At 46.3% G+C, this 112367-nt stretch overlaps 1 protein-coding gene across 1 annotated transcript; it reads right to left on the reverse strand.

Annotated features, from left to right (window-relative positions):
* Nucleotides 1–576: 576 nt before the first annotated feature.
* Cmtm8 (CKLF like MARVEL transmembrane domain containing 8) lies at nt 577–56810 on the reverse strand. Its single transcript, XM_036193393.1, has 4 exons — nt 56478–56810; nt 9951–10124; nt 1663–1779; nt 577–921 (listed from the first exon to the last, which is right to left on the reverse strand). Exons 1-4 carry the CDS (start codon nt 56622–56624, stop codon nt 838–840), a joined length of 522 nt encoding a protein of 173 aa, XP_036049286.1. The 5' UTR covers nt 56625–56810; the 3' UTR covers nt 577–837.
* Nucleotides 56811–112367: the final 55557 nt, after the last annotated feature.

The following is a 112367-nucleotide window of genomic DNA, read 5'->3' on the forward strand; positions in this document are numbered from 1 at the left end:
ATATGGGCCAGCATGTAAGAGTCATGGGCACTGTGGCTCCCAGATCTGAAGAGATGGGCTTTCTTGCCACCCTGTCCTGGTGACAAAGGACAAGTGTTTTCTGACAAATATGGCTGCCTTTCCCAGCTGCAAGGCTCTGGATGCGCCCCCTATCCGTCATATTAAACATTTGCTGGGGCGTTGTGCCATTTAATCTGGTATCTTCAACATTAGCTTTGGAGAGCTATCACAGCAGGTAAGAGCCGCACATTGCTCCTGCAGGGGACCCAGCTCCTAAGTGCCTATACACCAGCTATAGGGGATTTGATGTCCTCACCCTATACATACATACACACAATTAAAAATAAAAATAAGCTACATGGTAGTGGGGCATGCCTTTAATCCCTGGAAGGCAGAGGCAGGTGGATCTCCGAGTTCAAGGCCAGCCTGGTTTACAGAGTAAATTCCAGACCTCGACGTGCGCACTGTGGCAAACTTGTATACCCACACCCATACACAAACACATATACACAGGCACACATACCGAATAAGCAGAGACGTAATTTAAAAAGTTAGCTTTACAAATCTGACACGCTCTTAACATTCAACAATTTATTTATACATTATGTAAGAAAATAAAGCCTATGAGGAGGTCGAGAGACCTCGGGGTTCATTAGAAGTCACAGCACTTGCAAGTAAGTATCAGCTTAATTGTAACAAGCCATTAGGCGGTAATTTAACTAAGATATAAAAACATTAGTTAAATACAATTCTGGGGCAATGTACATTATAGCTACAACCATTTTTACAGAGGGATTCATCCTGGTGTGTTTTCTTCTCCATTATCCGAAGAGGAAGTCACTGTGTGGTCCTGGATCTCCAGGCTATGAAACTGAAGTATGTGTTTCCAGCGTAGCAGATGGTGACCAGGAAGGCAAAGAACTGTGGGGAGGGAAGCATGATAGAGATGGGGCTTAAGAACGTGTCCAGGTTAGAAAACTACTGTTTTCCCTCCACCACGTTGGGTGCTCAAACTGCTCTGGACCCTAGACTTCCTTTTCTACATTGCATCAGTAACTTTTCTTAGGGGTGATGATGGAGATGTGTACGTCTAATCTAGTGCAGGTAACCATAGACAGGGCCCAGCCTCCGGTGTCTGCCATCACCTCGAAGAAATGAGGTGAGGCAGCCGCCGCACAACATACCCCCAGGCAGTGTTTCTGAATCTCCAATCTCAATGTGCAAACCTCTGTTTAAAGTTAGGAGGGACCAAGGGGAGCCTGTGGCAGCTGCAGAGAAGGAGGCTGTCACTATTGCTTCAAGGTTCGCCGTGTCGTGCGAAGCTCCGAGTGCATGCTGTGTCTCCAGCCATCACCCTCCTGAGCTGGCCATTGCCTCCTGAGCTGCTCGTTGCTCCACATCTTCTTCAGGGGAAACTCAGATCCTTTCTAGAAGGGTAGTTACTGTCTCGTGCTCTGGCTCCTTCTTGCTGTGTGCTAACCCAAGCCTGGCCTGTAGGTTGTAATGCCTTGTTGGCCATCACCCAGTCAACTGCTCTATTTGTCACTTAATGCAAGTGGCCCTTTTTCTCTGCAGCTAACTTGGACCCCTCCCTCTTCCCCAACAGGCCTGGGGAGAAAGTTTCAGGAGGACTGTGGGTGGTGTTTGGGAGGACTGACTCACCGAGGAGGCCGCCCAGCTGTTGAAGTTGTGACTCTCCTTCTCTGGGGAGACAGAGGATGCATCCACTATGGCGGCTGAGAGGTAGGAGAGGAAGGCACTGCCATTAAAGTACAGGCCCTGTGAAGAGGGCAGAGTGTTGAGGGGGACCTCACAGGGCAGGGGCTGCACCCGAGGTGCGAAGGAACCAGTGGACAGCTGGGGAGGGCCAAAAGGAGGCAGTGAAGGAGGAAGGAGAGCGTGGCACTGGAGCTCCAGTCCAGGGCGCCACATGCCGGGGCCCCAGACTGCAGACTGTCCTTTAATCTCTTCCTCCACTGCTCCTGGTTCCCTGCTCCTGTGAACCTCAGCGTGGTGACCCTGGTGGAGGGAGGCAGGCAGCAGGGGGGGCCATGCAGCCTCACCCCAGCCCCACCTCAGCTGTGGTCATCTAGCACATGTCCTCTGGCAGAGACTTTCTCCTGGGTTCCTAGTCTCAGGGAGGGGCAATTAGCTAAAGCTACTTCTTAATTGTGTATGTGTAGGTATGTTTGTATGTATGTATGTATGTTTTTATTTGCATGTATGTTTTGGGGACAGGCATAGGTTGGCCTTGAACTTCTGACCCTCCTACCTTTACCTCCTGAGTACTCTGATGCCAGGTATGCACTACCACTACTAGCTTCACAGATACTTCTTAAAACAAGAGAGGGAGGGCGGGGAGAGAGGGAGCAGATAACATCAGAGCCTTTGGGAACTGTTGGAACTCTGGCTTCCCTATTTTTCTTTACTCTTTAATAATGGAGATTGAAAAGCCAATTGGGCAACACTGTACATGTAATTCTTACCTGATAATTGTTCTTACTCTATGTAGTTTTACTATGTTAGAGTTAAACCTTTTCCTTGTTATTTATCAAAAAAAAAAAGGGGGGGGGAAATGTTGCATGATATTTGTTTACATTGTGTGAAGATGTGTCCGAGTGATTGGTTTCATAAAGAGCTGAATGGCCAGTAGCTAGGTGGGAGAGAGTAAGTGGGACTTCTGGGGAAAGAGAGAAACTCGGGATGAAGCTAGGCATGGGGGAGACGCCAGCGAGACACTGAGGAAGCCATGTATATGGTACTAAGGAGAGGTAACGGAGCATGTGGCAGAATGTAGACTAATACAAACGGGTTAATTAAGTTATTAAGAGTTAGTTGGGAAAATGCCAAAGCTGAGGTTGAGCTTTCCTAATTAACAGTAAGTATTGGTGCCATTATTTGTGAGCTGGCAGTCCAAAGGAAAGTCCCACTACACAGCTGATTTCCAGTTGCATTTAAACTCTAGGACACTGTACTCTGCATATGTGTGGGAACGGGGGGTAGGCAGGGAGGCGCCAACAGCCACTCAGGGGAAAAGAGGGTACACCCCACAGACCGGGCTACCATGCCTGCCATCTTTCCCTTAGGAAGTCAGAGATGAAGGGATGGCGTCAGAAAAAGGGAGGAAGCAATCTTCTCCTTTGCTGGAAGAAAGGACACACAGACACAGATGTCAGCATCCCGAGGCGAGCTGCAGCCCGGTTTCGTCTCGGCCTTCTGTGCACAGCGGCGCTGGCCCAGGGTGATGCTCCCTTTTAGACTATAGCTTTGTTAGGGATTGAGCCAGGGTCCTGGCTACGTGACAGCCATCCACCATGAGATAATCTAAGTCACATCAGCTACAGGCAAGCGATCTTTGAATATGAAAGAGTTCAAAGAATTTAGAAAGAAAACCTGGAAAACACAATGGAGCTGTTCTTACGGTGATCAGGACAGAATACGGAGCACCAGAGAGACATTCTGCTCTCTGATTCAGTCTACACGACAGGGCATTCTGCCAGGCAGATTATGTACACAGCCAGGGTGTCTAACTTGGGGTTTCACCCGAGAACTGTCATCTGCGTTAATGCCACTGAGAAAGTCTTCCAGGTGTACAATGAAGCTGGTGTAAGCTCTATCTAAACAAGTCTCTACCGACTTCCTCCATACCTTCTTTACCTGTCATGTTTGCAGATCAATTTCAAGTTTATGAGTAACCACAGGAATCTTCCTTGTGATTTATTGGATAATGGGCAGTCTTTAACAAGTCAGTCTGAGTGAGTCAGCTCCTTAAGGAAACAGAGCTTAGAGCATCATGTCCAATGTTATGCTCACCCGAGAGCCAGGTAGACATTTCAACTGTGAGTAAAGTCTCTTCCTTTTGTGTTGTGTGGCCTCATTCTGGAGTTCTTTCCAACAAGGCCAGTGTTGTTAGGAGGTAACGAAGAGTATTCACTCACATTTTGCTCTGGGAACTTGAACACTTGGAAGAAGTAGGTATGAGGCATGTTGCAAGGTAGTATGGTCCTCAAGTGAGTCACTGTGAGTTTACATTGACAAAAATAACTCGATTTTAAAAGTCGCAAGCAAAAATGAACACTACCTTATGTATTTTATTCTTTTAGAAAAAAGTTAGTACATCTGCTTAACAAATGGTCTTAGCCATTTAAGCCTGGAAAAATGATTAGGGAGAAGAGTCCTCTTTCCCTGGTGGTTCCTTGTGACTATTGGTTGTATGTCTAGGGATTTAGAGAAGGTCGCACACACTCATCATTTGTCAAATGACAGACTTCCCACCTTTTAAAAAATGGTTTGAGGCCAGGTGTGGTGGTGCAAGCCTTTAATCCCAGTACCTGGAGGCAGAGGTGGGTAGATCTCTGTGAATTTGTGGCCAGGCTGGTCTACACAATGAATTCCAGGCCAGCCAAGGCTACATACTGAGACCCTGTCTCAAACAAAACAACAAGATAAAACTGTTTCATGGTGCCTAAGATAAAGCCAGGTATCCCTTTCTTATACAATGGCCATCAGAAACTCACTGAAATGGATACAAGCTTCAGACTTCGTATGAGAAGGACATGGACACAGAAGTGGAAGAATGGAGGGACTACGTGGTCCAAATCAGTGGTGGGAATGACAAGGTTTTGCTGTGAAGCAAGGCATCTTGACCCAGAGCAGAGTGTACCTGCTGTTGAGCTAGAGGCATTCTTGTTCTAGATCAAGGAGAACTGGAGAGAGGAAGTGCAGGTCTGTTCAGGATGCACTGCAGATGCCAGCCTGAGAGTTGTCAACTTGGTAATTATAGATGAAGGAGAGAAGGATATCCCGGACTGATGGACACTACTGTGTCTTGGTGGTTGGGAAAGCTTTCCAATATCTCTAAAGAAGATAATGTCCCAGTCTGTTGTCAGAGAGCCCTTACACAAAGAAGGTCAGAAGCCCAGGACCACAGTGCCCAAGAGTCCTGCAACACAAACACCAACATCCGGCCTGAAGGAACAAGCTGGGGAAGGAGGTTGCAGAAGATGCTAAACTTTTGACCAAAAGAAAGAACGGCAAAGAAAAACACCAGGAACAGAGTGCCAAGAGATGTCGGCTGTCCTCACTGAGACTTCTTCTCAGTCTGAGTCCAGTCAAAATAAGTCTTTATCAGTAACTAATAAATGATCAGATTTGAATCTTAAAAAAAAAAAAAAAAAAAAAAAAAAAAAAGCTGGGTGGTGGTGCCGCATGCCTTTAATCCCAGCACTTGGGAGGCAGAGCCAGGCGGATCTATGCGAGTTCGAGGCCAGCCTGGGCTACCAAGTGAGTTCCAGGAAAGGTGCAAAGCTACACGGAGAAACTGTCTTGAAAAAAAAAAAAAAGAATATTTTTTAAAAAATCGAACCTATGCAAATGTTAACTAAGCAGAATCCAGTTTGGATAGAGTAATGCTAAGTAAAGCGACGGTGTCTCACCAAGGATGTAGCTCAGTTGGGAGAGCGCATGCAGCCATGACGTCCATCTCTAGCCCAGATAACGTGGGTGTCATGGTGCACTAAGGTCATTCTCAGCCACACAGAGACCTGTCTGGGTCTCAAAACCAAAACCAAAGGACAACAAAACAAAGAAACCAGCTCCTCAGAAAGCTCCAGAGAACTGGGGGGCAGTGTGTGCTTGTGGGGAGGAATGGGCATCACAGCATCACACTGTCCTGCTATTGTGAAGGCCAGGTGCAGCTCAGGCATGCTAGACCCTCCCGTGTGTCTCAAAACATCCCTGTGCTACAGGAGCGAGCTGCAGAGAGCATGGAACTTTACAAAGGTGGCCAGCTGCTCTTTGTGGGCGGGAGAGGAGGAAGGCCACAGTTCCCTCCTGAAATTCCATCCCGCGTTGCTCTGAAAGCCTCTGTGTTCTCCGGGATACAGGAGCACGCAGATAAACGCTTGGCTGGTCTGCCACTCTTGGTTTATCCTCCGGACAGTGGACCTGGGACCCTCCGTGGCCCTCAGTTTAAAACGTTGACCTGCTAAGGACATCTATCCCTCCACAGGAGAGGGAAAGCATATTCAGTGTCCCGGCGGGTTCCTACAGGCCAGAACTAGATACCAGTTTCAGAGGAGAGTTGGTAAGAAGTGACTGAAACACCTTGCCATGCTGGGGGAGAATTTGAGCTCCAACCAGGCAGGTCACCACCCTCCGAAGGGGCCCACTCTACCAGATGGAGTGTTTTGGGAAGTTCCATGTCAGGGGGTAGAGAGATGGCTCAGTGGTTAAGAGCATTCACTGCTCTTCCAGAGAACAAGGGTTCGGTTCCCAGCACCCATCTGACAGCTCACAACCACCTGTAACTCCAGTTCCATAGGATTTGATGTCTTTTCTGACCTCCCTGGGCTCCTGCATGTACACATAGAAAATAAAATAAGTATATATTAAAAAAATGTTCCTTGTAGCCAAGGGTGCTAAATCAACAGGGAGCCACTAACCAAAGATAAGTGATAGAGTCATAGAGTCAGACTCTCTCTCTCTCTCTCTCTCTCTCTCTCTCTCTCTCTCTCTCTCTGCGTGTGCGTGTGTAGTTGTTCTCTTTTTTTTTTTTTTTTGAGCTGAGGATCGAACTCAGGGCCTTGCGGTTGCTAGGTAAGCGCTCTACCACTGAGCTAAATCCCCAGCCCATAGTTGTTTGTTTTCTTTATCCACCATGTGCAACCTAGGGATTAACTCAGGTTGGTGGGTGGGGTGGCAAATACCTTTACCTGCTGAGCCATCTTGCCGGTCACTGCAGCTTTTTACATGGGTCCAGGAGATCTGAACTCAGGTCCTCAGGCTTGTACGGCAAGCATGTTGTCAACTGAACCATCTTTGCCCACGACTTAAGCTTTTCTTTTCTTTTTTTGTTTTTTCAAGACAGGGTTTCAAATTAAAGGCATGCACCATCACTGCCCAGCTTGCTTTTCTTTCTTTCTTTCTTTCTTTCTTTCTTTCTTTCTTTCTTTCTTTCTTTCTTTCTTTCTTTTTTTTTTAGACTTTCAATTTTTTTTTTAAGATCTATTTATTCATTATATACACAGAAGAGGGCACCAGATCTCATTACAGATGGTTGTGAGCCACCATGTGGTTGCCGGGAATTGAACTCAGGACCTCTGGAAGAGCAGTTGGTGCTCTTAACCTCTGAGCCATCTCTCCAGCCCCTCTTTTTTTTTTTTTTAAAGTTCGATTTTTATTTAATGTGTCTGAGTGTTTGCTTGAATACACGTCTGTGCATTATGTACATGCAGTGTCTGTGGAGGCCAGAAGAGGACGTCAGATCCTCTGGACCTGGAGTTAGAGACCGTTCTGAGCTACAGTCACGTGGGCACTGGGAACTGAACCTTGGTCCTCTGCAAAGAGCAGCAAATGCTTCTAACCACTGAGCCATCTCTCAGGCCCCCAGACTGAAGCTTTAAACTGGCTTGATTCTACTCAGTTATGCACCGCACTTTCTAGGGTTACATTTTTTAAAATTACATTTCTTTATTTTGTGCGTGTGCATGCGCTTGTATCAGGCTATGTGTGTGAGTGAAGGACACAGCTTCTGGGAACCTGGTCACCCATTCCACCATGTGGGTCCCAGGGATCAAACTCAGGACATCAGTCTTGGGTTTTGGTATTGGAGTCTCCCTCTGTGGCCCAGGCAACCCTGGAACTGGAGGCCATCCTTCTGCCTCAGGCTCCTGGATGTGGGGCTCATATAGGTGAACTGACTCTCTACTTCCTTTCCAATTTTGAAGACAAAACGGCGCTTAGAGGCTGCCCAAGACAAGTCCTTCAGATATCAGTAGGAACACAGGGTCTGCAGACAGCTGGGGAAAGCCCTGAGATGACAGACGGACAGTTCTCTTTGGGACATGTGATCCAAAACGAGTAACGTCAGTTTGTTCTTTCCTGGAACAAGCTGAGCAGTCAGGAGTCTGGCTGCTTCCTTCTAGCCCAGGAACACAGGTCATCTCCAAGAACACACCCCATCTCAAAGGCACGACTCGTCCAGAGGCTTTGGTCCCAGTCACTACATTCAGGCTCACCTCGTGGCAGGTGGCTGGGAAATGTCTAGCTGGACAGAGAATTCTAGACTAGAGAAGAAAATGGTAGCGAGGGAGAAGGAGCAGCCCCAGCCCTGGTGCTGCTGAGCTGCCACTCTCCGGCCGCTGAGGACAGAGCTGGCTGACCCCCTCATCTGCAGGCGGTCCCCTGCACGAATTTAAGAAAGCAGTTGAGTCTTTCCTTTCCTACAGCGTCACCACCAGCTCTGGCCAGCAAGCACGAACATAGCCTCAGCTACCAGAAGAGACAACTTTTCCTTTCCTTTTTAATATATTAATTAATTTTTATTTTGAGATTAAGTTTCATGTAGTCCAGGCTGGCCTCCAACTCATTATTTATCTCAACTTATTATTTACCTGAGAGTCCTTCAGCCTCCACCTCCTGAGGGCTGGGATCACAGGTATGCACCACACTCAGTTTATGTGGTTTTGAGGACAGAACCCAGGGCTTCCCACACCCTAGGCAAATGCTCTACCCACTGAGCTACATGTCCAGCCCCACCTCATTCATGTTATTGTGCTCTACCAGCTATTTTTTAATCCAACATCCAAATGACTGCCCTTCCCAGTGTCCATGGGAAAAGAGAACACTGACTCCCAGGGCCACCTGTGTGGTCCTGGATGATCATAAACACCTTGCTTGGGATCACTTTCAGAATTAGACACAAAAGCTTTAAAATGCCAATAGAGATGTCATTGAGTCCGAAGTGGCTTTGTGTATGTGTGTGTGTGTGTGTGTGTGTGTGTGTGTGTGTGTGTGTTACTTTGAAACAAAGTAAACCAATATATCTTTAGAGTTCTATTTTATACATGTGATGCCACTTTAAAAGAAATATATTATTATTATTATTTTAAATGAAATAGGGTCTTTCTATACATAGATCAAGATAACTTTGAACTCACTATTTGGCCAGCTTGGATTCAAACTCAACATCTCTTTGCCTTGTTTTCCCAAGTGCTAGAATTATTTACACATGTCTCCCTCCCTCCCTCCCTCTCTCTCTCTCTCTCTCTCTCTCTCCCTCCCTCCCTCCCTCAGTTTCATGTAATACAGGCCTCAAACTCCATATGTAGCTGAAATGACCTTGAACTTCTTTCTGATCCTCCTGCCTCCACTTCCCAAATGCTGAGATTAGAGGTGTGCCTAGTTATGTGGTGCTGAGGTTTGAACTCAGGGATTTGCACGTGGAGGCAAGCACTCTTCCCACTGCTATGGCCATTCCCAATTCCCCATCAAGACTTCCCACACTCCAAGGCTTTTGCCTGAAGACTGTGTGGTCAACCATTGTTATCCTGTATATGGCACGCTGCCTGGAACCAGGACAAACACCCAAACCCCTTAACTGCTCTTGCTTCCAAATGGGAAGACACCAATTTAGTTTATTTGTGGTTCTCTGGTGCTGGGGTTTAAACAGGGGACCAGACATGCCTGGCACGTGCTGTACTCCATCTACCACACTATTACTTTTTTTGTGTGTGTTTGGTTTTTTCTTTGCTACTGGTCATGGAAACAAGGCTTCCCACCCTCCTGTTCCACCCAGACTCCACGTGTTTGTTTTAATAGCCCCTGTCATGCCCCTTTTCATTCATGCACACAGAGCTGTGATGCAGAGTTTGAAGGAAGACCTGGAGACTATGGTGTCCCGCACGCCTGTTTGCAGGTGACACTGTTCATGGTGACAGAACCCAGTTTTCTTCCACTCAGTTTATCTGAGAATGTCCTAGGCCATGAGCTGTTCTACTGTACCCGGTTTCATGCTCAGACCATCAGGTAATGAGGACTCATTCGCTGATGTTGGCCTCCCCAGCACTGTCCTGTCCCGTGTCAGCAGAGGTGACCCTGAATCCACAAGAGACCCTTGCTGTCCCGCCTCATAGCCCCCTGGACAGGTGTAGTCCCCGAGGTAGGCTTACCACTGTGGTCCAGGGCACCTGGGGAATCCTGGTGTAGGTCATGGTGATGTAGATGATGAGGAAGAAGACCGTGAGGACCCAGTAAAAGACAGCTACAAACATGACCCAGCCAAAAGCAGGGACTCGGAAATACTCAGTGCCAGCGATGAGCGTCCACACCAGCAGTCCAAAGACCTGCCAAGCAGCAGAGGGGATGCAGAGACAGGCGGGGAGAAAGAGTGGAATCGAAAGAACAGTCGTTAGTCGCAGTGCCCATCACAACCTGTACATGTGGAGCAAATGCCCACGTGAACACAACCCCACAAATGTACATTCATGTGCACATGTCCCCCATGTATACATAATTAAAAATAAACCCTTTAAAACAAATCCATCCCTTACACTATGTCTCAGATATTCTGGGACAGCAACAAGAAGTAACAAATACAATCCCCAAGCCATCCGGCAGTCAGCGCACACACCACATCCCAGGAGGCAGCCTCCGGGGTCCATGGGGCTTTGGCTGTAGCGCCGTGTCTCGCAGGCCAGCCTCCGCTTTCTTTGTGCTAAACAAAGCAGTTTGGCCTGCTGGCCTCTCACATCACACCCTGGTTCATTTTAGACAGAGACAAATTAGAAAAGAAAACACGGATGGCAGCTGGCCCCTATCTGCTCTGATGGTCTAAATGGCCAATTCGGAGAGCATGCTTCTTGTCACTCAGTGCATTCTGGGAAATTCTGGAATGAAATTGCTATGTTACAGAGGTCAGTCAGAGCCATTTTGGGTTAGCAGTGTGCTCCCTGAGCACTTGCTCTTACTATGCATGGTGCTGGGCACTGAGGTCACAGATGTGAGAGAGGCACAGTGTCACTGAACCTGAGGAATTTACCATGTCATGTGTTAGACACATTATTCGGGTCTGTTTCAATACAGTTGACAAACAGTGGTCATAACTACATGCAGCTCGTAGCCTGTATCAATGATGAGTGTGTGTGTGTGTGTGTGTGTGTGTGTGTGTGAGAGAGAGAGAGAGAGAGAGAGAGAGAGAGAGAGAGAAGGCCAGGTCAATCCCAGCTGTTGTTTCTCAGGAGCCATCCACCTATTTGTTGAGACAAGGTCTCTCACTGGGACCTGGGGTTGTCCTTTCTGCGGGGCTGTCCACCAGTGAGCCCCTGTCTGTCTGCCTCCCTAGCACTGGGATTATAAGGATGCACCACTATGCCTGGCTTTTTATGTGACTGTTGGGGATTGAGCTCAGGTCTTCATGCTTTCATGGCAAGTACTTAATTGAGCCACGGCCCCAGCTCACATGACCTGTTTTATGCAATCAACAAACAGCCATACTCTTTCCCTTACCTACTGCCTGTGATTTCATGCTTAAAAGGAGGAGGCTGTGGCTTTCTGCATGAAGCCTAAAATAGTCACCTTCACTGAAGTCTGCCAGCTCCTGTTCAACACCCCACGTGCTATTGATTAGGAAATATGTGAGCGAGTGCACACACTCGAACACACACACACACACAGAGGGTTTTGTTTCCTACATTTTTTTCATAAATCAGGTTATTAATACATAATGCTAGAGACCATAAGAGAAAAGGACATCTCCTTGGAACCACATCAACTCTAGCCTGTTGGCTTCCTACATGTGCTGAGGTTTCTCCTTCAGAACCAGGGACTGTTCTGTTCAGCAAGCATGGCGACCATCTCCATTTATCCACTAGGGGGCACCAACACACTGCAGATGAATGACAAGGCCAGCCTAGCACTGGCTGTCTGCAGGACTGCCTTGAGTATGGCGCAGAGGTGGGGAAGGCTCTTGACTCTCGGTGTTAGTACCAGACTTTGCCACATCCAACATGAGATAAGGATGGATTAATGCAAAGACCTGGAGGGTTGATTTAATCCCCGTGTCCTTGGCCTCTATGTGATGTTCTGGCAGAGACTTTGCTGAGGTATCTTCATGGGCTGTAGCAGAGCCTTGCACCAGAGAATGCACCCAGGGCTCTCAGGCCTTGGTACGATCTCTAACAGGGTCCCTGGCCTCTCTCTCCTTTCCCGATCTTGGAAACGAAGGGATAGAGGTACGGGACTTAGGGGTCTAGCGCCTAGGTGGAGAGTGTCCAAGTTGCCTGATGAGACAGATTTCAAACCTTAATGATATCCTGAGGGTGTGTCCCCCTCGTGCCCTCCAGCCCCCCCCTCCCAGCACCACTGAGGAGTCCCTGGGGCAATTCCGAGTAGAATGAAGCCCCCAGCCCAGGTGCTGTTAGGAACTTGGGACTCAGGTTACTCTGACATTTTAAGATTGACCAAAGACCTACACTGAGGCTGTCATAGGACCCAGTTATTCCCAGCAAGCAGTGTGGTGGGAATCTGCATACAGGGTGGGTGTTAAAATATATCTAAAGACTGAATTTAGGCAGCACCGGTGACCTGTCATGTATGGACACAGTTGCCCTTGAGTCCCCTGAACCCCTGAACTAAGTATCGCCAATGGAGTCAGTGGTCTCGACACAGCAGACTTGCAGGTTTGCTGTCTGTGTCCAGTCTTGGGTGAGTAGTGACGCGGCAGATAACAATGTTGCCAGTCCACCAAGTTCCCGCAACTCTGCAGAGATGAGTGGTCTCTAGTTAATCCCTCCGGCGAACGTGACTAAATGCTTTGCACACCTGCACCTTGGCAGAAAGGGCTCTCAGAGTCCTTACAGTGAAAGCGGAGGGCAAGGCCCGTGCCCGTCATTGGAGCCGTGATGCCCAGGAGGAGGAAGCACCACAGTCGAAGTTGGCACACTCTTTGTTGTTGTTGTTGTTGTTTGTTGATGGCAGCATGGTGACTGTCACAGGCTTTGAGCCTCATATAGTCTTTTCCAAGCTCTTCATTGTACCCCTGTGGTGGGGCCTTAGCCAGGCCAAGCAGTGTGTAGAATGCACTGGAGGAGGGGGAGTGGCCAGGTTTCAGGGGAACTTTATTTACAAACAAGGGCAGGCTGGATTTGGCTAGCAGGCTGCAATTAGCCAGGCTCTCCAAGTGTGTGGTCTGAGACGGGGGAGGTCCAGAGCCAGCTAAGAACAGACATGCAGGCTCCTATCTAGACCTGCCTGCAGTCAGCAGTTCTGGGAAGAGGCAGGGCAGGGGTCACAGTCCCCATCCTCAGGCAGCTCCAGGGGGAGTCCTGCATTCCCTCCCCACCTCCCTATTCCCCTCTTCCTCCTTGCCCATCCAGTGGTCCATGCACCAGGTGTGATCTTCAATGCTCCCTTAGGGTTACTACTGCTGCGGTGAAACACCATTGATCAAAAGCAACCTGGGGAGGAAAGGGTTTATTTTACACACACTTCCACATCACAGTTCATCAGCTAAGAAGTCAGGGCAGGTGCTCCAACAGGGCAGAAACCTGATGCAAAGGCTGTGGAGGGTGCTGCTTACTGGCTTGCTCCACAAGGCTTGCTCGCCTGCTTTCTTATAGAACCCAGGACCACCAGCCCAGGGGTAGCATCACCCACATGGGTGGGGCCCTCTCACATTAATCACTAATTAAGAAAATGCTTTACAGGTTTGCCTAAGCCTGATCTTAGGGAGGCGTTTCTCAATGGAGGTTTCCTCCTCTCAAACGTTAGCATGTGTCAGGCTGACATAAAACTCTGCAGCACAGATGTGAATGGGACAGCTCTAAGCTCTCAGACTTCCCAAAGGACACGGATCATCACAACAATCCTGTCAATCAGCCAAGAATGCTCTATCCACAGCCAGTCACCAAGGGCAAACATCAGGCAAAACAGAAAGCCAATTAGTCTGCAAGGACAGAGGACCCTGTGGCGACGGCTCTATCCTCCAGTGAAGGGTCTGGATTTCCTGATGCTCCAAGGCTGTCCCTGAATGCTAGACTTGGATAAAGTGTTTTGATGCCAACCTGACTCAGCTCTGATTGATTCAGGCCTTTTCTTCTGTTTTGGTGAAGCAGAGTATAAAGGAGAAGACAAGGAAAGGGTTAAAGAATAAGAGAGCTCCATGCTCATGCAAGGAGCAGGGAGGGCTGAGGACTTAGGTCAGCTGCCAGAGTGCATGCCCAGCCAATGGGTAAAGCCCTAGGCTAGCACATAGGAGGCGGAGGCAGGAGGATGAGAAGCCCTCAGCTTGGCTCAGTGGTTAAGAGCATGTATTCCTCTTGCAGAGGACTTGGGTTCAGTTCCCAGCACCCATGTTGAGTGGCTCACAACAGCCTGTAACACCAGGGGAATCTGGTACCTCTGGCCTCTAAAGGCACCTGCACTCCTCCTGTACATAGACACACGTATTCGTGTACATATATCCCCACACACAGACACAGACTCATATATATATATATATATATATATATATATATATATATATATATATATATATATATAAACATATACCCACATAGATACATACACATATACATACATACATACATACACACACACATACACACTCACCCATGTAGACACACATACTAATATACATATGCCCACATACATAGACACATACACATAATTTTAAGTGGGGAAAAAACTAAGTAAAACAATGCAAAGTAGCTTCTCCCTACTGCGAGGAGAGACACTGGCTCCCACAAGCTGTGCTCGGCCCTTGCTCCATGGCCCTGCACAAGGTGTTCCACTCACAATTATGTGGGCTCTTTGAGAGCAGGATGGAGGTCTGTTTCTGCAGTCTTTCTTGGCTCTTCAGAGCTTAACTGGGGAAGGGGCATTAAGAGTAGAGTGCTGGGGCTGGAGATGGCTCAGGGGTTGAGAGCACTGGCTGCTGAGTTCAATTCCCAGCCACCACATGGTGCTCACAGCCATCTGTAATGAGATCTGGTGCCCTCTTCTGTGTACACAATAAATAAATAAATCTTAAAAAAAAAAAAAAAAAAAGTAAAGTGCTCAACCACCAACGGTCTCCAAAGCCACCCAGAGCCAAAGGCTTCCAAGTTCACTGTCTCATGCCCAAGAAGAATAAGGAAAGCTGGGCAGGAAGTGAGCAGAATAAACCTAGATTCGGGCTGGAGAGATGGCTCAGTGGTTAAGAGCACTGGCTGTTCTCCCAGAGGTCCTGAGTTCAATTCCCAGCACCCACATGGTGGCTCACAACCATCTGTAATGAGATCTGGCGCCCTCTTCTGGCCTGCAGGCAGAACACTGTGTGCACAATAAATAAATCTTTAAAAAAAAATGTAGATTCATTAAGGAAAAGTAAGACAGAGGTAAGAAAGAACTCTTGAGAATGGGAGGAGCTCTAATGACAGGTCTGAGGGTTCTTTCTGTTCCAGAACCTTCTGGGAGGATCCACAGGTCCACATCTTTCTTGATTACATATGAATTTCAAGATTTTTTTTTTTCCCTATTCCTGCAAAATGTGCCATTGAGACTGTGCTAGGGACTGCACTGCACTGAATGTGTAGATATTGTCCTTCTAATATAATGTGTTTTAAAACATCAACAATGGGGCTTCTAAAGCCAGGTGAGCCTCACCCTCTGAAGAAAGCCCTCTCTCCCTCCCTAAGATGTTATCAATCACTGCTAATCAAAACTTACTTGCAAGACCACAGGGAAGGGAAGGATTCACAAGAGAACACACAGAATTCTGGCTGGGTGTTAATCACTTTGTGATCTCTCCATGCAAGCTTTAGTGTCCTTTCCTGGATTCCGGCTATACTCAGCACATCTGGGCAAAGTTGTGTTGATTTATTCTTCTAGCTGCCCAGTGAGGGTCAAGAAGGTTAGCAAACACCAAGACAACCAGTGGTCCCGCACCATGCATACATGGAAGACAATATAGTCTCCTTCTCTTGACAGTGTGCAGCGTCGCCCGGGAGATAAGGCAAACAGAATCTAATGCAGCCGTGCAGCCTTCGAGGGGTCAAGGAAGTGGACTCATGGCAAGACATGCTAATATTCCCAAGGGAGCCACGGATGATTCTGTGGAGAGTGTCTGCATTCCAGGTACCCACGTTGAGGATGCTGGCAACAGCTGGGCTGGCAGTGTGAGACAACCCAGAGGGCAGAGGTTGGGAGGGTTCTGGGGAGGATTCAGAGGTTATTCACTGAACAGGCAGAGATGGGCTAGAGCTATTTTTTGGAAATGTATCCTGGCTGCAGCATGTGACACCGGCACATCTTCAAAATCTCCTTGGCAAGTTGGGCAGAGTGGTGCACGCCTTTTTATCCCAGTTCTCAGGAGACAAAGGCAGACTGAACTCTGAGTTTGAGGCTAACCTGATCTATGCAGCCAGGGGTACATAGTCAGATCTTGCCTCAAAAACAAACAACCAAAACACCAACCAACCAAAAACAAAACAAACAAAAAATCCCCACCAAAAAAAGCAACCAAACAGAACAAAATAAAAGCAATAACAACAACCCCCCCCCCCAACCTTGGCATTGTCTATCTGGGGAGGAGCATTCACTCATGGAATCAAACAGAGGTGGCCCCTGGAAGGATGTGTTTCCATATGGCATGGTCTCAGAGGCCAGAGGACTGGCCCTGCCAGCCTGGCTTCCACACCATACCTGGCTGTGCTTGCCTGCGCTGCTGAGATGATTCCAAGCCAGTCAGTCACTCTGAGCTGGCCATGTCACAGTCTCACTGGGTAACCCATGCTGACTGAAATCACTGACTGCTTTGGCTACTAGGGGAGATCCACATCCCTTTGCTTGGTGGGTGTGCCGGTTTGTTTTATATCAACTTAAGTTGGAGGGAGCCTCAACTGAATAGAAATCAGGCTGAGCAAGCCATGAGGAGCAAACCAGTAAGCAGCACCCCTCCATGTCCTCGGCATTAGCTCCTGCCTCCAGGTTCCTGCCTGGTTTAGGTTCCTGACTTGACTTCCCTCAGTGGACTGTGATTCAGGATATGTAAGCCAAAACAAAACAAAACCAAACCATCCAAAAATCCCTTCCTCCCCAAGTTGCTTGGTTATGGTGTTTCATCATAGCAAGAGTAATTCTAGCTGGTTGTGGTGGCCCATGATGGTAGGATTTGCTGAAGGAAGCTGAGGCAGGAGGATCATGAGTTTGAGGCCAGCCTGGGCTACATACACATTTAAAAGGGGCTGGAGAGATGGCTTAGCCTGCTCTTCCAAAGTTTCTGAGTTCAATTCCCAGCAACCACAAGGTGGCTCACAACCATCTATAATGAGATCTGGTGCCCTCTTCTGGCCTGCTGTCATACATGCAGACAGAACACTGTATACATAATAAATAAACCTTAAAAAAAAAAAAAAAAAAAAGAGTAACTCTAACAAAGACAGTGGGCCTCAAAAGGTCAACCTGGCATTCCAGCCAGCCACGACTCCTCGGGACTCCCTCAGTGACAAGAAAGAATGCCTCTGGGGTGGCAGTGTGCTAGAAGATGGAAGTGCATCAGTTTGACTCAGAGATTCAGAGTTGAGCCAGGGAAGAAGTTAAGTACTAATGTGGAGAAATGATTAAGTACCTCTGCAGTGAAAATCAAACCCGTACATAGTGAGACCCTGCCCCCCTGAAAGGAAGGAAGGAAGGAAGGAAGGAAGGAAGGAAGGAAGGAAGGAAGGAAGGAGGAAGGAAGAAAGAAAGGAAGAAAGGAAGAAAGAAGGAAAGAAAGAAAGAAAGGAAGGAAGGAAGAAGGAGTCAAAGGAGAATTACTATAGGGAGATGATAGTTCATAGGGATATAAAAAATAAACTTCAAACAACTGTTTGAACCGGGCAGCTTCTGGCCTCTTCTCAGACTAGCGAGACAATGATCCCTAAGAGGTCTGTGATATTTCAGATGAAAAGCCCTCGAAACCCAGCGTGCAGAAACAGCCTTGTTAATTTAGATATCTACTGTGACATTTGCCTTCCATTAAGTGTTTAAAAAAAAAAAAAAAGAAGTCCCCTCTTCTAGTCTAGGAACAAGGGAGGTGGCTTTTGTCTGAAGAACAGAGGATTGTGGGGGATTTCAAAGCCAGCCAGTAACAATGCATCTACCATTTAGAATTTTTTATTTCTTTCCCGTGGCTCTGGAATTCCAAGGTGCTTTTTGGTCTGCTTCACAGTTTAGTCGGGCCTGTAATGACCCACCAGGATGCACAGATCAGCGTCCCCACAAAGGTGGGGAGAAGCCCCTGCTGCTAAATTAGCTAAATGTGTGGACAGTTCACAGCAGAGGCAGGATGCACAACCCCAACATGGCACTTGGGCATACAGATTATTCTGAGTTTAAAGCGACTCTTGAACAGTAGCTGATGCAAGAAAGGCCCCCCCAACTCTGCCTTTTCTTCCTGAAAATGGGGTGCGGAAGCCTTTTATGGAAGATACGCTCCCTGGGTCGCAAGGATAGTAACACTTTTATGGCCAGAGGAGGGCCTTGAGGCCTGGAGTCTCACAAGTGAAACTAGTTAAAATATTTCTTCCCTTGGTCTCCCTTGGTATTTCCATCCTTTCTTAACTTTTAAAAGACGCATGTGCGGGGTTGGGGATTTAGCTCAGTGGTAGAGCACTTGCCTAGCAAGCACAAGGCCCTGGGTTCGATCCTCAGCTCTGAAAAAAAAAAAAAAAGACACGTGATTATTTAGAGTGTGTGTGTGTGTGTGTGTGTGTGTGTGTAGTTCAGACTACAACTTATGGGAGTCAGTTCTCTCCCACCATGTAGTTCTGGGAATGGGATTCAGGTTCTCAGGATGGAAGGAGGAATCAGACTGTCCTCTGACCTCCACACGTGTGCCACACACATACACATGCAGACACATATACAATCAACAAACAAACAAAAAGTGTAATTAAAAAGAAAAGAGAAAAGCATGCTTGCAATGGCCTGAGGACCTCGCAGCAGGTCCCACCCACTTCCAAGCTTCCCCAGCTCCACCGTGGGCCTGGCCTTCACCACTCAGGCAGAGGGGCACAGCAGCCACCCCACAGCAGCACTGGTGTCAGTGCACCTTCCTCAGACAGGACCACAGTAAACTGCACACAGTGGTGTCAACTCTCTGCCACTAAGACTTGAAATTAGGCCACATGGGAAACAGTTGGAGTGGCTCTGTTTGATTTCCCCAAACAGGCAGCAGGCCATGGGCCAGGTTTCCCTTCATGTCAAATGGGACTTGGGTGATGTGATGGGGACTCTCACCACCAGGGAGGGAACAGTTGGGGGATGTTAGAGCACACCATGTAAAGACGTGTCTCTATTTTACCTCACCTGTCTGAGGCACCGTTTAATTGCTTTAATAAAGAGCTGAATGGCCAATAGCTAGGCAGGAGAGGATGGCGGGACTTCCGGGCAGAGATAAGAACTCTGGGGAAGAATCTGAGGTGGGAGATTCGCCGAGACTCAGAGAAGCTGGACGTTTGGTACTGAGGAGAGGCAACGAGCCTCGCAGAACATAGATTAATACAAATGTGTTATAAGAGCTAGTTGGGAGCGAACCTAAGCTAAGGTCAAGCTTTCACAGTTAATAAGACGCCTCTGTGTCATTATTCAGAAGCTGGCAGTCCCCAAAAAGACCTGCTACAGGGAACATTGCTTCTTAGCAGAACATGCCTCTGCGCTCCCCTCCTTCCTTTACACAAGGCTCTAAGGAGTTATTTCCAATGATGGTATCGACCCCAGACACATGTATACACCCCCCATCCACACACATTCACACACACTCACTCTCCCTGCAGTTGTGTATTCTTGCCTCTTTTCCCACATGGTCTTCTCTATTCAGCACAAGCCGGTCCTGAGGTTGTTTGAACAGTGAGTACCTCGGGTTTCCCTGGGAACCATACTGGTCTGTCTGTTTCCGCAGCATGAAATAACCTTGACTTGGGTGTTATTTTTAAACCCTGCTTTGTTGAGTCATGTCAATAAAAGGGCCTGTCATTAGCTGATACCAGCACCGTTTGTGAAGAACAAAGCAATCACCCATGTGGGAAAACGTCAGAAGAGGAGAGCCCTTGGCATCGGACCAAGAAGTACACAAATGCTTCACAGTACATGTCAAACAAGGGGTGGGTGGGGCAGCTATCATCCACCACAGGACGGCTGTCACCCCAGATGAGGGACTGGAAGCAGATCACAGGGTCAGAGATAGTCACTATCAGTCCATGGAGGGGATCAGAGAGACATTGTTCAGGTGAAGCCACCAGAAATAAAAATAAAGTACATGCCAATGAAGACATGGGTGTATTTTGAGGCATCACCTGTAACTCAAATCCTACCTAAAAGCTCTCCTTGGGGTTGGGGAAATGGCTCAGCTGTTAAGATTGCTTGCTGTTACAAGGACAGACATAGGCATGAGTCTCCTCGGCATCTATGTGGCTAACAACCCTCTCGGCATCTAGGTGGTGGCTAACAACCCTCTCGGCATCTATGTGGTGGCTAACAACCATCTCGGCATCTATGTGGCTAACAACCCTCTCGGCATCTATGTGGCTAACAACCCTCTCGGCATCTAGGTGGTGGCTAACAACCATCTCGGCATCTATGTGGCTAACAACCATCTCGGCATCTAGGTGGTGGCTAACAACCCTCTCGGCATCTATGTGGTGGCTAACAACCATCTCGGCATCTATGTGGCTAACAACCCTCTCGGCATCTATGTGGCTAACAACCCTCTCGGCATCTAGGTGGTGGCTAACAACCCTCTCGGCATCTAGGTGGTGGCTAACAACCCTCTCGGCATCTATGTGGTGGCTAACAACCCTCTCGGCATCTATGTGGTGGCTAACAACCATCTCGGCATCTATGTGGTGGCTAACAACCATCTCGGCATCTATGTGGCTAACAACCATCTCGGCATCTAGGTGGTGGCTAACAACCCTCTCGGCATCTATGTGGTGGCTAACAACCATCTCGGCATCTATGTGGTGGCTAACAACCATCTCGGCATCTATGTGGTGGCTAACAACCATCTCGGCATCTATGTGGCTAACAACCCTCTCGGCATCTATGTGGCTAACAACCCTCTCGGCATCTAGGTGGTGGCTAACAACCCTCTCGGCATCTATGTGGCTAACAACCCTCTCGGCATCTATGTGGCTAACAACCCTCTCGGCATCTATGTGGCTAACAACCCTCTCGGCATCTATGTGGCTAACAACCATCTCGGCATCTATGTGGTGGCTAACAACCATTTCAGCATCTATGTGGCTAACAACCCTCTCGGCATCTATGTGGTAGCTAAGAACCACCTGGAATTCTAATTTTGAGGGATCTGATGCCCTCTTCTGGCCTCCAGGGGCAACACACACACACACACACACACACACACACACACACACACATACACACACACACACACGGTGTACAGACATACCTTCAGGCAAAACACTCATATAGGTAAAGAAAAAGAAAATTAAATCTCTTTATAAAAGCTTTTCTGCCAGGTGTGATGGCACAAACCTTTAATCCTAGCACTCAGGAGGCAGAGCCAGGAGGATCTCAGAGTTTGAGGCAGCCTGCTCTACAGAGCGAGATTCAGGACAGGCACCAAAACTACACGGAGAAACCCTGTCTCGAACCCCTCCAAACAAACAAACAAATAAAAAACCCACAAAACCCCCAACCCCCCCAAAAAACCAAAAGTTTCTACCCACCCATTTCCTCCCTTTTCTTCCTCTCCCTTCCTCCCTGACTCCCTGTTTCTTTGGGATGAGATATTTTGTTACTTTGCTGAGGCTGGCTTTGAACTGCTAGGCTGAAGCAATCCTGTGTCAGTTTTCTGAATGATTAGGGCCATAGGTGTGCCCTATGTCTACCGTCCCTAGCTAAAATCTTTCAAATGACAGCTTGATGGAGATATAATCCCGTATCACAAATTCAGCCATGAAGGGCGTGGAATTAATGGGTTTTCGTGAACGTGTAACTGCTATGATAATCAGCTGTAGGGCAGTGTTGTTATTCTATAGACACCTGCCCCAGCTGGCTCAGTGACAACAAAGCGCTTGCTGTGTAAGCCTGACAACCCGAGTTCAATTCTTGGAACCCAAGAGAAGTCACAAAGCAGAAGACACCCCACAAAGTTGTCTTCTGACCTGCAGACTCCCACAGTGGTGCACCACAGCCCCCCACATCACATCAGACCCCCCACATCACACCACACCCCCACATCACACCACACCCCCACATCACACCACACCCCCACATCACACCACACCCCCACACATCACACCACACCCCTCCTCCACACACATAAGGAAATTAAAAGTGAAAACGAAACCCTTATCCACAAACAGCTGCTTCTAATAGTCTCCTACCTCAACTATCCTCAGCCCTGGGTCACCAATGACCTACTCTCTATATTAGCTTATTTGTGCCGTGCTATATCCAGAGAATGATCTTTGATAGACATATTTTGGGTTTTGAATGATTGAACTGATTCTGTATATAGCAATTTAAAATAAAAGAATAAATATTGATGATGGATGGATGGATGGACAGACTGACAGAAAGACAGACAGACAGACAGAAAGGTAACATTGTCAAATCAGGGGCTTATGAACATCCATCAGAAATGTACTAACAACAAAACACCTTTAAGAGAGGCAGCTGGGGGCTGGAGAGATGGCTCAGTGGTTAGGAGCATTTACTGATCTTGTAGAGGACCCAGGTTCAGTTCTCAGCACCCACACGGCAGCTCACAACTGTCTGTAACTCCAAGATCTGACACCCTCATACAGACATATATGCAGGCAAAACACCAATGCACATAAAATTAAAATAAATAAATTATTTTTAAAAGCAGAAGAAGAAGAAGAAGAAGAAGAAGAAGAAGAAGAAGAAGAAGAAGAAGAAGAAGAAGAAGAAGAAGAAGAAGCAGCAGCAGCAGCAGCAGCAGCAGCAGCAGCAGCCGCCGCCTGGGCATAGCAGTGTTCCTTTGTGCTAGCTTCAAGTAAAGGGGCAGATAAGAGCAGACCGCAGGGGAGAGCTGGTATCATTAAGTCAGGAGCTCACAGACCCAGAAGAGACCGACTGGGGTAGTTGAGGCATCAGCTGGAGTTCCCAGCTGAGCTTCCCATGGCTGAACTTCCGGCTTCTACTTTATATCATAGAACCGGGCATGTTTATATCATGGGATAGACAGTCTACTGGAAATGGCTTCCTTCCCACCTGTTCTCAAGGACATGATGTTTTTGACTCTCTGGCTGTTCTTCTCTCCCTGTTACAGAGCTGGGGAAGGTCATCTCCAGACCTCAGAGGAGACTTTAAGACAAACATGCTTGAATCTGACACAGGGCGGTGGAGCAACACCACTTCCTGGGCCAGCTTTTTAGTGATCTCAATCAACACCTGACTACTAACCAGTACAGTGTAATTACAGTATTTCATATAAAAGGAACCATGCAATGTGTGACCTTTTGTGTATGAATCTTTGTCACCAAGGTTTAGCCATGGTGTGGCATGCATTGATATTTGATTCATTGTGTGTACACCTATGTGCACACAGTATAGAGGCCAGGAGGACGCCAGGTATTTCCCTCTACCACTCTCCAACTTAATCCTTTCAGACAGGGCCTCTCACTGAATCTGAAGCCAACAAGCTTCCAGGCTCGTCCAGGCTCCACCCCAGTGCTGGTCTCCAGTCTCAGAGGTACAGGCACTTGTGGCTCGCTTCGCTACGAGCCCCCCAAGGACTTGGCTTTCAAGGTTAATTTTTACTGGTCATAACCCCTCAGTGCTCTGATGCTAAGTATCCCGGCGTTGGCTGGCAACAACCAAAAGAGCTGTTTTGACAGCTCCGGCAGGCCCCCTTGATGGCAGGCAGGCCCCCTTGCTCTAGTTGCAAAACGATCTATTTCACTGCTTTTTTTTAAACCTCATTAGCCTTTTAAATATAACATGGAACTGGGAAGCTAGAGATAAAATCGTTAGCTACAAATTCACAGGACAAGTCACTTGACTTTCAGTTAAGAACACTAGAGAGAGCCAGGAATGGAGGAAGTCGAGACACGTCAAGGTTCCAGTGGGAAGGCGTAGTGACTTCCTCTCAGGGCTTGAGGGGAAGGAGGAGAGGGGTTGAGGGGCAGGATGCTGTCAGCTTAGTAGCAAGGGCTTTCCCTGCTGAGCCATCTCACTAGTCCAAGGTCGGGACCTTTTCTAAGAAAACTCAGAAAGAACCCTTGCTTCCCTCTAACTGCGGCCTCTCCTGGTTTCCTGTTGGTGACAGGTTCCTGTCTCCAGCTACTGCAAAGTGCCACCCTGCATGGCTAAGCCCACTTGTCTGTATCCAGGGTCCCCTTGGGGTCATTTACACCGAAGTGACAAGCAGATCCTCATGACAGTGTTTTATGTTGCTGTGACCAATTAGCTGACAAGAAACAACTTAAGGTCTGAGGAGACAGCTCCTTTGGGAAAGTGCTCCCCGTGCAAGCCTGATGAACTGAGTTCAGATCCCGCAGAAGCCCGTGTAAAAGAAGAGGCCAAGACAGGAGTCTTCTGAAGTGCAGGCCTGGCACACGGAGTGTGAACAGGGAGACCCTGTCATGGGCAAGGGGCAAGCAAGGACTGATACCTGAAGTTGTCCTGATACCCACAGGTGTGTCATGGAGTGTGCACACATACACAATCTGAAAAAAAGGGAGGGAGGGAGGATTTATTTTGGATTATGTACCACCACATGTGACTGCTTTTATTGATTTATTTGGACAGTCTCACTATATTGCCTCAAACTCAGCGATCCCCTTGCTTCAGCCTGCCGAGGAAGCTTCCTATTGAGTTTCTCGGCTGCTAGTCCGGTAGTCCGGTGTTTGACAACAGAGTCAGTCAGTGGCTCTGAAGGTCTAACCCCTGCACCCTCTGACCACCTTCCAAGCTCTGAGAAAGCTGCCACCTGGCAAGGCTGGGGCCTCACACAGACACACAGGGCATTTGAAAAAGACCAAGGGAGTAAAATTTGCTGAGTCAGTGGATGGTCCAAGCAATGTGAACTCACAGAGAGACTGAGTTAAATTATGTTAGAGGCCAGGCATTTTTCTTTATTTCCCAGAGGCTATCAGGTTATATTGAAGAAAGTAGAGTTTCTTAAAATAGATCTCGTTCATTAAAAACAAACAAACAAACAAACAAAAAGTGAGAGATAATTGGTGTGTGTGTGTGTGTGTGTGTGTGTGTGTGTATGAGAGAGAGAGAGACAGACAGCCAGACACAGACGCACACACATTCCAGGCTGGCCTTCAGCTCACTATTTTGCTAAAGATGACTTTGAACTCTGATTCTCTCCCTTCCAGGTGCTCAGTGGGAGAGAATTACAGGTGTGCACCCCCACATCTGGTTTGTACAATGCTGGGTAATCGAGTCCAGGACTTCCTGAGTGCCGAGCCAGTAATCTACCATCTACCATCTGGGCTGCACCCCCAGCCCCATAAAAGCCATGGTTAACTTGCAGGCTGTAGATGGGGGGGGGGGGGCTTCTCAGCAGGCCTACGGTGGGTCTCGGCAGGGGTCCGGGCAGGGGTCCCAAGGAGCCCTGGAGCCAGTCTTGACATAGTACCTGTGCTCTGGGGGCTGGCTTTTCTGCTATCAGGCAGTATGGGTGGAGGCTCAGTCATGTACATTGCTCTGCAGCAGTCCATTAAATGGTTGAACCACCACTGTTTACTCATCAACTTATTCCTAGATAAGCCCCATTTACATTTCTTTATCTTAATCTTGATTGTTGAAAGAGTAAACAGGCCTAGCGGGGTCTGGTAGTGCTGGTGGGCAATCCTAGTTACTTACAAGTGAAAACAGATCAGGCCAGCTTGATTGAGTTAACAAGACTGCCTCAAATTAAAAAGTAAAATGAGAAGGGCTGGAGAGATGGCCCAGTCAGTGGTGAAGAGCACTGGCTGCTCTTTCAGAGAACTCGGGTTCAACTCCTAGCAGCTACATTGAGGTTCCCAACTATCTATAACTCCATTCCAGGGGCTCTGACATCCTCCTCTGACCTCTGAGGCATCGGACATGCATGGGGAGCGCAAACAGACATATATATAAAAGCAAAACATTTACACATGGAAAGTTAAATAAATTACAAAAAAAAAAAAACCCTAAAAAGCAAACAAACAACAACAAAAAACAAGGTCAGCAGGCCAGTTGGCAGAGTGCTTGCCTGGCACGCATGAAGCCCTGGGTTCAATTCCCCAGCACTAGGAGCAGTAGCCTGTAACTCCTGTACTCAGGAGGTGGAGGCAGGAAGACAGAAATCAGAGGTCATCTTCACCTCCTCAGTAGGCTTCAGGACAGTCTGGGCTACATGAGACCGTCTCTCAAATCAACAACAAACAACAAAAGAAAAGTAATTATAACTATGGGAACCTCCTCAATAACTTCCTCGTCATGGCCTTGAGCACTGATTCTCTCCCTCCACCTTCCAGGTGCTGGGATTACAGGTGTGCACCCCCACATCTGGTTTGTACAATGCTGGGTAATCGAGTCCAGGACTTTGTGCATGCTAAGGAAGCATTCTATCACCTAGACTACACCCCCAGTCCCATAAAGGCCATTGTTAACTTGCAGGCCGGGAGATACTGGCCAAAGAACTTTCTTTGCTGTTTGGCCTTTTTTTTTTCTAGACAGGGTTATGTAGCCCAGGCTGGTCTTGAAATCCTTTATCCTTTTGGCTCAATTTCCCAACTGCAGGTTGCAGGCATACATCGCTGCCTGCAATCCCTGCCCCACCTACAATTTTTTAAAGCCATGTTACCATAAAAACAGTGCAAGTGTGCCCCGGTTCAGAGACCGACCTGGCACCAGCCAGACAAGCTTGCCAACAGCTACCGTAAGGATGCTCCACAGTCAGGCTGGAGCTCCCAGGAGGAAGCAGTATCTGCAGCTGGGAGGCTGGGCAGCCATGTGGTTCCTTCCTAGAGTTGCAGGAAAATAACCTGTGAAGAAAGTGGCATCTGCCTGTTGGTTTAAAATATCAACTTGACACAAATCTACAATCACCTGGGAAGTCTTTTTTTTAAAAAAAAAAAAAGTATTTATTTATCATTTTTTAAAATTTTATGTGCATTGGTGCACTGCCTGCATGTATATCTATGTCAGCATGTCAGAACACCTGGAACTGGTGATACAGTTGTAAGCTGCCATGTGGGTGCTGGGAATTGAACCCGGGTCCTCAGAAAGAGCAGCCAGTGCTCTTAACCATTAAGACATCTCTCCAGCCCAGGAAAAGTCATTTTTATTTTTTTTCCTTTTTGAGACAGGGTTTCTCTTCCTGGCTGACCTGGACTCACTTTGTGTAGACCAGGCTGGCCATGAACTCACAGAGCTACACTTGCCTCTGCCTCCCAAGTGCTGGGATTAGTGTGTGTCACCACCGCCCAGCAGAAAAAAAAAAAAAAAAAAAAAAAAGAGTCTTAATGGGAAATTTCTAGATCAGGTTGGCCTGTGGGTATGTCTATGGGGGATTGTCTTGATTGTTGAGGTTCAGGAAGACCCACCCTGTAGTGAACGGTTATTCCATAGTTTGCACCCTGAACTGTACAGTGAAGAAAGCTGGCCGAGGAGACGCACCGCCACGCAAGCAAAAATGTTCTCCTTTATAAGAGTTGCTGTGGTCATGGTGTCTCTTCACAGCAATAGAAACCCTAATTAGACTGTTCACAACTGTCTCTAACTCCAGTTCCAGGGAATCCAACATCCTCTTCTAGCACACATGCCTGCACTCACACATATACATAAAATAAACAAAACGTGGTGGTGCATGCCTTTAATCCCAGCACTCGGGAGGTGGCATTTGTGTGAGTTCCAAGCCAGCCAAGGCTCCACAGAGAGACTGTCTCAGATAGACAGATAGATAGATGGAAGGACGGACGGACGGACGGACAGATAGATAGAAAGACAGACAGACAGACAGACAGATAGATAGATAGGAACAAAATAAAAAATCGTGCTACACAAGGCTTCCTTTCAAAGACAGCTTTGTGGAAACATTTAATATGTTATAAATAAGCCAGGCAGTGGTGGCGCACACCTTTAGTCCCAGCACTGGGGAGGCAGAGGCAGGTGGATCTCTGTGAGTTCAAGGCCAGCCTGGGCTACCAAGTGAGTTCCAGGAAAGGCCCAAAGCTACACAGAGAAACCCTGTCTCGAAAAACCAATAAACAAACAAACAAATACAAATAAATAAATAAATAACACCTGAGATTATAAAATATCACCTTCCTTACTTCCATCAGTCAGGGAGGTTTAGACTGTCAACATTTGTCCTCCTAGGGTGATGGTTCTTACCCACTAGTTCAAAACCAGTGCGTTGATTCTTTGCCTTGCAGGGAAAGATTAACATGATTCACTTCAGTTTTCATATGCAAGCAGAACGACTTTTCTCACAAGCTTCCTGGAAGCCCGTTATTTACCAAGTTTCAATCTGTCTTCTTGAGTCAATGGTGTGACTTTATCCAGTGAGCCGCTGAAGCCATTCCCGACCTGGCCTGTTAACTGCAGCATAAAGCCAGCCCGTAACCAAGCCGGAGGAATCCTTCCTCTTGAGCCATGTGTGCCACCGGGACAAACACCAGGCACTCTCATACCCCCACGCAGCCCTTCAGCAATTGTTTCGGGCTACTGACTCCAGACAAATATTTGCTTTGGAGGCTTTGGTGTGGACAGACAGAAGCAAACTGGCTTCCTTTGTTCGTATAGACAGGACAACCATCTAGAAAACACAGACCACTGCTGTCATTCATTTTGTGCAAATGTGTAAAGAAGAAACAGTGATGGGTCTACAGAGGTGTGACCCGACGCATTTCTTCATGCTTCCCTTCTCCCCAAGCCTTCCTCCACTGAGACAGCAACAGGAAGCCTAGAAGGCTGTCAGTGGATGCACAGTCCGTGGGGGAATTGTGAAGTAAAAGTCCCTCATGGGAACAGTGGAGAGAGCTCGGCAGGTAGAGTGCTCCCCTCAAAAGCCCGAGTTTGATCCACAGCACCCACATACGAATGTGAGGTGTGGTGGGGTTCTCTTGTAATCTCAGCACTGGGTGGTAGAGAGAGGTGGTGCTCCGTGGCTACCCAGCCTAGCCTACTTGACAAGTTTGAGCCACAAGAGACCCTGCTTTGAAAAATCGAGGTAATAGCTCCAGAGGCACAGCATGTGGCTGTCCTCTGGCTTCCGTACGCACTCACATACACGTGCATCTAAACACACACACACCATTCATATGATCTCATAGAACCCTATGGACTTTCACAAGTCCTTGTTGTAAGACCCGGCAGATACTCTAAGTGACAGAGTTTGCAATACCATTTTGGGACAATCACACGCCATATAATGTGACCCCACTTTATAATGTAGGACATATTATATTTTTGCTCAGATTAATAACATAAGCCTCACCACAGATAACCTGAGTTATGGGAAATTCTAGAAGACAAGTGACCCAGACTCTTAAAATACCTTGAATTATCTCTAGCTGGAGAAGTCCTTTGCCTATAAGTGATAGGGCTGATTCAGGCAATCCTTGACTGGATCCTCAGGAAAAAGGCTTTAAAAAAAGGTAAAGGGCAATCTGAGCTGCATTGTGGGTACCTGAATTGATGCTAATTCCTTCAGTGCCTTGAAGGCATTGCAATTGCTTATCAGAGCATCCTTGTTCTGAGGAGACCATCCTGATCTACTTAGGGAAGACATGTCACATGCCTGCAACTCTCAATGCTTGAGAAAAAACAACAACAACAACAACAAATGAAACAAGGGTTGGTAACATGAACACACACACACACACACACACACACACACACACACACACACACGGTAATAAAGATCTGTAAAATTTCAGGATAACCCATCATTCACCGAAAAGGATAAAGAGCACATTAGCTGGTAGTTTTAAAAGAAGGCCCTGCATGGTGGAGGATCCTAGTAATCCGGCGTCAAAGAAGGACCAGACCAGGCCTACCCCATCACAGCAAAGTCCAAGGCAGCCTGGGCCTCCCGGGGCTCCTCTGTCTCAAACAAAACAATTACACATAAAAGGGTTTGTATTGTAAGTCCCATTTTTTCAAAGGTTGATTAGATTTTCAAAGTTAAAATTGGCAATCTGGGGGCACAGCTCAGTGATAGAAAACCAATCTCACCGGTGCAAGACCGTGAGTTAGCACTAGCATTGCAGGCAAAACAAACAAACAAACAAACAAACAAAACAACAACAACAAGAAGCCCACCAAAACTGGGGCTGGGGGTGAGAAAACAGATAAATAAAGGTGTGTTGCTATGGAAATCTGCTGTGGGATGTTCTTTATGTCAAATGTGTTGCTCTGATTGGGTAAAATAAATAAAGTGCTGATTGGCCAGTAGCCAGGCAGGAAGGATGGGGTAGGAGGGACAAGGAGGAGGAGAATTCTGGGAAATAAAGGCTGGGGGAGAGACACTGCCAGCCACCGCCAAGACAAGAAAGATGTAAGGTACTGGTAAGCCACACGCCACGTGGCAAAGTATAGATTAATAGATATGGGCTAAATATAAGAGTAAGAGCTAGACAATGGTGGGCCTGAGCTAATGGCCAAGCAGTTTAAATAATATAAGTGTCTGTGTGTTTATTTTATAAGTGGGTTGTTGGACTAACAGGGCTTGGGGGGGGCTGGAGAGAAGGTCTCCAACTACAGAAATCTAATCAAACCAGGGAGTTTCAGAAATGTATCAGTTGGGGAAGAAAGAATAAGACCCAAACACCATTTCTCTCTCCACTCTGAAGCTAGGCCCTTTGCTATGCTGTGTTGAAGCCGGAGACAGGAACACAGCTGAACCCCGAGTCTGACCAGCCTGTGTTGATTCTGTTGCCACGCTATGCTGATATCAGAGTTTGAGCTGCATTGGGTATTTCAAACTTTCTAGAAAATTCTCACTGATGTAATGTGCTTGAAGATTTAGGCATACACAAATGAACTCTAAGAACACATTAAAGTTTGCAACTTGTTAGCATGAGGGCCCTCAAGAGAATACTGAAAAGTCTTGCCAGGAGAGGTCTCCACTCCCCAAGAAGCTGTTGACTACCGGCCATGTAGAACAAGGCAGGTGGGTCTGTGAGTTCAAGGCCAGCCTGGTCTACATAGTGTTAGGATTAAAAGGTGTGAGTCACTATGCTGATATGAGGCCCAGGTTGACCTCAACTCTGGCTTCCCAAGCGCCTGACCTTGGCTAGGACACCTTTAATTTAATTAGCAGACGCTGAGTGAAAGAGGATACTTAGGTAAGATCTCCCTCCAAAGGGACCCCGAGACTCAGGCAAGCAAGCAAACAGTTTGGCCTGACCTCTGCCTTCTGGGCGCTGGAGTTACAGGCACGCGCACCATCACACCTGGCTGATTATCATCTTTGACCGTTAAAATGACATTTGTATCCTAGGCTCCCCATGAACACTTAAGTGCTTACATTAATTCCCAAAGTATTTGCCAAGTCCTTTCCATGCACAGACCTTACCATTCCACACACAAGCTTTTATTTTAAACTACCAAGTGCCCCTGAGCTATGAGGACCTTCCCCCCTTAACTACTGCAAGCTAGTAATTAAGTCCTCCAGGAAGGTGAGGGAATAATACACAGAATGCAACTGTTCTGTTCTGTCTTCGAAGTTTGTGCCATGAGGTCACTGTTGTGATACCAATAGGCAAGACAGCCAGAATGCTCATAGCAGAGGTGAAGGGGACTGGTGCCCACCACACATTCTCAGTGGGAGGCTCCCACTGTATCTACAAGGTCACAAAAGCTGATTCAAAAGTGGGAATGATCTCATCAAAAGGGTAAGAATGGGGACTGGGGAGATGGCTCAGTGGGAAGAGTGTTTGCTGTTGTAAGCACAAAGATCTGAGTTCAAATCCAGAGCACCCACATAAGAAGCCAGCTGTGCCTGTGGCATGCCTGTAACTCCAACACTGAGGCTGGGGGAGAGGCACAGAGGCAGGAGGCTCACTGGGATGTGCTAGCTACCAGCTAGCTTTGGGTTCAGTGAGAGACCGAGACTTAAAGGCTCAAAGGAATAAAGGGGACAGTGGTAACCAGGACACTTTTTATCCTCTCTGGCCTCCATGGAGACAGACAGACAGACAGACAGACAGACACACACACACACACACACACACACACACACAAATACACACACGTCTGACTCCTTCAAATGGGGGTGGTTTTCCTACAATCATCTTTTTCTACTAGTACACCTTAGGGAGATTTGTCCCTCTCGTTCAGTTGTTTTGGTCACAAATCTCCCAGAAAAAACACAAACACACGAGGCAGAAGGTGTGAAGCAGAGGTGTGTTTAGAACCACTTATTAAAATAATTACAGTGTGGACATCGGGGAGGATGGCTCTGGTGCCCTCTGTTGGCCAGAACGAGCATTGTCACCCTCTGACACTCCTGACCTTGCTCCGTTTTCCTTTGTGGTCATACTAGGTCACAGTCCTTCCCAACAAATCTGAGTAACAAGGGCAGGAGGCCCCACTCCTGACCTTTGGCTCAGGTAGGAATGCCTATGTTAACACAGGCAAACCGCACAACCCTAAGGGACACCATTTCCACAGGCACTAGAGAATCCCAGAAGTCAGCAATCATACAGCCTTTGAGGGCCGGGAGGGTAGTCAATGGGCCAGAAGCAGAGGCTGTCTCAAGGGACCAGCAAAGAGAAGCCAGAGCCCGACACAGGGGAACAGGTCCCAGATGATTTGCCCTAACATAGCCTGATCAGATGTGTTGGTTAGCCAGCTTCTGTACTGTGACAGCATGCTGATGACACTGTGGGACTGGTGGGGCAGGCCATGAGTACAGATGTACACATGGGAGAAAACCATTCATCTGCCTTAGAGCTGGGAGTGAAAACTGAAAAGAGGGGTGTGTGGGCTTCCATAGTCCAGTGACTGAAAGACTTCCTCCCAAAGGCCTGACCACCCCCAGAGGAGCCAATCTGAGGACTATAGCTTTATCACAGGGACCTACAGGGGACACTTGAGATCAAAATGATAAGGGCTGGAGAGATGGTTTGGTGATTAAAAGCACTGGCTGATCTTCCAGATCAGCACCCACACGGCAGCTCAAAACTGCTTGTAACTCCACCTCCAGGGGATCAACACACACACACACACACACACACACACACACACACACACACACACACATATATATATACAGGCAAAACATCAATGCACATAAAATAAAAATAAATCATTTTAAAAAGTTAAAAAAATATACTTGTTGCTCTTGCAGAGGACCTGAGTTTGACTCCCAGCACCCACATGGCAACTCAAAACCATCAGTAACTCCAGGAGATCCAACGCTTTCTGGGGAACCAGACATATATACAGGCAAAACACCCATACATAGAAAATAATAAGATAAATAAAACATAAAAACAAAAAACACCCAGGCAGTGGTTGTTCACGTCCTTAATCCCAGCACTCGGAAGGCAGAGGCCAGCCTGGTCTACAGAGCGAGATCCAAGACAGGCTCCAAAACTACACAGAGAAACCCTGTCTTGGAAAAAACAAACAAAACAAAAAACCAAGCTCTAAATTACTGTGTCAAGTATCCATGGCTTGTTGTGTACATTGACTACCCGTCTGTAGTCCATCACTGGCTCCAGATGCACCACTGGGTCAGGGCATTACTACTCCTGAAGGGCTGAGCAGTCCTGACTCAAGGGAGTCAGTTGGCTAATGTAACACACTGTTGGAGAAGTCTGATGGGAAGGGAAGTCCTGCTGGTTCCTTGACGCACAAAGGAAGGGACACACGGTCCAAAGAGAACAGGATACCAACCCACAGAAAAGCAAAATATAAATCTTGACCTATTATTTTCATATATTAACATATTTTGTGAAAGGGGGTATGTATAGACTGCTGCCTTTCACATATAGAAAGGGGGTGTGTATAGACGGCTGCCTTTCACATATAGAAAGGGCTGAAAATGAAGCCAGGTTACATTTGCTTCTATTTGCATAAAGTAATTTCTCAACAGGAGGGGACTTTGCTCTCTTTGGGGCCTTGGGCAATGCCTGGACATACTTCTTATCGCGGTGACTCCAGCTGGGGGTGTGCTACTGACATCTTGGTGGGTAGAGTACAGGAAAACTGTTGAGTGCCCCACACTGTACATGAAGGCCCCCCCCTCCGGAGCTCACCCAGCCCAGCATGTAGAAGGATCAACATGCAGTCACACACATGTCATATGTACCATGCAGGGTCAATGGAAGCGGGGGGTCAGACATCAAGAGTTCTTGTCACACTTTGGTCATCTGAATCATGTGACACATCACCTAGTCAATACCTATTTGAAAACTGAGTTTAATTTGGAGACGGTAAACACACCGTGGTGATGTGGCAAACAGGAGGGGTCTCTGCTAGACAATTTATTTTTTATTTTTGTTTGTGAGGTAGGGTCTCTCTATGTAACCTGGACTGGCCCAGAACTCACTCTGCAGACCAGGCTGACCTCAAACTCACAGAGAGCCTCCTGCCTCTGCCTCTGCCTCTGGAGTACTGGGATTAAAGGCATGTGCCACCACACATGGCTCAAAACAATTCTTTTTTATTGTTTTGTTTTGTTTTTGTTTTTGTTTTTGTTTTCCGAGACATGGTTTCTCTGTGTAGCTTTTGGAGCCTGTCCTGGAACTCACTTTGTAGACCAGGCTGGCCTCGAACTCATAGAGATCCACCTGCCTCTGCCTCCCAAGTGCTGGGATTAAAGTCATGTGCCACCACTGCCGGCTCAAAACAATTCTTAAAGCAACACACATGGCTGAGTCTTGGAACACCAGGAAGAAAAAGTCTAAAAGTAGGGGACTGGGAGGTGACTCAGTGAGTCAAATACTTGTCGTGTAAGTGTGAGGGTCTGGGTTGGGTCCCTAGCATCTACATAAAAAAGCTGGGGACATCAGGTGTCTACAACCCCAGCATCAGGTGCAGAGACAGGTGGACCTGGGGCCGGAGCTCCCTGACCAGCCAGCTGAAACAAAATGGTGAGCCCCAGGTTCAGTGAAGAGACCTTGTCTCAAAAGCTAAGGGGGGAGTGGGGTCAGCAGGCCACACAAAAAGAAGGCATAAAAAAGATAGGAGGGCTGGGCGGTGGTGGCGCACGCCTGTAATCCCAGCACTTGGGAGGCAGAGGCAAGAGGGCCTCTGTGAGTTCGAGGCCAGCCTGGTCTACAGAGTGAGTTTCAGGACAGGCTCCAAAGCTACACAGAGAAACCCTGACTCTAAAACCAACCAACCAAACAAACAAACAAAAAACAAAACAAAACAAAAAAACCCCAACAGACTCCTTTGGGTTGGGGATTTAGCTCAGTGGTAGAGCACTTGCCTAGCAAGCGCAAGGCCCTGGGTTCGACCCTGAGCTAAAAAAAAAAAAAGTAGGAGGACTTGTTGAGAAGAGGGTCAGTGAGGGAAGGGAAGGGTGAGGGAAGGGATAAGGGTGAAAACGGTAAAAGTCTAACTAAATGTATGAAGCTGTCAGACAATCTTTTAAAACGAGGAAAAATACAAGCAGAAAAGCAGTTGAGGAAGACGTCCCAATGTCAATATCTGACTCCACAAATGCACCTACAGGTACACGGACACGCACACACACCTAAAAGTACACTGCTTGTGACAGAAAACTCTCGTTAAAATTTCAAATTAGCCATAAAACCGTAAGCCAATGAAATTCAAATCAACAACTACTTATTTTTATGAAGCTGAACCGTTATTTACAACAAAATATGGCACTGACAACAGCCAGGCAGATTCCTTTGGGTTTATCCAAATAATGCCCATGGCATCTAATATGTCCTCTGGAACAATGGCATGTCATTCTCCAAATGCGACCACAGTTGCTGCCAGCCCTTTCTGTGGCCTCGCTGACCTACCCTGCGCCTAGCTGGGTACTTACATAATTAGTCTGTGTTCCAATGTCATGAGCCCATGGCAAAGCACTACAGTTCACCACCAAGGTGACTATAAACATAAACACAGGTGTCTGTTCTGAAATAATGGCAGGCTTCAGGCAAACTCAGAATTCTAGAATTTGCTTCTAGCATTAAACTAATACAAGAATTCTGTTGTTAATAATCCCTGAAAATGCAGACCATAGAGTGGGAGACACCAGCAAGGTAGACTGGTTCTGAACCTCACCTTTCCAGCACTGGTCATCCACACCTGGCCTTAGACAGTCACATTGAATACTCAGAAGCCACCTGTCACCCCTCCTACCCCCACATCATGTGCCCCATACAAAACTGTTAGGAGTTGGGCTGTAATTACTTTAAAATGCGTTTGGCAGAGAGTTGGCATATGGCCTTACATTATTTAGTTAGTTAGCAGGGTGGGGTGGGGGGTGTGCATGTCACATCGCTCCGATGGAGTCCAGAGAGCAACTTGCTAGACTCTGGGCTCTCCTTCCACTGTGTCGTTTGGGGATGGCGCTCAGATCATCAGACTTGGCAGCAAGCGCCTAGCTGTCCTGAGCCCGCTCACAGGTCCAGAATGGACATGTTTACAATATCAGCATGCCCCATCTAGGCCCAGAGTCCAGCATTCTGCTCACTTAGATTGCTATATTTCAGTTAAGCTTTATAGTCTTGTTCCATAAAAGTCATAGGTATGGTTGATTTCTAAATTTGTATTTTGAAACTGTTTATTACTTATGTACAGAAATGGAATTGAAGGTGTGTGTGTGTGTGTGTGTGTGTGTGTGCGTGCGCGCACGCCAGTGTCCATGTGTGGTAGCTTGAATAAGAACGGCCCCCATAGGGTCATACATTTGAATGCTTTGGTCTGCAATGCTTTGGAGCCACTTGGGAAGGATTGGGAGGTGTGGCCTTGTTGGGGAAGGTGTATCACTGGGGATGGGCTTTGGGGGTTTCAAGAGCCAAAGCCATTCCCAGGGTCTCCTCTCTGCGTCCTGATTGTGGTCAGATGTTCAGCTCTCAGCTACTGCTCCAGTGCCATGCCTGCCTGCCTGGTGCCATGCTCCCCACCATAACGGTCATGGACTCTGTAACTGTGAGCCCAGTAAATGTTATCTTCTACACATTACCTATAAGTTAGTGTCTCTTTAGAGCAATAGAAAAGAAACCAAGACACTGTGGGAGCCAGGGGCACTGGATCCCCGGGAGCTGGAGGTCCCAGTGGTTGAGAACTGCCAGACAGCCACCTGACATGGTGCCTAGACTCTCTCTGGTCCCTCTACTGTCTATCTTAAATCTCTTCAGGAGGGTTTCAATCCTTGGCTTTCTAAAACCGCCCACTTGCTGCTCACCTGGGGAAAAGGCATCAGTTTTTCTTTGTGGCTCTCAAATACCAGAAAGAGCTAGGTCTCAAACTTGTGGTCCAGTGGCCAGGTCTGTTTAGCACACACAGCACCAAGCACATGTAGTCTTTAGACAAATTTTAAGAGGAGATTAGACATTTGATCACACTTGTGAATTCAGTTTTTTTCACAATCAAATTTAGATTTAGTGTTTCTCTGAAAAAAAATCAGGACTACTGCCCATGGTCCACGCTTTCTCCACTGTCACAGTCAGTGGCAGTGTCCTGTTTAGACCCGGGAGCTGCAACCTCTGGTTCCCTAAAGACTCGCCATTCACCGCCACCTCCACTCACTTATGCTACCTGGGTGATCTGGTGATTGTTCCTGTAAAAGAGACTTTAAGAGACACAAGTCGGGACTTTGGCCTTCCTCATCCCTGGCTTAACCCTGGGAGTGTCCTCCGGTCTGAGTCTTGCTTTTTACAGCATGAAAACGAGTGAATGGCATGCGTCTGGGCTAACTAGCAGTGTAGCAGATTCGAGTTCGATGAACCACTGGTAGCTAACGTGTCTTAAAAATGCTAGCTGCATTTGCATCTAGCTCCCATCATGTCATTCCTCCACTGCATTGTAAGCTCGGGGCAAGGACCTGTCATGTGTCATTCACAAAGTGACACTGTAATGAACATGGAATGTGGTCAGGTGACCTGGGGTTAGACGCCAGTATGTACCATCTGTCAAATGTTCGATCTTCTGGAACTTTTGTTTTTATGGTCCACAATATAATACGGCAAGTAAATAGTATCTATCACATGAATTGAGATTTTATTATTCCTTTTAAAGCCACAGATGAATCATTCATTCCATGTCAAAAGTTAAACACAAAATTCCATTTTGCACAGAGGTCAGCTGGTAAATGCATGTTTCTCAGGTTCTTGGTGGTCTCCTCTATAATCCTACCAACAGTCTCCAGATAATTTGTGTGTGTACATGTGTGCAAGTGCACCTGTGTGCAGGGGCGGGGGTCAATGTCAGGTGACATTCTCAGTCTCTTTCCATTCTCTCTCTCTCTCTCTCTCTCTCTCTCTCTCTCTCTCTCTCTCTCTCTGTTTTATTTTGTTTTTTTTGAGACAGGGTTTCTCTATACACAGAGCCCTGGCTATCCTGGAACTCACTTTGTAGACCAGGCTCAAACTCACAGAGATCCTCTGCCTCCCGAGTGCTGGGATTAAAGGCGTGTGCCACACTGCCCAGGCCATCTTCTGTTTTTGAGACAAGGTCTCTCACTGAATCTGAAGCTTCCCAGTGTAGTCAGACTGGCTGGCTAGGAAGCCCTGTGGACCGTCCGTCCTTCCTTCCTCTCACTGCTGTGATCACAGACTCGCGATGCTGCGTTGTGTTTGTTTAGGTAAATTCTGGGGGTTGAACCCAGGTCTTCATGCCAACTAAACCATTTCCCCAGCATTCCACACGATTTGCATACCTTTTTCACAACCGGAGCCAGAACGAACATCTCTCCTGCCATTGTTTAAAGATTATCTTTAATTATGTGTGTGTGTGTTCCTGTGGATGCCTGTGGAGACTAGCAGCCCTGGCTCCCTGGGGAACTGGAGTTGCCAGTGAGTGTGAGCTACCCTACCCACATGAGTGCTGGGAACCAAACCTGAATCTTCTGCGAGAACAGTCTATTTTTTTACCTTTCAAGTTATCTCTCTAGCTTCATCTTTACTGTGGTTTTGGTTGATCATGTCCATAAAGTTGGGGAATACATAAAGCAGTGTGCATTTTAATTTAAAGAACAGATTTTCAAATATGTATTTCAATTCTAGTCATGCGTTTTCATATTCACCAGATCGTTATTTCCAGGACCTTAATGTTTTAATTTAACCATATTCTGAATTAGTATCCATGTGTACACATGTGCATGCAGGCCTGCACACACATACAGATGTTAGCTAGTGTCACATACTTTTATATCTATTCATCGTGGTCCCGAAAGCACCCCCTAAGGTGTGGGGCTGGTACTAATGACTCAGAAAGAGAATGTAGCTGCTACCCCACAACAAAGCAGAAGCTTCATAACGTGACCCTACCACACTGCCCCACTCCTAGCTGGCAGGCAGGCGTTTCAGGGCCAAAAGTCCCGCCAGACCCTGAGCTTTCAAGCCTGGGTCTACCTGGCCTCTGCATTAGCAAGCACAGGCACTGGGTTCCATCCTCAGCTCCAAAAAGAAAAAGGAAAAAAGAAAAGGCCAGGCAAGGTTTACTTAGTCCTCAGGGGTGGCTACAGTGAGAAAGTCAGTGTGCAGATCCATGTGTGGCCCACTGGAGACACTCTTTATTCATGACATGCTCTAGAACCCCCACCCCCCCCCCCAGTGATCTACTGGAACCATGGATCAGTGAGCAACATAATATACGGACCAGGTCAGTTAGTCAGTTAGAGATTATCACTAACAATGTCAGCAACTTGTTCATCTCTGTGGCAAGACCAACTCCCGGGAAGAGGGAAGGCCTTAATGTAGCTCACAGTTTCATAATGGGGTGAGGCCTGTGGCTGGGTTCTGACCTGGGTATGGGAGAATGCAGCTTGGCACATCACTGAGATGGATGAGAAGCAGAAAGGAAAAAGGAATAGACCAGGCTATACCTCTCAAGCCCACCGCACACCAGTGGCCTACTTCAGCCAGCCGAGATTCACCTCTTCAAGGTCCACAGTCTTCCCAAACACTGCCCACCGCGTGCTTACATACTTGAGCCTACAGGGGAACATTTGAAATTCAAACCGCAACAATAATCCGTCATAGAACTGAACGCTCACAGTGGCAGACTCTAATAAAAGGTATTCAAGCCCTTCTCAAAATGTCCTGCATTGTGTTGACCATGGTTGACTTCAAGTAACAAAGTATACAAAGGGAAACTGAGGGCCAAGAGGGACCACCATGCCTGGCTTCCAAAGTGGTTGTGTGCACCTGTGGCCAGCAATGGAGAGAACAAGCTGGTCCCAAAGGGTACTACTGCCTATTGCAATGGACCACTGGTGACCCTTAAGGCCACATCTGGCCGCCATTTGTCCTTGTTGTTGTTGTTAAACGAAATTTTAGCAATTTGTTTTTGACACGGGGTCTCACTATGTAGCATCAGCTGGCTTCATATGCAACGTGTTGCTGACAATGACCTTGAATTCCAGATCCTCCTGCCTCCACCTCTCACATGTTGGGATTAAAGGCATTGTTTCACCATGGCTGACTCATTTTTTAATTTTTCAGATTTAAAATTTTTACAGATTAACTTTTTAAGAATCTCATAATTAAGTGACCCACATTGTGGTCGCTGTTTTCAAGCGGCAGAAGTGGGTTAGTCATTGGTAGAGAAGGAAGACCACATGGCTTGCAAAGCCAGAAATGGTATCACCTGGCCCTTGCTTGACAGGAAAGTTCTGTCAACTTCCAGGCTGGAGCCCTTGCTCTCCAGCAGGCTGAACATTACTGACTGAAATGAATATATTCATATGTCCCAAAGAGATGGTATTGTTCCCACTGCATCAATGACAGAGCAGCCTCAGAAGGGTCACATCACCTATGCCCCCAATTACTGCAGTGCTCAAACATGTGACTATATAACATGGGCATCAGACTCCATGCCAGCGGTGGGGAGTGGGCAAGGAATAAAAACAGACATGGGCTTCTGCTTTCAAGGAATCCACGTGCTCATGGGGGAAGAAGGTAAAGTGGAAATACAGTCACAAGTACAGCCAACAAAGGATGGCATGTGTGACCGGAGTCTGGGCCACACTGCAGCAGAGATTCTGCTTGCTTAGGGCATCATGGCTGATGTGATGTCTAAGTGCAATGCGAAATGCATGGTAATGCTTATGTACATCAACCTACCACCCTGCCAGTCACAAAAAGAGGTAACAGGACGATGCACAGCATGTACCTGATATGTAAACCAGGTGGCTTATGTATTCACTACACTATGTTTTTCATCAGTATCATAAACAACACACCTTCTACTTATAAAGCTTACTGTAAAACAGTATGTTGGGGCTAGAGGTATGGCTTATCAGTATTGCTGAGCAATAAGCCACTCAGGACTGGAGTTTGAATCACAGAAGCCATGTAAGAAGCTGGGTGTCTGGCCCATACCTGTTATCTTCTGGCCCCTGCATATGTGCACAGGAGCAACAGGAGCAGGAGGCCCCCCCCCCCCATGTTCACATGCTCAGATACACACACAAAGAAGTAAAACAGCATTCTGTGTTATGCTGGCTGTAGCTTCAATATCTTACATTTGTCACACGTCTTTGACTGGATCGGTTCCACTGGGCTTGACCATCTCATGATGCTTTCCTCACAGACCTGGGGCCTGGGCCATACCATATACACATACACTGGGTTTCTGTAGCATCATCTATGATGTTCTTGACATGACAAAACTGTGTAATGACACATTTCTCAAAGCACATCCCTGTCAGGCAGTGTATCGCACACAGCTGCAATCGTGAACCATGGTTAAGTGCTGAGGTTAAACAAGAAGTCATCACTCACAGGGATGACTGGGACTGACTCCAGCCCTGTAGGCCAGCCTTCGAGGTGTCAGATCCTCAGGAGTGACAGGCAGTTTTGAACCACCTTGAGAATGGGAGCTGAACTCAGTCAGGTCCTCTGCAAGAGTAGTACATGCTCTTAACCACTGAGCCATCTCTCCAGTTCCAAACATCCCCTTTTTGAATTAATTATAGTCATAAAAAGTTGCAGGCCGGGCGGTGGCGGCGCACGCCTGTAATCCTATCACTTGAGAGGCAGAGGCAGGTGGATCTCTGTGAGTTCGAGGTCAGCCTGGTCTACAGAGCTAGTCCAGGACAGGCTCCAAAGCTACAGAGAAACCCTGTCTTGAAAAACAAACAAACAAACAAACAAAAAGCAAAAAAAAAGTTGCAAAAAAAAAAAAAAAAGTATAGAGAGACCTTCTACACAATCACCTAGCTCCTCCTAACAGAAACATCTTATATAAATAACTATGGTATTTCAGATCCAAACCAGAGAACTGATATGGGCAGAGCATCCTTAAGCTTAAGTAAATCTCACCATTTTTGTATTATTATTATTTGTTGTTGTTTGAGACATGGTTTCACTGTGTATCGAAGGCTGCCTCAGTCTCTCAATCCTCCTGCCTCAGCCTACCTAGTGCTAAGAGTATGGCCTCATTGTATATTTCCTATTTCGGCGTGTGCCAGATCTTCATGGCATTTCACCTTTAGTGTACCACTTCAAACCAGGCCACCTCTGGCATATAACCAACGTTTCACTGGGCGCAAGATTCAAGGATTGTTCTTTTTCCTCCTCACTGGATCTGTGTTTGTTCTTCCGTTGGGTCAGAGGGCAAAGAGCCAATCCACATTAGCCAGGGACCCTGGGGGCATCAGAATGGCTTACAGGATCAGTTTCAACAGTTCTCACAAGAAAAAGCCACATTAAATCTGCATCTGGTTCAGGCATGGTGGCCTAGGCCTTTGATCGCAGCACTTCAGAGGCAGAGGCAGGCAGATCTCTGTGAGTTCGAGGCCAGCCTGGGCTACTTAGTGTGTTTCAGGACAGCCAGGACTATATAATATGACCATGTCTCAAGAAAAAAAGAGAAAAAAAAAGAAAAGAAAAGGTTAGCCTGCATCCACCCCCGCTGTCTTGAGAACAAGGCACTACTGAATCTCCCTGCTCCAACTGCCCAGACACTGGGGAGCTCCTAAAATAGTGACAGGAAGAAACAGAAACTTCCCCTCAAACAATGACAGGCCTTTCCCTTTTTGGCAAGGAGGATTCATTCAGCCAAATAAACACAAGTGGTTATGCCCTCTGGAGCCGCGTTCCTAGGCCGTACATGTTTACAAATGAAATTTCATAGAAAAGTCATGGAAGCCACCTCAAGGTGACTTCTACTTTCTGGCCCAGAAGAAACAGGAGAGCCATGTACAGTGTGTGTGCTGTGGTCCCAACTTCCTGATGAGGCAGGAAGTCTGCAAGATGGAGGGACAGCCTGGGCTACGCAGAAAGACCCTGCTTCAAACAAACCAATGAACAGAGATAGCCAAATGGAACAGTTAAAAATCCAGGAGAGGGACTGGAATGATGGCTCAGAGGTTAAGAGGACTGGCTGCTCTTCCAAAGGTCCTGAGTTCAATTCCCAGCACCCACATGGTGGCTCACAACCATCTGTAATAGGATCTGATGCCCTCTGCTGGCAAGCAAAGCACTCATATATAAACTATAAGTAAATAAAAATTTTTTAAAAAATCCAATAGAGTCCATGAGTCCCTACCTCTATTTCTTTGTTACCTAGTGCAGTCTCCCTGATACCTTGATTCTCAAACTGTGTGTGTTTGTGTGTGTGTGTGAGAGAGAGAGGGAGAGAGAGAGAGAGAGAGAGAGAGAGAGAGAGAGAGAGAGAGGAGGGGGAGAGAAACAGAGAGAGAGAGAGAGGGGAAGACAGAAAAACACTTTTGTCTTTTGATTTCTTGCCCATCCTAGGTTTCTATGTCAGCCTATCTGTCTGTCTCTCCCTTCTCCCCATCCATTATGACAACTCTATTCAATGCCCCTTTCTCTTTTTTTTTGGGCAGCGGGGGTGGGGGAGTGGGGGGGGGGGATGGGGTGGTGTGTGTGTGTGTGTGTGTGTGTGTGTGTGTGTGTGTGTGTGATCACACATGCCTTTAATCCCAGCATGAGGAGGCTCGGGCAGGTTCTAAGCAAGCCTGGTCTACACAACGAGTTCCAGGCTAGCCAGGGCTACACAGTAATATCCTGAATCAAAAAACAACATAAATCAAAACCAAAACAGCTGGTAACAGTGGTACATGCTTCAATGTTCTTTCTTACTCTCTCTTCTTTAAAACATAAAGCCAAAACAGGGTCTCATGTAGCCCAGGCTGGCCTTGAAACCTCTATGTACCCAAGGATGACATCAGTCTTGATGCTCCTTCCTCCACCCACCAAGTGTTGGGATTACAGGACTCTAATACCATACCCACCCACCTTAGAAGGAACACACGCACACACACATCTCTCTGAGATGGGACCAGGGTGTCTCTCCAACAGGGGTCCCACAGGCCTCCCTTCAGTAAAGGTGGGGAGAGTTTACCCATGTCCAATAACAAATGACGTAGGCATGGGGAGTCTTCTACTTCCAGCAGAGGAAACAGCCATGTGACCAAACCAGGCCAGTCAGGGATATACAATGAGATTCTGTCTCACAAACAAATAAACAACCCCTCCCTGCCAACTCAAGATGTAACTCTAGAGTTAACTGAGACAGTGTGCAGCATCTGGACCACAAAGAGAGAAATCCACAGGGAAGCAGGCCCTGCCATGATGAAGCCAGCCCCTTTTTTTGATCTCACTTAAGCCAATTTGGTCAAATTTGCATCCTCTCCAACTACCTCACTGTGGAGAATTATACAGGATGTTGGCAACAGCTTCAGGAAGTGTGTCGCCTCTGCGCAGATGCTCAGCAAATGCTCTAGTGCAGTAGGTACAAAGTGCTGTACCACACACAGTACCGACGAGGGCAGAAAGGAGGTATAACAAGCAGTTGCTGGCAGCATACACAGAAGCCCTGGGGTTGATCCCCAGCACCCCGGACGCAGTAAGTCATCCACCTGGGCACCAGGCCATGTGACTGTCAAAAGAGAAAGACAGGTTTCAACCTGGTCTAGGCTACTTCCCCAGCCTCTTCCAACACTCAGACATGATGCTTGCCTAACTCTGTTAAAGTACAGAGGGCAAGTCCTTCCTAGATCCTTAGTAATTACTACAGGTTCAGCATGGTACATTCGTTCAATTTTCCAAAGGGAAATCTAAATCTGACATCTGATTTCTCTATATTGGCAATGAATTCAATAGGATCAGAGTCATGTGTTTGGGGCAAAGGACACATTTCCGTCCACTCTAGTGGACAAAAGACAGCTTCTCCAGGCAGCCTCCAGAGCCGTCAGTCCATTTACCAGAGAACAGAATCAATAGGACAAATTCTGTCCTTTCTACACCCTTAGTTCTTTTAAAAAATTATTATTATTATGTTGAAGGAATCTTTATGTGACAAACGATGACAATGAACTTAGAGTCCTTCTGCCTCCGCCTCTGAAATGCTGGTGTGTACCACTTGCTAGGTTTATGCCAGGCTGAGGAACTCAGTGCTATGTGCATGCCAGGTAAGCACTCTGCCAACCAAGCTCTGTCTCCAGCTCACCCCTGCCTTCTTCTCAAGATTAAACAATTTTCTCTGACCACGGGACTGGAAAACAGCACCATGGGGATGCCAGCTGCTTATTCCGTGAGTAAATAAATAAATAAACAATGCCAGCAGGAAAAGTCGCCCTCCGTTCCCTAAGGAAGCTCTTCTGGGAGCCTCCCAATGAGTTCACCCACTCTGGAGGAGTGGGAGGGGCAAAGAGAAGACACAGGAGGCCTCATCCTCTAGTGCTCACCACGGGGGAATGGTGAGATGGGGTACCAGAAACCAAGGCGCAGGGGTGGAGCGGGGCTCAGCCCTTCAGAGTGATGCTCCTCTAGGGAAGGTTACCCACATCAGATGGCTCACAACTGCCTAACTTCAGCACCAAAGATCTGATGCTGTCTTCTGGCTTCCGTGGACACTCAAACACACATTGCACACACACATAAATAAAATGAAAACCATGAAATATGTTAGCTTCTCGTGAACATTAGGACCAGACCAGAGTCATGAGAGGGCAGGGGAAGAAGGCATGGGTCACTCGAATTCACAGAAGTATGCAGGTGGCTTGGGGGACACTGGGATTTTGAGCCACTGAGGGACAGCAAGACCCATAGCACCTAGGTAACATCACATGTCCAAACAAAAGGCTTTGAAATACCTTGAAGAAGGAAGCAGGAAGGAGAAATGAGGGAGGGAGGGAGGGAGGGAGGGAGGGAGGAGGGAGGGAGGAGGGAGGGAGGGGGGAGGAAGGCCCAATGGTGACATGGAAGACATAGCAGACACCGGGGTGCAGTTAGCTCCAGGAGGAGACGATGCCAACAGGAAAGGCAGCATGCCAACATGCCAAGAGAAGCCAGCTGAACTGGACGCCATAGCACACACCTGCAATCCCAGCACTTGGAGGCTGAGGCAGCAAAATCAAGAGTTCGAGGTCATCCTTGACTACACAGTTAGGTAGTCAAGGTCAGCTTGGGCAAGACCAGAATTAATGAAATAAAGAGACACTGGAGGAGTCTCTTCAATAGAAGGATCGACACTCCAGACACTCCAAATCCCACATCGAGGCTGGGTGGTGTTGTTGCACGCCTTTGATCCTAACACTCAGAAGGCAGAGGCAGGGGGAGGGGGGAATCTCTGAGTTCCAGTCCAGCCTGGACTACATAGTGACTGCCAGGACAGTCAGGGCCACACAGGGGAGAAAAATCCAAATCAAATCTAAGGCTAAATTAATAATCCCCCTGCTTGACATATTGTAATGAGGCTGCTGATTATAATAACAAAGGAAAAAATGAAAATTGAAGGCTTTAAACCAGAGAGAAATGCCAGTTTATAACCAACCGCCTGCCAACTTGGAAATCAGCCACAAAACCAGTAAAACAGAAGGAAGAAGACCCCTTGGATATCCTGACATGAAACACAGTAGCTGTCAGTTCAGGATTGTGTGACCTGAGTAGTTATCTCCCAAGGATGGGGAAGAGAGAGATTTTCAGAAAACTGAAGGAGGTCAGAGCACAGGGTAAAAAGCAGCCACATGGGCTGTGAACAAGGTTCAACCGCTACCGCACAAGGTGGTGATGACGCTTCCCCCAGAGGTGGACACGGATTAAATGGAAATGTGTTAGGCAATAAAAGTTCTTCCCAGGCTCAACAGAAATAAGATGAATTATTCACTCAGGTGAACTATTCTTTAGTAACAGGGCCATTCTGGGCAGGTAGGGTAAGAGGGGCTGTGGGGAAGGTGGGGGCTTCAATAACCAACAGAACAGGAAACACCACATTTACAAAATTTAGAGGGTAAGGGTCTCTGGTCTTCAGAGAGAAGGGGTCTCTGAGTTTAGCACATCCGTGAGGCTATCTTCTATAAAGCCATAGTGTTTTTTTTTTTTTTTTTAAGAGAGAAAGAGAAAAAAAGAAAGAAAGAAGAAACCGTAATTTAGAAAACTAATCCCAGTGCCCACCCTCCTACCTCAAAGCTGTTACATTCTAGGGTCTAGCACCTTGGCGAGGGTTACAGATGGACAGGATGTAAAATGTCTCTGGTCCACTCTACCTGGGCACGCCCCTGTGAGTTAACAGACTCCGGTGACTTGTGAAGGTGTTATCCCATTTGCAGTTGTGGGGAACGTTTTGTTTAGGACCTATGCACTAATTAGGCACCATAGCTAGGGAAGCCCCTGGGTACAAGGGTAACCAGCTGAAGAGAAAGAGGAGGAACAGAACAGGAAAACACCCGTCTGAAGAGTGGCTGCTCAGTCACCACAGAGAAGGTGGCAACCATAGAACAGTCATAAAATGGGTTATGACAGAGCTATAGGCACTGTCACTAATAAACAAATATGTGCCCCTGCCACTAAGCACAGTTCATATTAGGGATGCTGAGTCTATGCCTATGACAAGGTAGGCAGCTTGTCAACAAGTGCTGGGACAACTGGACAGCTAGCTGTCTGTAAAAGACTGAAGTGAAATCAACACCTTTCTGTTTATTAAAACACCTTTCTGTTTATTAAGTATATCTTTTAAAGTATGATTAGATCTTTCTTTCTTTCTCGGGTTTCTCTGTGTAGTTTTGGTGCCTGTCCTGGATCTTGTTCTGTAGATCAGGCTGGCCGCGAACTCATAGAGATCCACCTGGCTCTGCCTCCCAAGTGCTGGGATTAAAGGCGTGCACCACCACTGCCTGGCTCTGAAGTGACATCTTTACCATAAAAAAAAGCATAAAATGAATGGGGAATAAACACAGCAGTGAATGCCTATGACTTAATAAGGTAAAAATTTCCTGGAAATGACAAAATGCACATACAACAAAATGAAAAACTGGAGGCTAGAGATATAGCTCAGTAGTTATCAGCACTGGCTGCTCTTGCAGAGGACCCAGGTTCAGTTCCCAGCACCCACAGAGTGGCTCAAATCACCTGTAACTCCACTTCCAGGGGCTCTGGTACCTTCTCCTGACCTCTGCAGGCAGCATGCACAGACATGGTGCACATACATACACACACAAAACACTCATACACACAAAATAAAAAGAATAAACCTGAAAGCATAAAAGAAGGAAACTGGATTACATCACAATAAGCAGTGCATGTCAAAGAACACTATCAAGAAAAGTAGAAAAAAAAATCAACTCATAGCATGGGAGAAAAGTTTTCAAGGTGTGGAGCTGTTGAGGAATTTATAGCAGGTTACAGAGAGAACTCAGGATAAAAAAGATTAAAAAGCAAACCAGGTCTGGGGAAATAGATCAAGTCAGTAAAATGCTTGCTTTGTAAGCACTCAGACAGGGTTTCTCTGTGTAGCCCTGGCTATCCTAGAACTCGCTTGTAGACCAGGCTGGCCTCGAACTCACAGAGACCTGCCTGCCTCTGCTGGGATTGAAGGCATTTGCTACAGGGATTTATATTTAGGGGGGTGGGGGGAGGGAAGCCTACTGTAGTAATGCTTGTTTGTAATCCCAGGGCTGAGGAGGCAGAGATTGGAGGATTCCTGGGGATCAGTGGCCACCAGGCTAGCCTGTTGTGCAAGCTCCAGGCCGAAGAGGGACCCTGTTTCCAAACCAGGTGGACATTAGAAGTTGTATACACTCATAGCATGTTCACCCCCCACAACAACATGCATATCCACATATGTGCACACAAACACACACGAATTAATTTTTAAATTAGCAAAGGATTTAAATAGACATTTCTCAAAAAAAAAAAAAAAAAAAAAAACACAAACACACACACACACACACACACACACACACACACACACACACACACACCAAACCCACAATGGTGGATCGCTTCACACCCAGCAGGATGACTAGAATGAAAGAATGTCCTTGGTGAGAAACAAAAGCCTCATAGCCTTGATGGACAGCAAACAACCCAGCAGCTTTGGAAACAGTCTACTGAAGTCTCAAGATATTAATCTGAGTCGTCCCATGTGATTCCATTTCTTTAGCTAAATGCCCCAAAGAATAAGCAAAACAAACAACAAAACCATGTCTTTTAAAGAAGCTTTTCCATTAAGGTTCACTGTAATATTCATAATGGTTAAAATATGGGGGCAACTCAAATGTCTGCATAAACCAAATCATGTACACATCAATGGGATGGAGCAGCATTTGACTACAGAAATAATAAAATACTCAGACACTCTACAGAATGGTTGTATCTTGATATCTGTTGGTGTGTATATGTATATGTGTGTGTAGTATGTATGTATGTGCATGTACACATGCCCATGGGTACACATGCAGAAGCCAGAGGATGATTTCAGATGTCCTCCTCCATTGCTGTACACCTATTTTTCTTTTTCTTTTTTTTTTTTCTTTTTGAGACAGAGTCTCTCATTGGACCTGGAGCTCATCAGTGGGCCAGTAAGCTTGTAGATCCACTTGTCTCCACCCTTAGCACTGGGGTTATAGGCGCGTGCCACCTCACCCAGCTTTTTACAGGGGTGCTGGGGATCTGAACTCAGACCCTCATGCTTGTGAAGCAAGCATTTTGTGGACTGCATGGATGATTCTTGGAAACATGATGCTCAATGACAGCCTTTGAAGAGTAAGGGCTCTGTTTATATGTAATGTACAGAGCAGGCAAATCCACCAAGACAGAAAGTAGGTTAATAATTTCCCCCAGGCAGATGAATGGGAAGAATAGGGAGTGACTGCTAGCAGGTACAATGCTCTTTAATGAGGTGAAGTTCCAATTAGCTAATGGGGACAATGTGTCCAAACCTATAATCATCTATGATCCCCTGAATTGCACACCTTATAAAAGGTCAACTTTACAAATGAGTTAGATCTCAGTAAAGCTAAACCTGGTCACAAAATCATGGCCAGGGAGGACATAACCCCTCCCGCTCCTCCCCAGTGGGGGACACTATTGTTATTTTGCTAAATGGACACGGTATCATACTTTCTAAATATTTCTGTTTGTACCCATAGATTAGTGCTGCCCTCAGCCTGGGCCAGGGAGCCTTCTGTTTGCAGTGTGTGGTGGTTAATGCAGAGACTCATAACTGGTCAGAGTGCCGTGACTAAGTGACAGCTGAATGCTTTACCCTACATGGGACGTCTGTATCACCCCTTCTAAGGCCCAGGCACAGCAGGGGAGGAGGCAGGAAGTAAGAGCCGGAGGATGGGGTGCAACAGGACTGCTGGACCCCCAAACTCACAGCAGCTGTGGCTACTTGCTTGAGACCTGCCCAAGACCCCTCCCTCCCTAAAGAGCCACAGGTGCTGAGGAGGGATCCTACTCCTCAGTAACTAACCCCTTACCCATGCTCTCACAGGCACCCCTTATGAGGTGCATGACCACCATGGCTTCATCCTTTAAAATGGATTCTAAGTACTCTAAGAGTAAAATGACCCAGAGAGATTCTTTCCTGGAACTTGCTCTGTAGACCAGGCTGCCCTAGAATTCAGAGATCCACCTACCTCTGCCTTCCGAGGGCTGGGATCAAAGGCATGTGCCACCACCCCCTGGCCAGAGAGATTCATTTAGCCTTAAGGATGTTTGTTAAAATGTTGCTCAAAGCCAGGTGGTGGTGGCCTGCGCCTTTAATCCCAGCACTGGGGAGGTAGAGGCAGGAGGATCTCTGAGAGTTCAAGGACAGTCAAGGCTACACAGAGAAACCCTGTCTCGGAAAACAAGCAAACAAAAATGTTGTTCAAAGAAGGAAACAAGCATATTTACAACAGTAGGAGTCTGGATGTTTCTGGGATACCATGTGAGCATAAAAATGGAGTAAGCAGCGCCTGGGGAGTTGGTTAAGGGGTTAATTAAAGGCAAGGCTGCTCTTGCATCCGCACGGCCACTCACAACTATCTATAATGCCAGTTCCAGGGCACCTAACTCTGTTTCGGCTTCCTCAGGCACCAGGTACACATGTGGTGTCTAAATTCCAATGCAGGAAGAACACCCATGCACATAAAATAATAAATATTTTTTTAAAAAACAAAAGCAAGTTGGTCAGGGAGGTAGAAATTATATAAATAACGGATGCTTTTTAAAAAAAAAAAAATGTAAGAGTAAGGGGACACACCTGGTAGCACACGCCTTTGATCCCAATCCCCAAACTCATGAGGCAGGCCCAGGCGGACCTCATCTATTTCTAGGCAAGCCTGGTCAACATAGTGAGTCTCAGTGTAGCCAGGGCTACGTGGTAAGACCCTGTCTCACCGAACAAGGAAAATAAAAAAGCCGGGCAAGTACCTAGCAGAGTGAAGGACCTGACTGAGAAGGGCTCTGTAACATGTAACTTTGCAAAGCATTGAATGTGTTTTGTTTTTGAAAATCACGATACATACTAACTTTCCCCAAAGTATAGTTAAAACTTTCTTTTTGTTCACACAATCTATTAATGACCTTTAGATTATTTTCTTAAGAAGCATTCTATTTTAAGTGCCTTTGAAATGGGTCAGCAAGTAAAGGCCCTTTCTGCCAAGTCTGTCCTGAGTCTGATCCCTGCGACCCACACAGGGAAAGCACCAGTTCCTGAAAATTGTCCTCTGACCTCCACATGCATTCTGTGGTATGTTCATACATATAGAAAATAATAAGCACATGTTAAAAATGTCTCAGATAAAAGATAAATGTATGTGTATGTATATACGACGGCCGAGAGAAGTATTTGATATACTCTAAAAACCAGATAATACATTTTTACCCAATATCTATTAATGTATATAGATCATAAAATATTAAAATTATTTCAGGGTTGATTAAAAAAAAAGGCTGGGGGAATAAGTGAATGAAGAGAAAAAAGAAAGAAAAAGGGAATAAGTGGGAGGAGATATGACCAAAGTACATGATATACTATTATGAAAGAATACAACTCTAAGGATACACACAGCAGGTCGGGAAGATGGCTCAGTGGTTCACAGCGCCTGCTGTGCTTGCAGGGGACTATAACACAGTTCCCAGCACCCACACTGGGTGGCTTACAACTGCCTGCAACTTCAGCTCCAGGAAATCTGATGCCTCTAGCTTCTGAGGGCACCAGCACTCACAGACAGGTGAATACACATGACTAAAAATAAAATAATCTTTAAAAAAGGGAATGGGGCTAGTCACATGAGAAAAGGTATTCAGTGTCAGCAGAAAACAGGACATGTGCTCACTTACAGAGATTAGCATGGCCCCTCACAAAGATGACAACGCAAATTTGTGAAGCATTCCACATTGGAAGGAAGGAAGGAAAGATGGAGGGAAGGAAAGAAAGAGGAAGGAAGGAAGGAAGGAAGGAAGGAAGGAAGGAGGAAGGAAGGAAGGAAGGAAGGAAGGAAGGAAGGAAGGAGGAAGGAAGGAAGGAAGGAAGGAAGGAAGGAAGGAGGAAGGAAGGAAGGAAGGAAGGAAGGAAGGAAGGAAGGAAGGAAGGAGGAAGGAGAGGCCTGCACGGATTAAGTAATCTAAGTGGAGCTGGATACAGGTTCCTGGGAAAGCCGGGTGCAAGAAAACTGCAGAGATGTGGAAGTGGCCGGCGGTGAGAGGCAGGGAATGAACAGGTATTAAAGCCAGAGGAAACAGCAGATGTGGAGAATTGCCAGCCAGACCGCTGGGCAGCCAGGAACCCTGGGGAATGGGTGCCTGGATCCAGTTTCTTCTCACTCTGCCTCAGCGGATAAAACAAGAGTACATGGGAGCAGCACAGTGGTCCTTCTGAGTCCCCAGTCAGACTTTTGGGTGAGGGCAGGAGAGGGGCGGATCTGGGGGACAAAGAGCAGGACAACTTAGATGGTCACTGTATTAGCTGCTCTCTTCACGCCGAGACAGAGAAAAGCAACAGAGGAGGGAGAGTTTGGTTGGGCTCACGGCTCTGGGGTACAGTGCACCAGGGAGACAGAAGCAGGAGGCAGCTGGTCGCACTGCATCCATAGTCAGGAAACAGGGGGTGAGTCCTAGTGATCAGCTCACTTTCACTCAGCTAGGGGTCCCACCCTGGGGTGCTGCTGCTACTCTCAGGGGAGTTTTGCCATCACCATTAACCCAATCTAGAAACTCCCTCCCAGACAAGCCTGTCTCCCAGGTGATTAATTACTGTCAAGCAGACCCATTAACCACCAGGACCCCAGCAAGAAGAGCTGTTTAGGAGGCTACATTGTCTAAGAATTACGGATAAGTAGCGTAACTTTTAAGAAACTCCAGAACATACCCTAAGAGGTAAATAATGGTTCACCAAGAGTGCTTGCCTACGAACAGTAGGCCCACAGCAGGTCTTTGTGCTGGAACTACCCCCCCCCCCCATTTCAAGATGTTTGACATCCCTGGCCTGCGTGGGGCACTAGCCAAGCAGCAGAATCCCCTGCATTATAACAGTCACACTTCAAGATGCTCCCCACTTACAGATGAGGAAGGGCAGGGTGCCTGGGAAGAACCACTGTGGGAGCGGCAGCTCATCCTTTCAAAGTTCCTTTTTTCTCTGATTTTTCTGCAGACTTCTGTGAAGAGGAAATTGCTCAGGAGCTGACAAGATGGTGCCTTAGACCCTGGCCCTCAGTCCACCCAATCTCTGCCTCCTCAGCTAAGTCTGCTTGTGACAGTGCAGTAAATAAAGGGGACTTCACGTCGTTATCACATGGAGGCCGTACTTCATTTGAAAGCCACCAATAACAGGAAGGGTTCAATTAGCTGAGATTGTTGCAATCACCTTGATTCTGTGTCAAGTGCTTGTAATAGTTATAAGATTGCAGCATCCTACAATCCACAGCTCAAGTACCCGGCTGTTACTAGCTGGTAATAAAACTGTAAAAGGAAAGAAACCCCTATAATTTGGTTTCAACATAAGAGTTACCATGACACAGCCTTGAGTGGCAGGTTGAGTGGCAGGCCACTCCCCTCCTCCCCAAGAGGCCAGACAAGCAATTTGAATGACAGATGCTGGGAAACGGGATTTGCTCTCCATTACTTCATATTTATTTATTTATTTAGGTTTGGTTTTTTGTCTGTTTGTTTGTTTTTTGTTTTGTTTTGAGTCAGGGTTTCTCTGTGTAGCCCCAGCTGTCCTGGATCTCCTTCTGTAGAGCAGGCTGGCTTTGAACTCAGAGATCCACCTGCCTCCCGAGTGCTGGGATTAAAGGTGTGTGCCATCATCCAGCTCAAGGGTTATTTGACTTTTTAAAACAGGCACAGATAGCTCTGTTCAACGAAGGCAGGTACTGATCGGGGAGATGGCTCAGTGGATAAAGAGCCTGCTGCCCAGACGTAAGAACCTGAGTTTGGATCCCCAGCACCCATGAAAAATCTGTACCTATAATGCCAGTGTTCGGGGGTTTGGATCCCAAAGGCTCACCAAATGTCTGGGTTCAGTGAGAGATTCTGTCTCAAAAAAGAAGGTGGTGGGCTGGTAAGATGCCACCAAGCCTGACAACTTGCTTTCAATCCAAGGACCCACATGGTGGAGAGAATCGACTGCCATAGGATTTCTTCTGACCTCCACATGCACCCCCAATAAAGGAGGGGCATAGAGGAGGACACCTCCGTGTCACTCCTCAGTCTCCACAAGTGCCTAGATGAGCGAGCATACCCACACATGCCCATGCACACACCTACTGAGGGCAGTTTAATTACAAGGGTTCCCATCTTTCTCAAAAGTTGCCATCTAAAGAGACCCATGGCAACCACCACAGTAGTTATTTCTAGTGTTCGGATGACTGGCCTTTATGTTTCTTCTTTTGCTCTTATATTTTCTGAAAAAGTATGCAACAGGGGGCACATGGGTTGTAAATCAGAAAACAGAAGGTGGCCCAGGCCCACCCCCAGAAGCCCCAGCTCGGTCACTTGAGCGTCTGTTTGCCCTGCCGAAGCAGGAGAGCTTGCCAACTCCTTCACTCACACAGCAAATATTTGTTGAGCTCTTTAACGCCAGGCCTTGCGCGGTGGCTCCGGTACGTTCGGCTGTTTATTCCGGCTGCAGATATCCTCAGGGCTGGCTGGGCCAACCACTTGGGAAATGAGCTAAGCCAACACTTTCCCAACTTTCTGTGCAAGGGAACCACTTGGAAACTGACTCACTGAAGCTCCCAGGATCCATACAGGTGTTGCTAAAGGTTTCTCAGAGGGTCCACCCAAGTCCTCAGCCACTCTACACCACGATCACCGTCTCCCCGACCCCCCAGCACCCTCCGTTTTCATATGGGCTAGATTTCAACTCCACAAATGCTTCCTTGGGTCCAGAGATGCCACAGAAGGGGGACCCCCGTTAGACAGTGTAAGTCGAATCTCCTCAGTAGGTAAGAGCAGAGACCAAGAAAAGGGCAGGCATGGATTTGAATCTCAGCTCCACCACCACGGGTAAGCTTGACTCCTTTCCCTTCTCCGGGCCTCGGTTTCCTCACGTGTAAAAGCTTACTTGCAGCCACCTTCACAAGGGACTACAGGAACTCAGACGCTTCTTCAGGGCTTGACACCCTGGCCCAGGGCGAAGACAATAGACAGTGGCCGCCACTAGTTGTCAACAGAACTCCAGGCGGAAGGCCTGGCTTCCAAGGGAGAGACTGCGCAAGCCCTGCCCCCTCCCAGGCACGTGCCCAGCCCCCACCAGGATGTGCTCCCGTACCGTACAGCAGCCCTTAGGTTCTCAAGGAGGCTGAGATTCTCGGAATTTATTCAGGGACACTTTCTTGATTAAACTCAATCTGACTACAGGAAGATAATTACGAAAATGAATTTTTTCTCCCTTTATAATTAACATTAGAGAAATTTTTAGAGCTGGGGGTGCGGTTCAGTGGTAGAGCATCGGCCTAGCACGTGAGGCTCTGGGTTGCAACCCAGCAGTGTGGAGGGGTCAGTTTGAGAAAAGCTTTGTTTTCAGGGACCCATGCACGTGTACATCAGGTGAGGGAGGCCCTAGGTATTCCAGACACCCAAGATCAATAAACGCCCACCGAGTATCCAGCTCCCGGGATAGGCCACCATCCTCGAAAGAAAACAGCAAGCTGGGAAGCCTCCCGCAACAGACATCCTGAGGGTCACGACCGTCGGTCCCCAAGAGAGCGCAAGGCGCAAGAACCTGGATGTGAGTTTTGCACTTTACAAAGAAATCGAGGCTGAGCTCAAGAGCGTTCCCGGAGCCCGCGGGAAGACCTGAGCCAGCTCGGTGGGCGGAGCTGGAGGCGCGCGAGCTAGCCGGGTCCACCTGCCTCCCACGGCCCGACCCGGTCCGACACTCACGATCTCGGCCACAATCAGGAGTCCCGGCACGGTGCGGAGGAACTCTCGGTCGTAGGCGAAGCTGCTGCTGGTGGTGGAGAAGTTCTCTGCGAAGGAGCTGGCGGTGGTGGTGACCGTGTGCGAGCGCGCGCGCTGCGATTCTTCCATCGTCGCTCCCGGAGCTGGTCCGGGACCCCGGGGACCCTACCCCCACCCAGCGAGCTCCCTAGGCCCAGGGTGGCGGGCGCGCCGGGGTGGTCTCCCGGATCAGGCCCGCGGGAGTCCCCACTCGTCGTCGCGCGCGCTCCGGAGCTCCGCGGGGACCCGGCAGCGGGATCGCTGGCAACCGGTGGCTGCGGGAGGCCGGGGAGGGGAGGAGAGGGGAGGGGCGTAGACGGGGCGGGTGGGGGCGGGCACTCGGGGACCTCCCCGCGGGGGCGCCGCCGCGCGGCCATTGCACCTGTCGCCTGGGGACTGAGAGCTCGTAGGGGTGCAGGGACGCGCAAGGGAACGCTAAGAGTGAGCGGCACCTCCTAGTCGCACCCCTCCTCTCTCGGGCCACAACCAGGCTCCGCCCACCTAGGGCCACGGAGCTCGGACCTGCTTCCTCCCACCTGGCCGGACTGGCAGCAGGGCCTCTTAAGGAAACCCGGGCCTCCAGGGACTTGGCGGCTCCCGGACTGGGCCAGCCAGGCGGATGGGGGAGGGAGGCTGTAATTGTGATCCAACCGGACCTTAGACCCGGGATCGATGCGAGGCCACTTGGACAGTGGACAGTCCTCACCCCCTCCGCTGCAGCCGCCAAAAGCCGGGTGCTGTTTCCTGTCCCTCCTGTCGGGAACAATTTGAGGAACTAACTTAATTGCTGGGCTGTGAGAACGAGACACTTTAAGGCGCTCGCCACGACTCTGGCGGGGACTAGCTGGAGCATAGAGCGGAAGATGGAAGGTGGGGAGACGTCCAGGGTCCCTCGTGAAGATGTGTCATTGTGACTGTCCTCATTAGCCCTGGAGAGGAAAAACAAAAACAAAAAACAAACAAAGCAAAAAACCAGCAACTTGCTTCAAACAAGCTTGAAAGGGACCGTCTGTGCAAAGTGATGTTTATGACAAGCTAACTGTGCTTTCCTGGGGTAGGAGGGGAGGAGGTGGGCATCTCACTGAGTGGCAGCGGTGTGCCCGTCTGGTGAATGCTAAGCTGAAACCTGGGTGCTTGTGTAAGTAGCATGAATTATTGGCTCTGCTTTGCTGGGCCTCAGCGGTGCCGCCAGTGTTTCCAAACAAAACAAGGTAAGAGCTTTGATGGATGATGGACCGCTGGCCAAAAAGAACTACGTCCCTGTGCCTGCCCCGGTTTTGTGTAGAGTGACAATAGACAATTTATCTAAACCCACCAAGTGGGGAGGAAATAATCCAGTTAAAATACAGTTTTGACATGGTATGTACTCAATCATAACTAGATTCTATATATAAAGCAAAGAACAATCAAACTGCAACTCACAGAACCAGGAATACTATATAGCAAGGGGGACCCTAGGATGACTGTGGCTTATAATAAGTTTTGGTTTTACTCAATTACTGGGCAAGCCTCAATGAAACATTTCACAATTAGGATAAGAATTTATACTGTATCAAGCTGATAATAGAAAAATAAATTTAAAAAGAGGGGAAAAATACAGTTTTGAATTCAAAGTAAAGGCACAAGAGGTTTAAAAAGTAGTCAGGCGTGTTCTGTCAGGAGAGAGGAAAAGAAAGCACAAATAGCCAGCTACTAGGAGTTAGTTTAAGCCTGGGGCCTCCCGAGGAAGAACTCTGGGATAAAGAATCTCAAAGACAGGCCAACAGTTCCAGGGTGGTGGCTCAAACCTATAATCCCAGCACTGGGGGACCTGAGGCAGGAGGATAGCTACAAGGTCAAAGCTAGCCTAAAGCTACAGTGTTTCAAACAAGAGTCTGGGATACATAGTGAGCTCAGTAAGAGCCTGGATACAGAGAGCCTATCTCAAAATAGATAGTTTGCCTTCCTGGGCTCCTCCACAAAGGGTTTGAGGCCAGGCTGGGCTACAGTGTGAGACCCAGACTCCCCTCCCCACCCTCAATTAGAAAAAAATAAAATAAACAAAAACCAAAAAACTGAAGCTCTCTTTTGTTTGCTTTTATTGTTTTGTTTTGAGACAGGGTTTCTCTGTGCAGTCCAGGCTGGCCTCAAACTCAAGAGATCCACCTGCCTCTGCCTCCTGAGTGCTGGGATTAAAGGCGTGCACAACCACCGCTAATGCTGCTGGGGATGGAGAGACATGAATAGGTGTCCAGAGGAGTCTAAGATACCATGTGAACACATAGCCCATACAAGAAGTCTTGACAATTTTATTTCCATAATACCAAGGACATTCCCTTTCTGAGATCCTTGGGCCAGGTGGCTTTCAGAATTCTGGCTTTTCTTTAATTTAGGAAAATAAAATTAGTGGCTGGAGAGATAGCTCAGCCACCAAGAGCAAGTACTGCTCTTATAGAGGACCAGAGTTGGGTTCCCAGCACCCATGTCAAGCAGCCTGTAACTAACTCCAGCTCCAGGGGATCCAGTGTCCTCTTCTGGATTCCTTGGGCACCTGCATCTCTGTGGGTGTTCACATAGACACAACACACATACATAAATCTTTGTTTTATTTTGTTTTCCGAGACAGGTTTCTCTGTATAGCCTTGGCTGTCCTGGAACTTGTTCTTATAGACCAGATGCCTTGAACTCAGAGATCTGCCTGTCTCTGCCTCCTGGGTGCTTGAATTAAAAATGTGCACCACCACCACCCAGAACCATAAAAATAAATATTAAACTGGGCGGTGGTGGATCAGAGCTTTGATCCCAGCACTAGGGAATCAGAGGCAGGTAGATCTTCGAGTTCAAGGCCAACCTGGTTCTACAAGAGTGAGTTCCAGGACAGCAAAGGCTACACAGAGAAACCCTGTCTCAATAAATAAAAACAAAAAATAAATCTTAAAAAAGTAAAATAAATATATATGCCTTTTTCTTTGTGTGTGCATGTATATGGAGTGTGTATATGGAGTGTATGAATATTATGTACAGTGTGTGGGTGTGCATGTGTATGCAGCCAGAAGAGGACATTCAGTGTTGTGCTCTGTCACTCTCTGTATTATTCCCTTGAGACAGTGTCTCCCACTGATCCTGGAGCGAGGCTGGCATCCAGCAAACCCTAGGGATCCCCCCAGTATCCACCTCTGACAGCACTGGAGTTAGAGACAAGTTTGTGGCTATACCCAGCTTTTTATGAGTGCTAGGGATTTGAACTCAGGTCCTCAGGCTTATGCAACAAGTTCTCCTCTCTACCAACCATCTTCCCAGGCCCAATAAATGCACATATACAGCATATAACACAAATACCCTGAGCTAGGTCCCAATCAATTATACTAATTTTCTATAGTGGAAATATATGTGTGTGTGGACTATTACTGTGTAAAAATATTCTAAACATCAGTAGCTTAAAAATCACCATTTTATTTGCTCAGGAAACTGTCGGCCATGAATTGCAGCTAGGCTTGGCATGGAGGATCTTCAGTTCCATGTGGGTTTGGAAGCATGCTCTCAGCCAGGGATTGGCTGGGATAGGTAGTCCAAAAGGTGTCCCTCCTGTACACATTACAGTGTTCTCACTTGGCTTACATTTCCAGGAAGCTGGGCTCTTACAGCATGGTGGGCTTTGGCTACCAAGAGGGCCAAAAGCAGTGTGCTAGTTATTTTTCTTGTTGCTTCAACAAAGTCCCTGACAAAAGAACTTGAGGGGAGGGCTCACTGGCTCAGAGTTTGAGGAGGGTACAGTTGCCATGACAGGAGAGGTATGGTAGCAGGAGTGGGAGGTAAGTGGTCATCTTCAGTTGGCTTTCTCCTCTTTATTCTGTCCAGGTTCCCAGCCTGTGGAATAGCTCCACCCACGTTCAGGGTGAGTCCTCTCCACTTGGATAGACCTCCCAGCAGGCACCCAGAGGTGTGTCTCCTAGGTGATTCTAAATCCAGTAAAATAACCTAAAGATGAACTCCTACAAGCAGGGACTTCAGGCCCAGACCCTCAGGGTAGATACCATCTTCAAAACAAAACAAAACACACAACTTATTCTACTGGCAAAGGCCAGCCCAGATTCCAACAGGAAAAACAAAGGTCACCTTTGCATGGAAGGAGCCTCACAGAGTTAAGGCCATCTCCTAATCTACTAATGAGATAAACAAAAGTAATAAATAAATAAATAAATAAATAAGTTTCGATTAGATTTCCTGCCAACTACATTTTCTGCAAATTTAAGAAACTCTTCCCTAAGGTTTTGCTGGAGTTTTCTCCAATCCTGCCTGGCCCAGGTCAGAACAAATCTCTCACCCTCCAGTCCTGCAGCTGCTCAGACCCAACCAAATAAACACACAGAGACTTATATTGCTTAAAACTGTATGGCTGTGGCAGGTTTCTTGTTATCTATCTTTTTTTTTTCCCCGAGACAGCGTTTCTCTGTGTAGCTTTGTACTTTTCCTGGAACTTGCTTTGGAGACCAAACTGACCTTGAACTCACAGAGATCTGCCTGCCTCTGCCTCCCAAGTGCTGAGATTAGAGGCATGCGCCACCACCGCCTGGCTAGTTCTTCTATCTTAAATTAACCTATTTCTATAAATCTATACCTTGGCACATGGCTTGTAGCTTACCAGTATCTTACATGTTGGTACTCATGGCAGTAGCTGGCAGCATCTCCTAATTCAGCTTTCCTGTTCCCAGAATTCTCTTCTCTCCTTGTCCTGCCTATACTTCCTGCTTGGGAACATCCAAGTGTGTTCTGGGTTTAGTCATGAGAACAGATCAGGGCAAAGCTGGGAGTGTTGGCATACACTTGTAATCCCAGAGTTGGAGAAGTAGAGGTAGGCACGAGAGTCTGCTGGTCAGCCAGTCCAGCCTACTTGGTGAGTTCCAGGATGGTGAGAGACCGTCCTCACTGTTCTTTGCTCGGTGATTGGGTGTGGGATGGATTAGGGCTGGAGAGATGGCTCAGTAGGTAAGAGAACATGCTGTTCTTTTGCTCTCACAGAGGACCCAGATTTGCTTCTCAGCACGCACATGAAGGCTCATAACCACATGTAATCTAGTCCCAGGGGATCCAACCCCTCTTCTGGCCTTCACAAACTGTTGCACATGTGTTGTGCATGTAAACTCATGTAGGCAAACATATACTCGAATAAAATGAAGTAAACAAGCCTTTATTTATTTATTTATTTATTTTGCTTTTTTGAGACAGGGTTTCTCTGTGTAGTTTTGGTGCCGGTCCTGGCTCTCACTCTGTAGACCAGGATGGCCTCGAACTCACAGAGATCCACCTGGCCCTGCCTCCCGAGTGCCTCCACATGCATATTCCCTCTCTCTCTCTCTCTCTCTCTCTCTCTCTCTCTCTCTCTCTCTTTCACACACACACACACACACACACACTACTCGGTCTATCTGCAAAGAAATGAAGTCAGTATATCAGAGAAACAGCTGTACTTGTACGTTCATTACAGCAGCATTCACAACAGTAAGAACTGAAAACAGTCTAAATGCCCACCAGTAGACAGATGGGAAATGTGCCGTATATACACAATGGGATATTATTCGCTAGAAGGAGGAGTGAAATTCTATCATTTGCAGTAGCAGAGGTGGCACTGGAGGTGCCTTAAGTGAAATCAGTCAGACCCAGAAAGACAAACACTACATCTTCTCACTCAGTGTGGAAGTTAAACAGTGGATCTCAGGGAAGCAGAGAAAGTAGCAGTTGTTACCAAAGCCAGGGAGAGGTGTGGGGAGGGAGGGGCGGAGAGAAGATGGCTGTGTGGTACAGCTGGCCGGCGGCAATAGTGTCTGGTTCGGTGGCACTAGAACTGTGTTGACAATAATTAACTGAATATAGTCAAGGAGCTAGGGGAGAGGATTTTCCGGGTTTCCCATCAAAGAAGTAATGAACGTCCAAGGTGATATAAGCTAGTCACCTTGATCTGGTCATCAAACATCATGTATATGTATTGAAATGCCATACTGCAATCCATAAATATTTATGATTACTATGTGTTGGTAAAATAAAAATGTAGCTTTAAATTTTCCCTGAGGTTGTAGATATACTTAAGGCCTGGAGTTCAATCCCTAGCACCACACAAACAAACAAACAAACAAAAACTTAAAATCTCATTAAGGTCTTGGTCTCAAGAAGAAGATGGACTCCTCAAAGTTTGTTCATGTTTTTGTTGTTGTTGTTTTTGTTTTTCGAGACAGGGTTTCTCTGTGTAGCTTTGCACCTTTCCTGGAACTCACTCTGTAGACCAGGCTGGCCTAGAACTCACAAAGATCCTCCTGCCTCTGCCTCCCTAGTGCTGGGATTAAAGGGTGTGCCACCACCTCCTGGCTTTATTTATTTATTTATTTTAAACAGGATCTCACTGTGTAGCTCTGGCTAGCCTGGAGCTCACTCTGTAGACCAGACAGACCTTAAACTCTTAGAGCTCTGCCTGCCTCTGCCTTCTGAGGGCTAAGACTAAAGGCATGACAGTCATACCCAGCTTTCCCTAAAGTTCTTATCTGCATTCAGAGGCTCAAAATTTATTTACCTCTGGTGTGTGGTTCACTATTAGAACACACAGTTTGGAAAGTAAGACCCAGTCTCTTCCCTGAAGGAATATATCATCAAGAGAATGAGCTTCAGCAGGGATGGCTGGTACCCCACTAGGCTACAAATGGGCCAAGAGCAACTTTGCCCAGGAGAAGGGTAGCAAGATCAGCCTGGGCTAGGGCAGTTTCTTCAGGGAGCAAATATTTACATTGTTTTCAAGGGTTGTTCAGATTCAACTAAGCAAAGAATGACAGGCTAGAGAAGGGAATTATAGAAGGGACTCAGTCCATCAGACAGAAAGCTCTAGACTAGCATTTCTGCTGATACAGCTGAGGGAAATGCCTTCCATGTGGAAATCAGTGAGCCTTCCTTCCCTGCTCCTCCTCTTCAATAGACATTAATTGAACTCTTCAGCTAAGAGGAAGGGTTCGAGACAGCCCATTGGAGAACATCTACTGTTTGAGATAGGGAAGGGGATTTGGGATGAGACTCAACGACAGGGCACCTGCCTAGCATGTTGAAGTCCTAGGTTCAATTCCTAGCCCTGGACATGGTGTTATATACTTGCAATCCCATCATTTAGGAAGCAACAGAGGCATGACAGAGAGGCCCTCCTTGGTTACACAAAAAAGGCCCTGCATGTGCCACACAGGATAGCCACAGTTTACAATCTTTTTAGGGAGTAAAATGCTCAGATCTCTCAAATGCTTTGCACACTTGCTACTTTTGTTCAGCAGTTAGTTACACAAGCTAGCAGAAAATTAAACTCGATATACACATAGATGATACATACATTTCCGGCAAGTGAAGGGAGGGTGCTGGTTGGTTTTTCCCAGCAGGAGGCTTAGAATACCCTCATGCCCGGTTGCAGAGCAGATACTAATGGAGATGTATTGAGGGAAGGTCAGTTTTTCTGGTACATGTCTTGCAAGGGCCTACCAATTCAACAAGGAAGCAGGACAGTCACAAGCAGAGGGTAACTCATGAGTCAACCGTGTCTCCCAGTGAGGTCCAAGAGAGAAAGACCCTGGTTTCCATAAAGAGGCCAGTGAACTTGGCAGGAGCCGCAGTAGACACTCCCTAGAATAGTGCGGGGTGTTCCACAGGACAGAGCCTGGAGTTCACAGAACTGAAGGTGTAGCCAGAGGACGCGGCTGGAAGTTCACAGAACCAGTCGGAAGTTCACAGAACTTAAGGTGTAGGAAGCACCGTGGAACCAAGTAGGAATGCCACAGAATGCAGCCGTAAGTTCCACAGAACATCCACACACACCCCAGTGCCTCAGCATGCAGCCAGACGTCTCACACAACAAAACCAGAATCCCTATTGGATAAAGCCGGAAGGCTGCTGCTGCTTAAAACACCCTGTGTGCTTTTTGCTAGCGCCTTGCTGAACGTCTGTGGACCAGTCCTAAAAGCTCTGTTAGTGGCGCTGGTAATTCTAAGTTCTGCCAGGAGGAAGGGCTTGAAATGGCTCAGCTGGCAGTCCTGATGCCAGCACCTTTCACTCATTAGTGTTCATTAGGCGCCCACGTTTGAATTCCTATCTGAGGTGTTGGGTGAACAGTGCTGCCCTCCCAATGCTGGGTGAGCAAGGACCTGCTCTCCCAATGCTGACCACACCCAAGGAAGGGCCTAAATGCGCCTACAGTGCAATCAAAAGCACACCAAACGTTGGACAGGAGAATTAGAAGCAGCAATTATACTGGTCACGTGCCTCACCTGGAAGCTCTAGCCAAAGGAACTCTCAAAACAAACAATTACAGAGTGGTTTTTTGCTTACCAAGGACTTCTGCTTTGGAAAGAGTTAATTGGAAGGTTCTTTTGTGCCCTGGGCACCAACAAATATTTAGATGTTTGTTTATAAACGATCAACTGTTTGCAAAGACGTGATGGACCCCCCAGGAATTTAAAGTCGGCTATGGTACTTATCCAGACTCACCAGCAAGAAACAAACAAAACAGCAAAGGTGTAGGAAAGTACATTTATGCGTTCTTGAAGAATTCCCAGCAAATAGAACTGCATTCTAGGATTGTTTCAGTATTTCTGTTGTCTGTGTGTTTGTAAAACTAAGAATCACTCCCGTGTGTGTGTGTATGTGTGTGTGTGTGTGTGTGTGTGTGTGTGTGTGTGTGTGTGTGTTGTGCACTTGCATGTGAAGTGCAAAGGACAGCTTTGGGTCCTTTGTCTCAGATGTCTTTGCTTTCTGTTTGAGACAGGGTTTCTTGTTGGAGTTTTGCCAAGATGGCTAAGCTAATCTGGTCAGCTAGCCAGTGAGCTTCCAGGGATCCCCCTGCCTCTACCTCCCATCTTGGTATGACAGGTGTGCCGCCACTGCCCGGCCCTTTTTTTTTTTTTTTTTTTTTTTTTTAAGCTGAGGATCGAACCCAGGGCCTCACACTTACTAGGCAAGCGCTCTACCACTGAGCTAAATCCCCAACCCCTTCATCCCCTTCTTTTACCTGGAGTGTGTGTAGCCAGAGGGACCAGTTAGATCCTGGCACGGTCAGGGTGCAGACACAAAGAGCAGGGGCACCCCTTGATGGCTATGCTTTTCAAAGTGGTATACTAGTGTCCTGTTTCTGGGGGGACAAGGGGGGCTGGCAGAGAATCGCTGATGAGACTGTAATCGTTCAACAAGATCTAGGAGAGGCCAGGATGGAGAGAAACATACCTTCTACAAAACCAGAGGCTGTGGAGTCTCTGAATGGTCTGCTAGATGATTGAGCAGGAGCTTCACACATGACTGTTTTTATTTATCTCCATCTCTAGAAATGGTTTGCTCCATAACACAAGGAGCCTGGGTACAATGTGTGAGATCTTTTGAGTTACTTATTCCCTGTATGTAGCAAAGATCTAGTTTTCTCCTGGTCCACTCGTCCCTCCTTCAAGAATTTTTTCTTTTCTTTCTTTCTTTCTTTTTTTTTTTTTTTTTTTTTGTGAGTTCAGGGTCTCATGTAGCCCAGACAGCCTCCAGTTCACTATGCTGTAGAGGATGACCTTGAACTCCTGAACTTCTGATCCTCCTGCCTCCGTCTCTGAGTGTTGAGATAGGATAGGAGGAAAAGGAAACATATCTTTTTTTTTTTTTTTTTTTTGGTTTTTCAAGACAGGGTTTCTCCATGTAGTTTTGGTGCCTGTCCTGGAACTCACTCTGTAGACCAGGCTGGCCTCGAACTCACAAAGATCCGCCTGCTTCTGTCTCCCGAATGCTGGGATGGAAACATATCTTTACACATAGTTTTAACTAACCTTCAGAGAAATTCTGCCAAGTGGGTGTGGTCAGCCCATATCTGCACTGTGGAATCTGGAGGCTCAGAGTGGTTCAGTCATTTGCCCAGGATTGCATCACTGACAAGGTGGACAGACTGGATTTCAACACTTCTCTGGAGATCTCCTGTAGAAGGTGACTCATTCACGAGAGGCATTTCTACAACATCTGTGTCATGATTCACAGCCTTTTATTACTCTTCTGACAATCTGGCCAGCTTGGTACTCCTTGTTCCATTGCATAGACAAGAAAACAAGCAATTATGCTCCCAAAGTCAGCGCACAGCCTAAACCCACAAGTTGCAGGAACTCAAAGAGAACTGCAAAGAGAACTGGTCTGCAACCTTCTTCAAATTGAAAATTAAAAAAAAAAAAAAAAAAAAGACTTCTCGCTACATGAATTGTAGCGGAGAATGGAGAAGGCTGTGTGTTGCTGGGGACATAGAATGCTTTGTGTGTCCTGGCTTTGAGAGTTTTTTTTTTTTTCCTCAGCAGCTTGACTCAAAACTCTTTATGTAGCTGATGGTGACCTTGAAGTCCTGATCCTCCTCTCCATTCACGAGTGCTAGATCCCAGTGTGTACCACAATACTTGGTTTGTGCAGGGCCAGGGATCAAACCCAGGGCCTCATCTATGCTAGGCAAATACTCTACCAACTGAGCTACATCTCTACCTCCTGGGTTGGCTTTTTAGAGGAAGAGACATTCCAGGTTGCAGGTGACAGTCACATGAGGACCCCAGCCTGTAAGTTTCTGGTCCTCTTCTAGAAACAAAGACCAAGTTCTCTTAAGCCTGTTTCTCATACCCTCAATGGGGAGACTGGAGTACTCCCAAGTCCCAAGTCCTCTCTTGACTTGCTTCCTATGGGAGACTAGCTTTCTCTGCCTCTGATCTCTGAAGATGGTGGTCAGCTGTTTTCTGGGGCTGATGAAGACAGTTAGATTGAGCTAGACTTTGCATCTTAGGCCTCAGTTTTCTGAGAGAGAGCCCAGCGTTTTGGCTTTGGCCTCATGCCTGTCCCTCATCGATCAACAATGGCTGGTACTCTGTATCCCTGTGGATGAGAGAACAAAAGAACAGGTATCTTAGGACTAGGGTCCTCACCCCTAGCTGCATGTGAGTGTCAACTGAGGAACTTCAAAATCATCCAAGTCCAAGCCATCCCCAGATAACTTGTTTCTTTTAATGCTTTATTTATTTTATCTCAGTGTGGTAGCATGTGCCTTTAATCCTAGCACCCAGGAGGCAGAGGCAGGCAGATCTCTGTGAGTTCTAGACCAGCCTGGCCTGGTCTACAGAGAATTCTTCAGCAGCTAAGACACATATATATATGCAGTCAAAACACACATAAAATTCTAAAAAATAAGGTAAAAAGAGATTTTTCTCTTTTATTCTCAACATGGATTATACACTAGAGAGACCTGGGAGTGTGTGTGTGTGTGTGTGTGTGTGTGTGTGTGTGTGTGTACATGTGTGTGTTTGGTGTGCTTGCACATGAGTGTGCATGTGGAGGCCAGAGAACAGTTTTGACTGTTCTTTCTCAGGCTCCGTCTACCTTGTTGTCTTCTCTCACTGGCCTAGAGCTCATTAAGTATGCTATGCTGGCTGGCCAGTGAGCTTCAAGGATCTCCCTAGCACAAGGATTAGAGCCTCTCGACACCATGCCCATCTTTTTATGTGGGGTCTGGGAATCAAACTGGGTCCTCATGCTTGCAAGACAAGCACTTTACCAGCCAAGCTATCATAAAGGTTTCTTTCTCTTAAAAAAAAAAAAAAAAAAAAAAAGAATGTATTGTGCCAGGCAGTGATGATGAACACCTTTATCCCAGCACTCAGGAGGTAGAGGCAGATGGATCTCAATGAGTTCAAGGTCAGCCTGATCTACTAAGTGAGTTCCAGGACACCTAGGGCTGTTACACAGAGAAACCTTATCTCAAACACCCCCCACCCTTGCCTGCCCAAACAAAACAAAACAAAAGTATTGTTAGTGTGTGTATAAGAAAGAGACAGAGACAGACAGTGAGGTATCTGGGGATGCCACAGCAGGCATATGGAGGTCAGAGGACAACTTTGTGGGATTGGTGTGGTGATATTTTATTTGTGCTCTAACAAATAAAGCTTGCCTGGGGATCAGAGGAAAAAGCCAACCACTATATTAAATATAGAGGTCAGACAGTGGTAGCACATCCAGTAGATTCATCTGGATCTCTGTGAGTTCAAGGCCACACTAGGAACAAAGCCAGGCCTGATGGCACCCTCCTTTAATCCCAATCATAGTGGTCAGGAGGTCTGAACAGACAGACAGGAAGTGATAGAGCTGGGCAGAAATAGGAAGTGATGTAGCTGGGTAGAAAGAGGAAGTAAGATGGCAGGGCACAGAAAGGTATATAGGCATGAGTATACAGGAAGTAGCTCTCTCTTGGGCTCAGGGTTTCCTAGCGGTAAGAACTTATGGCTGGCTGGCTGGCTGGCTTGTTCTATTCCTCTGGTATGTCAGCTTTCACCCCAATATATGGCTCCAAGTTTTTTATTAATAAGACTGTTTAGCAATTTGTGTTCCAAATGGGTTCTCTATTTCTACCTTATGTGGGTTCCAGGGATCAAACTTGGGTCACGAGGCTTGCTTGGCAAGCACTCCCTCCTCTGTGCCATCTCTCCAGCCCCAGGAGGCTTTTCTCAAATATGCAGGCAGCTCCCACTTGCAGAGACTAGCTTAATTGGGGTGGAGTATAATTGGGAGACTGGGCTTTTGAGGAGCACCCACTTTGACTGTAATAGCAGAATGTAATCAAAGCATTTGAGAACCCTGGCATGAAGGGTCTGCCTCTCCCATCAATTCCACCCACCGCCTCTTTTTCCCACATCCCACCCTTTCTCCCAAACCAGGAGAGTCAATACTGAAAATCCCAATTCTGTTTAGCTAGTGAATTCCAAGAAAGCAATTATACTATTGTACAATTTGATTGAAGCTTAAGGAAGGTAAATAGCTCCAGGCAAAAATGCAACCTAAAGAGTCTCCTTAAATCTTTACAAGCATGAGTATGCCTCTTTCTCTACCCTTCAGAGCCCCACCCCTAGATCTGGGGTTGCATTTTCTCTCTTTGCAGCCACTTTCCTGAGTAGATGAAAGAAAAAATTACCAGAGTTTGTGATGCTGGCCTTGCTGTCCATTTGTTATTGATTTGACATCTCAGCCCACAGAGGTTTTCAGTTTGGCTTAGGTTTCAGCCTCTGGGCTGCTCAGTTATGCACTGCCCCACCTTGTGAGTAGCTAAGTTGACAGGTGCTCCTCTGTGGCCATCTAGATTGAGCTCCTGTTCTCTCCTAGGACAGCATCTGAAGAAATGATAGAAGGCTACTGTGGGACAGTTGTCCTTTTGGGGGCAGGCAGCTCTTGCTGGGGGAGGAGACCCCTCAAAATCAGTTGTCTAGGAAGGGGGTCAGTGCTCTCCCCTTGTATCTATCATCATATGAGGCCTGGCTTTCCAGTCACCGCCCCCCCCCCATCCCCTCCCTTTCCCTTTCTAGGGGAAGAATTCCATCTTCTAATCACAGCCTGTAGCAGATGTTGAAAGGGAAAACCAGGGCCATCAGGGACTCGGGAGCTGTGGTTGTGTCAGTGAGACAAGAGAGAACTGAACCGGGACTTGCCATTCCCTTCCCCATGCCTGGAACAGCAACACTCATGCCAGCTTCTCAGCTCCCACTGAACCATGGCCCAAGGTTGAGGAAAGAATGCACGTGTGGAGGGTGCTTTGGCAGACATCAAGGGTGCCATTTCCACCACAGAGGGCCACGGTGGGAGGGTGAGTTTGAATCTATCTCTTGGTCCACATCTGGGTCCCAATAGGTTCCAGGCAGTGTGTGTAGTCTCACCTCCCTTTGCCTATCAATGAATGAGATGCAGTTGGCCAAAACAAATTTTTAGGCTGAATACATACATTTTCCCTTGTTGATGCCTTGATGCTGGTGAGCCTGTCACCTGGACCGCCCTTCCTCCCAGTCTCTGCAAGAACTCTTACTCTTGCTGGCAGCCCCAAGTGAAGCCTGAGTTCTCTGTGAGTCCTCCCACTAAAACTTAGTCTTTTTCTGAGTATGTATGAGTGTTTGCTGTGCAAGCAGAAGGACCTGAATTCAGATCCCCATCACCCATGAGAAATCAGGCATCACCTGGGCACTTCAGCTCTGTGGTGATTGGAAACAGGAGGACCTGGTGGAAATGTCAAGGTCCAGGTCCAGTGAGAGACCTTGTCTCAGTGAGAATGAGGTAGTGATAGAAGAGGATACCCGCCATCATCTCTGGCCTTCATACATGCGTGCGCGCGCGCGCGCGCACACACACACACACACACACACACACAGAGTTGGGATCCTTTTTTTTTTTTTTTTTTTTTTGGAGACAGGTTTTCTCTGTGTAGCCCTGGCTGTCCTAGAACTTGCTCTGTAGACTATGCTGCCTCTGCCTCCTGAGTGCTGGGATTAAAGGTGTGCACCACCACCGCCCACCTCCTTAAGCCATCATTATACCATGCACAATGCTCTAGTTTTGAAACCATCTTCTAGAATTGAGCTTTGGTGATCTTTCTTATGAGTATTTAAGGTCAGAGATCTCCATTCCTCTAGGGACTAGGGAAGGGCTTTACACACAGCTGGCACTCAGTACATGGGCATGAGTGGGTGTGTCCCCAGTAGAAGTGGGTGAGAGGGTGTGTGAACAGTCAAATCAGTGTCTAGGAAAAATATCAGCTCTTATATCAAAAGGGGGTAGTTTGTCCTGGAGCCAAATATGAGTGACCAAGGCCCAGGAACACAAAACTAGGCTACCCAAAAGAAGTTTCATGGAGTTTTAGTAGGTAGCAGACCAAAGAAAGTCATAAATTAGGGCCATTTGAAAAACTATTGTTGGGTACATCAGAGAAGCCTGGGACATCTGGCAGATGGCTAATTCAGATGCTGTCTGACAGCATCCTTGGCCCTTCCAATGGCAGAGAAGAGGGTTTTGGTAAAATGTTCCAAAGGTTTTTAATCTGTTTGCCAAGATGTTGGATGTATCACATAGATAAGCAAGGAAAGGCTCTTTGGCTGGGGGAGGAGGCCAATGATAGCCCAACAGAAATTGTGACTAGGTTCCCAGACCCTGTAACATTCTAAACTCTACATTCATTAAAATTTTATCAGTCCTTCAGCCTCAGTGCACACAGCTTCTTTATAGGAATGTTCTTTCACACCAGTAACTAGTCACTAGGTAGAAGTATGAATCAGTATTCAGTCAGTTCACTAAATTTTTCTGGCTTTTATTTGGTTGGGTTTTGTTAAGATAGGGTCTCATGTAACGGGTTTTTCTTGGACTGCCAGCTCTCGAATACTGACATGGTGACTTCTTATTAAGTATGAAAGCTTGGCCTTAGCTTAGGCTTGTTCCCAACTAGCCCTTAAAACTTAAATTAACCTGTTTATTTTAATCTACATTCTGCCATATGGCTCATTTCCTCTCCTCAGTACCATATGTCCAACTTCCTCTGCATCTGGCTGCTGGTGAATATCCAATCTCAGATTTTTTCCCCAGCATTCCTATATGCTGTGGATATCGCTCTGTACAAATAAAATGCTGATTGGCCAGTGGCCAGGCAGGAAGTATAGGTGGGACAAGAGAGAAGAGAATTCTGGGAAGTAGAAGGCTGGGAGGAGAGACCGCCAGCCGCCGCCATGAGAAGCAACATGTAAAGACACTGGTAAGCCACAAGCCATGTGGCAAAGTATAGATAAACAGAAATGGGTTGATTTAAGATAGAAAAGGTAGATAACAAGCAGCCTGCCACGGCCATACAGTTTGTAAGCAATATAAGTTTCTGTGTGCTTTCTTGGTTGGGTCTGAGCGACTGTGGGACTGGCGGGTGAGAGAGATTTGTCCTGACTGGGCCAGGCAGGGAAACTCTAACTACAAATGGCGTCCAACGTGTTGGCAAGAATTTCCACCTAAAACCTGAGAAAAAAGATTCTAAACCAGAGCTAAAAACAGCTTCCTAGTTGTCTTTCTTAAGTTAGCGGCAGCCTGCGGGTTTGAGCTACTGTGGCGGGTTCCTGGCGTGTGCGTCTGACCTGCAGTGTGGCAGGAATGAGGAGTCTACAAGTGGCACTTTACTCTGCTGCGTGGTGGATTTAGTCTTTGCTAGTTTAAAAAAAAAAAAAAAAAAAAAAGGTTTCTGGGCTATGCACTGCTTTGATAGAACTGCTTCTGATAGTTGATGGTACACATGGCTCCAGACCCAGAGCTGGCGGTAAACTGTACCACCGCCATGTTGGAAAGCTGAGGAGGGCGGAGCCAGCAGCCACAGCGGCATTTCAGTCTTACAAAGATGGATATTACACAGAGAATCTGGTTTATGTTGTCTTTGGAATTTTTAACTACAGAAAAAGATTTGATCGTAAAAGCTGTTGAGTTAAACAAATATGTAAATTTTAAAGGTACCTTGACTTCAAAATTTGGATATAAGGATATGTTGCTTTGGAAAGGAGTCTCTGCTTTTGTTTCCACAGAAAGCCAGAGGCTGTGGATTTGTTCCAGATTAAGATATATCAGGTTTGATCAGCCAAGACCACCTGAAAGGTCTCCAATGACACCATGGCCCAGATGATCCGACATCCAGAACGGTTTCAAGACAACTGGCTCAGAGGTTCACCCTCACGGACTACTCCATAATCCTAAAATTTTCTTTGTGTCCCCATAAGATACAGCGCCCCCCTCCAGCAGGAAGTAATAAGAAAAACTACGCCCACATTCCCAAAATTATCAAGTTGGCTTTGGAGATGGAATTGGCTCACTCCTTCTCTAAACCCAGACATATTGCTAAAAGAAAGGGTTAAGAGATTCTTGTGTCCCAAATCAGAAGAGCCCTCTGGTGTGGGACAGAGAAAAACCAATATTTTTCTTTAAAGCAGGTTGATTATAAATGTGATCTCTTTCTAAAGAAGAAAAGGGGATATGATACAGATATAATAGGATGAAAGGATAGATTAAGGAACTTACTTCTAAAGAGCAACAACTTGTTTAAAATGTTTTACATTGGTTTAGATTTTAGTCTATTGATACAAACTTAGTTAATTTTGTTATATTGTGTATATATTTCTACTCTTGTTTAAGGTATTATGTTTATATAGCTCATTTAAAATTGTAATGGATAATTAAAAATAGATTGATAATTAGTCATCTATGATAATCATACTTGTAGCCATGTTAGTTAAGTCTTCTAGGTATACATAGACATATTTCAGATAGATAGGTAATCTTCAAATACTTCAAAGACCTACAAAATATGGCATTTAAAATACTTTTAAAATTTAGACTTTCTGGACAGTGAGACATGTCTGCTCCTGGCAGCACCGATTTACTTCAGAGAGGAGGATGGGCATTGAAGACACTTCATATGGAATTTATCTTCACCTTGGCAAAAATAGCCATTTGGGCAAGAAACTGTTCTTGCCTGGACTGCTTGATCAACTGGACATGCAGGACCCATAGAAAGGTGACCACTAAACTTTGTTTGACAAAATGGTCCTTCAGGTTCCTGCTTCGCAGAGGAAACTGCCAGACATTCTACAGGACACTGAGAGAAGTGACCGAGAGTCTCTAGCCCTGTGGGCTGAAGACAGATGCCCCAACTTTACAAAGGAACATTAGGTGACTGTCCAGGCTGCCAGCTGTCTCTGTCTACTCTTGCAAGACTCCTGAAAAATGCTTACATCCTTCTCCCGGTTTTCAGGTAATATTATATCCTTCTGAGGTCTTTGATGTGGTTGAAGACTAGATAGTTATAATTTCCTCAGTTATGATACAAGATAAGTTAGATATAAAACCTTAGACTCACAAATATAAGATAGATAGGATATCTTCTTTAATATTGTAACTGTAATTCTTGCTTGATAATTGTTATCTGTAATTTTACTATGTGAAAGTTAACCTTCCTTTTTTAACAAAAAAGAAAAGGGGAAGTGCTGTGGATATCGCTCTGTACAAATAAAATGCTGATTGGCCAGTGGCCAGGCAGGAAGTATAGGTGGGACAAGAGAGAAGAGAATTCTGGGAAGTAGAAGGCTGGGAGGAGAGACCGCCAGCCGCCGCCATGAGAAGCAACATGTAAAGACACTGGTAAGCCACAAGCCATGTGGCAAAGTATAGATAAACAGAAATGGGTTGATTTAAGATAGAAAAGGTAGATAACAAGCAGCCTGCCACGGCCATACAGTTTGTAAGCAATATAAGTTTCTGTGTGCTTTCTTGGTTGGGTCTGAGCGACTGTGGGACTGGCGGGTGAGAGAGATTTGTCCTGACTGGGCCAGGCAGGGAAACTCTAACTACACCTATATCTGCTTGCAAGTCCCCCTATCCCCTCCTGTTTAGCTATTGGCTGTTCACCTTAGGCAGGTGAGGTAAAACAGACCCACATCTTCACACAGTGTACAAAAAGATCATCCCAACATCTCCTTCATTTAGTCCAATGAAAGACTCTCTAACATCAATACAGTAAGAACAATTATCAGGTAAGAATTATATTCACAATGTACAGTCCATTTGTATTTGGCAACTTTGGAGAAATTACTATTGTCCTATCTTGGTGAGTCCAACATTTTGTACCTAAACCATTTTCTATCATAACTTATATTACCAACCTAAAATATAGTTTTAGACATTAAAACATTTTTTTTGATAAATAAGCTTTTATGTCTCTCAAGCTTTATAAACTTTATATCTCTTTTGTGAGTTTCTAATCTGAATTTGGTAACAAGAAAAACTATAAAACTATAACTATCTAGTCTTCAACACCATCAGAGACCTGAGAAGGATAAATATATTACCTGAATAAACAGGAAGTGCAGAGCAAGCAGCTTCCAAAACTATAGAAATGACAGAGACAGATGGCTATCTGGGAAGTCATCCAATGTTCCTCTGTAATGTTGGGGCATCCATCTTCAGCTTACAAGCCCAGAATATCTGACAGACTTTTCTGTGAAGCAGGAATTTTGAAGGACTGTCCTACCTTGTCTTGGCAAAGTTCAGCAGTTAACTTTCTTTGTGTCTTGCTTGTCTAATTTGGACAGCATACTGTCAGCAGTTGAGGCAAGGGCAGTTTCTTGCCCATTGGCTAACTTTGACACAATAAAAGCAAACTTCATATGCAGGTTCTTAAGTACCCATTATCTTTGAAGTAGATTGGTGCTGCCAGGAGCAGATGTGTCTCATTATTATGAAAAGCCTTATATTATTGAAGCATCTTAAATGCCATATTCTGTAGATCTCTGAAGTATTTGAAGACCACCTATCTATCTAAAATATATCTATTTAACCTTGAAAACATACCTAACATGACTACAAGTTTCATTTTTATAGGTTACTAACTTGCATTTATTAGTAATCCTAGACAGTTTATAATAGTAGCTTTCAAGGACTATAACTTCACATTTTTAAATGACTTCAATGGGTACAATATCTTTTTGTTTGTTTGTTTGTTTTTGTTTTTGTTTTTTGAGACAGGGTTTCTCTGTGTAGCTTTGCGCCTTTCCTGGAACTCACTTGGTAGCCTGGGCTGGCCTCGAACTCATAGAGATCCACCTGGTTCTGCCTTCTGAGTGCTGGGATTAAAGGCATGCGCCACCACTGCCCGCCTACAATATCTTAAACAAGGGTAGAAACATACAATACAGTATAATAAAAAGAACCTTACATTTGTATCAATACACAAAAATGCATACCAATGTAAAATACTTGAAGTACATTCAATAATCTACCCTTTTATCCTACCATTCCTATATCTACATTCTGCCATATGGTTCATTTCCTCTCCTCAGTACCATATGTCTGACTTCCTCTGCATCTTTTTTCATCCTTTATTTCTGTCTCCCTTTTCCCCCAACACTAGATAGGAGAGAAAGAAGGACAGAGGAAACAAAAAAGAAAGAAATTCCTAAATCTAACCTCCTTTGTTTAGTTTTTTCTCTGACCATGACCAATAATAATTTGCAATTAAGCCCCCTAAATGATGACAAACATCCATAACACACCAAATGACCAAAAACCACCCACCCCATCTCTTGGGAATGTGGGCATTGTGATCTTAAAATTGCTTCCTGTTGTCTGGGGGTGACAGCATCTTTATGGGACCCTGAGAAAATGTGGATAATGGTCAAGTCCTGGGAGAACTAGCTAGTATCATTTGTTGTGTAGTTTCTATGTGATGGGAAAGTTCAGGGTTTACCTGTAGACCTGGCTGGAGTAGTCTATGAGGCTGGATCATCTTAGCTAGCCATTTTGAAGTTGTCCTGGATGCAGATTTTTAAGGAAACAATGGAGGCATTCTGAGATACTGGGTTATCTGGGCTGCTTGTCCTGTACTCATCAGTGTCTGGTCCTTGGGTTCTGAAAATATACAGACTTTTAAAGGTAATGTACATATGTGCATTAACACAAATATGGAGTGTGTGGTGCACTGATCAGCTAAAGATGATTTTTTTTTGTTCTATGTTTGAGCAGGTAAAAGGCATCTGTCAACTTTATAAGTCCATTTGGACTGCATAGCCAAACTAAACTGTCATGAGGACGCTGTAGCCAACAAAATTTATGTCTCAACCAGTCACAGAACTGTTCCCACGTAGAGGGATCAGCATATATGTCATCTGTCTTATAGTTTTTCTTGGTTTCTTCCTTCATGTCTGCAGCCAAGGTTTCAAATCTGACCTTTATTAATTTTGAAGGAAATTAATAAAAACCTCATCCCCAACAAAACTCATATCCCGGTTTCCATCCGAGGTCAATACATCTTTAAAATATACAGGCTGATTCATTCAGCAGTTGTTTCTATTATCCTCAGCTGTTGTTTTTTGTTCATTAGCATTTTTAAAAATTTAAAATTAATAAAGCACTGTATAGGGTCCAAATACCCTGTATTATGGTATTTCCCATCCTTACATGGCTTATTCTTTTTATATTACTTTACTCTCTCTTTAATGACTTCATTTTATTATTTTCAAACATTTATTTTATTCTACAACTGTCTATACCATTTTCTTTCTTCAGTACTTAAGTACATTTTCAAGCATACTATAACTGTTCAGAGGTTTTTTTTTCAGTCTGGGCCTGACTTTCTGCACACCTGCAGCTGTTCTCTGATTGCTTGAACCAAGCCTTAAAGGGACAGGCCACCTGCTGATAGCTCTTTATTAAACTAATCAGAAGGTGCCTTTAGACAGGTGAGGTAAAACAGAGACACATCTGCACACAATGTACAAAAAGATTATCCCTACAGTCTCAGGTAGCCCAGGCTAACCTCAGACTCACTCTGTGTGGGGAATGAACTTGAACTTATGATCCTCCTGTTTCTACCTTCGGAGTGGTAGGATCATAGGTGTGTGTCACTACACTTAGTTTATATTGTGTGGGGATCAAACCCAGGGCCTTGTGCATGCTAGGTAGGCCATCTACCAACTGAGCGACAGCCCCAGCTGTTTTCCTGCTTTTAATACTGGCAATTTAAATCAGGAGTCTTACCCAGCTTGGGTTATAGAGACCTGGGAACCGACAGAAATAATATGCAGAACTATGCATGTGCAAGCTTTGATCTGAGCAGATGGAAAACCTTATAGGATCTGGGCTAAACATCTCTGGTCATCTCCCATTCCCTACCCCAGGGCCACACAGCTTCCTTTCCAACCCTGAGATGCTCTTTTTGGGGCCCTTGCCCTTGTGGAGCTGTTTGCCTAGAAGTTTCTCTCCCAGACCTCCATACAGAGAGCCATAGAGCCCTTCCCAGATCTGTGAAGAGGCTGACATTTCCAAGTCCTTTCCTGGCCATCTTTGACACCCGTGTCATCCTCTCCTCCTCATTAAGTTATGTCTTGACACTTGTTCCCACGACTGACCAGTTCTTATCACTGCTTTGGTGTGGAAGGGATTTTGTGTGTTTGCCTCAGTGTCCAGCACAGTATTCAGTGTGCAGCAGGCACACTAGTTAAAAACCACTGTAGAAGCCGGGCGGTGGTGGCACACGCCTTTAATCCCAGCACTCGGGAGGCAGAGGCAGGCGGATCTTTGTGAGTTTGAGGCCAGCCTGGTCTCCAAAGCGAGTTCCAGGAAAGGCTCAAAGCTACACAGAGAAACCCTGTCTCGAAAAACCAAAAAAAAACCCCCAAAAAACAAAAAAACAAAAACAAAAACAAAAAACAAAAACAAAACAAAACAAAAACCAAAAACAAATAAAAACAAAAAACAAAACAAAACAAAACAAAAAAACCCAAAACAAAATAAAACAAAACACTGTAGAATAACTGGAGTCAGACTGTGTTGAAAATCAGAGAGAGCAAAAAAGACAGAGGCATGCAGAGCTCTGTGAATTCGAGGCCAGCCTGGTCTATATAGTAAGTTCCAGGCCAGTCAAAACTACAGAGTGAGACTCTGTCTCAAAACCAAAACAAAACCAACCCACCAACAAATAAAAAGCAATAAACAAGACTCTTGGTAGACTCAGCTGGTAGACTGCTTGCCTAGTGTGAGCAAAGGCCTGGCTTTAGTCTCCTCTACTCCATAAACTGGATGTGGTGGTTGGTTCATGCCTGTTTTCTTAGAGCTCAGGAGGTAGAGGCAGGAGGACCCAATGCTTAAGGCCATCTGCTATTTAGTGAGTTCCTGACAGCCTGTACTACATGAGACTGTCTCCAGAAAGGGGGAAATCCTGGAAGCAGCTGTGGGGACAGCAGAACGCAGGAGGCAGCATCTGCCCCAGCTTTCTGGTTCTTCATCCTGGTTTCTTCCCCTACCCACAGGAGCAGCACACGGCAGGAGGAAGAGCAGAGAAATGGCCAATGGCCTCCCTGTCAGCTGTGCAGAGCCAGGTGAGTTTCCTGATCCAGAAATAAGAATGATTGTCATTAGGATTATAAGAAACATAGGTATGTGTCACAGTCCTGTTCTGCATAGCAAGCTAGTCAGCACTCAGTGACTGAAAACAAGCCCGATTGTGCCAGATTTTGTGGGTCGGGAACTTAAGTAGGACTCTTGGTTCATCTGATCCTTGAGGTGTGGGCTGAGATTGTTCAGTGGATAGAAGGACTGGTCTGGAGGATCCAGGATGGTGGCACCCTTGGCTGGTGCATTGGTGGAGATGGCTGAAAGGCCCACTGTGCCAGGACTGTTGAGCGGGGCATTGGCATGTGCTGGGGAAGCTAGATTTCATAAATGGTAGCTGTCTTACCACAGAGCGAGCACCCTAAGATAGCTAAGCAGATTAGTGTTTTCTGTCTGAGCCTAAAGATCATATGATATCATTTCCTTCCCATCCTTCTGCTTACAAGAGTCATTAGGTCAGGCAGATTCAAAAGAGAGGAACTGGACCTAACTCTGATCTGATTTTATCAGTACCAGGGCTTGAACCCAGGGCCATGCCCATGCTGTGCAAGTGCTCTAACTCTGAACTATATTACTAGTCCTAGGTCCCAGTTCTTTTTAACTCTGTACGTGTGAGTGTTCACGTGTGGGGGTTTGGTCATGGGTTCGTGTGTGCCATGATGCACATGTGGATGTGAGAGGCCAACCTCAGCTATCAGCCCTCACCTTCCAGTGCTTTCCAGGAGACAGGGTCCATTGCTTGCAGCTGCATAGACCAGCTTTGATGGGTTCTATCTCTGCCTCTCTCCTTGCTGCAGGAGAGCTGGGATAGAGATGGGGACCACCATGTCTGGTTTTATGTGGGTCCTGAGGATTTGAACTCAGGTCCTCATGCTCTTTACTCACTCCCCAGACTCAGATCCTAACTCAGCTCCTTACGGAGGAGTGATGGTATTGAACCGTGAAGGGAGAAGGTGGCTGATGATGCTGAGGGAATCCCTAGAGGCATGACCTGATTTGAGGTGAGTAAAGCTGCCGTGTCTGCCTTAGGCCCTGCCTCTTGAGGGTTTTTATTACCTTTTAATAGCACAAAGCTGAGGGCTAGCCCTGAACAACAGGCCTTTGGGGGGCCAAACAAATCCAAAGTTGGTAGCCACCCAGGTGACACTTCTTACTGGGTTCAGTGAATGAATGTGGCTTCAGGTTCAGTCCCCAGGAGGGAGGACAGATGGTAATCATGTCCACCAATGCATTTGCATTCCTACGGGGATCCAGTAACCATCAGTCATGCACGAGGCCCAGAACTTCTAACCCAAGAAAACCAACGGTCAACTTTCAGGAGAAGCGGTTTCAGAGTGGATTTAATATTTGTTTTTATTTTATGTACATTGGTATTTTGCCTGCTTGTATGTCTGTGTGAAGGAGTTGGATCCTTTGGAACTGGAGTTACAGACAGATGTGACCTGCCATGTGGGTGCTGGGAATTGAACCCGGGTCCTCTGGAAGAGCAGGCAGTGCTCTCAACCACTGAGCCATCTCTCCAGCCGTGTGATTTTAAAGAGGAATGTGAGCTGAGGACCAGCTTGCATCTTTCTCTGTCCCTGCTGCAGCTGCAGTGTGACTAGACACCTCCCACAGCCACACCTTCCCTGACAGTACGGACTGTACCCTCAAACAGTAAGACAGAATAAGCCAGTCCTTCCTCCGGGGGCTTTCCCCAGGCATTTGTTACAACACGAGAAAAGTAAGACAGCGCCTGAATCTCTTCCTCATTCCCTGGCAGCAGCCTGGGCCATTTCCAGACCAAGGACAGCCTGTGTCAAAGATGTTCCACACCAAATTGTGTCTTCATGGTTGTTTAAGATGTACCAATGGAGATCTGCTACGTACAGGCAAATGCCATTTCTGACCTGTGTGGATGGCAGATTAGACTCACCTCCCTCCAAATGCCTTTGCATACAAATTGTGTGCTCGCCTGGACCTACACAGCTGACTTGCAAAAACACATTTGTGGACAGGCACAATCATGAAAATGCATACAGTGCCGGGTATGGTGACACACACCTTTAATCCCGTACTCCCCTGGGTCAGAGGCAGGGGGATCTCTGAATTTGAGGCCAACCTATAGAGTGGGTTTCAGGACAGTCAGAGATAGAGAGAGAGACTCTGTCTCAAAAAAAAAAAAAAAAAAAAAAAAAAAGGTGGGGAAAGCTGTATTAAGAAACTATTTCACAGGTTCTTCTAGAGAAATCCTTAGTTTTCGGCCTGGAAATATCTGAGCAGCAAAAGTGAAGGTGGCCTGACATTTTGCACTATAGGGAAGTGTGCTTTCAGATATGCCTTGTGCTATTTATTGTCATGGGGGTGGTAAAATAGGGTCACTAGTCACATGGATCTTTAGGGGGGCTATGTGTAAAGATTATTTATTCCCTAAGCCAGACAAGCATGTATAATTATCTGCTGTGAGAGATTAAAGTTTTTAATAGTCTTGGAAATGGCAGTGGGTTAAGAAAGAGATTTAGAATGAAGCTTTTCAATAATTACCCCATTAGAGCTGGCTTATTAACTTTTTGTATTAAAGGAATACATCTATAATACACTCATTCCAAGAACAAATTATCTTGAGCCTTCTGCTAATACAACTTTCAGAAGTTACACTGGATAACCTTGCCCTTTAGAGAGGCAGACCTGGTAAGGCGTGCTTGGAATCCAGCACTCAGGAGATGGAGGCAGGGGGATTCAGTCTGAAGCCAACCTGAGTACACAGTAGGCCCTGTCCCGCTCCACAAAAGAAGAGCTCTCATATGGTGGTCATATTAATAACAACAGTTTTTTTTGTTTTTTTTCAGAGCTGAGGACCGAACCCAGGGCCTTGCGCTTGCTAGGTAAGCGCTCTACCACTGAGCTAAATCCCCAACCCACTAACAACAGTTTTTAACCTGTTAAAAATGTAGTTGATGTGTGTGTGTGTGTGTGTGTGTGTGTGTGTGTGTGTGTGTGTGTGTGTGTGTGTCTGTGTGTCTGTGTGTGTACATGCTCATGTGTGTCTGTGTGTGTGTGTGTGTGTGTCTGTGTGTGTGTGTGTCTGTGTGTGTGTCTGTGTGTGTGTGTGTGTCTGTGTGTGTGTGTGTGTGTGTGTGTGTGTGTGTGTCTGTGTGTCTGTGTGTCTGTGTGTGTGTGTCTGTGTGTGTGTCTGTGTGTGTGTGTGTCTCTGTGTGTGTGTGTCTGTGTGTGTGTGTGTCTGTGTGTGTGTGTCTGTGTGTGTGTGTGTGTGTGTGTGTGTGTGTGTGTGTGTGTGTGTGTCTGTGTGTGTGTGTGTGTCTGTGTGTGTGTCTGTGTGTCTGTGTGTGTACATGCTCATGTGTGTGTGTGTGTCTGTGTGTGTGTGTCTGTGTGTGTGTGTGTCTGTGTGTGTGTGTCTGTGTGTGTGTGTGTGTGTGTCTGTGTGTCTGTGTGTACATGCTCATGTGTGTGTGTCTGTGTGTGTACATGCTCATGTGTGTGTGTCTGTGTGTGTACATGCTCATGTGTGTCCTGCATATACAGAAGTCAGAGGACAACTTGGAAGACTTAGTTCTCTTCTTTCCTGAGTGGGTTCTGTAGATTGAACTCAGGTTCTGACTTTGGTGGTAGCTCCTTTACCTGATGAGCCCTGGCATGTGATGTTTAAATGCAGTTTTTAACATAAGGAATCTGAACTAATTAATTTTGTTTTGTTTTGTTTTTTTGTTTTCCGAGACAGGGTTTCTCTGTGTAGCTTTGCGCCTTTCCTGGAACTCACTTGGTAGACCAGGCTGGCCTCGAACTCACAAAGATCCACCTGGTTCTGCTTCCCGAGTGCTGGGATTAAAGGCGTGCGCCACCACCGCCCGGCTGAACTAATTAATTTTTATTTCAGCTGTTTTTTTTTCAGCCGGTTTCTCCCTGTTTGTTCCTGTAACACATCCTATAAGCTCATGTTAGAGCCAGGCATGATCTTAGTCTATGTGTTCAGTCTAGGTGTTATTAATAAACAGAGTCCCTTCTGATTCTCAAAGTGCTCCTGCCTTGGGGATAAATTACTTGGGCTACCTGATTATCATGTAAATCACACAGGTTCTAGATGTCTCCCTCCTGGGTTGGTTGTTTCCCTGAGGAATGGAGTCCTGTGAATTTTTTTCTTGCCTTTCTTCCTTCCTTTCTCTTCCTTTTTATCTCTCTGCCTCATGTTCACCCTCAGCCAACCACTGAACGATTACTACTTCCCATTGAGATGTTTTAGTATACAGCCCTGGAGCTCCCTGTGTAGCCCAGGCTGAAATCACACTTTCAGAGGTTCCTCTTCACCTGCCTTCAGAGTACCAAGATTACAGGCCTGCACACATTGACTAGGCCTCGTCTTAATATCATGCTAGCTACAGCGGTGGGTTTTTTTTGTTTTTGTTTTCTTTGTTTTTTTGAGACAGGGTTTCTCTGTAGCTTTTGGAGGTTGTCCTGGAACTCACTCTGTAGCCCAGGCTGGCCTCAAACTCATAGAGATCCGCCTGTCTCTGCCTCCAGAGTGCAGGGATTACAGGCATGCGTCATCACCACCCGGTCTACAGCGGTGTTTCTGAACCTATTCAGTAAGCAGTAACTGGCTATTAGAAAAAGTAAGCGTGACTTTCACTGAAGCCCTCCGCATGGTTGAACTATAGACTTACAGTAAGCTGGAAAATAAAGGAGGAAATATTCTGACCCAAAGCCAGGGCGTCTCAGAGCCTGCAAGGACCTGGACTCACCTTCCTGAACAGGACTGTTGCTGTGAACCTAAGGAACGGCAGATGCCACCTTCCAGCCTGTGCAAGAGCATCAAGACCTTCCAGTCCTTACTGTAACACCATGTATGGGAAATGGAGAATGCTGTGGGATGTTCTGTATGTTAAATGTGTTGCTCTGATTGGTTAATAAATAAATAAAACACTGATTGGCCAGTAGCCGGGCAGGAAGTATAGGCGGGACAAGGAGAGAGGAGAATTCTGGGAAGTGGAAGACTGAGGAGATGCTGTCAGCTGCAGCCATGACTACCAACATGTAAGATACTGGTAAGCCACGAGCCATGTGGCAAGGTATAGATTTGTAGAAATGGGTTAATTTAAGATTAAGAACTAGATAGCTAGAGGCCTGAGCCATAGCCATACAGTTTGTAAGAAATATAAGTCTCTGTGTGTTTACTCGGTTGAGTCTGAGCGGCTGCGGGACTGGCAGGTGAGAGAGATTTGTCCTGACCGAAGGGCAAGCAGGACCAGGGAAACTCCAGCTACAGGAGAATATCTTATACCATGTGACTTGCCTTTGGCTGTAAAATAGTGTACTTGATCTTAACCATGGTGCTTTGTGGAATTACAGTAACTATTTAATTTTTATGAAAAAAAAATCTCAAACCCTTGGGGAAATGGATGGTGACATAGTTCATTCAAATACGGTGTTGTTCACTTTTATGTAACACCATAGTAGAACACAGTAGTTTGGATTTATAAATTTATTCCCACCCTAAAATTCTTTCCAAACAAGAAATCTTAGATCTGCTGGCAATAGAATAAGGTTTCTCACTGACAGCAAAGGACATTCAGGAATCTCATTATGTAATAGGCATCTTGTGACAGTTTAAGGAAATGTTGCTGTGCATACTTTCGCCCTCAAACTCATAGAAGCAGTATAACTCTTGCATGATATCACATCAGTTGAAGATGTAAAAAATGCCCTGGAGCATCAGAAATTCAAGGGCTGCCTTGGGTACATGAGACCCTGTCTCAAAACAAACAAACAAAAATTGTATAAAATGTGAAAATTATTTCTTCCTTTTTTTTTTTTTTTATATATTTTCAAGACAGGGTTTCTCTATGTAGCCCTGACTGTCCTAGAACTCACTATATAGACCAGGCTGGCCTCAAACTCACAGAGATCCACCTGCCCTGCCTCCTGAGTGCTGGTATTGAAGGTGTGCACCACCACCACTTGGCAAACTTTTAATTTTAAAATGATGATGGTCTCAAAAGAAGTTATAAGAAGAGTACAAGAGGCCTGAGGCCCCTGAACCCACATAGTTACAGTGACGTAACCAAGCCAGGGTATTGACACTACTTTCCCTTCTTTCTCCTCCTCCTCCTCCTCCTCCTCCTCCTCCTCCTCCTCCTCCTCCTCCTCCTCCTCCTTTTCAAGACATGGTTTCTCTGTGTAACAGTCCTGGCTGTCCTGGAACTCATTTTGTAGTCCAGGATGGCCTCGAACTCACAGAGATCTGTCTGCCTCTGCCTCCCGGGTGCTGGGATTAAAGGTGTGAACCCACCTATATTGCTTGGCAATATCACTTTTTTTTTATATATAACTCTCCTTCTTACCTTTTTAGAGCTTTATTGGGAGAGAGAGAGAGAGAGAGAGAGAGAGAGAGAGAGATCACTTCTTTTTTTAAAATAGCATGTCATTTGTAGAAACTCTTCTATAAATATGCCAGGATTAAGAAATTTTATACACAAATGAAAGTATTCTATAAAGTGTCTGCATAATAGAAGGACCTGTGAACGCTGAGTGTGTGGGGTGTGTACCTGTGTGAACATGGTATAGAGACCAGAGGATGACCCTATGTGCCATTCTTCAGGAAATATCACCTTGTTTCTTAAGACAGAGTCTCTCACTGGCCTGGAACTCACCAAGTAGGCTAGGCCAACTGGCCGTGCAGCCACAGAGATCCACCTATCGCTGCCTCCCTAGCACTGGGATTACAACATGTCCTTCCACACCCAGCCTTTTTACATAGTTTCTGGGGATCAATCTCAGGCCCTTCACTTGAATGGCAAGCACTTTACCAACTGGTCTATCTCCACAGCCCATGAACTTTATTATGGAGACACCCGACACCACATCACAAAGCCTGAGTAGATGCCAAACCAAAGCACTTGATGAGCCCTGTGTTGGGCTGTGTGCTGCTCCACCATAGTTTAAAATAAGTAGAACTTAGAGTAGCAAATGGTATTGACGGTATTGACAGGTGAATCACGCATGCACTTAGTGGCAATAAGATTGAAAGTAAGATTTTCTTTAGAGTATTTTTTAAATCCATCATCTCGCTCAGAACATTGCTTCCAATGGCAACCAGCAGCATTAGTAGCAATTGTAAGAACTCATATGCCAGTATTTTAGCAGTAACACAGAAGTCTGCCTTCAGGGCCGTATTATGTCAGTTCCTGGAAACACTGTGTTCTAATTTATGTAGGGATTATCTTTACTGCGCGCATCAAGCCCTTCTCTCTTGAAGTTGCAGGTAGCAAAATCAAAGAAAACAAATATGATAATACGTGTATTTCCAAAAACAATTTTCTAGTTATTAAGAATGTGCTTTGGGGCTGGGGAAACATAATCACAGTCTATCTTTATAAACCACTATTACGAGAGGCATGTATCAAGTCAAAAGTCTGGAAGGGGGCTGGAGAGATGGCTCTACAGGTAAACGTGCTTGCTGTGCGAGCAGGAGGGCCTGAGTTTGGATTCCGACACTCACGTGAAAAGGAGTGTGGCTGGGTGCACTCCTGTAACACCTCGAGAGAGGCGCTGTGGAGTCGGGAACACCGCTGGCGCGCGCTGCCGGCCATCTAGCTCAGGTTCAGCGAGAGACCTTGTCTCCAGGGAATGCTGTGGAGAGTGAGGACAGAGCAGGTCACTGATGCTTCCTCTGGCCTTTGTGTGGGAACACACATCACACACTGCACAAACACACAGAGTAGTTAAGATTTTTAAAAACAATGTATTCAAGGATCAGTTTCTGAACTTCATCTGGTGGTCAAGGCCAGTCCTGGGAACTAGGACTACAGTGCTTGACTAGGTTTTGTGTGTTGTTTGTTTAACTGAGGGCCTCCTGTAGTCCAGGTGGGCGTCAGATTTGCTATGTAGCTGAGGCTGGCTGGACACTCCTGATCTTCCTGTCTCCAGTTCCCGAGTGCTAGGATAAAGGAGTGTACCACCATATCCAGTGTGGTGGTTAATACTGAGTGTGTCTATGAGGGATTTTCTAGATTAGTTAATTAAGGTGAGAAGATCCACCCAAACTGTGGATACCGTTCTTTAGGAAAAGGGGTTAAGATGGCATCTCATCAGGAAACTTCAAAGAGAGACTTATCCCCAGACCAATGTGCCTTTAGCTTCTCGCTGCACATCCAAGGTGAGGCAAATGTGTGGCAGTAACTGTAGGGCACACTTCTTTTGTTTACTGAAAATATTTATAACCCTGAGTACTACACTGTACAATGCATATTGATATGCTGGACACACCCTTGGGACACTAACATTCCTTTTCCTCCCCTATATTCTCCAAACTCAAAGGTAAAGTGGATTAAAAGAAACATCTTGGATGCTAGAGTTGTAGTTCAATTGATAAAGTGCTTGCCTAGTGTGCATGAGGCCCTGGGTTTGAGCCCCAAAACCACCAAACCAGGCTTAGTGGTCCCTGTCTGTAATCCCAGCACTTGGGGGTGGGAGTAGAAGGATCTGGAGTGAAAAGTCATCTTCAGTTTCATAATGAGCTTTGGTAACCTGGGCTACATGAAACTGTGTTTCAAAAAGATGAGGAGGAGGAGGAAAATCAACAAATGGGCTGTGTTGGCTTGTATAACAAAAATATAGAAAGATGTCACCCTGATGACTGGTGTTTCCTCACCCTGTGCCCAGCTGCCCTCCTACCAGCCGTGTTAGGCTCTGCCTGGGTGTAGCAGCCATAGAATCTCAGAAAACATCTTTCACTCATCCTGATGGGCTTATGTTCCACTGACCAAATCAGTCAAGAGGCCAAGATAGTCCTATGAACCAATTATGATGAGATCTGTTCCATCCAAGTCACATGGTCAAAACAAAGGGAGAGGCTTCCTATGACAACTCGGAGCAGTGCTTTAGAGTGTGTGTTGGTTTGAATAGGAATGGCCCCCATAGGCTCATATATCTGAATGCTTAGTTACCAGGGAGTGGAACTCTTTGAAAGGACTAGAAGGATCAGGAGGTGTGGTCTTTTTGGAGGAAGTATGTTACTTAAGGTGGACTTTGAGGTTTCAAAAGCTCATGCCAGGCTCAGTTTCTCTTTCTGCTTGTGGATCAGTATGTAGCTCTCAGCTACTTCTCCAGCACCATACCTGCCTGCTACCATGCTCCTGCATGATGATAATGAACTAAGCCTCTGAAACTATAAGCAAGCCCTCAATTAAATGCTTTTTTTAAAAAAAATAAGAGTTGCCTTGGTCATGTTGTCTCTTTGCAGGAAAAGAACAGTGTCTATGACAGAGGGCAAATAGATACTGAGAAATTTTTTTAAAAAATATTTATTTACTTATTTATTTGAGACAAGGTCTGACTATGTAGTCCTGGCTGACTGAAACTAATTATGCAGACCAGGCTGGCCTGAAACTCATGGAGATCTTCTTGCTTCTACCTCCCAAGTGCTGGTATTAAAGGTGTTTACCAATATGCACAGATACACTTGACTTTTCATCCTTAAACACCAAAGAGCACTGACTAGAGCACCCTCTATTGTCCTGTAGTTAACATTTGGGTGGGTTGAGGGAGACCAACTCCTTCTTTTTCCCCCTGGGTACTCTTGAGCAGGGAGAAAGAAGTAATATGTAGATAGAAATATAGAAGAGAGAGAGTTAGAAACACAGGATGGCCTCGGGAGGGCCTGAGTCAAAACTCACTGGCCCCTTCTGTCTCTACTAAAGGGCTTTTATAGGAATGCCAAGGGGTGGAGCAAAAGACCTCCCCCCAGCACAGCCAAGTGCAGACCATCCCTGGTACCTGGTGACCATGCACATGGTCAAGCCATCTCCTAATGCAGCCCTGCTGTGTAAAGCAAACTCAGCTCTCACTAGGAAGCTTTTGTGGGCTTCCACAGTGGATATTGCTGAATACAGAGCCTCCTAGAACATGACGGCTTACAGCATGCCCAGCAGTTCCTTAGGCTGCTCCTGGCTCTACGGTTTGAGCAGGTTTGGTAGGACTAGGGCAGCTCTCATCTCTGCTCCAGGTTATATGATCTAGACGCCTCAAGCAGGCCTAGAAAGCTGCTCTGAGGTAGATTTGGAAGAAGCTGATTCTAGAGAGGAGGACGAGGTGAGGGGATGGCTCAGTTGATAATGCGCTTGCCTTGGAAGCACAGAGACCCAAGTTCCATCCCCAGAAACACCCACCCAAAGCCGATTGTCACATAATCCAAGTGCTGGGAAGCCAGAGTCAGGTAAATCCCTGGAGCCTGCTGGTCAGTGGGCCTAGCTGGCTTGAGGCATTCCAGGCCAGTGAGAAATGCTGTCTCCAGAAAGAAGTGGAAAGACACCCAGGGTTGACCTGTGGCTTCCACACACACAGGTGCACTTACATGCACCTGCACACACATGAACAAACAAGATAAATGAAATAAAGAGGAGCTTTGGGATAGTTCTGAGAAATGAGTGGAGCAAGAAGACTCCGCTGAACCAGCAGAAGCCCTGATCTCCACCATGGGAAGGAGCTCTGGCATTACCACAGACTGTCATGGAGGCATGGCTCCGGGGGTCTGCCTGCCCTTCCCACACTCTGCTGCCACCCTGATAAATGAGCTCCCCACTCACCCCTGAGGAAGACTTTGCATTACTTTACAGACCCAACTGGACAATAGAGCTAGCTGTGGAGGTGATAGGGATTTGTTTCAAGAAACAAGCCCAACAGGTTTAGCGGTAAATAGGATCTCTTTCTTTGTGGAGACTGTGCCCTGGAAAGGCCTGTGGTGGCCAGCTGTTGATGTCAATACTGCAACCAGCCATGTGTGTTTCTTGGAACAACTCAGTCCACCACTTCTTTCTGATTTCAAAAGGCAGCATTAGTCTTAGGAAACAAGAAAACACTTGAGACCACCTGAATAAAATGGAGATTTCTGGACTGTGGGTACAAGACCTTCCATTATCTGGATCCAGATGAATATTGCAGACATTATTGCCATTGTCAGTATAGGCTTCAAGAAACAGGAATTAAAATAGTTAGTTAGCCTGAAAAAAAAAATCAAATAAATAAATAACAAAAAATTAGCCTGGTGAGGTATCTCAGAGGGCAAAGATGCTTGCTGCCAAGCCTGACTACCTGAGTTTGAGCCCTGAGGCCCACTGGAGATAGGACTCTCTTTAATTGTCCTCAGACTTCCACATGTGTGCTGTGCAAACACACACACACACACACACACACACACACACACACACACACACAGAGAGAGAGAATAAATAAAGTAAATAAATAAATAGATAAATAAGTGTAAGCAAATAAAACGAAAGTACAGAGATGGAGAGATGGCTCAGCAGTTAAAAGCACTTGCAGAGGTCCTAGGTTCAGTTCCCAGTACCCATATGACAGCTTAAAGCTGTAACTCCAGTTCCAGGAGATCCTCTCTGAACTCCATGATGACTAGGCATGAACATGGTTTACATACTATATGTTGGCAAAATACTTACACACATAAACCTAAAAACAAACAAACCGTAAAATAAGAAAGCTGAACAGAAGGCTGAGTTGGCCGGTAGAGGCACACACTTTGATCCCAGCACTTGGGAGGCAGAGGTAGGGGGATCTTTGTGAATTCAAGGCCAGCCTGGTCTACAGAGTGAGTTCCAGGACAGCCAGGGCTACACAGAGAAACTCTGTCTTGAAAAACAAACAAATAAACACCGCGCCTTTCTAGATACTTTTATTTGGTTGGCCTGCACCTTCTACCATGCCGATCCTAGGGACTGAACTGAAGTGGTCAGGATTGATGGCAAGTGCCTTTACCCACAGGTCATCTTACCTGCTCCAAACAGTTTTCTAAATAATGTTTTGTTTGTTTGTTTGGAGCTGAGGATCAAACCCAGGGCCTTGCGCTCTACCACTGAGCTAAATCCCCAACCCTTGTTTGTTTGTTTGGTTTTGTTTTTTTTTCGAGACAGGGTTTCTCTGTAGCTTTGGAGCCTGTCCTGGACTAGCTCTGTAGACCAGGCTGGCCTCAAACTCACAGAAATCCACCTGCCTCTGCCTCCCAAGTGCTGGGATTACAGGCGTGCGCCGCCGCCACCACCTCCCGGGTTTGTTTTTGAGACAAGCTCTTCCTATGTAGTCCTGGCCTTCCTTGAACTCTCAGTCCTCATGCCTCAGTTTCCCAATTCTGGGATTATGGTGTGCATCACTATGCACAGCTCAAACATCTCCTGCCACTTTTATTTTCATCCGCAGTATCTTGAAGGTGATGGTTGTGCACCTTTTTTGCTTTCTGTTATCTTTCTGTATTTGAGAAAACCCTTGTGGTAATTTGTAATTGGCCCTCATAAACTCACAGGGAGGGGCACTATTAGGAGGTGTGGCTTTGTTGGAGTGGGTGTGGCCTTGTTGGAGGAAGTGTGTCACTGTGGGAGTGGGCTTTGAGGTCTCCTATATGCTCAAGTCACACCAGTGTGACAGTCCACTTCTTGATTTCTGTGAGTCAAGATGTAGAACTCTCAGCTCCTTCTCTAGCACCATGTCCTGCATGGTGCATTGCTTCCTGCCATGATGATAATGGACTGAACCTCTGAACTGTAAGTGAGCCACCCCAATGAAATGTTTTCCTTTATCAGAGTTGCTGTGGTCATGGTGTCTCTTCACATCAATAGAAACCCTAACTAAGACAGCCCTCAAAGGGATTATTTTAGGGAACATAAATTTCACCAGTCCATAGAGGTATACTAATTCCCATCAAGTTTGCAGGAACGCTTTGTGGGAGACAATTTCCTGCCAAACAAGGCCATCGTCTTCCGTCTCCACACAGTGGCTATTCTTGTGAAAAGTGCTCATATGAGACCCAGCCCCGCCTCCCTCTCACCCCCCCCCCCCCCCCCCCCCCCCCGTGTGCCCTTCTGGGCGCTGGACCAAGAAGAACGATGATTCTGTTCCTTCTGGTGACCCGCCCTCTGGCTATTGTAAGATCTTCCCTCTTCCCTCACATTTAGCTTGAGCAGTCTGTCACCTTCATTAATCATATTTAGGACCCACCCACTCCCCAGTCTGGCAGCCCCTCTGCTAGATACATCTGCATTCGAGGTAGACAGTAGACTGGTGGTGACAGAGCTTGGTGATTGGTGGAGATGAAGGCTGAAGAGGCGAGCGAGTCAGTGAGAGATGAGGAAGAACGCGTGCTGTTGCATGCTGGGTCACTATAGAGAAGACAGTATGACTGACTGCCTAGTTCTTTTTTAACTATTTATTTTATGTGTACGGGTGTTTTGCTTGCCTGCACCTCTGTGCACCAGATGCCTGCCTGGTTAAAAGAGGATTAGATGCTCTGGAACTAGAGTTATAGAAGGTTGGGAGCTGCCATGTGAGGTGTTGGGAATTGAACCCAGGTCCTCTGGAAGAGCAGCCAGGCTGTTTTAACTACTGAGCCATCTCTCCAGCCCTGCACTATATATTTCAAGAAGGCCAGAAAAAATGGGTATCATGATGCATGCCTGTAATAGCAGCAAATGGGAGCTGGAGGCAGGAGGATTAGGAGTTCAAGTCCATCTTCATATCTTCAGTTACATAGTGTGTTCAAGGCCAGCCTGTGCTATATTTTACTGTCTTAAAAAAAAAAGAAAGAAAGAAAAGAAAAGCAGGGAAGGGACATCTAAATGGCTCCGTAAGTAAAGGTACTTGGTGTCAAGTCTTACAACCTGAGCTAACCCTTGGGACCCACATGGTGGAAGGAGAGAAACATCCTCTGCAAGTTGACCTCTGACCTTCACACATGTGCTCACCCCACCCACCTCCACCTACCTAAGCATGTGACACAGATACTTTTTATTACATGTGTGTGTGTGTCCATGTGTGCGTGTGTTGGGGTACATGCCACAGCACACCCCACTTGTAGGAGTCAGTTCTCTCCTTCTATGGGTCCTGCCCCAGTGTTGAACTCAGGTCATCATGCCTCAGTGGCAGACGCTCTACCCACCAACCCATCTCTCTAGCTCAGTTTCTCAGGAGCTGTCCTGCTTATGTTGAAAGAGGCTCTCTCATTTTCCCTGGAACTTTCTAAACAGGCTAGGCCAGCCAGTGAGCCCCAGGGATCCACCTGTCTCTGTCTTCCCAGTGCTGGGATTAGAGCACATAAACTATGCCCAACTGGCTTTTAAAAAATGTTTAATAAAGCGATAGATGTATAGTTATTCCTCATTGTGTGTGTGTGTGTGTGTGTGTGTGTATAGTGTGTGTGTAAGTGCATATATATACATACATACATATATATATGTTTTTGTGGAGGTGGGACCTTGGCTGGCAGTCCTCAGACGCCATCCACTTCCTTTGTTATGATAGACTCTCTCATTGTCATGGAACTAACCAGGTAGGCTGGGCTGGCTGGTCACTGAGCCCCAAGGATCTACCTGCTTCTTCCTCCTAAGGTTAAGGATTGCAGAGATGTACCACCACACCTGGTATAAAAATCTGCCTTTCTGGCAAGATATGGTGGCACACACCTTTCATCTCAGCACTTGGGAGGCAGAGGCAGAGTATCTCTGTGAATTTGAGACCAGCCTGGTTGACACAACAAATTTCAGGCCAGCCAGGGCTGAAACCCTGTCCCAAAACAAACAAACAAAAATCTGCTTTTTTAAAGTATTGTTTGTGGTTGTCCAAATCAATTTTTAGCTTTTTCCAAAGGTTCTTGACATTCGCTGGAACTCGTCTGGCTACAGTTATATTAACACATAATGGCACATGTGCACACACATAGACACCACACATACACACACGCACATACAGACACAGACACAGATACACACACACTCACACACACACTCACACACACACATCCCTTACAACAATGCATGTATACCCACTCAGATCCCTTGCTGTATGGAAGACTGCCTGAACAGGGCATGAGCTCTCACCCTTTGAAGGAAAGTCAGGTCCTTTGAATACAGAACTTAAGTTTAGTAATGTCAAAAAAACCTAACTGTGATAACAAACTTGTTCAGGCCAACAAAGACACTTGTAAATCATTTTGTTGGTAACTCTAGTAGTCGGGATTTCTATTTTTCTGTCCATTGTTGAGAGAATCCGGTAACAACAGGAAAACAGATCCTACTGTGATCAGATAACCACACAATGAGGCTGTGTGCTACCGACACAAAGCTCCTCCTCAGGCCTGAAGCGGGTCAGGAATCTCTTCCCAACTTCTGGTTCCAGAAGGAAACTAACAAGCGAACTCAGAGCCGCATGCTGAGGCCTGCACATACGGTTGGGGCTGGCATCCAGTGGAGTAAGTAAAGAAAATAAGAATGCCTCTTGCTGGACTGGGGATGGAGCTCGGGGGTAGAGTGCTTGCCTAAAATGTATGAAGCCCCGAGTTTGATCCCCAGCTCTGAATAGACCAGCACCATGGCAGTAGAACAGAGTAGAAGGGAACAGGACAGAGTGCTGTGGGGCTGAGGTCTGTGCCTCTATAACTGTGTGCAAGTCACACACATCGTGGCAGGCATCATGTATGAGTGTGCACCATCACTGGCCCGTACCTCCTGCCCAGTATGTGTGTAGCATATATGTTGATTGACCAGGTAAAATTCTGAATCTAAATATCACTTGTTACCTTGATGCTTACTAACAGATCTATTGTATTGCTTGAAAAGCCCTTTATGCCTCCCAGGAAGCTTATGGGCCTGTCATACATGGCTGTCAGGAAGCAGATTTGGTTTAGCAGCTTGGAGAGCAGGTAGTCTGGAGATGCTGAGGGGTTTTCTGCTGTGGGTCTGCTGGTGGCTGACAAATGGGCAAGTTCATGAAGCTTGAAGAGGTGGTACTGGTCCTGGCTGGATGCTGCCATGTATGCAAAGTCATCTTGAACATAGGTGATGGAGATGGTACCCCACACTGCCCGGTCACAGTGCTCTGGTGGCTGGAGTTGACTGCTGTCCTGCAAAGTGACAGCTGCCATGCCAAGAGGAAAATCACCAAGAGGTCAAAGGCCAACTCTTTCGTGAAAGTTACAATCAACGACATGGACCTTGGACAAAACTGTCCTCAACAGAGCTGTCCTTAGAGATGCAGCCCTGAAGTGCAAAGCCAGATGGGAGGCTGTCTTGCTCAGTGTTCTGTTGCTGTGAGGAGACAACATGGCCAAGGCAGCTCTTACTTACTTATTTTCGAGACAGAGTTTCTCTGTGTAACAGTCCTGGCTGTCCTGGAACTCACTCTGTAGACCCGGCTGGCCTCGAACTCACAGAGATCTGCCTGCCTCGCCAGCTCCCCCCCCCCCCCCCAGTGCTGGGATTAAAGACACGTGCCACCACCGCCTGGCCAAGGCAACTCTTTCAAAAGAAAGCATTTCATTTTGGGGGGCTTGCTTACAGTTTCAGAGGTTTAGTCCACCATCATCATAGCAGGGGGCATGGTGGCACTCAGCACTGGAGATGAGAGCCACATCCTGATCTGCTGGCTCCGAAAGGGAGAGGTGGCACTGGGTCTAGCCTGGGCTTTTGAAACCTCAAACCCAGTGACCCATGTCCTCCAAGAAGGCCACACCTCCCAGTACCACTCCCTGATGACTAAGCCTTCAAATACATGAGCCTATGGGGCCGTTTTTATTCTAACAGCACAGAGGCCAAGGGCAAGTTTGAGGAGCAGCATCAGACAGCAAAGAACAAGAGACTCTTCCAGAAGTTTCACTTCTGTGTGTTTTGTTTGTTTGTTTCTGTCATTAAAAGGCAGAAGGAAAGCCAGCCAGGAGGTGGTGGGAGGAGAAGGAGAAAATGCTCAGAGGAATGATGTCTGGCAGTCCAGCACTCCTCACCACTGTGTGCCTCAGAGAAACATTCCCAGATCTGAGAGCACACATGGAGACAAACATGGATTGCGGCAGCCTACATAACAGAGGGGAATGGAACAACCCAGGTGCCTACTGCTAGGGGAGTAGAAAGGTACATTCTTGAAGACAGATCATGGGAGTCTTAGAGCAGCCAGAAGCAGTAGATTAAAGGAATATAGTAATCTGGACAGGTCATGAGAAAGCACTCTAGAACATGTTATTCATTATTAGGTTGTGTCACATGACCAGAAGCCATAAGAACCCAGGGAACCCAAGTCTTTGCCATGCAGCTAAAGTTGGATTGCTGTTAACCCGCCAACTGAGAATAAGACCACTGCCACAGCTTAAAGACAAATTTGAAGCAGGCTTTAGTTAAATACTGGCCAGGTGGATGGGCTCTGGCCAGGTCCAGCTCTGGGTTTCCAGAAGATGGCTCTGAATCAGGACTTACAGTAGCTTAAGTATTTCCTGTCCAGTCCAATCAGGGGCAAGCATACATCCTGAAGTACCTCCAGCCTACATCCAATCAGAGACAAGCATACATCCTGACATATCTTCTGCCTGTGAACCTCCCACCACATGTGATCAAGCACATCTGGTGCAGATGGTCAAACAAATTTGTTTAGGGAGTGAAAACATGTGGCTTGTTGTCTCCCGTAAACAATAGCCTCCAGCATTTCAGGAACTATCTGTCCTTGGGCAAGGAGCTTGTAGATCAGAGGCATTTTTGTTTCATGGATCTCTTAGGCATAATAATTAAAACTTAAAATGTAACTTTGGCTCTCACATTGCCAGTTGCATGCATCTTGCCTACATTCATATATTAAACACTTCTCTAAATTTTGTAAGGTAAGTTCATAGTTAAGGAAATGCTGTACTACAGTGAGTACTGATAGGGAGAAGTGTGGAATAGGAACAGAAAAAGAGATGAAGAGGCATCAGGGGGTTGACCACATAGAATAAAATAATTATCTTAGTGTGGTGAGACATGCTTTCACCCCAGTATTCAGGAGGCAGAGACAGAGGGATCTCTTGAGTTTGGGACCAGCCTGGTCTACGTATCTACCTCACCAGGGCTGTAAAGACCCTGTCTCAAAAGAAAGCAAAGGGACTGGGAAGATGGCTCAGGATCCACAAGAAAAGCTGGATGAGTCTGCACGTACCTGAACTCCAGTACTGGAAGGAAGGGGAAGACAGAGAGGATCCCTGGGGCTTGCTGTCTGCCATCCTAACCTCGGTTTCAGTGAGACAGAATTCCTTGACTCAAGGGAATAGTGGAGAGGGATAGAGCAGGATATCCCATGTCCCTCTCTATCCTCTACACACACACATGCACAGGTGTTGTTGGATTTCATTCTTGTGAACTGTTCAGAATATTCACATCCATAGCCAGAATGTCTCTGATTGACTGGAAGCAGTTAGGTCAGGGAGGAGGGGAGTGAGTGGGGTGTGTGTGTGTGTGTGTGTGTGTGTGTGTGTGTGTGTGTGCTTCTGCAGGTAATTAACACCCTGGGTGTGGTAGTTTGAATGTAATTGGCCCCCATATTCTCACAGGGAGTACCACTATTACGAGTTGTGTCTTTGTTGGAGTGGGTATGGCCTTGTTGGAGGAAGTGTGTCACTGTGGAGGTGGGCTTTGAGGTTTCCTATGCTCTGTGTCTCAGTTGACTTCCTGTTGTCTGCAAGATGTAGGATTTCCAGCTATGTCTGCCTGCACACAGCCATGCTCCCACCGATAATGGACTGAACCTCTGAAACTGTAAGCAAGTCATCCCAAGTAAATGTTTTTCCTTTTCAGTTGCCATGGTCATGGAGTCTCTTCACAGCAATAGAAACCCTAACGAAGACAGAGGTTGGTACCAGGGACTGGGGTGTTGCTGTGATAGGACTAGCCATGCTTTTATTTGAAGGAACATGGACTTTGGGGCTGTGGACTAGAAGGTAGTGGAACATTTTAAGTGCTGCTTAATGGGCCATCCTAGTAGGAGTGTGGAAGACAGTGGTGCTGAGTGTGATTTGATGAAGTAGTAGTCTAGAGAATGATGCCCACATTCCCAAAATACTGATTATGGATGTTTGTTATCATTTAAGGGAGGTTGGGCTGTGGGGGAGGTAGTGCATGCCTTTAATCCCAGCACTCTGAGGCAGAGCCAGGTGGATCTCTGTGAGTTCAAGGCCAGCCTGGGCTACAGAGTGAGTTCCAGGAAAGGTGCAAAGCTACACAGATAAACCCTGTTTCAAAAAAACAAAAACAAAAAAAAAAGAAAAAGAAAAAGAAAAGGGTGTGTGTGTGGGGGGAGGTTGGTTACAAATTGTTATTGGTCATAGTAAAAAAAAAAAAAGGCTAAACAAAGGAGTTAAATTCAAAGATCTCTTTCTAAAGGAAAAAAGGGGAATATGATATAGAAATGATGAGATAAAAGAGTAGATGATTGAATCTACTTTAATGACTATACATCTCAAAATATTTTACATTGGTATGGATTTTGGCTTATTGATACAAATTTAAAGTTAATTTTGTTATATTGTATGTATGTTTCTACTCTTGTTTAGGGTATTTTGTTTATGCAGCTCATTTAAAAATATATGATTAAGAAATACAGATTAATAGTCATCTATAATAGTCAAACTTGTAGTCATGTAGGTATGTTTTCAAGGTCATAGACAGATATATTTAGATTGATAGATGGTCTTTAAATACTTCAAAGATCTATAGAATATGGTATTTAAAATGTTTTAATAACATAAGACTTTTCTTGGCAGTGAGACACGTCTGCTCCTGGCAACACCAATTTACTTCAGATGATGGGCATCGAAGAAACGCTGTATGGAGCTTGCTTCTTTATGGCAAAAGCCAGTAATCTGGGCAAAGAAACTGCTCTTGCCTCAATCACTGACAGTTACTGTCTGGACCAGCAGGGCACAAAAGAAGGAGACTTTCAAGCTTTGCTAAGACAAGATAGGGCAGTCCTTCAAAATAGCCTGCTTCAGATGTATTAGGCCTGTAGGCCAAAGTCTGTCAGATATATTAGGCCTATAGGCCAAGGATGGATGCCCCAACTTTGGGTGACTGTCCAGGCAGCCAGATGTCCCTGTCATTAGGTAACATTTCACCCTTCTGGGGTCTTTGTTGGAGTTAAAGACTAAATAATTAGACTTAAAGTTTTCCTTAGTTAGGATAGAAAGTGAATTAGGTATAAAACTTTAGACTCATCAAGATAAGATAGATAATTGAGTATTTTCTCTAAATTTGCCAAATACAAATGGACAGATATTGTAACTGTAATTCTTTTTTTTTTTTTTTTTCCAGAGCTGAGGACTGAACCCAGGGCCTTGTGCTTGCTAGGCAAGGGTCTACCACTGAGCTAAATCCCCAACCCCTGTAATTCTTACTTAATAACTGTTTTTGTTGTATATCAGTTTACTATGTTAAAATTAAATCTTTCCTTTTTAATTAGATAAAAAAAGAGGAAATGCTGTGGAATAATCCTTTTGTATACTGTAAAGATTTGTCACTAGAAGTGATTTATTAAAAAGCTGACTGGCTGATAGCCTAGCTGGAAGTATAGGCGGGACAATCAAACTAAGGATACTGGGATGAAGAAGGGCAGAATTAGAGGAGATGCCAGAAGATGCAGAGGAAGCAGGGTGTGTAGAAAATCAGGTAATAAGCCATGAGCCATGTGGCAGAGAGTAGTTAAGAAATATGGGTTAATTTAAAATGTAAGAGTTAACTAGTAATAAGCCTGAGCATTTACAATTAATATTAAGTTTCTGGGTGATCATTTGGGAGTGGCTGCTGACACAGGAAAAAATCTGACTACAGTTACAAAATTTGCCTCCATACCTAAAGAAAGCCGCTGAGGCCAGGCATGTGTCATGGTGTTCCTGCATGGAGGCCTAGTAGAGAAGCCATTGCATGAAGCTCTGAAGTTGAAGCCTGGATTGCCTTGGAGACCCCAAGATATTAGAGATGCCAGAACTGTGGGATACCTGCCAAGGAGAGGTGATAACAGTGAGTAGAACCAGCCCAAGAGAAAGAAGTGTGTTGCAGTCAACAAAGCTGAAAGGAGATGGCGATCTGAAGAGCGTTTTGACAACAGACTTGATGATGCAGAACTTGGAGTTTGCCTAGATGGTTTTCGGTCTTGCTTTGGTCCAGTATTTCCTCACTATGCTCCCTTCCCTGTGTTCAGGAATGGTAATGTATATCCTGTGCCATTATGTGTTGGAAGAATGTGATCTGCTTTTTGATGTGATTTTACAGGGGATTACAGTTAAGAGATTGCATGAACCACAGAAGAGACTTTGAATTTTGGACTTTTAAACACTGTTGAAACTGTGATGGACTATGGGGACTTTTGAAGTTGGACAAAATGCATTTTATATTATGATATTGTTACAAGCTTATGGGGGCCAGAGAGTGGGATGTAGTAGTTTGAATGCAATTGGCCCCCATAATCACCTAGGGAGTAGCACTATTAGAAGGTGTGCCTTTGTTGGAGTGGGTGTGGCCTTGTTGGAGGAAGTGTGTCCCTGTGGGGGCGGGCTTTGAGGTTTCCTATGCTCAGGATACTGCCCAGTGGACACTGGGTTTGCCTGGATGGACTGAATTCCCTGGGCACTGTGGGACTTGGAGGCCAAGTGGTGCCTGGGTTGCCTCATCTGCATCCACTGATGAATGTGGCATGTCAGATGTTTGCCAAGGTCTCTTCTAGCTCACAGATTCTTTGAGGTTTGTGGAAAAGATAAACAACAGTGCACACTCAAAAACTGGAACAAGAAAAGCCTGTTTTTCTTTCCCCGCTGGTAACTGATACTCCCTGGGCAAGCTGGCTGCCCACACCTGCCGGCCATTCCCAGGGCGTCACAGCCAGCAAGCAGCAGGTCACCCTGACTGAGAGAGGGAAGGCAGAGTGCAAGTAGTCTAAAGCAAAAGTCCTACTCATTCCCCAATCCTAAACCAGCGGCTTTGGAGGATCCAGCCTGTGAGCGCTTTAAAAACAAGCAAAAACCTGCTAGGTGACCCAGATGTGGGCAGGTGAGAGTGCCACTGTGGATCTGAGGACTGCCTGCCCCTCTTCCCTGGCTTTCCCGTTCATGCCTGCTCCTCCAGCTGATTGGACCGTGGTGAGAAGCGGAGCCAAGTCTGTCAGCCTCTCCTAAGTGAGAACACCCACTTTCCTAGTGAAGCCTGGGATCTGCTGCAGAGGTCACAGGGGTCACAAGCCAGGGGTGGGAGGAACAGAGGTTGAGGGAAAAAATGATCAAGGAACACTGAGCAGACAGAGCCAAGCTGACTTGCAGGCCACGGTCTCACCCTGCTTACATTCTAGCTTTCCTAAGTCTAGTCTCTTGAAGTTTTGTTTGTTTATTCATTTTGTTTCATTCTTTTTCTTAAAAATTTATTTATTTTTATTTCATGTGCATTGGTGTTCTGCCACAGGTGTCAGGTCCCTTGGAACTGGAACTACAGACAGTTGTGAGCTGCCATGTGGGTACTGGGAATTGAACCCGGGTCCTCTAGGAAGAGCAGTACCTGCTCTTAACTGCTGAGCATCTCTCCAGCCCGGGTTTCGTTCTTTTTTGTTTGTTTGTTTTTTGTTTTTGTTTTTTGTTTTTTTCGAGACAGGGTTTCTCTGTAGCTTTGGAGGCTGTCCTAGACTAGCTCTGTAGACCAGGCTGGCCTTGAACTCACAGAGATCCACCTGCCTCTGCCTCCCGAGTGCTGGGATTCCAGGCATGCGCCACCACTGCCCGGCAAAATCCTGTTTCATTCTTAAGACATGATCTCCTGTAACCCAGGCTCTATCCAAACTTTCCCTGTAGCCAAGGATGGCCTTGAGCTCCTGTTATTCCTGCCTTCACACTCTGAAAGCTGGGTTTATTTATCATCATCATCATCATCATCATCAGAGACAGGGTCTCTTTATGTATCTATTCCTAGCTCTCTTAGAACTTGCTATGTAGCCCAGGCTGGCCTCAAACTCACAGAGATCCCCCTGCCTCTTCCTCTTGAGGACTTGGATTAAAGGCGTGCGCCACCATGCCTAGCCTTTATAATTTTTTTTTTTTAAGAAAAAAAGGGGGGGTGCTAAAGAGAGATGTCTCAACAATTTAGAATCTGTCTGGTCTTCCAGAGGAACCAGGTTCAATTTCTAGCACCTGCATGGCAGCTCACCGGTCTGTAATTTCAATGCCCTCTTTTGGCCTCCACAGGTACTGCATGCCTGTGATGCAAGGATATATAAACGCTCACACACATAAAATAAAATAAATAAAATTTCAATTAATAAAATAAGAAGAAGGGCTGGAGAGATGGCTCAGAGGTTAAGGACACTGCTTGCTCTTCCAAAGGTCCTGAGTTCAATTCCCAGCAACCACATGGTGGCTCCCAACCATCTGTGATGAGATCTGGTGCTCTCTTCTGGCCTGCAGGGATATGTGCAGACAGAACACTGTATACATAATAAATAAATCTTTAAAATAAAAAATAATAAAATAATAATAATAAGCCTGGCATGGTGGCTCATGCCATTGCTCCCAGCACTCAGAAGGTAGGGGCAGGTGGATTTCTACACACATCTTGCCTGACAGTTCAGTATTGTAGCATACACAGTCCATTGATGAGTAAGACCCACTGATAGTGTTTTATCTCCCAGTGGCCTGTATAACATCTTCTGGCACTAGGGAAGCTAGCCAGCAGGGAGAAAATCTCCAAGACAGATGTACCTTGATTTCTCTATGCCTTGTAGCCGAAGTGTATGGTGTCTTTATCAATTGGGACTTGCCTCCTGGTTTTGGTAAGCAGCCAAGAGCAAAGGTCTTCAGTATTTTGGGAGGCCTCTGGAGCGTCCCTGACCAACAACTTATAGAGAGGTATCTATGAGATTTTTGTCTAATAACCCACGGCTTTTGGGAATAGTGTTATCCCATGTAGGGTACTTCTCTTTAATGCTGCTAAAAGTGTGTGTGTGTATATATATACACACACACACACACATACATACATACACAATATACATGTGCACACATACACACATATAGTTTGTTTGAGACAGAGTCTCACTGTGTAGTCTTGGCTGGCCTGGAATTCACAGGGATCTACCTGTTTCTGCCTTCCGTGTGTGGGGATTAAAGGTATGCACCACCAAGCCAGGTTAAATTATATAATTTTAAATTGTCTTACAGAGTAGGAGGTTTTAATAAAGCTTTTAATACATCTTCACCCATGAGCAAGCACACATGGATCAGACTAGGGATGTGATCAGAAGGCATAGGACCAGCAAATTAAGCAAAGGTATTTGTTTGTTCTGAGACAGGCTCTCCGGCAGCCTCTTCCAATAGCTGGGATTACTCCATAACACCGGGGATTGTGCTACGCTGGCAGCGGAACTCAAGCTTCACGCGTACTTGGTACACTCCACCAACTCAGCCACACCCCCAGCCCAAGTGAGGATCTTCACAAAAATTAAGCAGGGGCTGTGGAGCTGCTCTGGTGGGTAAAGCGCTTTCTATGCAGCAGGAGGTCCCAAGCTCAGGCCCCAGCATAGATCTAGAATGCCAGGGGTGGTAGTTGTGCCTGCATGCCTAGCTCTGAGAGGCAGGTGCTCATTGGCCAGCCGGTCTAGCCAATCAGCGAGCTCCAGGTTCCATGATAGGTCCTGACTCAGAAAATAAGGCCAGGGAGAGGGCACAGCAGGTAAAAGCAGTTGCCATACAAACCTGCCGGCATGAGGTCAAACCCTAAAACCCACCAGGGAAGGAGAGGACCGACTCTGTTCTCATACAAACATCATGTACACGTGCAAAAATAACAATAAACGAAGTGAAAATTAAGGTACAGAAAGGTAGAGGAAGCCACCTGACATTAACCTTTGCCCCCTCTGGCACCGAGACAGGCATGTGCATGAACACAGATACACACAACTGGGCTGTGATGCCTACCAATGAGAAGGCCTGGCTGGCTGCCATGGGTCAGAGCTTGTCACCCGGGAGAGCTGTGAGCTGCCAGGCAACCAAGGGTCTTTGCTCTCACATGGAGTTGCCCATCTAGGATTGCACAGGTTTGAGAATGCCGTAGGAGCAGGCCCCAGATTCAGGACTCAGGAGGTGCCACAAACACCAGAGAATTAACACTTGGTGGCTGGAAAATAAAGCCGGGCTCCTTGGCCCCGTAAGAGAGAAGCAGATGGAGCGAGCAGCCCAGCCAGCCGGGGAACCCGAGAGGTTATCGGACACCTGGGGGCACCCTCCCTGGTGTGCATTTCAGTGACCTCTGCGCCTTTGATTCTTAGTGGTCACTGGTTTCTGAGTCAAGGCGACACAGCTTTAGGGACCACAGCCAGAGTGTGGCTTGAGCCAGTAACGAGAGAATTCAGATAACAAATCTGTCCCCCTTCAATCTCCTTTGTTATTTTTAAATTATTTCATGTGTGTGACTATTTTGTCTGAATGTATGCCCATGTACTACTTCCATGTAGTGCACACAGAAGCTGGGAGAGAGTACTGGATTCCCTGGAATTGGAGTTAACACATTTGTGAACCATCAAGTGGATGCTGGGAATTTGAACTCAGGTCCTCTAGAAGAGCAGTGGGTGCTTTTAACCAGTCAACCATCTCTTCAGCCCCTGTATACATATTTTAAAATTAAATTTAAGTTTTTTGAGACAGAGTCTCACCATGTAGCCCTGGCTGGCCCAGATCACACTATATAGACCAGGCTGTCCTCAACACCCAGTGATCCACTTACTTCTTCCTACCAGGTGCTGGGATTAAAGATATGTGCCACATCACCCGGCAGGGTATATTTTTAAATGTTTTTAAAATATTTATTTTATTTTATGTGTTTGTGCATTTGTAGGTGAGAATATAAGGGTTGGTATCTTTTAAAACACAGATTCACAGATCAGTACAAAGCTAGCTTTCTGTGTGGTTGTTTTCTTTGGAGGATTTTTATTATTTTATTTTATTTTTTTAAAGATTTATTTATTTATTATGTACACAGTATTCTGCCTGCATGTGTCCCTACAGGCCAGAAGAGGGCACCAGACCTCATTACAAGTGGTTGTGAGCCACCATGTGGTTGCTGGGAATTGAACTCAGGACCTCTGGAAGAGCGGTCGGTGCTCTTAACCACTGAGCCATCTCTCCAGCCCAGGTTTTTATTTTTTTTAAGCTTTCATTCATGTATTTGTTGTCTGCTGAGCACTCGGCCACCCCCTGCCTGTCCGTGTCTTGTCTTCTCTCCCTTGTTAGTTCCCTCTGTCCTAGATGGTTTAATTCCACTCTCACGTCCTGTACATAGATAGGATTTTATGCATCTGTGGAAAACCTAGACATCACACAAAAGAGAAAGGATGCTATCTTAGTTCCTTTTCCTGACTCAGCACCTTAAGGGAGAAAGGGTTTATTTGGCTTACATGTGGAGGTTACAGTCCAGTGTGGTAGGGCAGGTGGTTACACTGCATCCACAGCCTGGAAGCAGAGGGTGATGAATGTTTGCTCTCATCCCCCTTTCTCCCTTCCGTACAGTCTAAGATGGAAGCCCAGGGAATGATGCCACCCGCAATAGGTGGATCTTCTTACCTCAACACGAGCAGGAGGAAACCTCAGGGGCCCATCTTCACATGATTCTAACCTCATCAAGTTGATAATTGAGAGTAACCATCACACATGACATTTACTTTCCTGACTCCCCTAATTCTAAAAATCACCTTCAACTGTGGTGCTGGGGCATGCTACGCTGTCATCCTTGACAGATGGAGCACAGGTTTGTAAGTGATAAGGGGACAGAGACAAGCCCCTCAGGACAGGGAGGCGCTCCTATCTGTGAGGTAGTTACTATAGCTATTGCTGTAAGATTCCAATGACAGGTCAGAGGGGACACACATACACACACAAACTAACAAACAAAAGACAGAAAGCCAGTGCATGGAAAAAACATCTTCAGAGGATCTAGAGATGGCTCAGTGGTTAAGAGCACTGACTGCTCTTCCAGAGGATTCAGGTTCAATTCCCAGTGCTAACATGGAAATTCACAACCATATGTAACTGTGTGTAACTCCAGTTACAGGGGATCTGATGCCCTTTTCTAAATTCCAAGGCAAAACATTCAGAGAGATGGTGTTACACACTTTTCTCCAAGCTGAAACAGCTGACATCTTCATGAGTTTAGCTGTGCCTCCTTGCAAAGGGTCATCACAGCTGGGTTTGCTGAATTTACATTCCCTTGTGTAAGGAAGTGACAGAGAGGGTCATGGGACTGTCACTTGAGTATTTAGACATTCCTCTCAACTAGTTGTGTGTAATTCTGCCCTCATTGGATGCCAGCTCAGGATCTTAGAGAGGGTCTAAAGCGTCTAGGATGGGAGGAACCAGAGGAAGGGGCTCCATTTGCACAGCCCTGAGGGGGTCATCATCCACACTGGGTGCAGACCTAGAAAGGCTGCCTTAGAGCTGTCCACGTTCCCACTCAGAGCCCTCGGCCACTGCTCTGAAAATCAGCTGGATAAACTCACTGGTTCCCTAGGAAGAGGAAGGCCAAGACTTACTGTGTCACACTCACACCCCAGCCCACAGATGGGGAGGGAGGGAGTGGATTGACAGCCTGTAGCTGCAATCTCTTCCTTAGTGGAGATAAGATCAGGCTGGGGTTTATTGAAAGAGACAAACTGAGGTGTCTACCTAATGTTTGCTCTTACTGTGTGTGATCTCTTGGCAGGAGCGAGGAAGTTGTTTTGGGTAAACACAGTTAAATGTAGTAGCCATGCCCCACAGGACATTTATTTGTGAACTAGATACTGAAAATAAACCAAAAAAATACCTAGCATGTCCTTGGCAAGCTGCCCTTCCAAGGCCCCGGCTGTATTTTCTTAGAGACACAGGCACCTTTGTCTTCAGAATTCCAAGCACCCATTCACCAACAGAGGTCAAGGTGGGATGGTAGAAAAGTGACTATCGTGCTTAGTAAAGGACATGTGGACTCTTCTCCAAGAGCCATTTAGTCAGGTGTTTTAGTTTTGTTTTGAGACAAGGTCACAGCCCAGGCTGGTCCTGAACTTGCTATATAGCCAAGGATAAACTTATTTATATATGGTGTGTATGTGTTCATGCATGCATGTATGCATGTCACAACATGCCTGTGGAAGTCGGAGGACAACTTTGGGGAGCAGGTGGGTTCTAGGAGTTAAACTGAAGTCAGCAAACGCCCTTATCCATGAGCAATTTTTCACCTTGACCTTGAATTTCTGTCTGTCTTGATGGGATCACAGGCGTGCACCACCATGCCTGGTTTCTGTAGTTCTGGGGATGGAGCCCAGGGCTTTATGGATGCCAAGCAAGCACCCTACTAAATGTGCTACTTCCTCAGCGTGGGCTTTATTTGTTGAGACAGTGTTTAGCTGTGTAGTTCAGGTTGCTCTCAGGTTTGCAATGGTCTTTCTGCCTCAGTTTCCCGGATGCTGGGATGACTGTAATTTGTCTTAGGAGCTCATAGGCCTGGCTGCCAGTTCAATGATATTACCTGGAGGAGACTTGAAAACTAGCTGAGCTGGAATCCATGTTATATTAGAGAGACCGAAACCTCCGAAGGTGACTGTGATATGTAGGTGTTTGTTTGTTTGTTTTTCAAGACAGGGTTTCTCTGTGTAGCCCTGGCCATCCTGGAACTCACTCTGTAGACAAGACTGGCCTCAAAGTCAGAGATTCACCTGCCCCTGCCTCTCAAATGCTGGAACTAAAGATGTGCACTACCACTACCCCAGCATATTAGTGTTATTTGTCAATTTGACACCATCTAGAATCACCTGAAAAGGGAATCTCAGTGAGACATTGTTGTAGAGTATTATGTCACATTCTTTAATGCTGTGGGACACTTGTTTAATGATGCAAAGATGTGTTGCATTCCTTTATGTTGCATTTGTTTAACTCTGTGAAGCTGTGTTACTGTGCCTGTCTAAAACACCTGGTGGTCTAACAAAGAGGGAACAGTCAATAGCAAGGCAGGAGAAAGGATAGGTGGGGCTGGCAGGCAAAGAATAAATAGAGGGGCTGGAGAGATGGCCCAGAGGTTAGGAGCACTGTCTGCTCTTCCAGAGGTCCTGAGTTCAATTCTCAGCAACCACATGGTGGCTCACAACCACCTGTAATGAGATCTGGCGCCCTCTTCTGGTCTGCAGTCATACATGCTGTATACATAATAAATAAATAAATTTTAAAAAACAAAGAATAAATAAAGGAGAAATATGGGAGGAAATATGGAAAGGAAGAAAGAGGGAACAAGAAAAGGAGGAGAAGAGGATGCTAGGGGCCAGCCACCCAGCCACCCAGCCACCCACCCAGCCAGCCACACAGCCACACAGCCACTCAGGCACTCAGCCACACAGCCACACAGCCACTCAGCCACACAGCCAGCCACAGAGTAAGAGTGAAAGTAAGATATACAGAAGTAAGAGAAAGGTGAAAGCCCAGAGGCAAAGGTAGACGGGATAATTTATGAGAAGCTGGCTAGCAACAAGCCAAGCTAAGGCTGGGCATTCATAAGAAAGAATAAGCCTCCGTGCACAATTTATTTGGGAGCTGGGTGCCCCCCCAAAGGGTCAAAGAATAAAACAGTCAACAACAAGGAATTGATCAGGTGACCTGTGGACATGTCTGTAGGAGATGATTTTAGCTGTGTTAATTGAGGCAGGAAGACACTATGAGTGGCACCATTCCCTAGGCAGGGGATCCTGACCTGTTAGGAGGGGAGAAAGCTGGCCGAGTCCAGGCATGTGTGCATTAATCCATTGCTCTCTGCTCTTGACTGTGGATGTGATGTGACCAGCTCTTTCAAGGTTCTGCCACTGTGACTCCCCTGCTGGAACCCTGTAACCTGTAACTAGGAACTGAAATACATCCTTTCTCCCTTCAGTTGCTTTTGTCAGGGTATTTTATTATAGCAACAGAAAAGACTAAGATGTTGACCATTAACCCTGTTCACAAATCTTCCTAGGTGACTTCCGTATGGAGCAGTGTGAGAAATGGGGCTAGAGACCAAGCCAGAGACGTCTTAGAGATCAATGGCCACTCTGTGTACCTGGACTGCATGCTGCAGACCTAGAAAGGAAGCCTCAGGATGGCAGGAAGGGTCTCAGGGTGACTTCTGTAGTTCTGGGGACTTGATGGGATGGGGCCTCAGCAGTAGAGGACAGCTCAAAGCTTTTTGATCATTGGGGTCAAAACAGTGTTTTTCTAGGTGGATGGTACTTGCATGTAATACCAGCACTTATGGAGGCCGAGGCAGGGAGATCTCTCTGAGGCCAGCCTGGTCTAGATAGCAAGTTCTAGGCAAATTATGGCTATATAGTGAGACTCTGTTGGAAAATAAAATAAAATTTCAGTTACATTTTTTATAGATATTGCTGAAACTGATAAAAGGGTAGTTATAGGGCATAGAGTCTCTTTTGAGGTCATGGAAATGTTTGAAAATGGTGCTGTGCTGGCCACATTTATGTCAACTTGACAAAAACTGGAGTCATTGTGAGGAGGGAGCTGCAGTTGAGAAAATGCCTCCATAATATCAGGCTGCATGCCAGGCGGTGGTGGTGCACACCTGAGTTTGAGGCCAGCTTGGTCTACAGAGTGAGTTCTAGGACAGCCAGGGATACACTGAGAAACCCTGCCTCAAAACGACAACAACAACAACAACAAAAACCCAACCAACCAAACAAACAAAAATCAGGCTGTAGGCAAGCCTACAGAGTATTTTCTTAATTAGTGACTGATGGGGGAGGACCCAGCACGTTGTGGGTGGGGCCACCCCGGCTGGTGGTCCTGGGTTCTAAAAAAAGCAGGCTGAACAAGCTGTGGGGAGCAAGCCAGTAAGAAGCACCCCTCCATGGCCTCTGCATCAGCTCCTGCCTTCAGGTTCCTTCCCAGTTTGAATTTTTGCCCTGACTTTCTTTGGTGATGAACATTGGAAGCATAAGCCAAATAAACACTTTCCTTTCCAACTTGCTTTGGTCATGGGGTTTATAACAGCAATAATAACCTTAACCAAGAGAGGTACTAAAGATCAATGAATTGTATATGTGAACTGTATATCTTAATAAAGCTGTTTAAAATTACTGACAGATATTGGCAGAACACGCAAGCTACAAGAGAAATCAAATATACAAAGAATTGATATTTTACAGATTTTTGTGAGTTTTAGGCCAGCCTGGTCTACATAGACCTGATATCAAAAAGGAGGAAGAGGAGGAGGAGCAAGAGCAAAACAATTACCACACACTGAAAAGGAGGAAAAAATAAAAACAGAGCTGGGCATGGTGGTGCATGCCTGTAATCCCAGCTCCTGGGTGGTGGAGACAGGAGGACCTAGAAAGCCACCTTCAGCTATGTAGCAAGTTCGAGACTAACCTGAGCTACATGAAACTCTGTCTCATAAAACCAAGAAGAGAGGTCAGAGAGATGCTCAACAGTTAAGAGCACTGGCTGTTCTTCCAGAGGACCTGGGTTTACTGAGGACCTAGGGTGATTCCTAGCACCATATGGTGGCTCCTAACCATCTGCAACTACAGGGGATCCAGTGCCCTCTTCTGGTCTCTGAGGGCACTAGGCACTCTCATGGTGCACATACATAGATGCAGGCAAAACACCCATACATATAAAATGCAATAATAAAATAATTTATAAAAACAGAAAAGAAGAAAAATAGGCTCCATGGTATAGGTCTGAAAGGTTGTGTTTATTAAACCAAGCCTTTAAATTATACATCCACCTACAGTCCATATACATCCATATACAGTACATATGGAAGTAAGAGGCTAGCCAATTAGAACTGGCAGAGGAAAACTGTTTGGACACTGCCACCTCATCATAGCACCCTCCTTAGCCAGCTGTTAGGACACTAGAAGGCTGGCTCAGCTCCAGCCCCAGCGGTGGATTTCCAGAGATTTGTCCCAAGCTGCGGTGGGGAGGAGAGTAGCAAGGCAATGGTTCAGTTTTACATTCACAGGTTAAGTATCTAATCTAGGTGTGTCTGTTTCTATTGCCACAGCTCATACGAAACACCAATCAGCAGGTGGTTACAAAAATAGACAACTCATACAGTGATGCTTCTGGCCATCAGCGCAAACCTAAACTGACCTGCTTCCATCATGAGTGGATGTGATAAGCACATCAACTGACTTCAGGTCAGTAAGGGGCATTCAGGAGGGAAAGAAGGAAGGACCGGAAGTACAAGGCCTAGAAGTGGGTGTCAGTGAGGATGTAAACGAGGATGTAAAACACAAGATGTTAACAATTCCTCATTATCCTACTTGGTAGACACCACAGTAGCTTACAGCCCTTTGGATATCTTAAAAAGTAACTCTTCATTGCCTATGTACAAATTTTTAAAAAGATCCAAGAGGAGACAAGAAAAGAATTGATTGACAACCTCATTATGAAAACTGAAATTTTCAGCTGTGTGCCTCCACAGACTTTTAGGTATGGGACTCTATAAAGCTCCAAAAGTTTTTTTGGATAGTTTAAAAATTCCCATAAAAATGTATTTTTACAATCATTTCAGTTATCTAAGGGGTGTTGAGTGGGGTGGAAGTACCAAACCCAGGATGAGGGAGAGGAAAATCTCGCAAGCATATGACTGTATGACATTTGCATGTTCACTCCCATGGGATGCCTTCTTTTTAAATAAAGATATTATCATTTACATTCTAATTCTAGAATTCAAAGTACTTACTCCATATAGTGTGCGTTTCAGTGAGGTTGACCTCACCTTATCTGCCCTTGACCCTGTCACCTGAAGGCTTCTCCAAGGATTCAGAAAGTTCAGAAACTGCAATCCCAGCTACTCAGGAGACAGAGGCAAGAAGCTGACAAGTCTGAGGCCAGCCCAGGCTACACAGAGCAAACTGGCACAGGTAGTTAGCCACGCTAATTTCCTGTGGGGAGTGAGCGTCACCTCACTCTGTAGCAGTCTTCTCTAGACATTTTGGCTGATACTCTGGCCTAAGTGTGGGGATTTGTTAGCTTAGGAGGGTCTACGGAGGCCCTGGCACCCAGGCTAGAGCTAGGGAAATGTACAGAGGCAACTTTCCCCAAACTCACCTGGCCGTTCCAGGGCCACCGGGCAGATGACTACAGGACATGTGCCGCCTAGAGAACATTGTTCAATGGAGGTCATGCTAAAGCAGGTTCTCTAATGCAGTGACTTTCAAACTGTAGTGAGCATCAGAAACACATGGGAGGCATGTTGAAACACAGGGGCCATTCCTGAGGCCCGGGAACCCACTTTCTCAAGAGTGCAATGACTCTGCTGGATTGGGGACATCACTTGGAGTAGTGACCTTCCTCGAGAC

Source organism: Onychomys torridus, chromosome 7 (genome assembly GCF_903995425.1).
Source record: "Onychomys torridus chromosome 7, mOncTor1.1, whole genome shotgun sequence".
NCBI classification, from domain to species: Eukaryota; Metazoa; Chordata; class Mammalia; order Rodentia; family Cricetidae; genus Onychomys; species Onychomys torridus.

Coding starts and splice junctions, on each gene's coding strand:
- Cmtm8 (XM_036193393.1), bottom strand. CDS start 56,624: ATGGAAGAATCGCAGCGCGCGCGCTCGCACACGGTCACCACCACCGCC. Junction 10,125..56,477: donor TCCTGATTGTGGCCGAGATC/GTGAGTGTCGGA, acceptor GCTGCTTGGCAG/GTCTTTGGACTGCTGGTGTG. Junction 922..1,662: donor ACAGCTGGGCGGCCTCCTCG/GTGAGTCAGTCC, acceptor CCCTCCCCACAG/TTCTTTGCCTTCCTGGTCAC.